Genomic DNA, 144179 nt, shown 5'->3' with positions numbered 1-144179 from the left:
TGAGTTTCATCATTGCTAAAGTTAAGGAAAGATTCATGCTCTGTATTTACTTAGTTGCAGAAAGAGTAAGGGGCGGGGGCATCCCACAAGTGTTCATTTAAGAAGTGCAGACCCATAGGAGCCTTTTCCTGCTTGTTGAGCCTGCTCTTCCCCACAGGAAAGAGGAACAGATTTTTTTTTTTTTTTGATGTAATGACAAAAACCAGAATGTAAAAGACTTTCAAAGAGACTGCATGAAACGTGAAACAAGTGTATTGGCCTCTGAGCCTCCTTATTTATCAAGGGCCATGGAAAGCATTGAAACAAAGTAGTTCTCTCATTGTAGCACCCCCCTAGCGAGTAGAGAAGTCTGTTTTTTATCTGACTGTAGATGAGCAGGTATAGGAGACTGCACGTAGCTAGGAAGTGCCATTGCCCAGCACCCGTCCCACATCCGAGCCCCAAGGTGTGGCTAGGATCCTGTTGCTCAGCTACCCAACAGGAATAGAGGCAATCCTAGAACTAACAGCTCATTTCACGGGCTGCAACATTTCCAAGGAGATTGAGGGGGAGTAAGCCAAATGTGGTGATCACCCGGCCCTCCCTGCACCTTCTCCCCAAGTCACTTACCAGTCTCTTCTAAAGCGTGTGAAGCTCTGAAGTGGGCTCTGACTGACCTTTGCCCATTATCTGGCCCACAGTGAAATTCTTATTTTTCTCAAGAGAAAAGATAAGAAGAAATGTAATCATATGTGATTTGTGTGAGTTTGTGAATGAATTTCTGAAGGTTGGAACTGCTTAGGGATATGGGAAAGATATTAATCTCCAAGAAAAACATGGCAGCACCTAATTCGAATGATATATGAAGACATTACGGATAGCTTTTTATGGTAAAGGCAATGGCTCTTGGCCTTTGAACATGAAAGGAAAAAGACGTTGGTAAAAATCCTTCAGGGAAAGAGGAACTACATGTTTGATTATGCTAAGTTATGGCAAAGTTCAGTTTGATTTTGTAAATAAAGAGTTGTCTTCATAAATATTAGCTATTTCTTTTAGTGTAAAGAAAGACGTCTTCATAAAAGAAAATCTAATTAAAGCTCTTCAATACATGGATAAGTGATGTATTAAAATGGCAAACTGGTATTGTGGTTCCAATAAGTAACCAACCATATTTTTCTTAGCATTAGCTGTAACTAACTTTTCTTGGCAAAGGGGGGAAACTGCTATATGAAATAGGTCAGGCAAATGTTTAATTGATCTAAGGGAAGGGAAAGAGCACATGTAAGCACAAAATAGAACCCAACACAGTAACTTAGTTTTTATATTGCTCAGGTACTTTCTTTATTATTTTTATTTTTTTTATTTTTTTTATAAATTTTTTTCAACGTTTTTTATTTATTTTTGGGACAGAGAGAGACAGAGCATGAACGGGGGAGGGGCAGAGAGAGAGGGAGACACAGAATCGGAAACAGGCTCCAGGCTCCGAGCCATCAGCCCAGAGCCTGACGCGGGGCTCGAACTCACGGACCGCGAGATCGTGACCTGGCTGAAGTCGGATGCTTAACCGACTGCGCCACCCAGGCGCCCCGGTACTTTCTTTATTTACACTGATATTTCTTTTCCCTTTTTATCCTACTATGGCAATAGATCTAAACACAATGCTTTAAATATTGGGATGTACTTTGATCTTGTTTTAAGAGCCAAAGCTTTATGAAGCTTTTATGTATTTAAAGAAAGAGGCATAAAAACTCAGGCATGTGAAACATTAAATTTTGTTTCAATACACAAAAGTTAACGGCCATATAAATATGGTTTATGAGACTAAAGAAACAGAAAATTATTTTTAGATTGCATTTTAGCTTTACAAAGAAATTATAGAACTTCAAGATCATTTGCTTCCTGGATATTTCCTGGGCCTCTTTTTGGACCTGCATTCCTGAAAGCTGTCAGTGTTACACTGAGTATCTGGTGCTCATGCCCTTGAGCTTGAACATTTTGTGGTTAATATTTAAGATCAGCATGTGGAGCTAGACTGAAGGACGGTCACTTTCTCTATCCTTTGCTAAAACCAATGTTGGTTAGTCCATCACCTTCTTAAACAGTAACTGCAATCATACACACCATCACATCCATCTCTCTGTCAAAGCATGAGTGAAAATCAATTGTGGCGTATCTAGAAATACTCCACTTACTTCCATTTTGCTCCTTATGTGCTGATGCACCTACTCAATATTAATCTCCTTCATAGTTAGACAGTGGAAAAAATTTGAATGGACTTTTGTGGTATAAAACTAGCTATGTGACCTTGGACAAGTCATTATCTCTCCTCCTGACATCATTCCTTCTATCCAAAATAAGAACCCTTGTCTAGATGATCTCTGAGAACTTTCCAATGCCACAATTCCTCAAGGATCAGCACAAGCCTATCTGTGAAGGAGTGGTAAAGATTTGAGTCAACTGATGTTCTGTTTAATGTGATTTTAAAAGTTGTTTTATCCTGCCTATAAATCTTAGTGGAATTTCATTCTGGAATTTTGATTCATTAGTACTCAGGAGATGCCATCTGTGCACCTTTAGAAAATACTTTAATTCAACCAAAAACACTGTAGTAGGTTTGGAAATAAAATAAGAAACGAGATGAAGTTCTTGCTTTCAAAGAGAATAGGGGACAGAGTCAAGGAGGGAGGTGCCCAGTAGAGGGTGGAGGGTGATGTGGTCAAAGAGGAAAGGAAGAAAACAAAGTATTAAGGATGTGATGGCTCCTGGCTTATTTGGTGAAAGACAAAGGGTTTGTTGTTATGAGAAATGATACTGATGTCATCCTCAGTAAATATTGGTAATGCCCTCTTACATTTTAGCAGAAGGAGAAAGACCAAAAATAACCCAGGGCCCCAAATAATAAAGGATTTAAAACTGAAAATTCATAGAGGACTAAAGTAACTTTTAAAAACCTTGTTTGAATGGTTATATAACAGAGAAAGAACAATATTATATGAAGTGACAAAAAGTAATTTTGTGATTTAATATCCTTTTGAACTAATGTTGCAATGCTGACCTCATCAAATGCTTTACATTCATCTATTTAATTCCCTTTCAAGAAATTATGTTTGTATTACTGTGTCTTGCCCATAAAACCTATTTATTTGGTTTTGGAATACCACTGTTTGCTTCTCCAACACCAACGGCTGCCTGTGTAATTAAAAGAAAATTGCAGTGAATCTTCCAACAAGAAGTAACTGCATCCCTGGAAATGGTCATCTGTGGATTTATAATTAAATTCTGGCTTTCATTACTTTGGGTGGAATGGTAAGAGAAGGCATGGGAAGACTGGAGCATCATCTGAGGACCTCCCTCATGATCCCACAACCTCCCTTCCTCTCTCTCTCACTTTAAAATACAGCACTATGACATTAAAAAAAAAAAAGAAAGAAAGAAGGTAGGGGTGTGCCTGGGTAGTTCAGTCAGTTAAGCGTCCACCTCTTTGTTTCAGTTCAGGTCATGATCTCACAGTTTGTGAGTTCAAGCCCCGCATCTGGCTCTGCACTGGTGGCACAGAGCCTGCTTGGAATTCTTGCTCTCTCTCTCTCTTTCTTTCTGCCCCTCCCCCTTTGCTCTCTCTCAAAATAAATAAACATTAAAAAAATAAAATAAAACATAGCACTGTGGTGAGGTCAAAACAAAACAACAAAAACAAACGTGACTATTCATTTTCCTTTACTACCAGAAAGAAAGAGAATCAGAAGTAATTTTAGTGACTTCTTAGAAACTTTTTATAAAATTTTAAATGCATTTCTGGAACTGGTTCTAGCTACTTGAGAAACATTTTTTAAAACATGTTAAGTTTATTTATTTATTTTTGAGAGAGAAACAGAAAGAGCGAGCAGGGGAGGGGCACAGAGAGAGTAAGAGAAAATTCCAAGCTGGCTCCACACTGTTAGTACAGAGCCCTGCCTGATGTGGGACTTGACCTCACAATCCGTGAGGTCATGACCTTGAGCTGAAACCAGGAGTCAGAAGCTGTTAACTGACTGAGCCACCCAGGCGCCCCCTTGAGAAACATTTTAGAATAGAATCAGTAAGAAAAACAATTCCAATTATTTAGGCTCAATATATCGTCAGTGATTTTTAAAATGACGATCTGTGAGTGGAAAAATCACAAATCTATAACAGCTTTGATTCAGTAAATTCCAATAGGGGGCCTCAAATATTTTTATATCATGTTTGAAAAAATATGGGGCGCCTGGGTGGCTCAGTTGGTTGAGCGGCTGATTTCAGCTCAGGTCAGGATCTCACGGTTGGTGAGTTCGAGCCCCGCGTCGGGCTCTGTGCTGACAGCTCGGAGCCTGGAGCCTGTTTCAGATTCTGTGTCTCCCTCTCTCTGACCCTCCCCCGTTCATGCTCTGTCTCTCTCTGTCTCAAAAATAAATAAACGTTAAAAAAAAATTTAAAAAAAAAAGAAAAAATAGCTGATTTTCCTTCTTCCTCTTTCTTTCTTTCTTTCTTTCTTTCTTCCTCTTTCTTTCTTTCTTTCTTTCTTTCTTTCTTTCTTTCTTTTCCTTGGTGGGGTGTATGGACTTTACCATAGTTTCAAATGTTTACCTTCTAGTATCTACAAGATATTCTAAAACCAATAGGCCAATTCTGTGCTATCAAGAAATTGTAACTTTAGGGGTACAGGGGTGGCTCAGTTGGTTAAGTGTCCAGCTCTTGATTTTAGCTCAGGTCATGATCTCATGGTTCATGAGATTGAGCCCTGAGTCACCCTCTGTGCTGACAGCACAGAGCCTGCATGGGATTTGCGCTCTCTCTCTCTCTCTCTCTTCCCCTCCTCCTCTGATGTGCGTATGTGTTCTTTCTCTCAAAATAAATAAACTTAATTAAAAAGAATTGTACTTTAAACTTGCTGAAAAACTGGTTGGCTATGGCCCCTAAAAGATGGATCTAAATGGCAGTTTCTGCATTTATTTATCTGATTGCAGGTACATTCTATACTCGTTTTTGGCTTATTTTCAGAAGGACAAATTAACCTGAAATGTAAAGAGTTTATTATTTTCTGCTAGCAAACAGTTTCTGTTTCTAAAATGATGTCCTCTTAAGGCACTGTATTAGTAAATGCTTGGGGGAAAGCAAGAAATTAGTAGTAAATGTTTGCATAATAATATATATATTTACACACTACTGGGGGATCCACATCTAAAAGCAAAGTCCTGAAGTGGTAAATTATGTTTACTGTGGAATCACATCAATACTGTTCTTTAGCTGAGTTCTATTTTCCAGTCACATGGTGGCAAAGCCAGGTAATGATACAGTGGTCCTGTGGATTTAGAATCCTGAAGCCTGGGTTTAAATTCCGATTCTGGCATAGGCTATGGGTATGGGAATCACCATTCTGTCAGGCTTGCCTTCACCCACCAGCCTGTGTGGCATCACTATTATATCCTCTGAGACACCTCCCAAGGTCAGACCACTTCACAGGTTTAACTCCAGACACCAGTATCCCTATCCCTTGCCTTCAGGGAGGACCCAGGTTCATGACACTCAGTGAGCCTAGATTCCCAAACAAATCACAGAAGGATCTATACACATTTTCTGCTTTAAAACTCAAATGTCACTTATAATTCTGAGCGAGCGAGTCCACAATTCAGAACAAAATGATTTGACCATCATTTTGGGAAATTTTGTACCAAAGACCAAGGATGAGCTCCTTCTCCCTGCCGAGCCTCAAATTAATAAAGAATTAATTAACTCTTTTTATGAGGCAGCTAATGAAAAGGTTCAGAACTCCAAGAGATGGGCATCAGGCAGAATGTTGTGAGGAAAAAAATTTCCCTTTATTTTCTATGCAAGAAGATACTAAATAACATTCCAGTATTAATCACACTGATTCTTTAGCCTTCTGATGCTGAGCTCTCCCCTCACGCTGTCAAAGTTCTAATCACAGTAGGAAGGTCCCCCATCTATCTTGGAACTGACGGAGGACAAGACCCTGTGCAGCATTTTCCATCTGAGTGACCACTCTTCCTGTTTAATACCCACAATGTCCTGACAGCCCGATGTCCCATTACAGCATTCCCTTCTCTTAATGGCACACTGAGCAGTGTACTGCTCTGTTAGTCCCCCACGGAGCTGTACCAAAGTCATCAAATTCTCGTGACAGAGAGAACAAGGCAGAGACTGAAGGACATCTTATGCTCTCATTCTCTTTCCTTTGTGAGAAAGTCTCATAGGAAAGGCACAGCCTAAGCCTCTGGGCAGGTGAGCAAGGCCGTGCAGTCACAGGTAGAAGTATTGTCACATAGGAAACGGCCAGTACATTCTTCTTCCTTCTGAGACACGTTTGCTTAGGACCTCCTAGAATGGCTAACATTAAAGGTGGGAGGGAAAGGAGGGAAATTATCCTTTCTTTCTTTGAAACTGGAAACATAACAGCGAGAAAGAGAAAATTAGATCTCGATAAATTAACTTGCATAAAGGTAAATAAAAGGAGCTGGTTCCACAGGGAGTTTGTAATCTGGGAGGTGAATAAGAAACGTGCATAAAACTCTCGGCATAAGGTCAAAAGAGACAATGCAATAGTGTTAAAAGTTGGCACAGATAAAGTTTCATGTTAATGTATCTTTTGCCAACTTTTATGAATATGGGACTTTACGTGTATACTACTCTAGTTTAATAAAAATCTCACATCTTGCCTTTATGTCAAGGCTTATATGAAGAATATGTAAAGTTACCAATGTTGTTAAACTGCTTCAGCTATGATGAATGAAATGTCTTCAATACAGAATGACGAGCTAGTCATTAAAAATACTCCTTGTATTTTTACAATGGATATTGGCCTTTTTTTTCTTCAGAGTCCGTATCAGAACAGCCATTTATTCTCTTATGTGCAATCCCTTCAATTTAACAAACAACCATATTCCACAAATTTAAAATGTAAAGCCGTTCTATAATTAACACAAGAAAAAAAGATTCTACCTACTGAGAAAACAAGCAAGATATTAGAGAAGGAAGAATATGTAGCCTAAAACCTGGGTAGAATTTTCCATGTATGAGTGAGGGGGGTCCGGGGAAGATCCATCAAGAGAAGTGAAAATTTTGAACAAAGACCCAGAGGTGGAAGAGTGTGGTGTGTGCAGTGAAAGTAGTGAGCCTTCCATGTGTCAGAGGAAACTCCACTAATGGAGGGATTTTGAACTGGTTTATTCGATGATGTAACCTCAGTATCTGGAAAAAGTGCCTAAAGAAATGAAGTGTCCGATGCCTAGAATATAAGCAGTATTTGATAGCTTTCAAGGGCTAGGCTATTTGGATTCCTGCACCAAGGGAACTGGTTAGGACTCCATAGAGTAACAGAAACTAAGTTCAACTAAGCAAAAATGGAGTTTATTTGTGTTTATCACGGAACCAACCCCAAATCATGAAAGTATGTGGATCTTGGGAAGAACCGAGTGGGAAACAGGAAGTCATTGTGAGTTTTCTGGCTCCGTCTTTTGTCGCTACTTCTTCCACACCTGCGTGATTCCTTTCTCTGGGCACCTTGGCTCCACCTGGTTTGGAGCGTGCATTTCAAGCAAAGCCCAGCCCCCACAGCCACCATGTAGCAGCTCTGTTTGACTAGGTCAGATGGCCAGACACCCTCCCCTGCTCAGGTCCTCAGTAGCTAGGAGCACAGGTTCACCTCTGGGGACCAGAGAGGGAGAAGGGTGGAGAGGATGGCTGTGAGCAGCCACTCGAAAACTTGACCATTATAAAAACAATTAGAAGGCATTAAAGCATGTGGCCGATAGTGTTCTTATTTTGTATGCCTGTATGTTTAAGCCATAAGCACTGTTCGTATGAAATATGTTAGCCTAACACTTAAAAAAAATATATTGTCTGTTCACATACTTCCCACTTCTTCTTCAGCTCCAACAGCTTAGTAATTATTTACTAAATATTGGTCACCTGTCCCTCCAGCTCCTGTCAACATTGCCCTGACTCTACCAGAGACAGAACGACACCATTTCCCGAATGCTGAATAAATGCTGTTAATGTGTTCATGCTACCTTGATTGGCTTTTGTGAAAATACAGAATTGTTGAGATGGAACAGGAAATGATTACTCAATTTCTTTCTTTTATAGATGAGCGATGGACCCCTAAGTAATTTATTGAAAAAAGATCTAGTAAATGTTTTGTGAACAGAGAAACAATACATTCTTGTGATTCAAGAACATGGGAAAAAAGGTGGACTTTTGGTATGTTGCAAAGATCAATAGATTTTGGAACCAATAGCCTCAGTTTCACTGCTTTGCAAGCTATGTGTGGCCTTGAGCCTTATTGATAAGGCTCAGAAAGCCTCACAATTCTCAGCTGCACAGTAGGAATAGTTATAATAATATTATTTTTTTACTTTATTTATTTATTTATTTATATAATAATATTAACAGTAACTAATGTACTGTTCTTTGGTGAGGAATGGATGGATGAAATATTGAAGGTGATATCATTTAATAAATGGTAAAGTACATGCAATGATAGTTATCAATAGTAACAGTAAGTGTGTTCGGTGGAAAACAACCAGGATGAAATATTTACTGCAAACTACCAATATACACATAGTTAATTGTGAGTTCACTCATGACCAAATGTTAAAGACTGTTTCAGCTTTAAAGTACAGTATATAACATAGAAAGCTCTAGTCTCAGTTCCCAGAGTTACAAATAGTTTCACATGGAGGTTCCATTGTCTTGGGAACACCTGATGGATATGGCTTTTATAATTCTACCAATAGGTGTTACTTCATTTGATTCAAAATGTATATATTTGCTTACCAAACCATGTTGTTGTAATTAAACTTTGGGTCAAATTCACAAGACAGGGAAACATATTGTGGTAAGAAATAATAAAACCACTGACATTTAGGGTGCAAGATAATCTAGTTTAACATCTAAATGTAGATGAAGATGGGGAAATGTAAGTTTTTATGGAGAAGCTCAGGGACTTGCTCAAAGGCATGTGCTCATGAGTGTTGAAATTGAAGTAAAACTCACATCTTCTCACACTGAGCTGTTCACTATAAAACAGACCCACCACTAAACACAGCATTAAAACTGAGAAAAATTTCAAGTAGATCTTCAAAGTAAAGCCTTAGACAATAAATAAAGGGCCACCCAATTGTCTACTGGTGGAATAAGAAGACAAAACTTTATTTGCAAATTATGTAATTCATTAAGATAGCAATGATTTCATAGTGAGAATAAAGTAACACTTTTAAGCAAAAGTAAAATGCAAAAGCAACACAAGTTATTGGCTATGCTTGAAGATAGTTGTATCTACTTTTAAACTTTCTCATCTTTGAGTCATTAGGGGTTTGATATGACAGACCAACTGGAAATGAAGGAGTAACAAGAGGAAGTTAATAATGAGATCCACAGGGAAGAAGGGAAAGAAGGAAACAGAAAAGAGGTTGAGAAAGAGCACCTAAATCTGGCTGGTAAGAAAATATTTAGTGTTGGGCCACTAGATGGCGATATAATGTAAGGTGCTCCCTCCACTTTTTTTTTTTTTTTTTTTTTTTTTTTTTTTTAAACAAGCTATTTGCTGATTTGTATTAGGTACCATAGAGTGAGGCGAGGATGAAGCCGAGAGGATACTGCAGAGGTCTCTGGTGCATGTGTGTATGTGTGCGTGTGTGTGTGTTCGTGTATGTGTGTCCTGCCTCAGTGAGACTGCAGCCCTTGTAAATACTTGTTACCTTTTGCAAGAAGGAATCTGAACTGCAGCTGAAGGCACGTTGTTATATCATCTGGTCTTTGGGAGATGCTGTTCCTCGTTGCAGATGGGTAATTTTCCTTTTTATCAGGTAAGCCATCTGGTTGTTTCGTTGCGATCTTAGTCATACTCATTCCAGTTATTCCGGTGGAAAGAGAGCCCGAGGATATACAGTTTGGGCTGAGCAGGAAGTCCATTTTTGTATGTGATTTCGGACCAACGGTCCCCCTCCTCCCTCTCTTCTCCTCCCCTTCTCCTCCCCTTCCCCTCCCCCTCTTCTCTCCACCTTCCACGAACTGAATTCAGGTTTGTTTTGCAGTCAGCATCTTGATACAAGATGGGATTCTTTGGCCTGAAATAGCTTGGAACCTGGCCAGTTTCTTCCTGCCTTTGCTTGCCTTCAGTCTATTCAAGGTCTCCTTTTTGAAACCCCCTCCTTCACCCGTGCTGTAGAACTGGACTAGCTAGCTGTGAATAGAGGTCATATTGTTCTTAAGGATGGAGCAAAAATTAGATCTCAGCGTTAGCCCCACAGGAAGGAAGAAGGCGGCGGGACTGCTGCTGGAGCCTAGCTAGCATTGCAGGGGTGTTCAGCCTCCTCGGGCAGAGGCTGGGCTTGGGCAAGAAAGGAACAATGATGTATTCCCCCTAACTCGGATCGAACCGCGCCACCAAAGGAGCTGGAGGGAAGTGGGAACGAGTCCCTTCTGTGGAATGCCAAACAGGAAACACCGAGTTACTTTTAATTAGACAGAGGTCACGATCGGCAGTGATACTGCAGATGCTGTTCGGTTCCCCGTGTGAACCGGCTTGCTTTTCCAAACTGCACAAGAAATGTCTCTGGGTGGACGTGAGGCTTTTCAAACGCCTTTGTTATCATGGATTCCCTCTCTCCTACCTGTTTGAGGTATGTGTTTAAAGACCAGCTCCCCCCACCTCCCCGACACGTTTACTTCTCATATGTCTTTTTGCTCTCTGCAGTTACTCACTGAAAATTGTCACTTCTCTGTAGCAAATCAGTCCAAAGAGAGTGGTTGCAGGTGCTTTTTCACGTGTCCCGTGAAACAATTAAAGCCAAAGCAGGGTAATGCTCTGTCTCTACGTGCATGTGACTAAATATTTTCTGAGATGCAATGGCAAACTTGCAAATTGCCAACACTGTTGCTATCACACCTATAAAATGTGGCTTCTTTTTATGTGGATTTACAGGTTCAAGTGGTATTTCTGATGCGCTAGTGTAGTAACAGGACATATTTCTCCATAAAGCACTTTAAAGCATCCCAAGAGGATGATGCCGAACAGAAATAGGAAAATTCCATGCTGAGGTTGGTGATTCCTGCTTTAGTTTCTCCCGTCCAGGGAGCAGTGGGTAGCTTACCTTTCCTATTTGCTGCAAGACCTGACCCTCCAGGGTGATGCAGCTTGGGACTTCTGCACATACAGTGGACGCCTGACACTTTACCCCTCATCTGGGCATGTTGGAAGAAGAATAACTAGGGTGAAAAACTTTAAACCTCTCCTTTGTTGCTGTTGCTTGTAATTGCTATGAAACCAGTGCATCCCTCTTGTAGGAGCAGTGTTGCAATTTAGGCCTTCCTTCACAAAGCTCCTTGAAGAGATTTTTAGATGGTGTCTATTTTAGGAACATAATGTGTAGACAGGAATGGATGGCCACAGAGATTTACGGGAAAACAATTTCGTGGAGAGGGTGAGGTAAGATTTTAAACCTCTAGAACAGAGCCCAGTGGCTGGTTATATCACATGAACCCAGTAATGGAGTTAGTTTTCATTAAACTCACTGCAACTCCTTTGTATGGCTTTTTTTTTTCTTCCCTCCTTATATCGTTGGTCTGGCTTTTCAAATATGTTTTTAGGCAGCCAAGGTATCCGGGACGCTCCTACTAGTAAAAGTAATTAATACATTGGATTCTGCCGCCAATACTTATAGTCTCTGTTTATATGGCCCCTTCTTGCTGGGAAATTTGGTATCTGGAGACTCATTTATTAGGGCAGTTTCCCTTTAAGGCATGGGCTAGAGGGTTTCTCCATCCTTGAGAGGGGAAGGGAAGGCACAATTGGAGGCCTAATTAATTATACAGTATCCAAGAAGGCACAGGGGATCTCGGCCAGGATTCTCCATTAGCAGCTAGAAATACCAGGGGCAAAGGGACAGACTAGAGACCTATAAGTAAACTTTATTGCCACCAATAAGGCAATGAAAACTCCAGAATCTCAATAGAGGAATCCAGTAAGAAACATTCTGGTTCTTTGTACAGAAGGCACTGTCAGGGAACCCAGAGATTCTGAGAGAAAAAAACATTAAGAGCATCTTCTGTATGTGTTGCAGACAAGGAAGGGAAAAATCTGGGGCTTGTTTGGACTTACCCCTAGGACTTCACAGACTGGGCAGTCCTCATGCATTTATATTGGTGTGAGCCTGACACCTGAAAGCACCCCTCCAAAATTTAGTCAGGGTTGGGGGGGATGTGGTACAAGGTTTTATTTTCCTCCTGGGTAGTTGAAGAGGCTGAACCCATCACTTCCTCCCAGGTAAATAGCTATCTTGAAAGGGGGAGGGGAGAAGAAAGAGTACAGGGGTTGGTGGACAGGTATTGAGAATCAGCTATTGATGCTTTTGCTGTCTTCAATGTCAGGGTCAATGGGGCTGTGATTTGTGTAGTAATGACTACCCTTTGAAAATTCTGATTAGTCAAGTAAGCCTGTTTCACAGCTCAGTTTAGATTATACTGGTGAGTGCTAATTTATACTAGATTATACTGGTGAAGGGTAGGGGGTGATGAAGAGATTTATTCTCAGAGCAACTGTGTTCAAAAAAAAAAAAGAAACAATTAAACCAAATTTCCCCAAAACTGCCTCTAACTGTGCTTTTCCAACTTTTTCCTTTGTCCACGTTCCTAGTTTCCATTTATTAATTATTTTCTTTAGCAAAGATGCATAGCATTTACTCCATCCCAGCCACTATTCTGAGCAGAATTTTACAAATATATTCCCACTTAATCTATGAGATAGGTACTATTATTAATCACCAATTTATGGATAAGGAAACCAATTAACTTGCCCCTGGGGAGACAATCAGTGGCAGAGCCCAAACAAACCCAAACAGGCTGACTGCGGTCTATTCTTTTGAGCACCCCTGATCACCTGTGTGATGGCAGAACTATGACTGAGCCCAGATAATCAGGACTCAGGTAGTGCAATCTGTAGAGGGCAGCTGTAATTCATCTGCTTAACTACATGTCACAATTTCATATACGTTGATTTAGAATAATTCCCTAAATGTGCTACATTCATTCATTGGAAAAAAAATGTTGTGCCCTCCTGTAGTACAGGACAGTCTGTATCCTAGATACAGGAATATGGTGAATAAGACAAAATCTCTGCCACATGATGTCTTCAGTCTAGTGTTCAGGGCTGAGAGAAGGGAGAAAACATAAATTTCCCCAAGGGCACAGTGTCTCACAGGTGTAAGAATTGGCATTCCCCTTATTAGCAATCCAGAGAGTAGAAGAAATGGAAGGAAATGGGGCCACACAGATGACCAGCCAGATCTGGGGAGCCCTGCTTAGGGCCCTCGTTGTTGCTGGCTTTTATAAAAACAAACTGAGGGGGGCGCCTGGGTGGCTCAGTCGGTTAAGCTGCTGACTTCGGCTCAGGTCATGATCTCGCGGTCCCTGAGTTCGAGCCCCGTGTCAGGCTCTGTGCTGACAGCTCAGAGCCTGGAGCCTGTTTCAGATTCTGTGTCTCCCTCTCTCTGACCCTCCCCCGTTCATGCTTTGTCTTTCTCTGTCTCAAAAATAAAATAAATAAATGTTAAAAAAAATTAAAAAAAATAAAAACAAACTGAGGAACAATATCAATATCAAGTAAATTTAAGTTGCATATTTACTGGTGAGAAATTACTGGTTAAAAAAAAACACAAAGCAAACCTAAACCACTCATTTTTACACACAAATTTTTTTTAACAATTTGTAAAGTTCTGTGAAAAATGCTGTATTTCCTAGAATGCGGTGAAATTGGCTTTTTAAATGTTTAAAAACACTAAATGTTTGAGAGACGCCTGAGTGGCTCAGTTGGTTGAGTGTCCCACTTCGGCTCAGGTCATGATCTCATGATCTCACAGTTCGTGGGTTCGAGCCCCATGTTGGGTTCTGTGCTGATGGCTCAGAGCCTGGAGCCTGCTCAGATTCTGTGTCCCGCTCTCTCTCTGCCCCACCCCCACTTGCTTGTGCACGCAAAGCTAAATAAATAATAAACATTAAAAAACTTAAAAAAAAATCTCTTTGAGATTATTGGTTAGGTGGCAGCAAATAATTAGTTAAAATGAAAAAGAAAAAAAAAAAGCCCCAGGCATCCAGTCCTTGCTTACACTTCAGCACTTTCCCCTGAAATGGCTAAATTTGGGAGGTGTGGGCTGATGATGAGGATGGAAACCAGTCTGTCATTCCCTAGGTTGGTCAGGACATAGTAGGCACCCAGAGGTGCCTTTTTGCCTAGGTTGGTCAGGACATAGTAGGCACCCAGAGGTGTTTGAACAAATCTTTTTTTTGCAAATGAATTAACAGGATCTCAAAATAATATGGTAAAATATCAACATCAGCTTTCATTTTTATCTATATTAAATGCTTTATTATGTTTTTATTGCTTCAGAATTCACATTCTAATAGTTTATCTTTTTATATCTCTTGCCTGTTTGCTCCCACTCCCTCTCAGTTACCTACAAACATTGTAATTTCTCTCTAGCAAGTGTGAAATTCTCTCTTAGAATGAACCTTGCTTCTAACCCTGTAAGTGGTAAAAAGTCCTTTCCATCTCTTAGGGCCTTCTCCTCCTTTGGTGCCCCCCACCTACAACTTTAGCTTGAACTTTGATGAAAGCATCTATAATTTTTGGCTTTAATGTTTTCTTTTGTCATTTGTGCTTCTGATGTCATATATATGAAACCATCACCTAAGCCAAGGTCATGACAATTTACTTCTTTTTTTCTATTCTATTGGTAGTTTTAACTTTTACATTGATACCTGTGATTCATTTTCAGTCCATCTTTATAAATACTGTGAGGCAGGAGTCCAACTTCATTCTTCTGCATGTTGATATCCAGTTGTCCAGCACTAGTTTCTTACTGAATTTCAACTTGTCCGTGCACCCGATACGCAGTAGGCCGACATCTGAGGCATGGGTTTTGAAGCAAAGAAAGTTTTATTATCAGAAGGGCAGATCAATGAGAAAGCAGGAGATCATTCCCAAAATTGCTTGCCCCTGTTGAGTCTCCGGACAGCTTATATATGTTTGGGGAAAGAGGTAAATACATGAGAGGGGGGTGAGGGGTTCCTTGAAACCTTGAGCTGGGGGGAGGGCTTGAAATAATCTGGAGGTAAGCATTCTTCTGGACAATGAGGTGGCATTTGGGACTTGGTATGATTAGATGTCAGATACTTTCAAGACAAATATACCCTTTAGGAAACCATTAGGTTTCCACAATCAATGTATAAACAGGGAGTAGGGGCAAAAAGGCAAAGTTAATGACTAATCATGCATGAGGTTAAGAGGTGCATAAAACATACTTAAGTAGGGAACAAAACAGAATGTGGAGCTAAGTTAATAATGCAACTAATACAACCATAGTTCTGTCTATGTTTTCAAAACAGGTCCAGGAACCAAGTGTTTGACCTCAGATTGTGGAAAAGACTATTGTTCCCCCATTGAATTGTCATGTTAATCTTGCTCGTGCTATATTTTATGTACATCTGTGTCTTTAGTGTCAGTTATTGCATATATTGGGTGCTGTCGATGTCTTTTTTCTTTAAGAAAAGAACAATGAGATTCTCCCTTTTTGAGAATCCATACAACTTTAAGTATATGAAAATTGTCCCACATACCTATAACAGTAAACACTTTCTTAACCTAACTTCCTGTCAAAATTTTTCTTATAACTGATAGCGTAGTCATTTGTGACTCTACTGGAAATTTAAGGAGGTAAGGAGTAATGAGCTAATGTTTTTGCAGAAAGATTATTAGTAATTTCTAAGAAACATCTCTACTATTGCACATACTCTCCCAAACTTATGCAAACATCACGTATGTTCTTTATAATATATGTTGCTTGTCTCCTTTTTTTCATAAACACCATTGAGGGAACCATTGAACTTGAAATAGAGGAGTGTCATCCAAATAGGGTTGGTTGCTGTACTGGTTTACTAGAGCTTCCATAATAAAATACCACAGACTGGGCAATAGAAATTTATTTCTCACAGTTCTGGAGGCTAGGAGTCCAAGTTCAAGGTGTTCTTAGGTTTGGGTTTTTTTTTTCTGAGTCTTCTCCCCTTGACTTGCTGCTGGTAGCCTTCTCTTTGTGTCCCCGCACAGTTTTTTCTTTGTGTGTATGCTTCCCTAGCATCTCTTTCTGTGTCCAGATTCCCTCTTCTTATGAGGACACCAGTCAAATTGTAATAGAGACCACCCTAACAACCTCATCTTAACTTAGTCTCCAATACAGTCACATTCTGAGGTTCTATGGGTTAGGGCTTCCACGTATGAATTTTGAGGGGGACACAATTCAGCCCATAGCAGTTTTCTCTGACTATACTAATGACTGCTAAAACAATGAGCAAAGAAGATAGAAACTCGTAAGACATTATTGTTGATAAAATTGTTGTTATACTAATGGTGAGTTTTCATTATTCATAACCTTCTTCCACTGGATAATGAGGAGTTGTCTGTATAGGTATTAATAGTCCAATAAAGGAAATTAATTAGGTTTCTATTTAAAGAGGTATGATGGATAACAAAGTGGGCAGAAAGAGTGGTGATGTTGATTAATCTTGTGTGCCTATAATCTCATGTGTGCTTTCATAATCTATGAGAAGTTTACTTAGCTGAGGCTCTTATTTGTTTCAGTGACAAAAGTGACACAAAAGGATATAAAAATTAGAAATCAATGAAGAATTTATAAATAAAATAATTAATGTCAAAGTGCAACTGAGCAACTGAGACTGAGATTAATTTAAGTATAAAAGTATTCCCTTAGAAAGTTAGTACAGCTCACAGAGTTGAGGAGGAGTTGAGGAGTCTAGACTGGAAATGACAAGAGTAGGGGAGGTCATAACAGTCAGATAGCCCTTACTTTGGACTTTTTGGTGGTTTCTGCAAGGTGCTGTTGTCTCCTAGGATGAATTCGTTTAGCTACTTCAGGCTTTTTTTTTTTTTTGGTAATTTGGATTAAAAATTAAAATTCTAGGGGGTTCCTGGGTGGCTCAGTCAGTTAAGCGTCTGGCTTCGGCTCAGGTAATTATTTCATGGTTTGTGAGTTTAAGCCCCACATTGAGCTCTGTGCTAACAGCTCAGAGCCTGGAGCCTGCTTCAGATTCTGTGTCTCCCTCTCTTTCTGCCCCTTCTCACTTGTGCTCTGTCTCTCAAAAATAAATAAATGTAAATAAAAAAATTTTTTTAATTAAAATTCTAGGAAGTAAGCATCTGGTTATTCAAGTCTGGATTATAAATCTGATCGCCTTAGTTAAGGGTGAACTGGGACCTTTGACTAACAGTCATACCAAATTATTCCTTGGTTAAGAAGAGTAATTCTACCCCAACAAACCTGAAAACTGTCTACATACACAATGTTCGAGAAATGGTTAAATAAACCATGGTCCTTACAAATAATGAGATTTTATGAAGCCATTAAGCATATTGTTTCAGGAATGTTTAGTTCTTTGCAAAATTGCTCAGGATCTAATGGGTACATAAAAAGGAGCATACAAACATATATATCTAGTAGGAGCTCAGTAATGAAAAACAAAAAGCAGCAGTGTTTTTACTTAGGAAAAGAACAACTGGAAAGAATTTAATAGTTATCTCTCATCTATGGGATTCTGATTTCTACTTTCTTCTTTGTAATTTTTTTAAAGTTTAAATTGATTTTTTTAAGTTTATACATTTACTTTTGAAAGAGAGAGAGTGAGCAGGGGAGAGGCAGAGAGAGAGAGAAAAAGAGAGAGTCCCAAGCAGACCCTACACTGTCAGTGCAGAGCCCGACATGGGGCTCAGACTCACAAACCGTGAGATCATGACCAAATCAAGAGTCAGATACTTAACCAACTGAGCCACCCCAGGCACCCCTATAAATTCAAACAAAAAGTAGAATATTATTTCTTATTTTTCTTATAACAAAAGTAATACATGCTCATTACATAAAGCAAGAAGGAAAATATAAAAAAGATGATAAAATGATTCTTTTCTACACAAGCAAAATTATGACTATTAATTATTTATTTTATATGCCAAAGTGTTTTTTGTACAAAATTCTCTAAAATTAGCATTTTATTGCTTTAAAACCCAGAGTAAAAGTTAGCATCCATTATTTTTCTGATGGATTTGGGTAAATCTATTTTGTATAAAGATCTTTATTGTATGTGTAATCAAAACAGTAAACTCAATGTAAAGTTAGTAAGGAAACAGTTGAATGTTTGAATATTTTAGCAGCTCACAAACTCTCTATAATAAAATTAGTATTTTGCAAATTTTGTAACAATGGATGAGCTTTGGGAAGTGGCCTAACATAAAGTTAGCTTTAAATGTCAAAGGAGTGTTGTTCTAAAAATTGTGTAATTTAGTACTCTCACTTCTCCCTTTAGAATTCAGCAAAATTTTAGGAAAGTCATCTTATATTTATGACACACCTACCATTTGTAATGGATTGTTTTAGTAAAAATTGACCTCAGATTGAGAACATTAAAAGCAAACCGGGAGCACCTGGGTGGCTCAGTTGGTTAAGCGTCTGACTTCTGCTCAGGTCATGATCTTGAGGTTTGTGGGTTAGAGCCCCGCATCAGGGTCTGTGCTGACAGCTCAGGGCCTGGAGCCTGCTTGGGATTCTGTGCCTCCCTCTCTCTCTGCTCCCCCAGTTTGTGCTCTCTCTCTCAAAAATGAATAAATAAACCTTAAAAAAAAAAGCAAACCAAAAAAAAAAAAAACCCTGTAAATACTTATGCAGTTTGTAGATGAATTTTTAAATTCTTTCAAATAAAACTCATCAAACTGGCAAAATCAGTTTATAAGATTATCAAATAGAATAATGATAAGAATACATTAACAATGTACACTATTGAGCCAGAGGACACAGAGGAGCAATGTGGGTCATTATCAGTATGCGTTGCATTTGGAGATGTGGAATTATTTGTGTGGAGAGTGTAGTGGGAAGAACCCATGTGAAGAAGAGATAGTTAATGGTAAATCTTAGATGACAATATCCAGATTATTTTTAAGCAAGTATTAAGAATTTTAAAATCAATGAGAAATATAGAATAATGAAAAGAAACCAAAGTTCAGGATTTCCAATTACATATTTATAGAGGTGAAAAAAAACTAAGAGAATGCTGTTGCATAAAATATTTCAATCTAAGAAATTCAACAGATTTGAAAATCCTGGAAAGAGTTACTTTGAGACTGGACAAATGCTACCAGGCAGCAGTTTTTGTATTATCCTGGAATGTGATATGCCATTTTAAAAGGCCAGTGGTATTTTGAGCTATGTATGTCAGTGTGTTGGTACAAAACCAAAGAGGCAACAGACTGGTTTCAGGTCTAGAATGCCATATTTCAGTGACACCTGGACCTTGGCGTTTCAGGTTTCCAGTGATTTGAGGAGCCTGGAAGATTGCACACCAATATGTAAGGCATTTAGAGGATTATAGACCAACCTGTATGCATGAAGACAAGAATACCTTTTGAAGAAATTCCAAAAAAGGAAGTTTGAACATAGTTAACTGAAATAGAAATCAGTAAGCAAGGAAAAAAGAAAACACAAGGTGGTCTCTATAAAACTCCCTGTGTAATAACAAAGAATGAATCCCAGCTTACTCTCCCCTGGGACCAAACCTTATCTTATTCTCCTTTACTTTCTCTCTCTCTCTCTCTCTCTCTCTCTCTCTCTCTCTCTCTCTCTTTTTTCATTTTTAGGCATTCTGTTTTATCCTCTGTTTTGAGCTTCATTTTTTTTATTCTCAAGTTAGTTAACATACAGTGTAGTTTTGGTTTGAGGAGCAGAACCCAGTGATTTGTCTTTTACATATGACACCCAGTGCTCATCCCGAAGAGTACCTTCCTTAATTCCTGTCACCCATTTAACCCACCCCCATTGACCCTGTTTGTTCTCTGTATTTAAGAGCCTCTTATAGTTTGCCTCCTTCTTTGTTTTTATTTTATTTTTCCTTCCCTTCCCCTATGTTCATCTGTTAAATTTTTCAAATTCCACATGTGAGTGAAATCATATATCTGTCTTTCTCTGACTGACTTATTTTGCTTAGCATAATACATTCTAGTTCCATCTACATTGTTGCAAATGGCAAGATTTCATTCTTTTTGATCACCAAGTAGCATTCCACTGTATGTATGTATATATGTGTGTGTGTGTATGTGTATATATATATACACACACACGCACGTATATGTATATATACATACACACACACACATGCCACATCTTATTAATCCATTCATCAATTGTTGGACATCTGGGCTCTTTCCATACTTTGGCTATTGTTGATAGCACTGCTATAAACATTGGGGTACATGTACCTCTTTGAATCAGCATTTTTGTATCCTTTGGATAAATTCCTACTAGTGCAATTGCTGGGTCATAGGGTAGGTCTATTTTTAATTTTTTGAGGAACCTCCACACTGTTTTCCAGAGTGACTGCACCAGTTTGCATTCCCACCAACAGTGCAAGAGAGTTCCCTTTCTCCACATCCTCGCCAACATCACTTGTTGTTGAGTTGTTAATGTTAGCCATTCTGACATGTGTGAGGTGGTATCTCAGTGTGGTTTTGATTTGTATTTCCCTGACGATGAGTGATGTTGAGCATTTTTTCATGTGCCTGTTTGCCATCTGGATGTCCTCTTTGGAAAATTGTCTATTCGTGTCTTCTGCCCATTTCTTCACTGGATTCTTTGTTTTTCAGGTGTTGAGTTTGGTAAGTCCTTTGTAGATTTTGGATATATATGAAGAACTTGAGTTTCACTTCTAACTCTCCTTCCACTCAGTGGGTTATGTAAAAATACTTCTACAATCATGTTCTCAGTATGTCCATAGTCTTTGGTACATATGAAATATAATATAAAAAATAGAAAAATTATTAACATGATTTCAGCAGTTTTTTTTTTCTTTCAAAATGTGGTCCCTCTTGAGCCTCTTGAGTTCCCATGAAACCTTTTAAGGAGTACATCAGGTTGAAACTACTTTCATAATAATACAAAAGAATTTTCCTTTTCCACTGTATTGACATTTGCCCTTACGATACAAGAGCAATGAAAACTTCTAGCCTTAAACTTATTATGACAGTGGCACTAAACTGTACTAGCAGTGATTGCATTGTTCACTGCCATTCACTCCAAGTAAGAACAGGTAAATAAATAAATTAATTTAATTAAAAGCCAGTTTTAATATTCCGTGTGCTGAAATGGGAAATCCATATAAAGAGTATGTGCCATATACCAAAGTCTGATGATGGTTGACTCAAAAGAAAGCACTTGTGGGGCACCTGGATGGCTCAGTCCATTAAGCGTCTGACTTTGGCTCAGGTCGTGATTTCACAGTCCGTGGTTCGAACCCCGCATCAGGCTCTGTGCTGACAGCTCAGAGCCTGGAACCTGCTTTGGATTCTGTGTCTCCATCTCTCTGTCCCTCCCTTGCTCTCTCTCTCTCTCTCTCTGTCTCTCTCAAATATAGACATTAAATTTTTTTTTAAAAAGCACTTGTGCAATTGTTTGAGTTATAAACTGAATTAGTTGCTTTTCCATGGAAAATCATTTTTACTTGAAAGAAGGACTGACAGACAAGTTCTGGCCATTCAAATTTGGCTATTTGGGAGATAATTTTTTTTGAAAATGAAGTAAGCCTTTCATTTCAATAAAAGTAACTGAGAATATTTGTTGTTACCAATGACAATATTTGAAAATTAGAAATTTCGAAAACTTCTATCTGAACTCAGCAGCTTCTAAAACTTAAAGGATTTTCTGATGTGATAATTAGTGATGTTAACAGATGGATAATGAAATGTTTCCACAATTCAAATATCTACATAACTCAGTCAACTGATACATTTACAAATGAACAGTGGATAATGATACAAAATCATACCTGGAAAATGGATCCATTCAAAGTGTAAGATAGGTCAAGAGATTTTAGTATAGCAGAGTACAAGTTCATTGATAATGGTTTCAGATTCCAGTTGTCTAGTTTGGGTAGACTATCAAAGAAGACTCTTCACAATTAAGTGAAAAGGTAATTACAAATTTCAAACTACATGGGACACCTGGGTAGCTCAGTTGGTTAGGCATCCAACTTTGGCTCAGGTCATGATCTCACAGTTTGTGAGTTTGAACACTGCGTTGGGCTCTGTGCTAACAGCTCAGAGCCGGGAGCCTGCTTCAGATTCTGTGTCTCCCTCTCTGTCTCTCTGCCATTCCCCGGCTCAGGCTATTCTCTCTCTCTCCCTCTCTCTCTCTCAAAAATAAATAAACATTAAAAAAAGTTTTTTTAAGACATTAAAAAATATTCCAATCTACGAATCTATGTGAGGCCATATTTCTTTCATTCAAATGTAACTTATAATAGACTGAATGTAGAAGCTAATTTAAGAATCTACACATTAAGGTAGACATGAAAGAAATTTACAAATTTATAAAATAACATCACTCTCAGGTTTTTTCTTTTAGAACGATAATTATTTTTCACTTAAAATATTATTTTTAACATATGGTTGTTTTGTTATTTATAAATAATTTCATGATTTCTCTGTTTTAATTTCTAATATAGTAAATATTAATAAAATTAAGCCACATAAACAAAAGCTTTTGGGGGTTCTCAATAATATTAACAGTAAAAAAAGGGCCTGAGACCAAAACTTTTTATGTCAAGGACAAATTTGATAATTCATCAGATTCAATGGTACATTTATGTCTGTTACACTGTAGACACGCATTAGTCGAGATTTTTCTAGTGTAGGTTAACTCAGTCACTTAAAGTTATGTTAATAGAGAAAATATTTGTCACATTATACCAGTAGGTTTTCCATTACTATAATATGAGCGGCACATATCAGTTTAGCTCACTAAGTTCTAGTAAAAGTGAACCAAAAGTTTATCAAAGTAAATCAGGGATCATAAAGATAAATGTTCTAATACTTTTGTCTGGACTTTTATCATCCCTCAACTAAACCAACGTAAGAATTTTCTATTGGCTTTTCTTCATCTTCTCATCTTGGAGTCAGCCCTCCACATAGTCACCCGTGACCTTTCTAACAAGCACATCAGATCTCCACTGTTTGAAACTCTAAGTGATATTCTTGGTAAAAAAAAAACAAAAAAAACAAAACAAAAACAAAACTTTAGGATGAGCTGTTTAGGTTTCTTTCTTCCCCATGGCCTACCTAGCCTACCATTAGTCCTGCAGAACTAACTGCATTTCTGTGGATATCTGAAACTGTTTCTTTCTCCAAGTCTTTGCTACTGCTTCTTTCTCTGCCTGAAAAGCCACGAACTCATCTTCCCCCAAGATGATTCATTTTTCTGTGTGCTGTGTCTGTGCTGGCACAGGCTTCTATCACAGCACCAGCGGCACTGAGTTATGCTTAGTTTTCAGCCTCCCTCGACACTCTAGTACGGTCTGTGCAATACTGGCTGATCTATTGCCTGTTGTGACTGTTTTCACCACTGCCAAGTTCATCTTGGAGTGCATGAGTACTCAAGAGATGTTTGTTAAATAAAAATGAAACAAAACCAGAACCGATTTTTGGGTAACGTCTAACATCTGGCAAGTCTATACTTTAATACCACTTCTGTAAAAATACCACTTTTATGAAAATATCCTGAAGAATTATATAGTGATTTTAATAATTCTTCTATTTCTTATGCAAATTCCAAACTCCTGTTATAGATCCCATATATATTATGATTAACACTGTTTTTTCAAAGTAATTCTTAATGCTTTTTTCTTACTATCTTTAGCATTAGGAGTCAATTCAGTATTTGATTACTTTCTCTTTTGTCATTTCAAGGTATACATTGTTTTTTTACTGGAGTCTAACTTTTAAAAGTTATCCAAGTATTATTCTTTATAGTTGTAAAATTTGTAGTTATTATAGAAAACTTAGAATATTTAGAAAAGTATAATGAAGAAAATAATATTCACCATCTTACTGTCTTTTATGTGATTTTTCCCACAATAACAATAGGGCATTGTTTTTAATATTTTAACATTTTTCTCTAAATAATTTTTATTCCTGTTGTTTGCATAATAGGATTCCTATAGTGTTTTCAATTTTGTACCACATATTGTATCTTAAGCATTTTTTCATGTCATCAGAAATAATCCAAAAATATAATTTTAATGACACCATATATTCCATGATTGAGCCTTACATTTGTTTAATTTTTCCTATAGTCTATTGTTCCATATTATATTTATGATCAGTATATAAACTGATTTCACAATCTGATAGACAAGTGTGAGGAAATATTAACCAATAATATTGTTTTAGCATTATAATAATATTAATCAGCCCTGGAGTAGAATGGTCAGTAAGTTGGTCAGAACAAGAAATAATTTTTTCCATCACTTATTTTTTTTCAATTACTATTCATTCACTTAACAAATATATATTGAGAACCTACTTTGTATTAGACGATGTATAAGACTGCTAAGATGCTACTCTTAACTATTTAGATTCCAAATAAAAAATATAAGCTGGATATATAAAAAAAAATGTCTTTAGAAAGATGGATTCATTACTTCTTTGAAACTTTGAACATACTTTATACCATCTTTAAGCTTCAGAATTACAGATATTAAGAAAATCAATGTTCTTATTTACATGGATTAGTGTCTTAATGCACACCGAGTACTGTGCCTTGATGGGGCATAATAAGATTCAAAACTGCAACTTAAATTTAGAACAAAGGTTTTTGTTTGTCATAATGTCCAACATAATACCAAAGATAATTAATAGATATTCTATGAGGAATATTAATTCTTGACTTTAGGAAAAAAGAAAATTATGTGAAGAAATGTATTTATGTACTTTACTATAAAATGTTCTATATTTTAGCTTTTGATTGTTGCTATAGCTGCTGAATTTCAAATTCTTATGCTTTTGCACTTCTCACTCTTGGGAGACAGTGTTGTTATTCCAATCATCTTATTGATGAACTCAGCTGCTATTTACTGTGTACCATTCATGAAGAAAGTACTTAGTAAGGTATAGTGAAGAATGCAAAGACAGATGCTGCTCTCAACGTGCTTGTGGACTAAAACAGAAAATGGGACATGTTCACAAGTAGAGCTAAGGAGAGGTAGAAGCCAGCAAGTAGTGCAAGAATTGCAGATAAATGCTTATAGGAATTCAAAAATGACTTGCTATTTGTTTTGGAGAACTGCCAGCGGATAAAGAAGATAACAGTTTATATGACAGCAACTTTGGCTCCACATTGGCCCATAAAAGTAGTTAAGGAGATCAACAAAGAGTAAGCGATAAGTAGTTGATTGGTAAAAATAAATGAAACGTGCGTAGCTAATAAGAAGTATGCCCTGGAGCACCAAGTGGCTCAGTCCATTAAGCATCTGACTTCGGCTGGGTCCTGATATGAGGGTTCATGAGTTCAAGCCCTGCATTGGGCTCTGTGCTGACAGCTCAGAGCCTGGAGCCTGCTTCAGGATTCTGGGTCTCCCTTTCTCTCTGCCCCTCCTCCACTCATGCTCTGTCTCTGTCTCAAAAATAAGTAAACATTAAAAAAAGTATGCCCCATAACAACAAATAATTATGACTAATAATATTCATTGTATTAGACGTGCCCATTACCAATTTATTGTCCCTTAGCTTCAAGTTCACCCTTTGGTACCTAGGCAGTGATAGTATGTTAGGCTCTTTAAACATTTGTCCTTTACAGTAAATTTTGTCAGTGCTGTTAAACTAGTCAGTAGAGGGCACTGAAGGGACATTTCAAGAGGAGGGGGCTTCTCCTTCCAGTGCTAAATGTTACATTTTGATTTTACTTGCTCCTACAGCATGGTCCACTAGAGATGTGTGTGTGTGTGTGTGTGTGTGTGTGTGTGTGTGGCGACATCTGATGATATTTTTCCCAGCCACATACCCATTGGTGACTTCACAGCCTTCCCAACACAGACACTAGGCTCCTGGACTCAGGCCCACAATGGTATGCCATTCCTCCTGGAGGCCCATTCATCAGCCATGGTTAACCTGTGCCCTGGAGGGTTATTCCTGCTTGCTGCACAATTGTGGCCCAACTCTGGCCGGGGCACCCCAGCAAACTACACTGGGTGCAGAAAGAGGGCTTCAACCACAGAATCTTCCCATGTTTATCCTCCTTTGGGTGCTCTACCTCAGCCTTAGGGCACTCTTTAGACCTTTCTTACATCCTTATACTGAATTTCCTATCATAATTTAATTATTCTTCACATTAGACCTTTCATGTTTAGGATGTGGTTTCTGTCTCCCAATTGAATCCCATATGGGTACCTGTTGCTACAAGTTAAAATTACTGGTTTTGGGGGCACCTGGGTGGCTCAAACGGTTGAGCATCCAACTTTGGCTCAGGTCATAATCTTGCAGTTTGGTTCTTGAGCAAGCCCCACACTGGGCTCACTGCTGTCAGCTCAGAGCCTGCTTCAGATCTTCTGTACCCTTCTCTCTGCCCTTCCCCCACTTGTGCTCTCTCAAAAATAAACATCTAAAAAAAATTATTGATTTTCAAGTTTCTTAGTTTATTTTGGTAAAGGCTTACATTTCATGTCACTATCTCTGAAAAAAAAATCGACAGATGTGACACCACCTTTTCACTGACTTCATGGAAGATGGCTTTTTCACAAGTGAATACTAAATATGATCTAGCACTCCCATTCAGAAATAAAAATTAAGCATTTGTTGACCAAATAAAGTCTCATTAATCCCATTTCCGATTCAAATGCTTTATTTTATATTGAGTTTTCCATGTAACAGAGGTTGTAGTGATTGTTTTGACCAAAGTAAGCCAAATGAGATAGATTTAAACTATTTTCATATGGTCACAATATGTGATAATTATCTTAATGTAAAGGGCTTCCAGAAAGCATTAGTATGTAAGCAAAAGTTTTAATAGGTATGAGGTCTATATTCCACAAAATCATTTGTTAATTGTGACTTTGTTTTTACTTTTATTGCCAGAGCTCTCCATGACATTCTGGCCTGGGGTTAGCCATGTTAACAACTAAATTCAGTCCTTTGTTCTAATCTTTTGACAAAGTGGGGAGACCCTGGATAAAGCAGTTTTAAAAATCTTATGATTGATTTTTTTAAACTCACAAATGGCAGTTTTAGCTCAAAGATTTTTACAAAACCAAAACAGTAACAACCAGGCTACAAGTTTATTGACTCTGGGATCTTTTAAAAATGAAAATATTTACTAAGAATGCCCACTGGATAGGGGCAAAGTACACCAAGAAAAAATGTGTACAAAATATTAAATGAAGAAAAGTTCACATTCTTTCCTCTTTGGCAAAAATCCTAAAGAATAAGATATAAGACAGTCCCCCTTAGGACTTAACTGAGGTTCCTTGAAACATGTCAGAAATAGGCTGAGAAATTATCTCATTCCCTTTTAGAAGTGCTATCCCATGGATAAAGTATTTTCTGTTATTTTTATTCCCTGAGGAATTACTTTCTCAGGACCAGATATTAATTGTTTCCTTTCTCACTAGCAGCCTTGCAATTTCTTACAAACAGCAGGCTGGCAAGACAAAGCGGCCAATTCATTTCAAAGATGAAGAAACTTTTCCATTAAGGGTTGTTGACCAAGAAATATCAGTTAAAGATCCCATACGTAAAATACACCTTAATTTACCTTTAAGAAGGATTATTCTAAGGGGAGAAATATAAAATGTTAAAAGGAAATGGGTGCCAAATGGAACCTTAGGAATGGTCTTATCTAGCCCTTCCTTTTATGAAACTCTCATGTACTATCAAGTTCAATGCCACTTTTTATAGATGAAGAAAAATTAAAAGAAGTGAAATGATCTATCTCTGCTCACTCAAATGAGGGTCTGTATTTTCAAGTTTCTTCTGTATGAACCTCCCAATCCTTCTGTTTTCTCCACACCTGTTTTCTCACAGGTCTTGATCCTCTGCTTTGTTCTTTCTCTCCAGCATATTAAAGTTTTTTTCCTTCTTATCAAAATGCTCCTTCTCCCTCTAGCTACATTAACATCTTGTCCTTTTATACCGTCAAGTTTCCCGAAAGAAACTCGCTCAGTAGTGTCTTCATTTCTCATCGCCCTTTTAAACTACCACAATCTTTTTTTATATTTCTAGCATTCTAGGACTTCCATACATTCACTAAGATGATGAAGGACAACCACGTTGGTAATCCGATGGACTCTTCTGTCCTTCTCTGACTAGATTACACTGCGACATTAGACTATGGTGATCATTGTCTCTATTTTACTCTCTCTTCCCTGATTTCCTCTTCTAGAAAATGGTGATTATTTCTGCAAAAATTAACAGTTGAGTTTTAAGAATGAAAACATCCCTTTCTGCCTAATGTCTAGTTTCATCCCTTTCATTTCATTAGAAAGTTCTGACAAATTTGTGTCTCTGCTCTTTCTCCTCATTTCTTTTCTCTACTATCCATAAATACCACCAATAAAGTTAACTGACTAAATTGAGTTTGCTATTAAATCATTCACTCATTTCTTTCACTCAGCACATATATTTATAAGCATAGTGCCAGGCACCCTGCCACGAGCAGAGATATATTTCCAGCAAATCTGATATAGGGGAAGAACGTGGAGGTGCAGTCAGATGAATCAGTATTCATATCCCAGCTCTTGCTGAATATGCTGTGACTTTGATTACGGTTTATTTTTTTCTGACTTGTTTTCCCATTTGTAAAACAATGACAAAAACACATATTTGCCATACAAATTGTATAGTAAACTCTAAAGTTCATGTTCATTGAGTACATAGTACAATGCTTGGCACTGAGTAGATGCTTTTAAACATTATTAGCATTCTATTTTGTACTTTTTTCTAACTGATCAAAAAGACCACATTAATTTTACATATCCTACATGTCCTCAGCCCTTTTCTTCTGTCTTCCTGGAGAATATCCTTCCATTTCATAAAACCCATTTCAGCTATCACCTACTTAGGAAGCTTCTCTTAGCAAGGCTTCTACTCCTGCCCCATCCTGAAAGAATTGATCATCGCCTCTTTCGCACTTCCTCTGCGTCTCATAGATAACTTACTGTTTGTTACACCTATGTGGTGTTGTAATCTACGGGTATTCAAATGTGTCTCTCCTAACAGACTGTCTGCTCAGGCCTGAACAAAAGCCATGTCTTTCATATGTATATCCCAAATTCAAAATCAGGCTTAGAGCCAGTGAGGCAACCCAAAATTATTTATTCTTAAACAGATAAAACCATGCTTTAAGATACTGAAGTCTTCCATAAAATAGTGTCTAATTTACTGAAGTTTTATCTGGTAATTGATATTTTCTCTATACCTATTATATCTGAATAACAATGAGATATAATGTAATTATTACATTATCTAAATAATTCTGTATATATTTAGCAAACAAAATTGTTTCCTTAATTCAATATCTTGTCAATGCTAGCATATATGTTTTACGTTATGAGTAAGTGTTTTACATAATTTTCTTAGAGGTAACTATCATATTAAAATGTTCAAACTTTAGTTTTTTTTTTTTTTTTTTTTTTTTTTTTTTTAATTTTTTAATATATGAAATTTACTGTCAAATTGGTTTCCATACAACACCCAGTGCTCATCCCAAAAGGTGCCCTCCTCAATACCCATCACCCACCCTGCCCTCCCTCCCACCCTGCCCTCCCTCCTACCCCCCATCAACCCTCAGTTTGTTCTCAGTTTTTAACAGTCTCTTATGCTTTGGCTCTCTCCCACTCTAACCTCTTTTTTTTTTTTTTTTTTCCTTCCCCTCCCCCATGGGTTTCTGTTATGTTTCTCAGGATCCACATAAGAGTGAAACCATATGGTATCTGTCTTTCTCTGTATGGCTTATTTCACTTAGCATCACACTCTCCAGTTCCATCCATGTTGCTACAAAAGGCCATATTTCATTTTTTCTCATTGCCACGTAGTATTCCATTGTGTATATAAACCACAATTTCTTTATCCATTCATCAGTTGATGGACATTTAGGCTCTTTCCATAATTTGGCTATTGTTGAGAGTGCCGCTATAAACATTGGGGTACAGGTGCCCCTATGCATCAGTACTCCTGTATCCCTTGGATAAATTCCTAGCAGTGTTATTGCTGGGTCATAGGGTAGGTCTATTTTTAATTTTCTGAGGAACCTCCACACTGCTTTCCAGAGCGGCTGCACCAATTTGCATTCCCACCAACAGTGCAAGAGGGTTCCTGTTTCTCCACATCCTCTCCAGCATCTATAGTCTCCTGATTTCTTCATTTTGGCCACTCTGACTGGCGTGAGGTGGTATCTGAGTGTGGTTTTGATTTGTATTTCCCTGATAAGGAGCGACGTTGAACATCTTTTCATGTGCCTGTTGGCCATCCGGATGTCTTCTTTAGAGAAGTGTCTATTCATGTTTTCTGCCCATTTCTTCACTGGGTTATTTGTTTTTCGGGTGTGGAGTTTGATGAGCTCTTTATAGATTTTGGATACTAGCCCTTTGTCCGATGTGTCATTTGCAAATATCTTTTCCCATTCCGTTGGTTGCCTTTTAGTTTTGTTGGTTGTTTCCTTTGCTGTGCAGAAGCTTTTTATCTTCATAAGGTCCCAGTAATTCACTTTTGCTTTTAATTCCCTTGCCTTTGGGGATGTGCCGAGTAAGAGATTGCTACGGCTGAGGTCAGAGAGGTCTTTTCCTGCTTTCTCCTCTAAGGTTTGGATGGTTTCCTGTCTCACATTCAGGTCCTTTATCCATTTTGAGTTTATTTTTGTGAATGGTGTGAGAAAGTGGTCTAGTTTCAACCTTCTGCATGTTGCTGTCCAGTTCTCCCAGCACCATTTGTTAAAGAGACTGTCTTTTTTCCATTGGATGTTCTTTCCTGCTTTGTCAAAGATAAGTTGGCCATACGTTTGTGGGTCTAGTTCTGGGGTTTCTATTCTATTCCATTGGTCTATGTGTCTGTTTTTATGCCAATACCATGCTGTCTTGATGATGACAGCTTTGTAGTAGAGGCTAAAGTCTGGGATTGTGATGCCTCCTGCTTTGGTCTTCTTCTTCAAAATTACTTTGGCTATTCGGGGCCTTTTGTGGTTCCATATGAATTTTAGGATTGCTTGTTCTAGTTTCGAGAAGAATGCTGGTGCAATTTTGATTGGGATTGCATTGAATGTGTAGATAGCTTTGGGTAGTATTGACATTTTGACAATATTTATTCTTCCAATCCATGAGCAGGGAATGTCTTTCCATTTCTTTATATCTTCTTCAATTACCTGCATAAGCTTTCTATAGTTTTCAGCATACAGATCTTTTACATCTTTGGTTAGATTTATTCCTAGGTATTTTATGCTTCTTGGTGCAATTGTGAATGGGATCAGTTTCTTCATTTGTCTTTCTGTTGCTTCATTGTTAGTGTATAAGAATGCAACTGATTTCTGCACATTGATTTTGTATCCTGCAACTTTGCTGAATTCATGTATCAGTTCTAGCAGACTTTTGGTGGAGTCTATCGGATTTTCCATGTATAATATCATGTCATCTGCAAAAAGTGAAAGCTTGACTTCATCTTTGTCAATTTTGATGCCTTTGATTTCCTTTTGTTGTCTGATTGCTGATGCTAGAACTTCCAGCACTATATTAAACAGCAGCGGTGACAGTGGGCATCCCTGTCGTGTTCCTGATCTCAGGGAAAAAGCTCTCAGTTTTTCCCCGTTGAGGATGATGTTAGCTGTGGGCTTTTCATAAATGGCCTTTATGATCTTTAAGTATGTTCCTTCTATCCCGACTTTCTCAAGGGTTTTTATTAAGAAAGGGTGCTGGATTTTGTCAAAGGCCTTTTCTGCATCGATTGACAGGATCATATGGTTCTTCTCTTTTTTTTTGTTAATGTGATGTATCACGTTGATCGATTTGCGAATGTTGAACCAGCCCTGCATCCCAGGAATGAATCCCACTTGATCATGGTGAATAATTCTTTTTATATGCTGTTGAATTCGATTTGCTAGTATCTTATTAAGAATTTTTGCATCCATATTCATCAGGGATATTGGCCTGTAGTTCTCTTTTTTTACTGGGTCTCTGTCTGGTTTAGGAATCAAAGTAATACTGGCTTCATAGAATGAGTCTGGAAGTTTTCCTTCCCTTTCTATTTCTTGGAATAGCTTGAGAAGGATGGGTATTATCTCTGCTTTAAATGTCTGGTAGAACTCCCCTGGGAAGCCATCTGGTCCTGGACTCTTATTTGTTGGGAGATTTTTGATAACCGATTCAATTTCTTCGCTGGTTATGGGTCTGTTCAAGCTTTCTATTTCCTCCTGATTGAGTGTTGGAAGAGTGTGGGTGTTTAGAAATTTGTCCATTTCTTCCAGGTTGTCCAATTTGCTGGCATATAATTTTTCATAGTATTCCCTGATAATTGTTTGTATCTCTGAGGGATTGGTTGTAATCATTCCATTTTCATTCATGATTTTATCTATTTGGGTCATCTCCCTTTTCTTTTTGAGAAGCCTGGCTAGAGGTTTGTCAATTTTGTTTATTTTTTCAAAAAACCAACTCTTGGTTTCGTTGATCTGCTCTACAGTTTTTTTAGATTCTATATTGTTTATTTCTGCTCTGATCTTTATGATTTCTCTTCTTCTGCTGGGTTTAGGCTGCCTTTGCTGTTCTGCTTCTATTTCCTTTAGGTGTGCTGTTAGATTTTGTATTTGGGATTTTTCTTGTTTCTTGAGATAGGCCTGGATTGCAATGTATTTTCCTCTCAGGACTGCCTTCGCTGCATCCCAAAGCGTTTGGATTGTTGTATTTTCATTTTCGTTTGTTTCCATATATGTTTTAATTTCTTCTCTAATTGCCTGGTTGACCCACTCATTCGTTAGTAGGGTGTTCTTTAACCTCCATGCTTTTGGAGGTTTTCCAGACTTTTTCCTGTGGTTGATTTCAAGCTTCATAGCATTGTGGTCTGAAAGTATGCATGGTATAATTTCAATTCTTGTAAACTTATGAAGGGCTGCTTTGTGACCCAGTATATGATCTATCTTGGAGAATGTTCCATGTGCACTCGAGAAGAAAGTATATTCTGTTGCTTTGGGATGCAGAGTTCTAAATATATCTGTCAAGTCCATCTGATCCAATGTATCATTCAGGGCCCTTGTTTCTTTATTGACTGTGTGTCTAGATGATCTATCCATTTCTGTAAGTGGGGTGTTAAAGTCCCCTGCAATGACCACATTCTTATCAATAAGGTTGCTTATGTTTATGAGTAATTGTTTTATATATCTGGGGGCTCGGGTATTTGGCGCATAGACATTTATAATAGTTAGCTCTTCCTGGTGGATAGACCCTGTGATTATTATATAATGCCCTTCTTCATCTCTTGTTACAGCCTTTAATTTAAAGTCTAGTTTGTCTGATATAAGTATGGCTACTCCAGCTTTCTTTTGGCTTCCAGGAGCATGATAAATAGTTCTCCATCCCCTCACTCTCAATCTAAAGGTGTCCTCAGATCTAAAATGAGTCTCTTGTAGACAGCAAATAGATGGGTCTTGTTTTTTTATCCATTCTGATACCCTATGTCTTTTAGTTGGCGCATTTAATCCATTTACATTCAGTGTTATTATAGAAAGATATGGGTTTAGAGTCATTGTGATGTCTGTATGTTTTATGCTTGTAGTGATGTCTCTGGTACTTTGTCTCACAGGATCCCCCTTAGGATCTCTTGTAGGGCTGGTTTCGTGGTGACAAATTCCTTCAGTTTTTGTTTGTTTGGGAAGACCTTTATCTCTCCTTCTATTCTAAATGACAGACTTGCTGGATAAAGGATTCTCGGCTGCATATTTTTTCTGTTTAGCACACTGTAGATATCGTGCCAAGCCTTTCTGGCCTGCCAAGTTTCAAAGGAGAGATCAGTCACGAGTCTTATAGGTCTCCCTTTATATGTGAGGGCACGTTTATCCCTTGCTGCTTTCAGAATTTTCTCTTTATCCTTGTATTTTGCCAGTTTCACTATGATATGTCGTGCAGAAGATCGATTCAAGTTACGTCTGAAGGGAGTTCTCTGTGCCTCTTGGATTTCAATGCCTTTTTCCTTCCCCAGTTCAGGGAAGTTCTCAGCTATAATTTGTTCAAGTACCCCTTCAGCACCCTTCCCTCTCTCTTCCTCCTCTGGGATACCAATTATGCGTATATTATTTTTTTTTAGTGTATCACTTAGTTCTCTAATTTTCCCCTCATACTCCTGGATTTTTTTATCTCTCTTTCTTTCAGCTTCCTCTTTCTCCATAACTTTATCTTCTAGTTCACCTATTCTCTCCTCTGCCTCTTCAAGCCGAGCCATTGCGGATTCCATTTTGTTTTGCAATTCATTTAAAGCGTTTTTCAACTCCTCGTGACTGTTCCTTAGTCCCTCGATCTTTGTGGCAAGAGATTCTCTGCTGTCCTGTATACTGTTTTCAAGCCCAGCGATTAATTTTATGACTATTATTCTAAATTCACTTTCTGTTATATTATTTAAATCCTTTTTGATCAGTTCATTAGCTGTTGTTATTTCCTGGAGATTCTTCTGAGGGGAATTCTTCCGTTTGGTCATTTTGGAGAGTCCCTGGAGTGGTGAGGACCTGCAGGGCACTTCCCCTGTGCTGTGGTGTATAACTGGATTTAGTGGGCGGGGCCGCAGTCTGACCCGATGTCTGCCCCCAGCCCACTGCTGGGGCCACAGTCAGACTGGTGTGTGCCTTCTCTTCCCCTCTCCTAGGGGCGGGATTCACTGTGGGGTGGCGTGTCCCGTCTGGGCTACTCGCACACTGCCAGGCTTGTGTTGCTGGGGATCTGGCGTATTAGCTGGGGTGGGTAGGCAAGGTGCACGGGGGCTGGAGGGGCAGGCTTAGCTCGCTTCTCCTTAGGTGATCCACTTCAGGAGGAGCCCTGTGGCAGCGGGAGGGAGTCAGATCCGCTGCCGGAGGTTTGGCTCCGCAGAAGCACAGAGTTGGGTGTTTGCGCGGAGCGAGCAAGTTCCCTGGCAGGAACTGGTTCCCTTTGGGATTTTGGCTGGGGGATGGGCGGGGGAGATGGCGCTGGTGAGCGCCTTTGTTCCCCGCCAAGCTGAGCTCTGCCTTCCGGGGGCTCAGCAGCTCTCCCTCCCTTTGTCCTCCAGCCTTCCCGCTTTCCGAGCAGAGCTGTTAACTTCTGACCTCCCAGACGCTAAGTCGCGCTTGCTGTCGGAACACAGTCCGTCCGGCCCCTCCGCTTTTGCCAGCCAGACTCGGGGGCTCTGCTTGGCCGGCGAGCCGCCCCTCCGCCCCGGCTCCCTCCCGCCAGTCCGTGGAGCGCGCACCGCCTCGCCGCCCTTCCTACCCTCTTCCGTGGGCCTCTGGTCTGCGCTTGACTCCGGAGACTCCCTTCTGCTAATCCTCTGGCGGTTTTCTGGGTTCTTTAGGCAGGTGTAGGTGGAATCTAAGTGATCGGCAGGACGCGCTGTGAGCCCCGCGTCCTCCTACGCCGCCATCTTCCGGAACCCCCCCAAACTTTAGTTTTAAATTAACAAAGAAATGCCCAAGATATGCCTTCAGTTTTAAAGTAAGGTTATTTCTTTTTTAAATGCATTGATTCAGATACATACAATGAGATTATTTTATCATTTGTTGTACTTTTAAGATTTTAGATATTTATTTATGTCATTGTTTTAAATCTCAGACATTGGTTTCTTAGCTTTGAATAACTATGCCAAATTAAAGATTGGCCAGCCAGATGGCTGTTTCGGCATGTAGTCACTTCATTTGGATATTAATATAATTATTTTTTTTGTTATTGTATTATGGAATGTGCCAATATGAAGCTTTTAAACGTTAACATCCTAAAATGTAGAAACAGAAAAACTGTTTGGTTGGCAAATAGTTTTAATATTCAAGTATGTAAATTTACTTACTGGCTTTTATAATTATAAATGAAGAGAATAAGATTTATCTTTCATGTAACTTTAATGAGTAAAAGCCTTACAAATCTCATCCATATTGTTGACTTAAAGGGTATAATGCTCTACTTATAAAAATGTATCTTTCATCATTAATCCCTAACTTTTAGATCAGAATTAGGAAGGACCAGCACATGAAAAAAGTTGAACTTTCATGGTCTGTTGATAGAAAAAGCCTCCTATGAAAGAATTTGTATTTTACTACATAGTGGCATATATAAAATATAAAAAGAGATTGGTGTATGAACACGTGTAAAGTAAGCATATAACAGAAATCCAAAGCTGGAGTTGGCATTACAAATTCTTAGAACCTTTAAAATAATTCTGAACCTGATTTCCTGCAGCAATTGGTCTATATAATATTGCTGTTAGGGTAATTTCAAGTGATTCAAGATGATTAACACTGATTCCATGACATCCTGGAGAAATATATTAACTATAGCCTATTGAAATCAATCCAAAGGCTATTACAGTTTAATAACTTTTCACTGATCTCAATGTTGAAATTGAGAATAAAACTTTAAGGGGCATGGAGTAAATGATATTAATAGCTCTGAGGGATATAGGAGTAGGAACCAGAATAACTTTGAAACTTTTAGAAACTAGTTAAGGCGAGAGAAACTCTAGTGTTAAGTTTAACCATAATGTAGTATATTTTGAATCAAGAACAAAGTAAACAGATAACAGGATGGTGGAAAAATTAATTCTGGTGGAATCAAGAAGGCCCTTGTGTTTAAAGGAAGTCAATAATATTTGTTGTTTCTGATTAATTGCAGGAAGAATAGGAGAATCATAGGATATATTTGTATATAAAGTTCAATTTTATTGTTTTAATCCTTTTTAAAAAGTATTAAATTGATTTATACAGAGACACAGCCTAAATAGAGATATTCTATTACTAAACAACTTCTATACGGTAATTTGTACTAAGGGAACTTAATGTAAAAGTCAGGCATTATCTTTATGCTATCCTTATTATCATTCTTCTATTACAGTGTCTAAGCAGATCAGTGAAGTTGGGCAGAAATTGGAAAGGAACAAATGCGTAATGCAAGTAATTATATAGTATCCATGATACTGGAGTGAAATTTTTTTCAGTTTAGAGGAGAGACACAATAACTGCCTGCACGTGTGTGCAGGTTTGTCGCGTGGATAGTGTGTGACTGGATTTTTTTTTTTATCTCAGTAGAAAGTCAAATCACTGGAAATGGGCATAAACTGTAGCAAGGGAGAGGTGGGGTTTTTTTTGGTTCATTTCTTCTAAAAATGATCTGACTTACAAAATCAAGTACGATATAAATCAGGATAATAAAGAGGAAAGAGCTAAAAAGAATGGTAAAGTAGATGTTGTTAAATGCTGAAAAGTAATAGTGATTTTTGTTTGATCTTGAGTTTAGCTTGTGCTTCTAACAGCTAGAGGGGCAGGGGAAGGGACATGGTGAATTAATGGATAGACCCCATTGTCTGCACAGGGAAGTTGATAATTAAAGGGGAGCATCCTGCAAATCTCTTATAGCCCTATGTCCTATAGCATGTAACTGAGCATAGCTATGTGATTTAATAGTTTTAGTGATTGATTGATATTGATTGATTGGTATTTAGTGATCCTTTTTTTGTTGAATTCCATTCTACTATATATGCCTAGCAACCGTGTGCCTATGCCAACTGAATAGAAATTTCTGGTACTTTTATCATATCCAACTTATTTTCTACATTTGGCCCTACTTTGAAACATCTAAAACACTAGGTATTTTTATGCTAAGATCTTTTGAATTTTGAAGTGCCACATTCTGAATGTTATTCCTTATTTCTGCCAAAAGATTATATAATGATGTATAAAACTGTGACTTTATGTGGAAAATAAGTTTGGCTCAATTTAATATTCTGGGCACAAACTTTGTGTTAACTGTACTAAAACTTGTTCTTTCTGATAGATGTTATAAGAGGTCTAAGTTGGTCATTTCAAAGGACACTTTCAACCTCTCACCTCATTAAGTGGTTGAGAGATTCCTTTTAGAGGTAGCCCACTGTGTCAGACCTATCAGTATACAATTTTACTCAAAATCAACCTTTCTCGGGGTGCCTGGGTGGCTCAGTCAGTTAAGCATCTCACTTTGGCTCAGGCCACGATCTCGCAGTTTGTGAGTTTGAGCCCCTGGCCCGGCTCTGTGCTGACAGCTTGGAGCCCGGAGCCTGCTTCAGATTCTGTGTCTTCCTCACTCTCTTCCCCTTCCCTGCTTGCATTCTGTCTATCTCTCTCAAAAATAAATAAACATAAAAAAAAATTAAAAGAAAAAATATCAGTCATTCTCCAAATGTCTTTATTTTTTCTTTAATGCTTTAGGTGTAATAATAATGACTGCCTTTTTTTCTGGTCACAATTTTTATCCATCTTTTACAACTTATAGCTCTGACATTCCGAATAGGTACTTGTTCAAATGCTTGAGATTATGGTGAAGACCAAATTTTTTTGAGGAAGATATTGCACTGGGAGATTCTTTTAGTCTACTTTTATGAATAAAATGGGATTGCTCAGTGACATGATCAGTCAGGACAATAAATGTTTCTAATAAAACATCAGCCTGCTGCCTGAATTTCTGGTTCTAAAACAAGAACACTGGACAGTGAAACAGTTAGACATGGATCCAGATCTCAAACTTCCTACAAACTATCTGGCTGAGGCTGGTCCCTCCATCATCTGTGACACTAAGCTTTGCCATACTTTCCTGCTCTCCTCTGTAGGCTAGGCAGTTAAGATAGAATGTTAAGAAACTTTTATGTGCAAACTGTATATCTATGTCAGGAAACATTTATTTGCAAGGATTAAAACCATATTTAAGCTCATATAAGTAAAATAGAGTTATTTATTTTTTAAGTTTATTTATTTATTTTGAGAGGGAGAGAGAGATCATTTGCAACCATGGGGAGGGGCAGAGAGAGAGGGAGAGAGGATCCCAAGCAGGATCCACATTGTCAGGGCAAGCCCAGCGTGGGGCTCAGTATCACAAACCATGAGATCATGACCTGAGCCATATCAAGAGTCAGATGTCTAACTGACTGAGCCACCCAGGTGCCCTAAAACAGGTAATTTATTGAAAATCCCATTGACCAAAACATACCTTAGCCAATGAAGAGGCTGAACTGGAACTGAGTCAGGAACCAAATCAAAATGGCCAAGTCTTTGCTAGTGCACTTACTTCTTGTTTCTGCTTATCTCTTTTCTGCTGTTTTGGCTGGTATCCCCAGCTTGTTCATGGCCAGGCATTGCTTCCCAGCCTCAACTCTGGATCACACAGTTCAGGTTCCCATAACATTCTGACTCACTCAGTCAGTCTTACTCCAATTTAAACATTCTCCAGAAAGAGAATCCTGTTGGCTCAGTGAAGCTTATGCATTGGCTTCCCTGAGATCAGTGTCCTCATTTAACCTACCAGGCTATGGCCATGGGAAAGGGATGGGAGAGTCAGGTGGTATGAACATGTCTGTCTAGGTTCATCTTTCAGCATGGGTTACACAGGGGGCAATTTCCAAAAAGGAGTGAGGACTGAGTAAGCACCTACAGTGTGTTACTGTAAGAATTATCCACATTTTATAAATGATGGAATTGAAGCTGAGGGAGGCAAGAAACTATTTTAATGCCACAATTCTATTAAGGATTAGAACCAAAATTTGAACCAAGAAATTGTAAGTCCTGCGATTTCATCATGAAATTTCATGGTTGAGAAAATAATCTCCAGGTCAGAAATGACCCCTTCCAACATTTAAATTAATTGTATCTTGGATTCATCTCTTATCAACAAACCAATATGTGCATGAATTAACTCAATTGCTTAGGTACCAAAAGCTTGTTTTTGATATTTGTAAAGGATACTGTACCTCGTCTATTTTTCTGTGCTAGTGTTTCTCAACACTTGCCCATTGATCAAGTACAAGCTCTACACATCCTAATCACCTGGGCAGGTGATTTAAATACAGATGCTGGGCCCAACTTCAGACCTCTGAAACAAATTCTAGTGTGGGGTCTGGGACTGTGTATTTTCTAAAAGCTCCCCAGATGATTTTTATAAATTCAACGAACGGTTTACGTCCTCAAAGTTCAGTGTCTATTAGAACAAAGAGCAATGTGCCATATTATTTTAGTTGTCTACATATCTTCACTTAATGTAATGTTATGTTACATTCTTGGATTTCAGAGAAAGCGGAAGTTTTATCTGAATAAAACTCTGAAAATTTTCATTGTGGCTATATGTTGGTGTTCTCTTAGTTTTATGATAGCTTGCCTGTTAGCCTGAGATGTAGAAGGGTGGCTTTGCACTTCTTATGACCTGTGCACTGAGCAGACTGCCGAGGGTAAGCCTTTGCTTGCAAGTTAATTCATTTATTCATTCATTCAAAAACACGTTTACTCAATGCACTGTAGCACACATTTTGGTTCCCCAATATGTCAGAATGATTATGCTTATATTTCTAGGGGAGTTGGAGGAGAACATAGGACCCAAGACATTTAGTTGATTTAGTTCTTGTTGGATATTTGCATGATTTTCCTTTTTCTTCGCTGCTGAAGTTGTCTTTTCTACCAGCAGTGCAAGGGGTCCTGACTTGCCTATGCAGCCAGCAAAATGTGTCAGTTTATGAAAATGCCCAAAGTGCTGAGTAATGCCTGCCAGTGTAACAGGCCAGTCTGTCCCTTCCTTACAGCTCAGTGAATGTCCTCTACCAGTGCTACATAATCCCTATGTTTTCATAACTCTGTTTCTAAACTCAAAATGAACCTGAAACTAAATAAAGCATTCAATAAACTTACCAGTATTTTCTTTATTCAAATCAGTAGTATCTAAGTCCATCCTGTAAGGACCCTCTGCTTTGGTTACTAGATAGATAAAAATGTTTAAAAGTGCTATGGTCTGCAAAGCATAAGAGACTCTTAAAAACTGAGAACAAACTGAGGGTTGATGGGGGGTGGGAGGGAGGGGAGGGTGGGTGATGGGTATTGAGGAGGGCACCTTTTGGGATGAGCACTGGGTGTTGTATGGAAACCAATTTGACAATAAATATCATATATTGAAAAAAAAGTGCTATGGTCTGGTTTCTAAACATTGCTAAACAATTTCCTGAGGTAAATACCTTTCCTTGTAGCCAATGTTTGACGGAAGTAAGTTAGATTAGTTAGGCATTGAGAGAAAGAAAGAAAGAAAGAAAGAAAGAAAGAAAGAAAGAAAGAAAGAAAGAAAAGAAAAAAGAGGGGAAGGGAATGGAGACGAGGGGAAGGGAGAGAGGTGAAGGGAGAGAGGGGAGGGGAGGAGAGGAGGAGAGGGGAGGGGAGGGGAGAGGAAAGGAAAGTTCTTTTTCATCTCAGCTGACAGCAAGCAGGGCTGTTTCAGAAAGAAATGATTTGATTTCCAGCTTTTCCGCAGCATCTCTATACTGCATTAGTACTCTGCTGCAAAGCTGTGTGTTATAGAACTTTCCCCATAAGTCAGGCAGCTGTTCAGCTCTCTTTCCCATAAAAGTCATTGTTCAAGAGAGAGCAAAAAATGAAAATACAATGCAGGTTGGTCCATATGTCCTGTCAAGTTTCATGAAGATTGTGGTTCAATAAAATGCTAGTAACTGAAAAAGAATGTGATTGTAGCTTGAATTAATTTTGGTAAATGGTGTTATTTTGAAGCAGAAATCTTAGGAAAATGAAATTTTAAATATAGATTGTCTAGTTAGGAGTAACAAATAGCAATATGAATAAATATAATCTAATACATCAAATATTTGTGGTGACAGCTACCATTCCTTTCTGGGTAGAGTGTTAGGTGGAAGGAACATCATATTGTCCAGAGGCCAACTCATAATGTAATATAAAATATTAAATTTTGCAGTTCAGAGTATAGGAGATTTTGCTTTAAAATATGAATTTTAATTGACAATTATTCAATTAACCAAAAGTTTTGGAGGGCCTATTAAGTATGTTACTCTTCTGGGTGTTACCAGAGGCAAAAGGGCTTTGTAGCTAGGTAGATGTATAACATATTAGTAACATTTTACAAGAAAATATCTGTCTTGTGCCTAGTGAGTGGTAAAGGACTCACCAGGACTGCGGTGACCGGGGATAGCAGTAGAGCCGGACTGTCCAAGAAGAGCTAAATGTTGCAGGATTCTTACTCATCCCTTCCCTTTTGCTTGGAATGCACTGCATCACCTCGCAGACTGTAGGCAGCGTATAATCTAAGACTGTAGGCAGTGTATAATTGCTTTACTTCTTAGAGGTGTGTGACTCACACAAATGTTTAAGAGCACTTTCCTCCTTGTTATTACGGCTATTCATGTTCAGCAGTTTCTTCCTTAGTGATCTGAATTACCTTCTCTTTCTTCTGTTCTTGAATGTGTACGTATATGACCTCTTGAGTCAAGTGGAAAGTGATAAAATCAACAAAGGCGACAAGTCACTGATGTGGAAAGATGCACTACCCAAACCTTTGAGGATAGTTCATCCTCTTTTTAATGGAAGAGATGTGACTATATAGCATGGGAGGAAGTACATATTATCTATGCATGAACTTTCTTGTCAGAACCTTCCATTTGAGATTTTTGTTAAAAATAGAGGCCAATATTATTCATTTAACCGCCATGATTTACACATAGTGAGGCCATCATGAAATTAGTAAACTTGATCTGTCTTGCTGTTTTATTTTTACTGCCATCTTTCCCCCATTGATGAAAATCTGCTCGTGACTGTTTTAATATTTAACCATTATCCACTTGTGAAAAATAAAGCCCACTACTGATTCCCCTCATCAGTTAAGGACTGTCTTCAAGAGCAATTCTAGAATAAATGAGTTCTGTCTGGGACTGCTACCTTATTCTCTACTCCCATTCCATTCTTTCTCCCTGGCGTTTGACTTTTTTTTATCAGAGAATCCCCACTAAAATTAGTTCATCCAGAGTATCCTTCCACTAAAATTAACAGTTCCCACCCCACCCCACACTGTACCTCTTCCCACCAAAAAAGAAACCTGAGATCCTCAGTCTGATGGATTAAGTCACTTTGATGCAGAGAAATGAGTTAGACATTGAGAAACAAGCAGTCTCTTTAAATTAATTCATGCTGATGTATGAACAACTCATACTAGAGATACTTGTCTTTTAAAAGGGATTGCTTGGTAACTGAAAATGTTCACTAAATGAATTTTAGGCAATGCTAAAAACGAATTTTTAGCACAGAAGCTAAAAATTTCTTCAAAAATACAGAATGCCCAGTTAAGTATGAATTTCAGATAAACAATGAATAATTTTTTATATGAGTATGCCCCAAATGTTGTATAGGATATGCTTATATTAAAAAAGAGAGAATTTGCGGGCTCCTGGGTGGTTCAGTCTGTTGAGCGTCCAGCTTTCGGTTTTGGCTCAGGTCACGATCCCAGGATCATAGGATCGAGCCCTGAGTCAGGCTCCGCACTGAGCATGGAGTCTTGTTAAGATTCTGTCTCCCTCTGCCCCTCTCCCCGACTTGTGCACTTTCTCTCTCTCAAAGAGAGAGAGAGAGAGAGAGAGAGAGAGAGAGAGAGAGAGAGAGAGTCTGTTATTTATCTGTGTTCAAATCTGGGTGTCATTTTTTCTTTCTGGCAACCTTCTTCTTAAGTTATCATGGTGGTTACTACTATCCTCCATGGTTTGAGCTGGAGTTGGCTCTCTTTACCTCCAATCAGTTTAGAAAGTTGGTCTTTGGACACAATTATGTTTCCCCCATCCAGCACTCCACCTAGAAAGAACAGTAGCTATCGCTGCAAATCTAGCATTTTTGTAGACCAATTCTATAACATTTTAACAACAATAATGCCCTGCTTGCCCAGGGGATTTGAGACTTGACTGGGGGTCAGAGTGGAGTAGCAGGCAAGAAATAGTTGGGAATTTAAGCAGAAGGAAAAATAATTTGAATGTAAGCTTTAGTGGAATGTAACAATAGTATTTAAATTACTTATAAGGTTTTATTTAACAATGCATATATTTAAACAACTTCAGCTGCCACCTGCTATGAAGATAACAAAAAGGAAATTGTTCTCAGTACCTAAGGAATGTTAGAAAACATTTTGAGATGGAAGAACAGAGATGGATCCAAAAAGTATGGCTTTTTTTTTAAAAGAATTTTTTGTTTTAACTATCTCCTTCTGGTTCTTCATCACTGACATCTGACAGAAAGGTAGTGATAACCACAAAGAGTGGTTAGGTGGAAAGAATGTAGGACATGCATTGAACTTTATGTTTTCTTGTCTCACATGTTTATTAACATTCAGACTGATGTGCCAAAAATATCTTTAAATGATATGAACATTAAAATGTGCATCTAGATTAGAGGAAAATCACTCTGGCCTCATAATTTTGTGTGAGACGGTGAATACAGATGACACAATGGTTGCCCAATTATTAAAACATGGTTTACTGATAATAATTCAGAACAGCATTGCGGTTCACTGCACATACACACACATTGACTTGACTTGTGGGGTTAAGAAAGGTGTCCAATTTTCAGTGCTTCAGTGTTCCATGTCCATTTCCCTCTTCTCTGGGACTAAAACAATGAATCCATTAAGATCATAAATACCTAATTCCCCATGTGGCCTACCGTCTATTTCATAAGGCGGCTTGTAAAAGGAATTTGCTTACATTCCATTATTTCCAATATTGTTCTTTTCCCCTTCCCAACTTATATCCTTCACAGCCCTGCGTTCAGTAAATATATGGTATGTGGTATGCATTCAGTAAATATATGAGGAAAGAATAACACTGATTGCACATACCATGTGTTACAAACAAGACAGGAATAGACCTGGCTACGGCTCCACTGTGACAGACGTGCTGGACATCTGGTAGTGTCCACTCTATATAAATCTGTGATACTCGTCAGCTGGAGGACACTCAATCTAAATAAAACTATAGCGATACCAGAGTGCCACTTCAACCCAGACCAGTATTCCACAGAGGGAATATAGTGAGAATGACTGAATTCACGCTACAGACTACAAACAGTTAACAGAAGTACTATGTGTAATAAGTTAAGCAAATTTTATAGGATAGATGACAAATGGCATATACAGAAAGTTCAATATAGTGAGTTTTTGAATCAGGAAGTTATCTCTATCTTTCATCTTTCAAGATCTATTTTCTACAAGTTCTTTCAGCTTACCTTGTACCAATGATGTTTCTTCTTTGAACAAGAGTTCATATCAACAGTTGCAGATAATATTATTACTTTGCCTATAATTGTTCAGTGTTCAGAGTTCATACATACAGTCTTTATCAATTGAATTTCTGCAGCTCTGATAACTTCTGGGCTCAATTTTTCATAAGGTTGCCTTTGTCTTCAAGCTATTTTGAAAAGTGGAAGTGTCAAACACCAGGTACTCGTGCCTCGGGGTGATTAGTTTGTGTGGACTGCTCTCCTCTCCCCTTTTCCTCCGTGTCTTTCTTTCCCAGGGAGTTCTGCCCTTCCTCAACCCAGCTGCTCCTGGTTCTGTGCTGTATTTCTCCCATATGTCAGCTGTGCTCTGGGCACTTTGACTTTGTGATGAGGTGGTTTCATATGAATTCCCTTGAAGAGTAACTACAAGTTGAGTTTATGCTAAAGAGGAACTCCCTGAGCAGAATTCCACCCTCTAGGACATTTTCTGTATAACACCATTTAAACACACTTCTGACTACCGCAGTTCAAGAACTTCTTTTGAACTGTTTTACACCCTGGGTTGTTTAGACAAAGCACATAAAAATCAAGGGGGAAAGCCATAAAAAATAAAAAGCATGAGGTTTTTTTTTAAGTTTATTTATTTTGAGAGAGAGAGAAAGAGAGAAAGAGAAGGAGCTTGGGAGGGGTAGGAGAGAGAATCCCAAGCAGGCTCCACGAGAGATTCAGGGCTCAATCTTATGAACCGTGAGATCATGACCTGAACCAAAATCAAGAGATGGATGCTTAGCCAACTGAGCCGCCCAGGCGCCCCAAAACTATGAGTTTTCAAACATGCTAATGCCTAGACATTCAGTAAAGATGCTACCAAAGTCTAATCATGCATGCCATGAGACCCGGAAGAATTTACATATTGATTGAAAATATTGCATTATTTCAGTGACATGGTTATCAAAGTAGATATTGGCAAAGAGGGAGCATGACAGTTTTTCCCCCAACATCTTGTGCTAAAATGCTAGTGTTGACTTCTTTACCCCTCAACAGGAATTGTACCGAGTAAGCCTGATTTTTCTTCTCTCTCCCATTATTGTCCCATAGCAAAGGAAAAATGCTGACTCGATCACTATTTCCCTGACTGCTACTTATAGCTACATAACTCCCACATTTACTGGCACCATGGGCACAAATGATTTGCATTGCCTGAGAGAGAGAGGCAAGAATAATGGCATTCATTCCGTCTGGATCTTTGTGAGATTTATATTAAAATACTTTTCGACAGTGGTTTTCGAAAAACATTGAAGGGACTCCTGACATCACTACAAACAGAAGGGAAGGGTGAGGCGTGTGGGAAAGATGAGCAACAGAAGTGACATGAGGGGCTGAGGAAAAGGAAGGAAGTGGAGCATCAGGGAGACTTGGAAGAGAAAAAAAATGAGCAAGGAGAAAGGGAAGGGTGAGCACATGAACAGCACTGGCCACTGTACTTCTGCTCCCTCCATGGTCCACTTGGTTCAAAACCCACCATGTATAACCTGGGCTCAGGCAGTGCCTCCCTCTTTCCCTGACTCACAAGCGTGGGAGATTTTCAGTGCTTTCACCTCACACTCAGTATCTCCAAATCTGCAACCACAGACACAGCCCAATGAGACTTCTACTCTCTTTATCTTCCCAAACCTCTGTGGCCGGACGACTCACCCAACAAAACAAGAGTATTTATTTTCAAACATAAAAGACTTCTTTACTAGGAGAAAAGACTTCTTTACTAGGAGATTTTAATTTAAATAATTTGTTTATAATTAAGGCTATTGCTAGATTCTTAACACAAACTAATTAAAGTCGTGCCAGAGAATACCCTTAAATTAGCCTGAGTATGATGATGAAGAAGAGATCTTGAATTTCACGAGGTTTATAATGTGGGCTGTCCACCATCCTACTTTTTATGACTATCTTCTCTCTGAGGGAAAACAAGACAAGGCAAAACAAACAAACAAAAAGCCCTAATGATATTTATGTTCTTCAAGACTGAACTGTAGACAGAACCTATTAAACTAGAGCAGGTGTGAATCTCAGCCAAAAGTTGAGTTTGAGAGATATGTTTCTGTATCATTTGTTGAAAAAGCTTGGCAATCTGGTCATTGATTAGTGGCTTTCATTGACAGATTAGTCAGCTTTGCTGTGTTATATCACCATGAAGTTTCAGGGATTTACAAACTTGTTAGTGGCTCCTCTGTTGTTCTGGCAGTTCTGTCCATGTATCTTCCTGTTCCAGGACCCAGGCTGAAGGAGCAACCTCTATTTGAAACATGCCATTCTCAGGACAGAGGGAAAAGAATAGGACTGGGTGTGGAGCCCCTGGGTGGCTCAGTCAGTTAAGCGTCCAACTTCACTCAGGTCATGATCTCACGTCTCATGGGTCTGAGCCTAGCATCAGGCTCTGTACTGACAGTTCAGAGCCTGGAGCCTGCTTCAGATTCTCTCTCTCTCTCTCTCTTTCTTTTTCTCTCTCTGTCCCTCTCCCACTCACACACACAATCTCTCTCTGTCTTTCTCTCTCTTTCTCAAAAATAAACGTTAAAAAAACAAACAAAAGAATAAGGCTGAGTGGAACCACAGCATTGCCTGGAAAGCTTCTGTGTGGTTGAAGATTGTTGGTCTTCTCACCTTCCACTGGACAAAGCAAGTCACTGGGTCAAGGGACAATGGGGCAAGGAAGTACATTCTAGCAACACCACTGACCTGGATGGGCTGCAAGTTGCAAGGCAGTTGGTGGAGATTCCCTTAGGGGATTCTCTTAGGGGAAGCAGATGATAACACTTCTACCACAGTTGAATACAATTGAGGCACCCTGTTCACCCCTTCAGCTCCGTTAGATCTGCTGCTGTGTGCAATGCTTAATGTAAAGAGGAGTTTGGGGCAAGACTAAGATTTTCCCCGTCAAGGATCTCCCCTGCCAGCTGCCCCCCCTGAGATTTTTTTGCCTGTCTAAGGCATTGCCATCCCCTTCCCCATCTAGAGACTCTGACTGTTCAGTGCAGCAACTCCCTCCCCCATCTCCCTGTTCTTGGGACTTCTAACATCATATTTGTAAGAGTTTACCAAGAAAGAAGAAATCATGGACTTCAAGCAGCTTCTGTTTACTGCTCTACTAAAATTCATGAGGTAATAAAGACCTTACAATTCAATTTGCTTGAAATGATAAATACACACACACACACACACACACACACACGTATAAGTGTGTGTGTGTGTGTGTGTGTGTGTGTGTGTGTATAGAGAGAGAGAGAGAGAGAGCGCACACAAATTTATATTTCAATAAACATTGCCACCACGTAACCAGTTTCTAAAGCTAAGACTCTCGGTGCCTGTCTAAGACACATACATGCCTTATTTCCTACCATAAATGCATCTGTTTACCCAGGGATACACTAAGTGCAAGATATGTCCTGTAATGGGTAGTAGTTGAGTGGTTTCTGGAATTCAGGAAATAAATTGATGGTATAGTTAAAAGCAGAGTATGGAGATAGCAATTGCCCATACAACTGGACCCAGGGAACTATTTTGTCTAATAAAATTTACCATAGAGCAAAGGACAATAGGATTAAAGACAGGATAGTATCTATTAGAGCTAAATTTGAGTAGGAAAGTTCTCTGTGGAGCAGGAATATAAGCGTTTGGGCTACAACAGTATATGTTTGGTCAAGCACATTATGGGAACTGATTTGAATGAGTCAATGTATTTTGTTTTTTGATTCATTAAATACTGCCTCAAACGTATTGCCAGCTAGGATTATATTCAAAGTTAACTCTAATTGATGGGATTGGGACATTAGGTCCAATTTTGTTTTTCTAAACATTTAATTCAATAGTTATACAATGAGGAAAAATGCCCAATAATTGCACAGTTTTATTAATAAAAAAGCAATGCATTATATATTTCTTGATTCTGGACATCCCTAGAATATAGTTTTATTTTAGTTCGATGTATGACCCTTTTTAATTCCACTCTTTGTGTTAACTTCGCTTTAACATCTGATCTAAATATAGATCATCTATTCAACAGAGTAGTAAATGATGTCCATTTGAACAAAGTACTTTATTGATATTGAATCGACCAAGACACTAGTGGATTGAGTGAATCTTGTAACTCATGGTTTAATATTAAAATATCCTGAAAAGTACACTCAAAATATACAATGTAGATGTCAATGTATGTTAGATATGTGACCTTATTTTAAGTGTAATTTGCATATAGCATGAAAATTTAGAGATGGATTACAAAATTTTTAAAGAATGTAAATATTTTAATCACATGGATGAAATATGTTGTTTAGTGAATCCCAATTATAATACTAAAAATGGATATTATTAAAAATCAAATAAAATACTTTTATTATACACATACCAAGCAGACTATTTCTAGAAAAGAAATTTGTAAGACAATATTTTATAAGCTGGTGAAATTCTATGTAAAAACCAATTTCCTTCTTGGGTGTTAAAAAAAAAGAGCTATGTGAGATCACAACCGTAAGAATAATATTTTACCTAGTTATTTTTTATTATTATTGGCAGTAACATTCTTTTGTAAAGTGGGTAGCAAAATCAACTGAAAGTCTTCATGACTTTCCATGCCCAGATGGTTTATGTGCCCAGAATAGTAATGGGATGGTACAGGAGCTGACAGTCATTTCGGCAGGAGGCTGTCTCTTTTCTCCTCAGCATGAAAATCAAACTACATTAGGGACAGAATTGTATTATGAATTTTTTTTTCCACCTCAAATTATAAGTATAAGGTGATCAAGATACATAAATGTTGTATAATTATAACTGTGGTGTTCGGAAACCTTTGGGGAAATTGAAGTGGGGCAGATGAATTCTAGAAAGTAACCAGGTTTAGCAAAACATAAAAAAGTTATTGAAGTAAAATATAAATTGACTGAAGAAATATAGTTTGCCAGGTTTTAAACCTTTATGGTATAGTTTCTAAACTTAACTATTACAATCACCTTTTTTTTAAATGTCTTTTGTTCTTCAGAATATCTAAGATAGTCTCCATTTATGCCAAAATACTTTATTTACTAGCTTTGTTTTGGGGGTCTCCCAGGAATATAATTTGAGCGAATGTTAGTATAATGCGGCTACTAGTGTTTTATTTGTATATACTTTACTGAAGTTTAAAATCATGTAAGTTCTTGAAAATTATTTCATACCTGTTAAAAATAGACAGGCATGGGTTTGGGAGTCAGGAATTAAAAATTGTGATTCCAGTTCTGCCAATAAGCTGTGTGACCCTGGACATGTCACATATTTATTTTGGAAGTAAGAAACACATAAATTCCAAAATTAGAAATGTCAGTTTTGCTTTGAGTCAGTTTGTTTTTTATTAAGTGATAGGGATGAATTGGATGATCTCTAAATATTTCCTATTTCTTAATTTTATGATTTACTTCTCTTTGATTCTCTTAAAATACCTTACTTAACCTTACAGAAGTTCAGAGGTTGAAGCAAACTAAGTAAATAATCTCTGCCTGAGAGCCTGTCTTGTAGCCTCCCGTGACTTTGTTCCATATCAGCATCAAAATACTTTTACATTAGGGATTATATGTATTCTGTCTGTAAAGAAAAACTTAAAAGCTAAAACCTGAGAAAACATAAATATTTGTATGCTTAGTTCACTCATCAATTGGCCAATTGATTTTTTTTCCCTGTAAATTCTTACCAGGGCCAGATAAAGCACAAAATAGTAGTAATTAATTTAATAACTCATAATGGAAGCAGTGGAAGCTTGGAGAAGATAGAGAACTGTCACAGCACATTGGTGGCGGGGGGGCAGGCAGTAGAGAGGGGGATTACTTTTAGGCTTTAAAAAAAACAACATAGAATTTAAGGACATTGTGGAAGCAAAAATATCTCATCAGAAGTTAACAGTTATGCTATTTTCACCTAAACCCACGACGACATTAGAATGCGCAGTTGTGGGCATTAGCAGTCTCTTGGGGGGAACGTTAAATAGCATCTTTCTTTCTCACCCACATTCTGAACCAAGAGAAAAATTAAACAGGAGACTAAGACAGATAAGTAACAAAACACCACTTTCATACCTCACAGAAGTTTGTTTGGAGGGTGTAGCTTTGTGTGAAAGCCCAAAAAAGCCTGCAGGCCAAACTCCAGAGTTAAGCAGACCTTCGCAGCCAGGCCCACATGGTCATGATTAGAGGTGCTTTCCAAAAGAAGTTACATAGCTATTAACCTATAAAAGGCCAAATTTCCTCAAATACAAAGCATGTATAAGATTGCCTTCATGTTTAAGGCTTTTGGGTGAAATGCCACTGTGAAGATGAAATGCTTCATTCTGACCTATTGTAGACATTTCTGTTCGGTTGGAAAAATGCAGATGCCAAAGAAGTTGGAACTATGAGACTTCATGAGTTAAGCTTACTTTAAATGAAGCACCTCTATCTGCACTGCAAAGGTAACCAAAACCACATTGCCCACCAAGTCCAAGCTATCTCAGTATAAATATTTTACAAAGCCCTCTAAGAATGTGTGGCATTACTGAAATGAAATTCTAACGCTACTGATTTAGCTTCCCTTTTTCATACCAGTTTCAGATCATCAGATTATATCATTTCTTTTATTTATTATTTCTACGTTGTAATAAATTTTCCCCTTATCCTTCTTTCACCCACATTAATTAATAGAGGGCTATCACTTTACTATTTCTTTCCAGTGACAAATTCTACTTTGTTCTGTTACTGCCTCTTTTCCACAGCCTCTGGCTTCCATTTATTTATTTATTTTTTATTTTTTAGATTTTCTTATCTCCTTCAGGATCTCTTATCTAACTGGCTTTTGCTCTTGTTTTGCTTGTCTTCCTAAAGAATCATTCTTCCATTTTCTGTTGCCCACTACACTTATTCCCAACATTTTTTTTTTTTTTGGTTGTTGTTTTTTCAGATTTGCTGACTGTTAACATGCACTTCTTTTTATTTTTTGCTGTATGGTTACCTCGTTTTTTTGTTCTTTTTTTATTTTGTCTAAATGCATATCCATATTCCTCTTGAAAATACATGTATGTCTCTTTGCAGTCTTTACACCAAGAAAGTTATATGGTCTTACCTCTTTTGAAAGTTAGCAATGCCTTCTCTGTCAACTCAAAGATATATTTAAATGCTGTTTCTCTTGTAAAGAGAAAGGTGTAAGCCAAAACCACAGATTCCGTGAGGTTCCTCCCTTCCATATTGGATTATGTATAGTTTCATAAATTAGGATCATTTAAAGTATTCAGTTATGAATGTTTGCACTAAAGACTGAAGTTCCTTTTCAAGTGTAAATGGAAAACTCATGATTGATTGATTGATTGATTGATTTTTAAAGTTTATTGTGTTTTATTTGAGAAAGAGAGAGAGAGAGAGAGAGCATGTGTGCATGAGCTGGGGAGGGGCAGAGAGAAAAGGAGAGAGAATCTCAAGCAGGCCCTGCTTGGTCAGCACAGAACCCCACACAGGGGCTTGCACCCCTGAACCATGAGGTCATGACCTGAGCCAAAACCAAGAGTCGGATACTTAACTGACTGAGCCACCTAGGCACCCCAGCTCATGATTTATTTTTATATTTTTTAGCAAAGTATGTACAAATTCCAAATATAATTTAGAACTTTTTTCCATAGTGTTACTGACAAAATATTAATATTGAATTATATCTGATAGTTTTTAGATATTACATAAATAAACAAGGATGTAGGTAGGTTATAATTTTAAAAAGCTTTCTTCCTATAATTAATATAAGGTTTATTTTTAAATAGATACTTAAATATAAGGTCTACTTAGAGTCACAAAAACCCTTTCATTAGTCTCGGTGTGACGATGTCATTACAATATGCATGAAATTGCTGATATATAAATGTAATTCTAGTGTCTTAACTAATTTATAATTAATATATTATAGTTCAAGTGATCATATTTGTCAGTGTAAAACATTTTTCTTCTATCTTCCTGGTCGTTTACTTCTCCAGTTGGAACTCACAGCCAATAATTAGAAGGATTTGCCTGGAGGGCTTTTCTCAGATGGGCTATTTCTGGAAAATATGAAGGCTTTTAGTAACTTTCTGTTCCATCTACACAACTTCATGGGCAATGATCTCCAATACAGCATTCCCTTTGAAGGGCAGTGATTGTCCACAATGATCATATGTAGTTAAAATATGCCTATATATAAAATCCAAATATATACATATTAAGGAAGTCACTAAAGCAGTAAAATGGAAAGGATGAAACAAAATGGATGGGCAACGACATACCAGATGAATGCAAACAAGAAGAAAGTAGGAGTCATTACATGACAGCAAAGTTGTCCTCAGAGGGAAAGATAGTAAAGTGAGGTGAGGACTATTTAAGGTAGGAAAGGGTTCAATCCACTCCAAAGACCTGATCCGGAACAATGTCTACACACCAAATAACACAGTATTAAAATTCATAAAACAAAAGTTACAGGGAGTATAAAAATAAACAGAAACACATAAAAAACAGACTTTAATTTCCCAAACTCCAAACTCAAAATAGATCAAGTAGAACAAAAATATGTACAGATATAGAAGGTCTAAACAAGGTAAATTGAATTGAGATATACTAAACTCTATAGCTTTAAAATAAATAAAATTTTTCTGTGTTCTTTGAAAGTCACTAAAAAAAAAACAACAAACCTTTATTAGGACAAAAAGACATCTCAGTAAATTCCAAAGAGCAGAAATGGTACAAACTACATTATTGGATTATAATACAATAAAACTAAACATAAGTAAACAAATTAGTGGAAGAAATCTATCATTTGGAAATTGTAAACACTTTCTCTTACACAGCTCTTACAGTAAAGAGGAATTTGAAAGCAAAGTTAATTAAGAACATTCTGGTTATTTTTTTTTTATTTATTTTTCCAAGTTTGCATAGTTCTAAAATTTTCTTGTTATTTTTGTGAAGGCTATATTTAATTTATTAATTACTTCAGGAAAATTTTATATCTTTATTATATTGTATTTCTATCCAAGAAAAGCATATGTCTTTCCATCCATTTATACTTTTTTTGTCTTTTTAAAGATTTAAAAAAATTCTTACATTGTATATATGAAATACTTATTAATTGTATTTTTCCCCTTTTAAATAAACTATTTTTTAGGTTTACAGAAAAATTGAGCAAAAAGTACAAAGGTCCCACATATGCCCAGCCCTCGTTTAAGCACAGTCTGCTGTCAGCGTCCTACACCAGAATGGTACCTTTTGTTGTAATTGATGAACCTACATTAACACATTATTATCACCCCAAGTACACAGTTTACATTATGGCTCACTCTTGGTCTTGAACATTCTGTGTGTTTGGACAATGTACAGTGACATGCATCTATCATTATAGTATTATACAGAAAAGTTTCACTGCCCTAAAAATCCTCTGTGCTTCATTTATTCATGGTTCTTTCCTCACTAACCCCTGCCAACTACTGATCTTTTTATTGTCTCCATGATTTTGCCTTTTTCAGACTGTCATATAATTGGATTCATACATTATGTAGCTTTTTCTGATTGGCTTTTCCTCTTAAGTAATATGCATTTAAGTTTCCTCCATCTTATTTTGTGGCTGGATAGCTCATTTCTTTTTAGTGCTAAATAGTATTCCATTGTCAGGACATACCATCATTTATCGATCCATTTACGTATGAAGGACATCTTGATTGCTTCCACCTTTTGGCAATTTTTATTAATAAAGCTGCTATAAACAGTTGTGTGGGGGGTTTTTGTGTAGATATAAGATTTCAACTCATTTGGGTAAATACCAAGGAGGGCAATTGCTAGATTACTTGCTAAGAGTAAGTTTTGTTTTGTAAGAAGTTGGCAAACCATCTTCCAAAGTGGCTGTACCATTTAGCATTCCAGATGACAATGAATGAGAGTTCTATTACTCCACATTCTTGTCGGCATTTTGTGTTATCAGTATTTTAGATTTTGGCCATTCTAATAGGTGGGGGGTAGTATTTCATTGCTATTTTAATATGCATTTTCTGATGACATATGATATGGAGCATCTTTTCTTATGCTTATGTGCCATCTATATATATTATTTGGTAAAGTGTCCATTAAGGTCTTTGATCATTTTTTCAATCATGTTGATTGTTTTCTTATTGTAGGGTTTTAAGAGTTCTTTATATATATTTTTTCCTTTTGAACCAGAATGTATTGACATTATTTCTAGTGCAATTAAATTAAAAACAGTTTCTAAACAAACCTGTGAAGGGGTGAAGCTAGGGAAGCCATGAAATGTGTTTCTTCTTAGTTGTAGCTTGGTGGTACCAACAGGAAGAATTTCAGACACAGGAACACAGTATAACCCTTCAGTTTTGAAATGCTGCTAAGTCTCCTCATGCCTCAGAAGTGATTGCCCCTGGGAGCGCCTGGGTGGCTCAGTTGGTTGAGGGTCCAACTTCAGCTCAGGTCATGTTCTCCTGGTTCATGAGTTTGGGCCCTGCATCGGGCTCTGTGGTGACAGCTCAGAGCTTGGATCCTGGTTCAGATTTTGTGTCTCCTTCTCTCTCTGCCCCTCCCCTGCTCATGCTCGCTCTCTCTCCCTTCCTCTCTCCCTCTCTCTCTCAAACATAAATAAACATCAAAAAAATAAAAAGTACAAAAAAAAAGAAAGAAAGAAAGAAAGAAATGATTGTCCCTGCCCTAAAAAAATTCAAATCATCTCCACCATTATATGGAGCCAGGGCCCAAATGGGAGCTTCTCTGTATATCTTGGATAAGAGTCCTTTAACTGCTTTGTCTTTTGCAAATATTTTCTCCCAGTCTGTGGCTTGTTTTTTCATTCTCCTGATATTGTCTTTAACAGAGCAGAAGTTTTTTTTTTTTTTTTTAATGAAATCCAGTTTATCAATTATTTTTTTTTCATGGATCATGCTTGTTGTGTTTATCTAAAAGTCATTGCCAAACCAAAGGTCATCTAAATTTTCTTCTATGTTCTTTTCTAGGAGTTCTATAGTTTTGCATTTCACATTTAGGTCTGTGGTCCATTTTGAGTTTATTTCTGTGAAGAGTGTAAGGTCTGTGTCTAGATTCATGTTTTTGCCTGTTGACATCCAGTTGTTCCAGCACCATTCATTGGAAAAACACTATCTTTGCTCCATAATATTGCTTTTGCTCCTTTACCAAAGATCAGTTGACTCAAGTAATATGGGTTTATTCCTGAGCTTTCTGTTCTGTTTTGTTGACCTGTTGGTCAATTCTTGCGCCAACACCACACTACTTGATTACTCTAGAGTTATAGTAAGTCCTGAAGTCGGGTTCTGTCAGTCATCCAAGTTTTTTCTTCTCCTTCAATATTGTGTTGCCTATCCTGTCTTTTGCTTCTCCAAATAAACATTAAAATCAGTTTGTCAATATCCAAAAAAACAATTTGTTGGAATTTTTTTATTGAGATTGCTTTGATCAATAGATCAATAGACCAACAGAAATTAAGTTGGGAAAACTGACATTTTGATATTACTGAGTTTTCCTCTCCATGAGCAGGGAATATCTCCATTTATTTAGCTCTTCTTTGATTGTTTTTATTAGGTTTGTAGTTTTCCTCATACAGACATTCTACTTATTCATTGCTGGTGTATAGGAAAGCAATTTACTTTTGCATATTGCTCTTGTATCCTGCAAACTTGCCGTAATTCCCTTTAGTTTCAGGGTTTTTTTAATTTTTTCTTTTGGGTTTTCTACATAGACAACTTGTTATCAGCAAACACTTTTATTTATTCCTTCTTAATCTGTACATCTTTTCTTGTCTTGTCTTAATTGCAGTTGTTAAGACTTGTGGTACGTTGAAAAGGAGAGTGAGAAAGGACATCCTTGTAGCACAAAAACACCACAAACTCAGAAAAATATAGTTTTTTTTAAAAGGCCCAACATTAAATTGCTGATGTCATATCTAAAAAGTTGATATAGATTAAAAAGGAAAAAAATGATAACATGGACTGTTATTTAAATAGGAAGTCATAGAAAAGAAAATAAAAAATACAGCTCTTAACCATACGAAAAAAAAGTTCAACTGGTCTCACATTAAGACAAATGCAAATAAAAACTATACTGCGATCCCATTTTTGTTTCAATCAGATTGAAAATATTGAAAATAAAATAACACATTATGTGGTGAAGATGTAGACAAATAGGCACCGCATTATATTGTCATCAGGAGAATCAATACTTCGAAGTGAGTAATTTTGCAATAATATCAAAATTAAAGATCCAGTTTTTTGCACAACCAAGTCCATTTTTTAGAAATTGATACCATAAATATGTCCACGTATATGTGAAAATATGGGTATAAAATTTATTAACTGCAGCTTTATTTAGAATAGCAAAGTATTGGAAACAACCTGAATACCCATAACTGGGTGATTCATTCAATAAATTACAGCGCATGCAAACAATGGAAAACCATGTAGCTGATAAAGATGGTTGAATCTATGAAAATTGACAAGGAATGAACTCTAATATATATTTTTAAGTGAAAAATGAAAGATGCAAAAGAGTTGTATCCTAAGACACTATGTCTATATATTTTTAAATAGAAAATGTGGGGACACCTGGGTGGCTCAGTCAGTTAGACATCTGACTTCAGCTCAGGTCATGATCTTGCGGTTGTGGGTTCGAGTCCTGCATTGGGCTCTGTGCTAACAGCTCAGAGCCTGGAGCCTGCTTTGGATTCTGTGTCTCCCTCTCTCTCTGACCCTCCTCTGCTCACACCCTGTCTCTGTCTCTCTCTCTCTGTCTCTCAAAATAAATGTTAAAAAAAAAAGAAAATGTATGAGTATACATACACTCATGTGATTAGTGATTACCTATTACATACCTGGAAAAATATATGAAGATGATAACAGTGGTTACCTCTGGGAACAGGAATTGACTGTTGGAGAGTGGGTGGAAGGGAGTTTGCATTGTATTTTCTTTTAAATGTTTTGAGTTTATATCATTACACACATTTTCTATCAGAAAACTAGTTAAAAATAAAAACCATATATACATCTATGTCATAATACTTCCCTAATGAGAAAATGCACCATACTTGTTATCCCTAAACTTTTATTTCCATGTAAATAACTACCAGTGTTTTCCTGATGCCTCATCGGAGAAGTAGAACTTTAAGGTTCGATATTCCTTTTCCATTGATTTAAATTTACCGATTTAATTTTTTCTATTCTTCCAGGCCCTAAGCTGATTACAGGTAGATTGTAAGAAACTCTGAAAGTTTTATTAGCTCACTTAATACACTGAGCATACAAATTTAGACTTAAATGTCCCACTTGTTTCTGGTCTTCCACTGAAAACTATTGTTATAAACCTCACAGCAGTGGGGACTTCCTTCAGTGAAATTTGAGGTCCCTCTAGGACTCCTCACCAAACAGTTATGGCTGCAATTTTATTATTGTGGCTTATATTCACCAAAGCTGCAATTAACTGTATCATAGCTTGTTGACCTTAATGAGTTAACACAGTGTCCAAATAAAACTCATATCCAAGCGGTAGCTTAGGCTCTGGGAAGTTTTGGCTCAGTAATATCTGTGAAATTTGAGCTCATATTAAATATACCTTGAAACAATACATTTGGGATTTGGCTCCTGGCATCAGATCAGATCTGACTCTGCTGCATGGAGTTGAGAGTTTTGCCTCGGGTGCTCATAATATGTTTAGCTGTATAGGACTATAGAATCAGCAAGAATAGCATTATTGCTTTAGTGAAGAAAAACACTTCCATTTTTGTTGGCACCCTGGCTTGTTTCTGATAATTTTTTCCTGAAACAGGAGAATCCTGCTGTCTCCTATATGTATAGCTATCTTTTCCCATCTGAGGCCTAATCTAGGAATTTTTTTTCCAGCCTAGTCTTCCTCTCATTCCTAGCCACATAAATGGCATTTGTCGAACACTGAACCGTCTCTGTCTACGTGTTCAAATAAGCGAGCCCTCGCATGGCTAATGTCATAAGTCAGTCACAATTCCAGCTGTCTCAATCTCAGATTAGATGAAGACTCAGGTCTGTGACTCAGTCAGCAGTGACTATTTGATTGGTTATTAAGGCTGGCTGCAGTGGGGCACCTGGTTGAGTGTCTGACTTCGGCTGAGGTCATGATCTTAAAGTTCATGAGTTCAAGCCCTGCGTCACGCTCTGTGCTGTCAGCTCAGAGCTCGCTTTGAATCTTCTGTCCCCCTCTCTCTCTCTGCCCCTCCCCCACTCATGCTGTCTCAAAAATGAATAAATTTAAAAAAAAAAAAAAAGGCTGGCTGCAGCCAACTGTTTTGACCAGCTTGGTCAGGAGCCACTTGTTAGGACTAGAGGGTTGGATGATATACCCTCTCAGAGATATCTCCCTTTCCACTTCATCCTGTTGCTAAGCTATCCATTGCCCTTATGGGGGATATATCCTCGTCTGGGTAGCTCCCAGAGTAAATGGTCCATTAGGGACATGATAGTATTTAGCCTAATGTACTTTAATTAAGGCTATAGTTGAATCACTTCCTTAAGTTATGGCACAATTACTGTATCGGCAAAGCACAAGAATTAATAAACTTGGGACATTTAACAAAACCTGAGCTAGAAAGCACATCTGTTAAGCCAAAGCCATTGAAGCAGTAAGTAGAATGGTGGTTGCTGGGTGGGGGGGGAGGGCAGGTAGAAAGTTGACATTCAATGGGTATAAAGTTTCAGTTATGCAGGATGAGTAAGTTCTATATCTGCTATACAACTGTATGCCTGTAGTTAACAATTCTATCTCGCACGCTTAAAAATTTGTTCAAAGGGTACATCTTGTGTTAAATGTTCTTACAACACACACAAAAAATTCTATTTAGGAATTACACTTTTTTAAATATTTTTAAAATGTTTATCCATTTTTGAGAGAGGCAGGGACAGAGCATGAGCAGGGAGAGACAGAGAGAGGAGGAGACACAGAATCTGAAGCAGTCTTCGGGCTCTGAGTTGTCAACACAGACCTTAGGATCATGACCTGAGCTGAAATTGGACGCTTAACTTACTGAGCCACCCAGGCACCCCTAGGAATTTCATTTTAATTTAAATGGGAACAAAAATTTTAATCATCTGGTTCATATGTCATGACCAGAGTTTATAGGTACTAAAATCTTCTCTTAATCTCCTTAGAATATCTGCATCCTTTTTTTTTTTTTTTAGGACCTTCATATGCAGATTAAATGGTAATTAAAATGTGCAGGATGACAAGATGGAGCAAACAGTGCTTGTACCACCAGGACCTGACAGCTTCAACTTCTTCACCAGAGAATCTCTTGCGGCTATTGAAAGACGCATTGCAGAAGAAAAGGCTAAGAATCCCAAACCAGACAAGAAAGATGATGATGAAAATGGCCCAAAGCCAAATAGTGACTTGGAAGCTGGAAAGAACCTTCCTTTTATTTATGGAGACATCCCTCCAGAGATGGTGTCAGAGCCGCTGGAGGACCTGGACCCGTACTATATCAATAAAAAAGTGAGTGTTTTTTATTGGGCATATTTTACTGCTAATTGCCTACTGAGTACCTTGGACTGTTATAGCACTGAAACATGCCAAATTAGCAGAAAGTCTTAAGTATCCTTCTGTTTAAGAAATAAAATACCTTTATGTGTGTTTTATGCATATACATCCATGAAAAACAAATTTATTATGTCATGACAGATGAAGCTGTCCCAGATGCACCACAACATATACCTGAACATAAATGTATGTTGTAGGCAGGCAGCTAATTTAACAAATTAAATTCTCCCCAGAGATTGTATTCACTATGCAATTTTGTGTGTTTTCTGTACTTGAAAATCCTAAAATTATCCCAAGTTATCCCTAAACTTTTATTTAGGGACAGATAAAGACTTTTAAAATATTAGTATTAATTTCTCATAGAACAAAATTTGACGCCACAAGGTTTTCAATTTCTAAATTATGTTATATATAACAACTCAACTTTTTTTTTAAATTTATTTTTTTTAACATTTTTATTTATTTTTGAGACAGGGAGAGACAGAGCATGAACGGGGAGGGTCAGAGAGAGGGAGACACAGAATCTGAAACAGGCTCAAGGCTCTGAGCTGTCAGCACAGAGCCCAACGCGGGGCTCGAACTCATGGACTGTGAGATCATGACCTGAGCCGAAGACGGCCGCTTAACTGACTAAGCCACCCAGGCGCCCCAATAATAACTCAACTTCTTGCAGAAACTTTTCTCTACTTGGAAAAGAACATTCCTCTACAAACTACAGTTTTAGTAACTAATAATGTGCCTTTTCCATTTGGATCCATGTGTCTTTGGGAAGTATCATTTTTAGTAGTGACAGCCATTAAAACTCAGTATCTCAATCAACTGAATTATGTAACAACTGAATTTCTGTATCACAAAGTGTTAAATCAAGATTTAAATAATGACAGCTATTCAACCATTTTTCTCAGTATTATTAATACATAAAATAAAATTTTGCTTACAATATTTTTATTTCAAAAAAGTATTCAATATTTTGGTGGAGGTATATTGATACTGGTAAGATTAACATAAATATTGTATTCTGAAGAACCTATAAAACAATATTTAAATGCTTGCGTTTTCTATTTATGCTTGAAATGAATACCTTCTATTAAGCACCCAATCTTTCATTATGACTATGATTACACCAAACCAAGAAGGAAAGCATAGAAAAAGATAAAATTGAAAAAGTTTATTGTATTAATTTTAGATTAAATTTATGACTAGTTAATTTGCAACATTTTATTATCATTCACTGGACACAATACGTTTGTGAACTCTTGGTAGAAGGGTAGGGTAAAAAGATTGCAATTGAGCAGGTAAAATTTTTCAGTTGGGCATAGGCCTTAAAATACCCCCAAAACTTTTAGGAACTCTTTTGGTTGCTGGCACAGCCTGTATCAAGTAGTCCTTATTAAATGTATAAGCTTAACAATTTTAATATGTGGATTTGAGACAGTTTTGCAAATCACTTCTTATTGACTGCTGCAGTTTCACAGGTAAAATTTTCACTGTGTTCAGATTTTTTTTTTAACTTTTCAGGCTATAACCAATTTCAGCGTAACTTACTTTCCCTTCTTAAAAACTGGTTTGCCCATTATACACTAAAGAAAGAGATAAAGAGTCATTTCCCATAGATTTCATTATCTTTTATTCAACTTTCCTTTTTAACATACTATTGTTAAATCTTAGCAGGTAAGATTTTATCCATTTCATAACTATCATTTAAATTATAAGTTGCACTTTATCATTAAATCAGTCCTTTGGAAATTAATTTAATGTAATGTCTGCAAAAGCTAAAAATCAAATTAATCAAATGATGAAGGGTTTATTTGTATAAGGAAGGTGACAATGCAGATAATTCAGTTAGACAAACATTTTAACGTATTTAAAATTGCTTCATTATTGAAGCAGCCTGTTTAGAGGTGCTGTTATCATGGGTTACTGGGCTTCATCCTTAGCAGGGCTTTTGCTACCCCCTGACATCTATGTCCCACCTCTCTGGTAGTAATTACTATCTGAAAATTATTAAAGCTACCCAGAGTCTACCCCTTCATCAAACAGGGCTGATATCTAGCATCCCAGCTCATGTACGGTGTCCTTACGTATACAACAATAAACGAATGCTTTGAGAAAGGCCAAGCTAATCCATGTTGACAAGGGCAGTGATTCTTTATGTGGAAACCAGATTGTCCACTCAATCTGTCCTTTAAATTAAAGAGTTTTCAGACCAATAAAAGCTGTTGTCTTGAGGGAGTGTCCCCAAACAGCCAACAATTGGCTTATAACAAACAGGGCAGATGGAAAAGAAAATTATGCAGCCCCTTTCAAATAGTTAAAAGAAAGGTCTTCAAACTGAGGATTAAAGACCAACTCTGAAGACCAACTCTGAAGGAAGCCAGCCAGATTCTTGTGCTGAAATAACCCTTATAAACTTTGTTCGGTTCACATTCCTACTTGCCTCTAACACCATCCATCCTTATCTTCAAATGCACATTGTGTGAGGAAGGAAAAGCATTTTGGCATTTTGGAACAAATCACATTGTGCAAGCAGAACAACCTGATAAGAGAAATATTGTTATCAGGAAGGAGTTTTCCCCAAGGCAAGGCACATCTATTGCCTTAACACTGGGCTGACATCCAGCAAGTCTTCCAGTGTAAGCCATTCAAAGTGCAATACAAATGAAACATTCTGGAGGACTGGAATCCTTAAAAAGTAACATTGCAAGCTTAGGACACATGACTAAGCTGTGTGTTTAGGACACATGACTAAGCTATGTGTTTAAAATGTCCTTCTTTTGCATTTTCATATTTTGAGACTATGGTTGCCATTACTTGTTTTCTAGTCTTACATTTTCTTCCATAATTGGGTTATTTCAGTATCGAAGAATAGTCTTAAATTCTGAATTAGTTTGCTCTGATTAAAGTTGGAATAATTATGAATATTTCTTTTGATGTTTGATGACCAGTTTTGTCTTATGACTTGAAAATCTGAGATCAGCAGAGTGGTCTTCATTAAAACAGTGGATTACACATATACACAATACTCCTGGCATAGATAAAGCGCTTAATGGTGGAAATGTCCCTAGAAAAAAAGTTTTTCAGGAAAAATGTCACTAGAAAAAACCTATTACTCATATTGGGGATGTGGATTTTATTCTATTCCTGAATGAGCTGGAATATGCAAATATCAGTAGGCCAGTGACTTACTTCCCTAAGGTTTAACTGAGGTACAATAAATAATGTGCCATTTATATCTATATACAAAGTCTAGTTTCTTTCTTATTAATATACAGAATAAGCAAAGGAAGCCTACTGTAAAAATGGCTGCAGAACCTATTCTTTATGTTATATTTTAAAGTACAGTGGTATCCATAAAAGAAATATATGTGTAAGCCACACTAAAACCCTCTGTGATCTTCTAAAAAGACAATGTCAGTGAGCTTATGGAAATGTCATTGCTGATGGTGTATTTTCAGATGGCATATGCCCACATATTTTTATCTTCTTTGCCCTAGTTTAAATTGTGCACATTATATAATGTTCGAAAGTTCTACTAAAATTGTTAAAGTAGTTTATTCCACGGTCAGTGATATTATAGTAATAACTAAAGAAATAGTAGCAACCATCTCATGAACATTCCTGATGCATGGAAGCATTTCCAGACCCTCTGATGTTTTAATCCTTCAGCAGTCCAAGGTAAGAACTAAAAACTAAAATAACAATGCTGTCAGAATACAGTCACAGAATTTTCCACACCATCTTAGCTCTGGTCCAGTGGTCTTCAAAACATGATTTCAGGCACTGTTCCTTTTGTTTGTTTATTTACTTTAGCTATGTGGCAGGGCACATTTAGCTTATGAACAAAACTTTTTTTTTTCCTTATGGTTCTTTTTTCCACAGTTTTTTTATTTCATAGCTTGGGTTAATTTTGCACCATTTGGCTATACATTGAAATTCTTCACCTACTCTTTATTACAGAAAACTTCTTTCTTCTCATGTTCTTCTTAAAATTACAGATGACTCACTAGTACCATGGAAGAAAATATCCTTTGTGACAGGGTACTGGAAATAGAATGAAGTATTTTAGATCTGTGGTGAAAATGGATGTTTATTAATTATGGAATGTAGAAATGTATCCGTTTAAAAATGTATTCTTTCCTTTATTATTTTACGGGCCATTTATGAACAACTTATCCTCCCTTTTTATCAGCTCTTTTTAAAAAGATGCCTGCTTCCTCTTCATTGGAGCTGCATGAAGAGTCATGTATGAACTTGTGATTTCAAATAAATGCCTAGTCTGTTATTGCTGCAGGAGTTTTAAATTGTTATATTGGGTAGACAGAGTTGTTTGCTTTGTTTTTAACTGAAATCAGGGAGTTTTCTTGTAAAAGTAATTGAATGGAAAATCAGAAAAGTAGATGGTAAGTAAAAGCTTATGATTCCATAAATCGTCCTATGGACAGCCCCCCAATTAATGTATTTTTTTTGGCACATCATTAGGTCTTTCAGAATTAGCAGTCATCCAAGGCTCTCTCTTACATCCAAGGCACTATAGTTGACTTCCAAATCTTTCTCCTCCTCATCCATTATTTCTTCCTTATGCCTCGTTCTTCTTTGTCACCTCCCCATCTCTGTTTCAGAAACAATCCCAGATGATGGTGGTAGTAAAATAATGGCTAGCATTTATTAAGTACCAGCTATATTAGTAAGAAACCCTTCAACTGAGAGTGATAAAAATCTAACAGAAACTAGTTTTTGAAAACAAAGAAGCTAACTAATTAATCAATCAATAAATGTATTTGTGGGGTAAATCTCATGTTAATATCAAAGGATCCAGCACCCTGAAAGAACAATGTCAGGACTCAGTTCTTTTTTATTTTTGGCTCTACTTTTTCCTATGCTGGCTGCATTCACAGGCTGGCTCTTCCCACAAGATGGCAAAAATAGCCACCAGTGGCACCAAGCTAACAGCTTACAGCCTAATAACCCCAAGAAAAAGAGCTCACTTTTCTTCAAAAGCTCTAGCAGAAGTCCTGGAATTGGTTGTAGTTAGTTCACATGACCTCCTCTGAATCAATTCCTGTAGCCTAGGGTATGTGATGGTCTCATTGACCAGGTTAGCGCCACATGTTGACCTAAGGGGTGGTCAACATGCTAAGGGGTGGGTCAGCTCCACCCAAGCCATGTGGGCAGGCAGTGGAGAGGTGTTCTCTCAAAGGAAGAGGTGTAGACCACAGAAGAAGGCGTGCCAGGCAGGCAAAAATAATGGCTCTGTACTCTATGCACTATGTATCAGGATATTTACAGTTGTTATTTAATCCCCATGTCCTTCCCAGATAACCCTTGTCTTTATTTTAAAATAATGAAACTGAGGTGAAGTAATTTGCCTAAGATCACAAAAGCTATTAAGTAACAGACACTAGATTTAAAACAGATCTGTCAGCTTCCGTGGCCCATTGCCATGCTGCTTCTGGTTTGTAGTCTTTGCACTGATAATACCAGTGGAAAAGAGAAGTCTGTTATGGAATACATATAAGCCCATCACTGCTGTTCCTGCCCCTCTACTCATGCCACTTTGCAAGCTGGACTCCTCATCTCTTCAGTTGGCAGTATTTCTCAAACCTGACTTGTCACTTCACTGTTTCTTCTCAATCAGGGGCATCCCCTGCCTTGGTAAAAACCAAAATTTTGAGATACAGTAGGTTTGGATCAAGTTGAAAAATAATTAGACAACTACATTTCCCACCAGATATAATAGGGTGATAAATACCTTTTATTTTTTTTTCCAAAGAGGACAGATTCAGGAAACTTAGATTATGTGCCTCTATAATAAGTAGGAAGAGAATAAGATGTGGTTGGGGAGGTGGGCCAGGGTTAGAAAAAAGTACATTGTAGTGCATATTAAAGAGTTTGAAGTTTAAGGGCAAAATGAATTCTAAGTAGGCTTTGGGTAGAGGAGTCACATGGTCCACTTTACGTTTTTAAAGATCAAGTTGGTAGTCTTTTTTAAAAAAATTTTTGTAATGTTTACTTATTTTTGAGAGAGAGAGAGCACAAGCAGGGGAGGGGCAGAGAGAGAGGGAGACACAGAATCCGGAGCAGACTCCAGGCTCTGAGCTGTCAGCACAGAACCCGTTGCGGGGTTCGAAGTCATGAACTGTGAGATCATGACCTGAGCTGAAGCCAGATGCTTAACCAACTGAGTCACCCAGGTACCCCAATCAAGTTGGGAGTCTTGATGGACGTTTAGTCTAGATGTTTTACAATGAAGACAGAATAATAGGTGGGAGCTGAATCTATTTTGGAGGTGCCCAAGTGTCAGACAAGAATAAGCTGATGGCATTGTTTTCTGAATTTGAAATTTGGGAGGAAAGATGGAGCAACAAACTTCCAATGTAAAAATTGATCTTGCTTTCAAATGCTCAAGTGTTAGTATATGTATGTATTTGAGAACCAGACAAACACACACTTTTCACCCTTTAATTCTTGTATTTATATGGCACTTTAGAATTGATTATGGGCACTCAAATCTTCTCTATGCAGACGTAGAAATCAGCAGGGAACAGTTTGCTCATAGATCTCACATAGCAAGTCTGCGATAAAACTGGACCTCAAATTAGTCCCCTCTAGTCAAAGAAAAATTGAGCATATAATAAGGTACCACAGCCACGGTATAGGCTAAAGATATGGGCTGGGAAATATCTGACCCCCAGATTTTATTTGCGCCTGTGTTATAGTTTTTCTTCTCTGAGGCAGAGAACCTGAAGCAGAGGCAGCTGTAACCTGGCTGATAAGAGCCCAGCTGGGCATCTCCTGTAGGGTCATCTCCTGCACTGGCCCCACCCCCATTATTCCATCGAGCTAAAGCCAAGGGACAAGCAATTTTACAGACTCTTTCCTGGGTACAAATTCTTCTTCTGTTTTGCATGGGCTTAAAGCAGAGATTTTTTTTAAAAGAACTGACTGACTGTGAGATATTGAGCCCACAGATAGATTTTGCTAGACTCATGCAATAATGTTTATTTTGAATTAGTTTCCAAGATGTATAAACCAAGAGATTACACACACACATTCATGCATACATGCATGCATTTATAATCATGCATATTTAGGATTTCTCTTATAATATGTGGCATCACTGATACACACATCAAAAATTGATAGGGACCGCCCACCACCCAGCCTCAGTGGGCATTTTGGCTTGTGATCCCTGGCTTAAAGACCACATGTGTAATCAGGTGAAGGCCAGATATTGAAGCTTGGGTGGGCCACAGGCGGACAGGTGCCACAGGCTATTCTTTAAGCTGATTATCCCTAGCCTAAAGGGAAAAATAGAATAAGACCAGGAGTGAACAAAATTTCTTTTAATGTTTACCTATTTTTGAGAGAGGGAGAGACAGAGCTTGAGAGGGGGAGGGGCGAAGGGAAGGGAAGACATAGAATCTGGAGCAGGATTCAGGCTCTGATCTGTCAGCACAGAGTCCGACTGGGGCTTGCACTCACGAACTGTGAGATCATGACCTGAGCCAAAGTTGGGCCCTTAACTTACTGAGCCACCCAGGCACCCCGAGAAAATAATTTTTAAATATTACATGCTCCCTTCAGTCAGGTGGTAAACCTGTATGAAAGCTTCCCCTTCCCCAGTGAGCCAGAAAAGGAGGGAAATCTTGGCCTGAATCTAGAGGTTATCACAAAATAGAGAAGTAAGATCGTTTAGAATACCCACAAGAGAAAAAGAACAATTAGATGTCATGGCATTGATCCAGATGAGAAATGTTCCCAGAGCTGCACACTAATAGAAATCTCTTGACTTTCTATGAAGTTCTTTATACCCCAAACTTCTGAAACGTATCTCCTCTGCCACATAGTTCTCTTTCTACCCCTCCCTTCTAGAACCCCTTCTCAAATCAGCAGCTTAGAACTATAAGAAGGTTGATTCCACTTCTGGTGGAAGACAGAGCCAAGGGGTGACGGCTAGTTGCAGCCCAACTTGGAATTCTTTCGCCATTTGCAGAGTCACATTTTCTTATACACAGTGATAAAGTTTCACAGTACCATTAATACAGAATTCCATTTCATTAAGAGTTACATCGGCTTTTGAGTGTATGTAAATATACATGTATATGTGTCTATGTATGTATATGTATATATTCTTCTGTGGGAAAATATATTCAAAGTTTCAAATAATTGTTTTCCAAATATATTTTTGGAGCACAGTATATATACAAGTTGAAATTGCTTGTTTTAAATTTTGAAGCTAACGCATAAATTTAATCAACCAATAGTGTTTTCTACATTTTCTCTTGTTCATGATCATTGCTAACCTTCCCCTGTTACTTTTGCCACTGTGTTTATTTTAAGGGCAGGCAAATGCTGTCTATTTAGAGGCAGTCCTGTTATTTGGTAATTTTTTGATAATGTTTAGATAAATATGAAATTGGACCTTAAATTTGAACTATTTATTTTAAGTAACATGGCCCCTAGATTGAAAGAAAATATAGTGGACATCTTCAGAAAAAGAGACTGGAGGGGTGCCTGGGCGGCTCAGTCGGTTAAACATCTGACTCTTGACTTCAGCTAAGGTCATGGTCTCATAGTTCGTGGGTTCGAGCCCAGTGTCGAGCTCGGTGCTGACAGTGCAGTGCCTACTTGAGATTCTGTCTCCCTCTCTCTCTGCCCCTCCCCCTCTTGCTCTCTATCTCTCACTCAAAATAAATAAAAATAATAAACTTTGAAAAGAAAAGAAAAGAAAAGAAAAGAAAAGAAAAGAAAAGAAAAGAGAAAAGAAAAAAGAAAAGGCGACTGGAAAAGTATGGCTTGTTAAATTCAAGGTCCACCTTGGATAAAAAATTATAAACAAATCAACTATCTAAAAACTCATTGCCAAGTAGTATTCCATTGTGTATATAAACCACAATTTCTTTATCCATTCATCAGTTGATGGATATTTAGGCTCTTTCCATAATTTGGCTGTTGTTGAAAGTGCTGCTATAAACATTGGGGTACAAGTGCCCCTATGTATCAGCACTCCTGTATCCCTTGGGTAAATTCCTAGCAGTGCTATTGCTGGGTCATAGTGTAGATCCTGAGAAATTTAACAGAAGACCATGGGGGAGGGAAAGGAAAAAAAAAAAAAAAAGAGAGGACGAGAGCCAAACCATAAGAGACTCTTAAAAACTGAGAATAGGGGCGCCTGGGTGTCTCAGTTGGTTAAGCAGCCGACTTCAGCTTAGGTCATGATCTCATAGTTTGTGAGTTTAAGCCCCGCATCAGGCTCTGTGCTGACAGCTCAGAACCTGGAGCCTGCTTTGGATTCTATGTCTCCCTCTCTCTCTGCCCCTTCCCTGATCATTCTCTCCCTCTCTCTCTCTCTCTCAAAAATAAATAAACATTAAAAATTTTTTAAAAAATGAGAATGAGGGTTTATGGGGGGGTGGGAGGTAGCTGAAAGTGGGTGATGGGCATTGAGGAGGGCACCTGTTAGGAGGAGCACTGGGTGTTGTATGGAACCAATTTGACAATAAATTTCATGTTAAAATAAAATAAAAACTCAGAAACAAAATCACTAGATAGTAACAAGCACAGATTCATAAATAGCAATTCCTACCAAACTGTTATAATTGTTATTATTATATATTGTTATTATAGGTCAGGGGGAAGGATTTTAATGTATGTGTACAACATAATCATTGACAATTCGGGCAATTTTAAAAATTACCTGTTAACAAACACAGATTCACAGCCCTGCTATTGAAGAATCACCTGAGTTATTTACTAAAAATACACAATACTAGGCATCAGAATCTCTACTGAATTGGAATCACAACAACTTTGTGAGCTAAGTATATTTATTCCCATTTTTTCAAATGAGACAAATGAGTCACAGAAATGAAGTAACTTGTCTAGGATCCCACTGCTGGAAGGCTACGGAGCCACACTTGAGCCAGACATCTGACTCCAGAGTCTACACTCTTAATAACTACTTAAGTTTAAAAAAAAAAAAATCTACTTATATTTTCCTACTGTTACTTTCCAGATTGTCAAGCTGTTGAATAGCAGGATGTTTGCCTGTTTTTCTTGGTTTGCCTTTAAAATCAGAATTGAGAGGCGCCTGGGTGGCTCAGTCGGTTAAGTCTGACTTCGGCTCAGGTCATGATCTTGCAGTCCGTGGGTTCGAGCCCCGTGTCGGGCTCTTTGCTGACAGCTCAGAGCCTGGAGCCTGTTTCAGATTCTGTGTCTCCCTCTTTCTCTGACCCTCCCCTGTTCATGCTCTCTCTCTGTCTCAAAAATAAATAAATGTTAAAAAAATTTTAAAAAAATAAAATAAAATAAAATAAACAAAATCAGAATTGATTTTTACCTTGCTGAAGAGAGTCTGAACTAGCACTACAATGCATGGTTTACATCTAGGTCTGTGCTGCCAAATGCAGTAGACATTGCCCCAGTGTGGGTCTAGTGCTTTAAATGTGGTGAGTACAGACTTCAAGGACTTAGAATTGGTATGAAAAGAAGGATGTAAAATATCTCAAATTTTCTAATATTGGTTGCACAAAATGATAATATAATGGATATATCAGGTTAAAAAATTATTAATTTTACCTGCTTATTTACTTTTTAAAAATACAGCTATCAGAATATTTAAAATCACGTATGGACTCAAATTTGTAATTCATGTAATATTTCTAATGGACAGCTTTGCTCTACATAAATTATCCTTCTAGACTTTCTTCTATTAGCTGAGATAGTTGAACATTCACTACTATATATACTTCGTGGGGTCATGACTTACATATCTTTGTTTTCTGTGTAAACTCTAGCACAGAGCTTTGCAAGTATTGTGCTAATTAGTTAATATACATTATTTGCACTGGAATAAACTAAGTTAATAGTTGGACCTAAAACTAGTTCCATACTACCGTCCAGGTGTTTGCAATGCTCATAATATTAACACCTTATCATATAGGGGCTCAATAAATGTTACTGAGTTTGGTAACTATATATGAAAAGCTAAGTGATAATTATGACCTGCATCTAATGTATGAAGAGTTAGACTCATATAAATGTATCTTTAAAGTGATATTTCATATACAGAATTTCATTCCTGAACCAGTCAAAATGTTATGTTTTGAAATATGTTCTGAGGCACAAAATCAAATTTTCTACAGTCTTGGGTTGTAAAGAGAAGACTGTTTCAAACTAGATGCTACTTATCAGCCTTTTCTCCTCCACCACTAATTTTGAACTTTTTCTTTGGTTTTGAAGTCACTTCATGCAGTGAATGTTATCCTGAGGAGTTGTAGTAATGACATTTTTATTGAACTAATTAGATTTAAAAGATGCTAAGGTACTTTACTATAATAGGCCATATAATGCATTCTTTTTAAAAATCAGTACCAAACAATACATTTAGAAATGATTAGGAGGGTAAATTTTATGTTATGTTATTATTAGTAAATGCCTTAAGAAACACTGAGTCAGAATCCTTCATTATGTTATTTATGCTATTGTATGTTGTTACTTTATTTTTTTTTTGTCTGAACACTGCTAATTGCTCTCAAATATATCTAATTTTTGGAATGCAATTCCATTCACGTTCATGGATCCTAAATTCTTCAGGGGCTTTGAGCTTTTCCTTCATACTAAAAAAGCACTACATGAGATGAGCAGTCAGTTGGGATTAGAATTCAATGTGTCAGCTAACTCAGAAATCCCAATACAGAATTTAGCACTCCCGGTCAACAGATACTCTCCAAGGAGCTTGGCTTCCAAAAATCAATTATTGGATTGTGTCCATCTAGCTCAAGAGCGGGTCTTATGGTGGCTGTTTTTATTTCCTATTACCAATAGATGATAAGATTTATTTTAAGAATAAATGGTTAAAAAATAACTTTGAAAAAGGTACTAGTTCTATCGAATGATTTTGCATTCTATAGGACTAATTTGCAAGATATTCGAGTTGGGAAACCTGAAATCACTATAAAGAAATGTAGTGTCTTAAGAATTTTAGAAAGAAATGAAATACGCACCCATTTAAGACTTTCATTCAAGTCAGATGTTTAAGATATTGACAAAATAAACCAATTCTCTTGACCAAATACCTTATGTATGATAAAATTGCAGGTAAGTATCAGGTAAAAGGTAGATGACACCATTGAATGTCCTCTCTAAAGGACTCTAACGGTCCTGTAAAAGTGACTGTTTGTCTGCATGGTGTACATTAAAAGCTGCAACATTGGAATAATTCATTATGACAAATAACAGAAGTAGGCAATAACGTTTAAATGGTTTATACTTTTATACTTGTATGTTGTGTTCCTGTCTTACAGACTTTTATAGTATTGAATAAAGGGAAGGCCATCTTCCGGTTCAGTGCCACCTCTGCCCTGTACATTTTAACTCCCTTCAATCCTCTTAGGAAAATAGCTATTAAGATTTTGGTACATTCATATCCTTTTGAAGTGATCAATAGTAACTATGTGTGTAATCTATAAGTGCTTTGTAGCTAAATATAAAATTAGCTTGGGAAATGTCCATGTTCTGTGGCTTTTATTACTCTCATTTTGTATCTTTTGTCTTATAAGCCTTATTCTTACAGTTTATTGGTCATAGAGATGTCACTGAAACTTACAAAGTCTTTAACATTATATATATGTATATATATATGCATATATATATCTTTCAAATATATATTATACCTAGCCTTTAACACTTTATATACAGATATACATATCTTCCTAAAAATACTTGCATGGATTGAGTCTTACAAATCTAATTTTAGATGGCCGTATGTATCTTTGCCATCTTTACCACAAAATTTGTGATTATCTAGAATTTACAATAAGTAACGATATAATAACAGAGAAATATATTTCTAGAGCCAAGTTTAGACATACCTATTAGATAAAGCATTTTAGTTTACCTTAGAATAAACCTTTAAGTATATTTTCTATGGGAGAATTTCAGGCGGCTTTGGCCAATACTTAGTTAATTCTTGAACTCTCCAAATGAAATTCATGAGGAAATACTGGAATATTGGCTGAATTTCAAATGTAAGTCATTGAATTATGACTCTGTCATGTAAAACGGATTGCTTAGTAATGACTCTGGAAGTTAATGAAAGAAGCTGAGATTATATTACCAAACGATCTTTAGGGATTTGACTTTGCAATTTCCATTGGTGTTAAAAAGGACTCCAACTAAATTTAGGTATTCATATCATGGGCAAAAACTTTATTTCTGATTATGTCTCATTTGATGGCTTTGGTGATGATAAGTGTAGAAATACTGTTGTAATTTTCATAAATGCATAATACCTGATTTTTTTTAAAAAAAGATTATAAAACTGAAAAGGCCATTTCTACTTTTAACCCGATGGCGAGAGATTCCTTAGTGGCATAAATATGCCATTTTTAATATTAGAAGATTTGAAACAAAAATCATACGTTCAAGGTTCTTATGTTTATGGAGGTTACCTTATCCTAGTTTGTATTCCTAGTGCCATCATGTGGTCATTTGATGAAAACTTCCTTTTTCACTTCTGGAAAATTTTTATTTGGGCAGTTAACTGTAGTGGAAAGAATATTGGATATGAAGGCAGGAAACTTGTGTTCTAGTGCTCAGCCAAGTTAGCTAATTTCCCTAGAGCTTGGGCCTTATTTCTTTGATTTCTGAAATACAGTGATTAGACTAGTTTTTTTCAAGGTCCCCTTCAGCTCTGTTATGTCTTAGTCATTTGTTTTAGCTAACACTTGGATCATATTTACTAATATATAGGCCTGTTCCAAGAACCTTCCACATTTTAACAAATTTCATCTGCACCTGAAACCGGCCAAGTCTACACTTGATTAGCTACCTTGTATGAAAGTCACTGGAGACATAAGATTCCGTGGCAAGAGTGGCTGAGTGAATTGCCCAAGATCACTTTTATGTTGAATTTTAATTACATTCATGTCACATTAAGTCCTGGCCTTTGGGGATTTTCACTTCTACTTGTATTCAGTGCTGCTGAACTTGTTCAAACTCAGTCAAAATAGAGCAACCTGACCCAGGGCCATGCTGTCCTCTGACTACGTGGGGTTTTTTTTACATAAAAAATATATATATATAATATGTACTTAAGAAATTACAGTATTGCTTATATGTGCCTTCCTTAACAATTTGCTATTTTAGGCACCTGAATTAATTCAAATCAGGCTTCTCTGCCCAAAAACTGTACCACTCCACTTTGCACAGCTTTCCCACTAAACTCCTCTGGGAGGCAAATACATTGGTTCAGTAATAGTATCAAAACAATACTTTATACTTATATAAACATTATACATTATCTCACTTAATCTATACAACACACTGTACACGATGTCACTTAATCTATAGTACTACTCTGAGGGTTGATATTATTACCCACATTTTGCAAATGACAAAACTGAAATTTAAAGAAATTAGATAATTACCCACAGTGTATTAGTCACTGTATCCTGGCTAAACTGCAGTTTAATCTTTCAATGTTTGTTTTATATAATATAATACGTGGATTTGGATTTTCTTTTGCGTGTTCCTTAACAATAATCTACATTATTCAGCATGCTAATTATGTGCACTATTTTGACGAACTGTGTGTTTATGACAATGAGTAATCCTCCTGACTGGACAAAGAATGTAGAGTAAGTTCAATTTATGTTGAAACCACCTACTATGTGTATGTGTGTGTTATAGATATGACTATATAGATATGTAGACATATAGACATGTATATCTATATCTATATATAGATACAGATTTTGAAACTATGCCTCAGTGTACCTTCTAAATAAAACTGAAGAATGTTTTTAGTAAAGCCATCTCTAGGCACAAGTACAAAGCAGGAAGACAAATGACATTTGCTTTCAGGCCTGCTGGTGTTGTTGGATCTAATATCTGTCTTTCACCTGTATTTGATGGTTATCAGAAGGCCAATATTCTCAGACACTCACCATATTTCCTTTAGGATCTACGGTGGCCAAAGCAAATGTGATGAAAGCAATTGCAGAAGAGAGCCAATATGGTAAACCTTGACTCCAATTAAATTTCCAGATGAATTCACTGAGTTCAGAATTTACAAGGGAATGTTACACATGCCGTGAGAAGACAATGTTGATCCTCATTGGGTTTTCATTTCCATCAGGCACATCTACTTCTTGTCAGGCCTAAATCAGTTTCAAGTGCTGTCATCAAAAAATTCACTGGAAAAAAAATCCCCAAATTTGGGGTTTTACAACTTGAAAATTCCATTTAAACTGAGGGCTAAACTAACTGAAGTGAAAGGGTAGTGTTTGTGGAAACTAAAAGCATTACTAACTGCACTGATGACTCTGTTCTGGGTTACCTCTACAGCAGAGAGGCTGGATTTGTGTTAATTTCTGCTGGGGCTCTTCATCCTGCCTAGGTTGTAACCTCTTTTGCTCTGTGGCTGCTGACCCTGAAAACAACAACCACGAGGGTATTCCCAAGAGCCTCTTCTCTACCTGGACACTTCCAGGTTGGAGCCAATTATAAAAGAAACAGAGATCCAAACAGGATGTAATAAAATTTATATACAAAGAATTCCTAAGGTGTTGAAGTTAACGTGTTAGACCCATAGGTCTTCAGTCCCACTGGTTTCTGTGATTTTATTCTCTAACTTCTGAGTAGAAGGTTAAAACTTTGGAAACATGTACATTTCTGAATTAGCCCAACATTTTATTCTAAATTAAATCTTACCTCAAAAGACCCTAGAATTATCCTATCGGATGTTAACAAAATCCTTTTTCCAAGTTAGTGAACTGTCTTATCTTCTAGAAAGGGAAAACCACAAGACTTGCTAATTTGTCAATGTTCTCTCATTCATTAAACATGATTGAAATTAGTTTTTTACTTTCTAAAGGAATATCATTTTATGCTTCTGCAATAGTATTGATTGGCTACTCCATTACATGAATGTACTGGATAATTCTCAGGAGGTTCTATTCACTTATGTCAATACCAAGACATTTCAGGCAGTAGCCACATAGACTTCATACAGCTTGTATTTCTCACTCCGCTTTTAGGACCCTCAAAAAACAACCCTTCATATGGGAGGGAAGGAATTTAAATTTAGGGTTATGTTTTATTTTCATGAAAATAACATCCACCTACTTAGATTCCCTTTTTTAATGTTCATCTCTTCCACTGACAGAGTGATAAGAAATTGATATGCTATAAAAGAAAATTATTGCTTTATCAAGTCTTTTTTGGATGCTTGCCTCCAGGTACACCTTCACAGGAATATATACTTTTGAATCACTTATAAAAATTATTGCAAGGGGTTTCTGTTTAGAAGATTTTACTTTCCTTCGGGACCCATGGAACTGGCTCGACTTCACTGTCATTACATTTGCGTAAGTGCCTTTTTGAATCTTCAAGGCAGAATATGGTTGGGCTTTCTATGAGTGCTTATGTTTTTAAAGACTAAGCTTGCTTTAACCGAAAAATATTTTGGTGTGATGTATACATTTAAGCTCCTGATTTTGTTTAGCACAACAGAGGTCCAAGTGACATTCCACTTGGGCACACAGCTTCTGCAGCGGTTGAAGTTACAATTTCCACATGTAAGAAACATGTCAGCAGATTTCATACATGCCACTTGTTCAACACACACACAAGTCCCTCCCACATGCACACAATTTGAAGGCACAGGTGTATTCAGAATACATCTGTGAAAATGGTTTTTAAAAATTAGAGTCAGAAACCACTCTGTTGGCTGCACAAATTGTCACTGAGCTTACCCGTGTTACGTGTTCTCTCTGTCTTCTTTTACTAGTTTGGTAGAATAATATAACTATCTCTGAGCCTCCAAAATTTCTGACAGATCAAACTAATAGAAAAAATGAGGTCCTTAATATATTATGTATTTAATATAGTAAATTATTATTTCATCAGCAAATTGATCTTTAAGACTTATGAGCAGACACATTCTGTCTCTTCCTATTCCTCACCTGATCCTCTTTCCCTTTATGATTTTCTTCATCTCATTACCCTCTACATAAACCTTCTTATCCTCATCTCCCACCCAGATACACTTGGTAATATGCACAATTTCTTCATCCCTGTCCTTGTTTTTTCTTGTGGTAAACTTTCCCAAGGAAGAAGAGATTCAGAAAAGGAATCGAAGGCCGTTCGGAAGTAGGTGAAATATGTGTGGAGGATGGTGGCCCATGCCCACTTGCCCTCAGCGTTCCTTCAGGAGCTGACTTCTCGGCCTCCTACAGGCACAGCGAGGTAGATAGGATCAGAAGTAGGAATGACATACTGAGGTCTCCAAATGCTGCCTGTCTCATCTTTAATTCCATGTCTAGTCCAGATGAGCCAACTCTTCACCATTCCCTCGGGCCACCGTTCAAAAGACAGCATATTGGGACAACTGTTTTTTGAAAACAAAGTGGCAATAATAGCAGATCATAAGATCTTGTTCTGAACTTGCCTAACTCTCACTTAGGAGTTACACTAGGAAAACCTTTTCATGTCCAGATAGTTAGTAAGGCAATCTGCCTTTTCCTGCCTAAATTTCTCTTAGGTGATTTCACATAGTTCATTCTAACTGAAACCCTGAAACAACAGCCAAGATTTAGTTTTCTATTGATTTAATTCTCCTCAGTTACACAAGATGTTGATTATATTGCTAGCCAACGTAGCAACAGGATTATACACTTTATGAAGTTTACATACAGCAAACGGCCTTAAATGATGTGAGTAAAGAAAACCATAGCAATTGACTCTAATTTCTAAATTGCTACATACGATATTATCATTTAGAATCACCAAGAAGGTCTTTATAAAAGACCCAAGCAAATAATATAAATCCTGCCTAAATCTTGAATAATTCTGATTTAATTCTACAGGTATGTAACAGAATTTGTAAGCCTAGGCAATTTTTCAGCTCTTCGAACTTTCAGAGTCTTGAGAGCTTTGAAAACTATTTCTGTAACTCCAGGTAAGGAGTGATTGGTGTGAACCATAAGGCTCCTTGTACCTACAGCTCTTTCTTTGTATCTGTTATTGTGTCTGTGTGTGAACTCCCTATTACAGATACGTGACAGAGTTCGTGGACCTGGGCAATGTCTCAGCGTTGAGAACATTCAGAGTTCTCCGAGCCCTGAAAACAATTTCAGTCATTCCAGGTGAGAGCTAGGTTAAACACCCGGGGCCGATCCATCATGTCTTTTCAGCAACATCTTCTTTGCTTGACAGTCAACATTACAGAAATTCAGGAGTCATAATAAAATAATCAAAATCATTATCAAAATCAAGTGTTTTATAGGAAATGATTCTTATTATTTGGACATAAGTTTTTATGTTTTTTCACTTTTTATCAGCGTAGGAGTTTAGCATGAGATAATGCAGTATATAGTCCATGTGTGATTTGCCTTTAGAGATGTCATGTATTTTTCTCTCCATTGTCAGTTGTACCAGGGATTTGGTCCCAACTGAATGTACCAATTTGTAATTTCTTGTTCATTGTAGGTATTGATGATGTTGTATGTACAATGTAAATCCTAATAATGCTTTAAAAGGCAAGGAAATAAGATAATGAAGAATGGCATGAGTCTGTACGGAAGATTTATTATCTTCAAGTCCAATTATATCCTAAACCTCCTCCCGAGTTATAGCAAACCTTTTCCTACTTATAAATAGGCATTGTAAAATATGTATTCAGGTAACTTGTTTTAAAATGGATAACTAACCCTAATGAAAGTATGGGGTGAGTTTCATTAGCAAAATGGAGAAATACAAGACCCTTCATGAAGACCATAAACCTCCCATTATTCTCTCTCAACATAATGGAAGATGATCTTCATTTCATTGTTTGGATCTTTATGTTTCTGGAGTTCATTTCCTTAGCACCTCAGCCTCCCAGGAAGTGTTGTTCTTCCACTGGCATTGCAATTATTTTCAAATTTATGCATGGAATCTATGTTTTCAAGAAAACTGTGTGGGCCTTTTGTTATTTCCAATGTCCTAAGTCTTCATAGTCATAGCCTTCTTTCTTTAAGGCCTGAAGACCATCGTGGGGGCCCTGATCCAGTCAGTGAAGAAGCTCTCCGATGTCATGATCCTGACTGTGTTCTGTCTGAGCGTGTTTGCACTGATTGGGCTGCAGCTGTTCATGGGCAACCTGCGGAATAAATGTGTGCAATGGCCTCCCACCAATGCTTCCCTGGAGGAACACACTATAGAGAAGAATGTAACCATGAATTACAATGGCACACTTGTCAATGAAACTCACACTGAGTTTGACTGGAAATCGTATATTCAAGATTCAAGTAAGAATTATTGTTATGTAGATTTATTTTTTCATTGTTGACCTGCCTTCCACCAAGGCATGAAAGATTTTCTTAAAATGATTGCATAACAGGTTGTGATCTCGTAATCACCTGACCATTGGTTTGCACATACCTTTAATTATTTTATTGATAACTATTCTAATTTTGACTCCAAGTGCCATTTTCTTTTATATCATTATATGGGAGACTAAAGAATTCAGCTGCAAAGAAAGTAAGTAAAATTTTCTCTGTTATTTGGTTTTAGTATTTGCCAGTAGCAATGTTACAAGAGCAGAGATAGAACATGATTCACAGGAAAAAGGAATGTCCTTTTTAAAGAAAAATATTAAATATATGAAACTTAGACTTTAGATGGGTGTTTATCTTTATTATTTGAAGGAGATGAGTAATACTTAACAAAAAAATCAAAGAAAGAAAACCTTAGTGATTGGTTGTGTGGAACAAGTAGACTTAGTCATAAAAAATTACTGGTAGTTGGATAATTCTTAAAGTAATGACAGCATAATTTTAAAAACAAATCAGTATCTTTTTATAATTGTAGATATATAAAATACCTTGATTCATACAGATTAACTCTTTCATGACATTAGTGATATGCCAGCAAGTAATTTGCACATGTTGGAAACCTCTAGGTTAAGAATTTGTGTGTCAAAGCAATACATAAAATTGTTCTTTATTCACTCATATGATGCCAATAAGTCTACTGCTGTCATCAACTCCCTGAAATCTGTTATTTTTTTCTCTTGGCTAAGATCAAGGAACCGACTATGAAGATGTCATTTAAGGTTTATTCTCTAGTGAATATGTACTTGGACTCCATTTCTCTTAGAGTCAAAGTAAAAGAAATCATAAATATCAGATTTATTTTCAGCTCTAAAAATCCATACTTACCATTTTGCCTAACGATAATCCATTTGTTGAATAGATTGTTTTAAATCAAATGCAAATACAAATACATGGGAGAAGGGAAGGGGGAAAATAGTTTCAAATAGAGAGGGAGGCAAACCATAAGAGACTCTTAAATACAGACAACAAACTGAGGGTTGATGGGCGGACAGGGGAGAGGGGAAAATGGGTGATGGGCATTGAGGAGGGCACTTGTTGGGTTGAGCCCTGGGTGTTGTATGTAAACGATGAATCACGGGCTTCTACTCCCAAAACCAAGAGCACACTGTATATATACACTGTATGTTAGCTAACTTGACAATAAATTATATTAAATATTTTTATATTAATTAATTAATTAATTGCAAATACAAATAAAATGTTTGTCTTTGAAAGTAATAGAAAATTAAATTTATTAAAATTAAAGATAAATATTATGACTGAAAGTTGTATTTTCTTCAGATTAAGCTTCTAGATCATTGGCTTTAATGGTTAAAACTTCATTTATAAATACCTGATATCAAAAATTCATCCAGAAACTATCATATTTTTCACTTAATTTAATTTTAATTAAAAATGAAGGAATTCTGTCTAAATTTTCTTCTCTATGTTCAAAGAAGTAAGACATTGGAAATGAAAGTATTTCCCATTATATGGTTTTGTATCCCTTATAGAACCATGCATAGAACAAATTTCTCTGAAAATTTAACATCTAGGAAATATTTCTTTTTACAATATCCAAAAATTTTTTTCTTAAAACAATGATTATTTAAATGCCACGATCTCATCCTTTTTTATAACTGTGTAATATTTCCATTGTGTGTGTGTGCGTGTGTGTGTGTATACACACAATACATCTTCCTTATCCATTCATCTGTTGATGGACACTTGGGCTGCTTCCATATCTTGGCTACTATAAATAATGCTTCAATAAGCATAGGGGTGCATATATCTTTTCAAATTAGTGTTTTCACTTTCTTTGAGTATGTACTCAATAGTGCAATTAGAGGGTATTATGCTAAGTGAAATAAATCAGACTGAGGAAAACAAATACCATCTGATTTCACACATAAGTGAAATCTAAAAAAAACAACAAAAACAAAAACAATGACAAATCAATAAACAAACAAAAAGCATAAATACAGAGAATAAACTGATGGTTGCTAGAAGGGTAGGAGTGGCAGGTTGGGCAAAATGGGTGAAGGGGAGTAGGAGACATAGGCTTCCAATTATGGAATGAATAAGTCACAGAAATAAAAGTCACCACATAAGGAATACAGTCAATGATATCATAATAACAATATATCAGGACAGAAGGTAGCTACACTTGTGAACACAGCATAGTGTATACACTTATGGAATCACTATGTTGTACACCTGAAACTAATGTAACATTGTCAACTATATTCGAATACATTTTTCAAATGATGATTTAATTCCTTACATTTCTCTTTTTGTCTTCCCTGTCCTTATTTATTCAGTAAAATTTATTGATAGACTCCTGAGTCCCAACAATAGTAATATGAAAATAATCAATGATTAGACTTTCTTTCAAGGAGTAATAATTTTTGTAAACAAATAATTACAATATAGGACAATGAGTTTAATAATAATATAAGTAGCTACATATTACTGGTAACACAGTGAGAGGAGTTCTTAATTTTGCCAATCTTTAGTGGGCAGGAAATAGAGAATATCAAGGAATAATTCACAGAAGTGACACTTCAACTGGATATTAAAAGAATCTAAAGAATTTGCCAGCAAAAGAAAGCTTTGAGATACTATAGTATTCACCTCTAGTAATTATTTTAGCTTTACTATTTAACATTATTTTTTGTTTCATTTCTTTTAGTAGCTGACCTGATTTATGCAACTTTACTGTAAGCAGAATATATCTGGAAGTTGATAGAATGCAAATCATAATCAACTGTTAAACATTTATAAATAGTGTTTAAAAACATAGTAGAGAGAAAATATATAATCCCTTTGTTTTCAAATATGTGGCTATTTTGAAAAACAAAGGAATCTCTGTCATGCCTATCTATTTTTACAGACTGAAATTTTTATTTTTCACGAGGGTAATAGAAAAAAACATTTGATGCTTTTTAAATTTTTAGGTTAGCACCTAAATTATCGCTAATTTTATACTCATAAAGAACAAATGCTTTCTTCTCTTAAGTAATCAATCCCCTTACTATAATATCTAGTATTTTGAGGGAGAAATGAAATGGCAAATCCCAATGTCTTTCAGGGAATTATATAACATATTTTATTTAAATCATTCTATGAATCCTAAAATTTGGGGCCTCATCTTGCTTTCATTTTGCAGTGCAATGCAAATACTCATCATATGACTTACTCTTTCCTAAACAGGGTATCATTATTTTCTGGAGGGTCTTTTGGATGCCCTACTATGTGGAAACAGCTCTGATGCAGGGTAAGCCAATAATCTGTGTGTGTTTGTGTATGTGTGTATACTTTATTAATACTTATTTGCTATCATTCAGGCTACCTCTAAGGTGAGGGATTATTTAAAGGTTAGGCAAGTTTTTATGTTTCATAAAACAAGGAATAATATTTTTGCTTTAATGCTGTGTCCCTTAGATGAGTATATGTGAACTAGAAGATGACTCTAGAGGCTACCCAGTAGAGAAAATGAACTAGAATATGTTAAAATGCTAATTACCAACATATTTTAATGATGACATCAAGTGGCTAGTAAAATTATGTTGTCAGAAGTTGGGAAATGTGTATTATTTATCATGCTCTATCTCTTGTGATAACTTCTATCCCTTGAAACAGCCAATTTTCCTGGCTAGACAATGTTATAAGTATAGCATGCTATCAGAATAAAAAGACAACAGAACTTCATATGCTTTCTTTTGTCCCATTTATAGCCAATGTCCAGAAGGATATATGTGTGTGAAAGCTGGTAGAAATCCTAATTATGGCTACACAAGCTTTGATACCTTCAGCTGGGCTTTTTTGTCTCTGTTTCGACTGATGACTCAGGACTTCTGGGAAAATCTTTATCAACTGGTGAGAACCTGAAGAGATACATACTGCATTTAAGTAGAAACATATAAGAAAAGCACCTTAGTGCTGACTTCCAAATCACAACATAATATAGCAGAAGGAACAGAACTTGAAATTGGGAGATTTGAATTTCTTTATCCTATTGATTGTAACACATATTAAGCATAGTGATGACAGGATAGCAATTCCCTCTCGTTTCCCTTTGGCTCAAAACTTATTTTCCACCATTTCCAGACACAGGTCCTCTCAAACAGAAGGCACACCTTCCCCTCAGCTCCATCTGCCCACTCAAATATTATTCCTCAGGTGGCAGGTGATGAAAATCGATAAGCAAATATAGGAAGATAACTTTGATGTCTTCCTTGACTTTTATCACAGGCTCAGCTCTTTGATGGAATCTCTATGGTATTTTGTTTGATTCCATTTTATTCCTGGTGCATCCAAGAATTCCCTCCAGGAGATCTGAATGTAAATGCATGAGTTAGAGGAGAAGGAAAAGGATGAGGTTAAAGAAACAGTCAAGGAGGCAGAAGGGGGTGTGACCATCATAATTATTATTTATGTCAAGGGTCCTACATGACACACAAGTAAGTTAAAAGTTAAAGCCACTTGTTAGTGAAATAATACTGAAAAAATAATTCTAATGTTTTTATTTTCAGACATTACGTGCTGCTGGAAAAACATACATGATATTTTTTGTGCTGGTCATTTTCTTGGGCTCATTCTATCTGATAAATTTGATCCTGGCTGTGGTGGCCATGGCCTATGAGGAACAGAATCAGGCCACCTTGGAAGAGGCAGAACAGAAAGAGGCTGAATTTCAGCAGATGCTTGAGCAGCTTAAAAAGCAACAGGAGGCAGCTCAGGTAAATTCATCAAAATCAAATATGTCCTGTCTCATGGTACAATTCTTTTTTATTGTTTTGGTTGTTGCAAAAACACTGGAGAGAAAGTGTTTTCTCTCTGGAGAGACAGATAACTGACTTCACTTAAGAGAAACTGGTAATGATGGCAGATTAGTAATAATTTCTACATTTTGATCATCTATAGATCATTTAGTTTCATTTTTTTTCTAAGATGTCTGCAATATTGACCACAGTGGAACCCTCTCATGCTATTTTAATGTTTTAAGATTTTTGTAATAAAAGGGAAAATGTGATTCTGAGTCTGCTCGAGGAAAAAACACTGAAAGGGTATAGGAGAAAATCCTAAGAAATCATCTTTTCTTAGAAAAAAAATGTGTTGGTTATTATATATAAAGATGTTCATCTGGCTCTTAAAAGGTAATCTAGTCTTTTCTTTAACCAAAAATATATTGTTTTTAATGTGGCTTAATTGCCTTATATAATAAACGAGGAAGTGATGAAATAATATAATGTTCTATGACAAAGCAACATTCAGTAGGCATATGAGAGTCACCAATTTTATGGAGACCAGGTGATCTAAGGATTTCTTGTTCTTATAGAGAGGTGTTGATACTCATTGTACAATGAAATGCCTGTGCTATCATTTCTATATTCTCTCATGCTTTTCATTTAGCATACAAGCTCATTGATTTTACTTTAGAATAAAGCTGTTTGGGAAATATTAATTTATTTGCAAGAGTCCTTGTATTGAGGGCACTCTGGGAACAAAGGTAATATCAAAACGTACTGACTGAGCACCAGTATAAGCTATGATCAAAAGCATTGTTTTCATTCCATGCCCACGTATCCAGCAAGAACCAGTGCTGAGTGAAAGAAGCTGGGGTTGGTATTTGGAGAACTAAATGTCTTGTCTTATTTAGTGGAAAATGTTGACTGTCCTTTCTCCAGTGTTCTGGTTAGAAGATTATGGGGGGGAGGGCAAGAAAGGGATTTTATCACCTTCATTGATGATATTTTGATAACACAACTTCAATAACTGGGGAGAGGACCTCAGCTCTTTATCTCATTCCTACTCCCTTTGGTAATGAGCTCAGGTAAGTCAATAACTTTTCTTCCATGCCACAGTTTCTTTTTCAGAGAAGACAGTGCTAATTAAATACCAATTTTTAGAGTAATTCAAATCCCAAAAAGTAATATGAGTTTATGTTCTTATCGATGCCTGATTGGTCCTTTTGAATATGTGGCCTGTACAGCATAATATAAACATAATAAATGTTAACAGAGATAAAACCACGTTAACCCTGAAAGCCTTCGTTAGATAGAAACGGGGAAAAGTCCCATTTATTACTTGCAGACAGAGCTGCTTCTACGGAAGATCAGCTTCAGCAGGTTAAATGTGTTTTTTAAATGTTATGCAAACACTTGAGCTTAAGAAGATAAAGTCTTCTCTAATGCCATACTAAAATCATTTCTCCTTACTGTAGCAGGCAGCAGCTGTAACTGCCTCAGAGCATTCCAGAGAACCTAGCGCCGCAGGTGGGCTCTCCGACAGCTCATCTGAAGCCTCCAAGTTGAGTTCCAAGAGTGCTAAGGAAAGAAGAAATCGGAGAAAGAAAAGAAAACAGAAAGAGCAGTCTGGTGGGGAAGAGAAAGATGAGGATGAATTCCATAAATCTGAGTCTGAAGACAGCATCAGAAGGAAAGGGTTTCGCTTCTCCATCGAAGGGAATCGATTGACATATGAAAAGAGGTACTCCTCCCCACACCAGGTACGGCACTGCTGAGTTCATTGGTGCATGACTGAAAATCAGAACACTGAAGAGGGGGAGAATTAAACCAGATTTATGAATTGTCATCAACTGAATTGACTGCCATGTTTCTTATATTTAAATCTACCCTTTCTTTACATAGCTATGAGAAAATTTTACTCCACATATATGTAAGTCTGCAGCTTTGTGTAGTTGGGATAACACTGGGTTGAAATTCAGAAGACTGGATTCTCATCCTGATACTATCTGCTGATACCTGTTGAAACTAATGACATTTAATCTTTCTGTTCCTTGACCTTTTTAATGAAAAAAAAAAAAAACCAAAAAAATTTGGATGTAGGGCTAGCTGATCAGTACTTTTTTTGGTTATTTTATGTTGCCTTTTCCCCCTAACTTCTTTATAAACCAGCATTCGTGCTTCTGAAAACTTCAGTTGTGATATGCTTTATCAAAAAGCACATGACTCTGAATTTCAGAAGTCCGTGCTTTATAGATGAAATAGGGGTAATAATTAATTTAAAGTGATTTTAGATAGATGCGCTAAAACAATTTGTGAAAAATGCTGGAATTCCTTGAAGGAAAGAGCAATAAGACCAAATGTGGCCTTGTGAAGGTCACGCTGCCAATGTTTATTGAATGTTTATGGTGTCCAAAGTAATGTGCTAAGGATGTTTGCTTTTGAACTTGAAAATGTTGGTTCAGGGTTTGAGTTTTCCTCAGTGTCTTTAAATTGTGATCCTTCTCCCCATTCATAATCTCAAGGTCTAGAAATTTCTTATAAACCAATTTAATTTGAGCAATGTTAAATAAATGAATATGTTAATGAAAATGTTAATGAAAAGGAACAAATCACATCCTGTTATGAATACTGAATCTCCCTCAACTTAATTTTGCAAAATAAAAGCACATTTCAAATGTCTATATTAATATGCTTGTACTTTTTTTGGTTTCAAACTTCTAGTCTTTGTTGAGCATCCGTGGCTCCCTATTTTCCCCAAGGCGAAATAGCAGAACAAGCCTTTTCAGCTTTAGAGGGCGAGCAAAGGATGTGGGATCAGAGAATGACTTTGCTGATGATGAGCACAGCACCTTTGAGGATAATGAGAGCCGGAGAGACTCCTTGTTTGTGCCCCGACGACATGGAGAGCGGCGCAACAGTAACCTGAGTCAGACCAGTAGGTCTTCCCGGATGCTGGCAGTGTTTCCAGTGAATGGGAAGATGCACAGCACTGTGGATTGCAATGGTGTGGTTTCCTTGGTTGGTGGACCTTCAGTTCCTACATCGCCTGTTGGACAGCTTCTGCCAGAGGTGATAATAGATAAGCCAGCTACTGATGACAATGTAAGGAAGTTTTAAATAGTTCAGGCATGGCTGGCCCATTATTGCTGCACCAGCCAGTGTTTCTACAGAATGGAACCTTTGAGAATGATTCCTGGTTGGTCAAGCTGCGAATGCACCTGCATCTTGTAATACCTTTAATAGACTAACCAACTAAAACTTAAGGCCTCAACACTCTTGCATAACACTGAATGCATTTAATTATTAAATTTGCTAAGAATAAATTGGACACAATCATAAATTACTGCCTCCAGTTGGAGGATTTGCTATATACCCATGCTGAGATTAGATAGCAGGCCATCCTCTAAAGCTTTTGTATAAAAGTAAATGAATGATTCCTATGTTTAAGTATAAAGGGTGTATAATAAATCTTTCCAACAGATTCTTCAATATAGCTCTGCCTTATTTTAGAAGATTTTCAAGAACACTGTGCCTCAATAGATAGCTTCATTCTTATCTTGAAGTTTCTACTATTCACATTTGTCTCTCTAAAAAATAAATGCTGATATAAGTCTTCTCAAAATGAATCTAAATGATGAGACACAAATAAATTGTTAATACAGACAGATAAAAGAATTGTCTGTGTACAAACGTATGTTATGTTTTTGTGAATGTATACAGGATGAGGAATTTCTAAACACATGCTGCCTCTTATTAGACTGTGAAACCACTTGGAAATATATCAGCATGATGAGGCATGACTAAGTCAGAGTTAGATGACTTATTGCTTTGGTACCCTGGATGAAACTGTTGTCCATGCAGCATGTGTGACTTTTTTAACATACAGTTTGTGTTGTCAATGACCATCTATGTCTTGTGTACAGATAATGAGATGGCAGCTACATGTGTTGTAATCGTTTGTATTTCTTTAAGAATAAATGGCTACCTTCTCAACATAAAATGCCTGATCATTTATATGACTTTTCAAGTTATTAGTTTTTTACTAGTAGTTCAGAACTAGTGCTAACTGTTAAATATGGCTCTCAATAGATTTATTAACTATATCAAAATTGCATCATATCTCATAAAATTATGAAATTAGAGGGTTAAAAAACTCAGTTTTTGCTGTATGACTGAATGGTTGACAGTTTGGATATTCCAGGTTAATGATACAATAAGTCAGCAATATCTGCCATCACCAACTAAATATGAAAGTGCATGATGCATGTGTTTCATGAAATTCATTGTGTCACATCTGGTTATTTGCTTATCATATTGCTCCAGTTAATCATTTAATACATTAGAATTTTCTTTATAGGGAACAACCACTGAAACTGAGATGAGGAAGAGGTCAAGTTCTTTCCATGTTTCCATGGACTTTCTAGAAGATCCTTCCCAAAGGCAAAGAGCAATGAGTATAGCCAGCATTTTAACAAATACAGTAGAAGGTTTGTTACCCATCCCATTATCGTTCAATTATTTTCAGTAAACTTATATTTTCTCACTTGAAACAAATATCTCTATTTGTAAATTGGAAACAGTACGTTAGAAAGAGAATATAATAGGTATTATTTAAGATTTATTATTTGTTACACCTGCTCATATATTCTAGGAACTTTAAAAACGTTACTTAAATGCAATGATATTGGAAATCTAAAGAATGTTTTCCAGTGTGCTAATTCTTTGAAAATGTGGAATAAAGCATTTGTTAGAGGTTCCTAATCTTATTAGTCACAGTGACCCTCTCTTTTGTTCCATTAGGCTTAGGACTTCAACACCATCCAAAATACTCTCAAGATTGGAGGAGAGGAGCAGGTCATTTCACAGAACAAAAACAAATTTAAAAGATGATTCTTGGCTCATATCAAACCCTACCCTGTCTCTTATAGACTTAGGATGACAGCTTAGCCAGACATTAACATAGGATTACACACAGTATCTACATTTCTGCAACTCATTTTCCTATGGAAAAACTTCATTTAAAAGACCATTCACTTCAGGCCAATCATTGAGCCATGTTGTCAATACATACAAGAAAAAAACTATTCTTTGCTCCCTCTGCCCTATGTGTATGTCTGAAAAAATATCTTCAGGGGTCTAAAGAATAAATGTGATAGTATTTTTAGATACAAATGAGGCTGACTCTGTACTAAATGAAAATGTGTTGATTACTGAAAAAGAAGACTTGTGGATCTGAAATAAATATATGTATCTATTAAATATATCTTTTGGTGGTTCTTTTTTTTTTTTAATCTAGAACTTGAAGAATCCAGACAGAAATGCCCACCCTGTTGGTATAAATTTTCCAACATATTCTTAATCTGGGACTGTTCACCATATTGGTTAAAGGTGAAACATATTGTCAACCTGGTCGTGATGGACCCATTTGTTGACCTGGCCATCACCATCTGTATTGTCTTAAATACTCTTTTCATGGCCATGGAGCATTATCCAATGACGGAACATTTCAATAATGTGCTTACAGTAGGAAACTTGGTAAGCATATTGGAAGGTAAATGTGTTCAATCTTCAAATTTTCTGTTTGAGAAACTGTTTCTATTTATAGCTTAACACAGTCTTTTCACCACCTTCCTACCTCCTGGCTCCCAAAAGATTGGAATTATAGCTAGCTGGCTATACCTTAACTTTTGCCAACAATAAATAGCCCTTAATGTCAAAGCAAAAGCTAAGAAATACAGCAATTTATAGGCCTATAGTACTACTTGGAAAGTCAATATTGATATTTATAATTTTTCAAGATACAGAAGCAATTTAAGGGCACACCTCTTGAAAAGACATTATCACAGTTTCCCTAGCTGTAGAAGACTAAAAACAAAAAAAGTAGATCTTTTCATTTTGCTTAGTCATCACCATCATTATAAGCAAAAATTTAACATCTCAAAAATGTCTTTAGCTTTTCCACCTCCAGCAGCTAGGTAGGACATGTATTGTTTTATCCATCCATTCTATATCAAAACCATCAAATATTGAAAACCTCTAGTATATTTTGTGTATTATATGATTAGCAAGGCCATTTTTGGTAAAGGTTGCCACTTAATTCTTTCTCCTCTGTGCTTAAAAAACATGAATTATTAAAGTGTTTGTCAGTTGACTCAATTTAGGAATATTAGCTTTTATTTGCTGAAAGAAAACAGACTTTAAAGTAATGTATGTGTTTTTCATAACATTTGTTTTGAGGTATAAGATTTTTGATGGTAAAAAGCAAGACATGTAAAGCATCCTGAGTTGTAATATTTATATTTTTAAAGGTCTGCTTTTTATATTATGGAAGTAAATTTATTTTTTTCAGGTGCATAACAAATTGATAATATAACACATGTATTATAGTAATAAATGTACATGTATAATAATGATCTGATTTGATGGAAGGGGAATATGCTTATAGACAATTAAAAGTGATCATGGGCAAGATCTTGTCAGTACCTGTGTTGTATAAAGTCTGGAGGGACAGACAGTTTGATGGGACAGAAGGAATACTAGTTCAAAATAAATTTGCATTCCAGTCCAATTTTTGGCATTTTCTAGTTGTGTGATATCTGAGAAACCATTGCACCCACGTAAAGACCTGTTTCCGCACCGGTAAAGTGATATTTATATTGCCTGCATTAGCCACATCCATGGCTAACAATAAATTTCTGTAACGATAAAATGAAATAAAGTATATAAGAGCCTTTTTATCAGCTATACATTACTACACAAATGTGAGCTCGTAATAGAATCATTATGGGGAAAGTAGCATTAACATTTTGTTCTGCGATCAAATACTATGTCATTCTACTTTATCATTATCTGATGGAATTAGAGTAACTTTGTTTTGATCTTAGGTTTTCACTGGGATCTTTACAGCAGAAATGTTTCTGAAAATTATTGCCATGGATCCTTACTATTATTTCCAAGAAGGCTGGAATATCTTTGATGGTTTTATTGTGACACTTAGCCTGGTAGAACTCGGCCTTGCCAATGTGGAAGGATTATCAGTTCTCCGTTCATTCCGACTGGTAAAAAATAAAGAAAACAGTAACAAAAACTAAACCTGTCCAACACTCAGAGCTCGTATATAGTACTGTCATAGGTTTTACTACACAACTATTAACACTTTAAATCTTTGTGTACATTTGCATCATCAAAACTATCCCTAAATGGAAAAAAAAAATTTTCTCCGTGTGTTTAGAAAAACCTTTATTTAAAAAAAAAAAGTACAGTCATGTAAAGTTTAATATATTACTCAGTTGCAATTGTGACTATCATTTCTAGAGATGACTACAGTTAATATTTCTGGATCTAAGAAAATACTTGTAATGAAATATATCACATTTTAATAGTCACTTGAAAATACAAATAGCCCATGGGGCGCCTGGGTGGCTCAGTAGGTTAAGCGTCCGACTTCGGCTCAGGTCACGATCTCGCGGTCTGTGAGTTCGAGCCCCGCGTCAGGCTCTGGGCTGATGGCTCAGAGCCTGGAGCCTGTTTCCGATTCTGTGTCTCCCTCTCTCTCTGCCCCTCCCCCGTTCATGCTCTGTCTCTCTCTGTCTCAAAAATAAATAAACGTTAAAAAAAAAAATTAAAAAAAAAAAAGAAAATACAAACAGCCCTTTGTAGTGGTAAATGGTGATCAGACACAGTTGGGCATGCAGAAGATTCCTAATTCTACCTCTGGATAATATGCTTCTTCTCTAAATGAGAGGGAAAAAAATCTGTAGGATTACTTAACATGCTCATTGGTTTACATATATGTCCCTGCAAATCAGGGGAAGAATTATAGGTATGGGAAATACTCCAAATTTTTAAATGCAGGCACAGCTAGGTCAGTACCCTAAAGGAGCATTAATGAATAATAAACATTTTTCTCCACCTATAGCAGGACCTCAGTATGATGTTGCTTTGCATTTGATTGGCAAAATGAATATCTTTTCAACAGATTATTGTGAATCAGATGTTAATATTAGTGTTGGGCCTGGTATGCCTTAGAACCACATTCACAAAACAAATTATGGACAGTTGGCCCCAAGTAATCTTCAGAAATTGACTCTTAGGGAAGATGATCTACATGGTTAAAATATGGAAGAACTAAATTCTTCCTAGAAGGTCCAAAAATTAACAATGAGCCTGAGAAGTTTCAAGGGCAGGGCAGATGTAAGAGATTCTATATTAATCATCATTTCTTGGTAAACCTCAGTATATTCAATGCTTTTAAAGATCATAATAATAATTATATAATTTTTTTTTTATTTTCCAGCTCCGAGTTTTCAAGTTGGCAAAATCTTGGCCAACATTAAATATGCTAATAAAGATCATTGGCAACTCAGTGGGGGCTCTGGGTAACCTCACCTTGGTGTTGGCCATCATCGTCTTCATTTTTGCTGTTGTTGGCATGCAGCTCTTTGGTAAAAGCTACAAAGATTGTGTCTGCAAGATCTCCACCAACTGTCAGCTTCCACGCTGGCACATGAATGACTTTTTCCACTCCTTCCTAATAGTGTTCCGCGTGCTCTGTGGAGAGTGGATAGAAACCATGTGGGACTGTATGGAGGTTGCTGGTCAAGCCATGTGCCTTACTGTCTTCATGATGGTTATGGTTATTGGAAACCTGGTGGTATGTACCCATTTAAGATATATATTTCAGAAATAGATTAAGAGCATAATAGGATAGTGACCATTTTGCCCAAGCAAAAACTATGATTAATAATTTGTAAAGTCTCTTGCCTTGGAGATAAATATAGATGTATAGATATAGATATAGATATAGATATAGATATAGATATAGATATAGATATAGATATAGATAGATATGTCTCACTTTCACAACACAGTAATATAGCAGTGACCCTATAGTTTTTATATTCAAATCCACTTTGTCAATCATTTCATCACATTTGTTATATGAATTTTAATAGAGTATCATATTGAAGACATGCCTAGAAGGATATATTGGGAACATTTTTCAAATTCAGAGAAGAGGGAGAAATCTGAAAAAAAATTTTAAAGAAAGCCTAATGTTACTTGCCAGTATAGGACTAAAGAGTGGAGTCTTTAAGTGTTCATAGTGATTTTACCATTTCCTTGCCCCTTTGCGGCATATACCGTTCAATCACTCTATGTCATATGGCAGATGCATTAGCCAACCTAGGTTAATCAATTCTCTAGTGGTGCTAGGTCAAAATAAGGATTGGCTAATGATGCCTGAGATTACTCAAATGGAATAACTGATCAATTCTTCTCTCTAAGTTTGAAACGTTAATTACTTTTTAAGGTATAGAAAATTTTAATATATTCCAAAAGATATATAGATAGATAGATAGATAGATAGATGCATAGATAGATAGATAAAGTATATATATATAAAGTATCAGTCTTATGGAAGTATTGGAAATTATTTATAAATGGTTCTTCTAATTAATCAATAGTGGAGCATGAGAAATAATGGGTTAAGAAAATAAGTGTCAATACCTGTGTTAAGATACTTATTCTCATTCTGGATCATAATGATTATTTTTTTAATTAATATCCAACTCAATATCTCTGTTTATCATTAGGGAAACTATAGAATCTATTTCAGTGTATAATTGCAAACACTAATGATTTTTAAGGTTAGAACTTGTGCATAGTACATATATCAATCTGTTTTCTTATAATCATACAAGTTTAAACATAGCTAAACCTTAGGTTAACTCATTCATCATCTTTGTTCTATATGTGGGAGAATGTGAGACCAATAGAAATCATGTCTTTGCCCAAGGATGTAGAGTGCAGTAGCTACTGAGCCAGATAACAAATTCAGATTACCCAACTTCTAATCACTATTCTATGGTGCTTCTTTCTAATCTAGCTGTTAGAACTTACAGTTTCCTCTACACTTAGAGGAATAAGTTATCTCAATCTGCTCTTTACATTGGGGTGAAATTATAATCATGTTTGTGTTATTTTTAAGGTCCTGAACCTCTTTCTGGCCTTGCTTCTGAGCTCATTTAGTGCAGACAATCTTGCAGCCACAGATGATGATAATGAAATGAACAACCTCCAAATAGCTGTGGACAGGATGCACAAAGGAATAGCTTATGTGAAGAGAAAAATATATGAATTTATTCAACAATCCTTTGTCAGAAAACAAAAGATTTTAGATGAAATTAAACCACTTGATGATCTAAACAATAAGAAAGACAGTTGTATGTCCAATCATACAACAGAAATTGGAAAAGATCTTGACTATATTAAAGATGTGAATGGAACCACAAGTGGAATAGGAACCGGCAGCAGTGTTGAAAAATACATTATTGATGAAAGCGATTACATGTCATTCATAAACAATCCCAGTCTTACCGTGACTGTACCAATTGCTGTAGGAGAGTCTGACTTTGAAAATTTAAACACAGAGGACTTCAGTAGTGAATCAGATCTGGAAGAAAGCAAAGAGGTAAGATTTTATATGTGTGGGTAGGTATAAATTTATATGTACATGCATGTATTATTGCCTGTATGTAAATATATACTTGTATATTATTGCCTTGGGTAAATCATATTTGTGTAATGAGATGAGGAGAGAAAGAGTGCAGAGATAGAATGGTAGGTAGATCCTCATTTCATCTCACATGTCCATGGAAATGAATTCAGGAAAAAAAAATGATAGCTCATTTTTGTAAAACATTGTGTAGTTTTTTTCAGGATTTTAATTTGAATAGTATCTCAGTTTCATTAAATATTTGGCTTTTGCTAAAGAACCAATGGAAGCTGATTTCTTTTAATGGCCTTTATTTTTGTAAAATTGGTTCTAAGGTACTGTTAAATTTGGCAGTATTTTTTCTAGTCTGATTTTTTTTGGCTTGAAACTTTAGGTTTACATTTAATATTTAATGAAGACTAATAGCTATTACATGCTATCTGCTGAATTAAGAAAGAAACTTTAAGGGGCGGCTGGGTGGCTCAGTCGGTTAAGTGGCCGACTTCGGCTCAGGTCATGATCTCGTGGTCCGTGAGTTCGAGCCCCGCGTCGGGCTCTGTGCTGACAGCTCAGAGCCTGGAAACTGTTTCAGATTCTGTGTCTCCCTCTCTCTGACCCTCCCCCGTTCATGCTCTGTCTCCCTCTGTCTCAAAAATAAATAAATAAATAAACGTTAAAAAAAAAAAAAAAAAAGAAACTTTAGGAAAAAATGAAACTTTTATTATAAAGACCATCCATAACAAATAATTTTGCTGCAAAAATTTTACATTACTTATACTGTTTTTGTTTGTATTGTTCAGAGCTAGTTCACAGAAAAACTGATCTTTTTATAAAAAAGTGACTATCCACTGAACCACTGGAGGCAGTTCTATTTCTGCATACTCTGTGTCATTTTATATCTTGGATTATCGTTGCATTAATTGAAAATTTAAATGTAAGGGTAGTAGAAACTTTAGAGATAATTTAATACAGTATTTCTCAAATTTAAGTCATGATCCAGTAGGAACTGATAAAACAGTTTATTGTACCAGTAATTTTTTTAACTGTAATTAAACAGAATAGATGATACCATTGCACATTGCGTGTTTTAGGAAATCTGATAAATTAAGCTTTTGCAGCCTATACTGAACTTAAATGCACTGCTTTTCTAATCAAAGTGCAAGCATTAGGTCCATGGCTGTAGTGCCTAAAGTTCAGAATTCTTAAACTGTTTTAGCTCTTTGAAATCAGTTGATGGGGGTTAGGAGGGAAGGCAGGGTAGGTGATGGGTATTGAGGAGGGCACCTTTCGGGATGAGCACTGGGTGTTGTATGGAAACCAATTTGACAATAAATTTCATATTAAAAAAAAAAGAAAAGAAAAAAACGAACAAATTATAGGTTGGAAAATTAGTGTCGTTGATTCCCCTTGAATGTGTGAAAGTGAATCAGAGAAATTGATGACATTAATAAAAATGATAACAGTAAATTAGTTTAAACTAAATGTAAATAATTGTTAAGCTGAGACCTGAATGAACCTTAGACAGAGAGGGACTTAGTTTAAACCCCATTTATTCTTATGTTATTAAGTATCCTTTTAATTGAATTAATTGTATTATTGATGATCAGAGTATTTAACATATAATGCTCACTACTAGAGTCTGTCTTCATTTCGCTGTATTTTTAGAAAATAGCAAATTCATTAGTGCCTGGTTTGGCCCAGCCTTTGGGGGACCCTGGACTTTTGAATACAGTGATATAATCAAGCTTCATTCAGAAAGGGAATAAGGCTCAGGCTGCTACATGGGGTTTTGGATAATTTGGGAATTAGTCTTTAAGAGCCTTTTTAAATTACTTGGATTGCATTCTTTTTTATTATAAAAACAATTCATTTCCATTGTAAAGAATTTGAGAATGACAAATATATAAAGAAGAAAATTAAAACAATAAATGAATAAATAAACATTAAAAAAATGTTTAATGAAAGCAGTGGGCATGAAAACTGCTGGACCCCAGGTAGAATGGATGGCTTCTTTTTTTGGTTTCCAGAGACAGAAGGCACAGAGTTTATGCAATGAACAACTCATGTTCTAGGCTTACACATATTACAAAGTATTGTAAGATTTTGTTATAACTACTTACATGCATTCTTGTCTCTCCTTTTATATTTGTGACATGTTTGAACATGTTTGGCACAAAGCAGGCACTCAGATTAAACTTTTCCATCTCTTTCCAACTCTTTTTAATGGAACCATTTTGAAGGATTCTCATTATCACACTTGTTCTTATGAAAGCACACCTGAAAATACAGTTTTATTTCCCATGATCCAGACGCCATTTTTCTCTTGATTCAATCTAATGCTGTATTAGATCCTGTCGCTTTTATCTTTATCGGACATTTGCCTTGTCAATTTATATTGGGCTTCTAGGAAAGTAATTTTCCCTCATCCTTTTCACAAGAATTGCTATTGAAACACAGTTGTATCTCATCCAGCTGAATATTTATATTAAATACTGAACCTTCTGTTCATCATCTGTTACATTTCAGTTTATTTCATTCATTTTTCAACTGGCTTTCTGTAAATATTCTTTTATAAATTACCACATCGTCACAAAGTTCCTGGCACTTGCCTTCACCATTTGTTTTTTTCTTCTTGGTCATAAATAAACTCAATTAAAATTATTTTTCTTCATTGCTTCCTTAGTCTTATGCTGTATTCTCTTCAAAGGAAGGCACAATTTAGAAGATGTTCTTTTAGTGGAATTAAACTGATAGCAGATGCCTCAAAAGATGAAGTTTCTTTACTCTAAATTAGGAATGCAGTTTATACTGTATTAAAGTAACCTTATCCTTTTGGTTCTTTCTGTTTTAGTCTTTGTTCTTTTGCCTACCTTCACTTACTCACCAGTTACCATGTGCCAGGGAGTGTACTAGTAATAGAGGATACAAAGGAGCCGTAGCTTTGCATATGTGCATAGTAATTATAATATTATATGGTAATTATCATATATACATATATGCAAATACATATATACATATGTACACACATATATAGTTGACCCTCGAACCACATGGTTTGAACTGCATGGGCCCATTTGCACACTGATTTTTTTTTTATAAATACAGTACAGTACTATAAATGTATTTTCTCCTCCTTATGATTATCTAATAACATTTTCTTTTCTCTAGCCTTATTATAAGAATACAGTATATAATATATATACAAAATATGTGTTAATCAACTGTTTATGTTATCAGTAAGGCTTCTGGTCACAGTAGGCTATTAATGGTTAAGTTTTGGAGGAGCCAAAAGTTATATGCAGATTTTCAACTGCACAGGAGATCAGCCCCCTTAACCCCTGCATTGTTCAAGGGTCAACTGTATATATATTTGGATTTTAGAAAGATGACTTTCAACCTTTAAATATGAATTTCCATGTTGGGAAATACCTCATTGACTCAAAATGTTACTGGCCATGGTCTCTGTTACCTGTTCCATTTGAATATGTTAATGTTTCCCTTCCTTAATTTCAATAATGAGCCTTATCTACAATGGATCATTATTGAAATTCTATTAATGGCATGAGTTAAAATTACAAATGCCCATTGTTTATTACCATTTTCTAAGCACTTGTCTGTAGACATGTGAGGCCCACAATTATAAAGGTGTTGGTAATTGATTATGCTCTAGAGCCAGACACTGTGTTGTATAATTCCATTTTAGCCACATACCATGTGACCTTACCTGACTATCTAATCCTCAATTTTCTTATCTCAAAAATGAGGATAATATCACCTACTTCCTACTTTCTGTGGACTATTAAATGAGGCTATAAATGTGAAGCAGTTAACATAATGCCTGGCAAATTGTAAGTATTCAATAAATTGTCATTATTACTATTACCAGTAACATTCCCAACTGTTCCCAGTATTTTCTTGTAAGAAGTACTAGTAACATACTCCACTGTTAGTCCTTTTGTATTGTTTGCCTTCTGCCCTCAGTAATAAATTTCTTTACGTGTTTATCTGGGGAAAGTGATAGATTTTGTATTATCTGTTTAATTTTTAAATTTCTCATTAAATTCTTGATATGGTAGACTCCTTAAAAAACGTAAGAAACCTTTTTTCTAAAGAGCATTCCAGCCAGAAAAAATAAATATACAGAAACCTAGAGACATGAACCAACAGGATGTGTTTGGAAACAATAATAGTTTAGTATTTCTGGAATATAAAATCACAGGAGATGAGGCTACTGCCTGCCTCAATTTCCAGGAAAACGAAAACAGACTCCATATTAAGGGACATGTAAAATGGAGGCCTGTATTTGCTTTGCCTCCCCCTTAAGATGCACACTTATACACAACTGACCCCCACCCATTCCAGGACAAATCTATGGGCTATCTGTCTATACTTGTCCCATGTTTGTTCCCAAATGCAGAAAAGGCATAGCATGGGTCACATTCATCATTCTGTAAATCCCAGCAGACTTCAACCTACAAAGTACATTCAAATAACCTAAAGAATTGTTTTTAAACCCTTATAATGTTTCGAGGCACCTGGGTGGCGCAGTCAGTTAACTGTCCAACTTCTGCTATGTCATGATCTCGCGATTCATGAGTTCGAGCCCTGCATCAGGCTCTGTGCTGACAGCTTAGAGCCTGGATCCTGCTTCAGATTCTGTGTCTCCCTCTCTCTCTCTTCTCCTCCCCCACTTATACTCTGTCTCTCTCTCAAAAATAAATAAAACATTAAAAAAATTAAAACCTCATAATGTTTCTTGACTCATGCAGTAGTAAGAATAATGGATCAGCTAGAAATATGGGTTTCCACTGAAAACTAATAATAAAGGTGGTGGCTTGGACAGATTTCAAAGAGCTTTAAAAACTGGGCAAAACTGCTGAGACTGTGCAAAAGACAATATAAGATGATATCTCTCCAATTAGAAAGTAAGATTCTTTGGTTATGGATTGTATTTTATATAATTTTAGTCTTCTGAGGCACCTACTGCAATGTTGGGCACAAGTGTGTGCTCAGGAACTTTTTGAGTTTTGGTTGATTTGTTTAAATACTAGACTAAAAGTCTGGTGGCCTTACGTCTACTGTGGGCAAATCACTAACCCTGTATTGTCCCATTTCCTAATTTGTAAAAGGAGGACAACTGTCCAATAGCACTTATAGGAATATTATGAGAATCTAAAGGCTATTCTGAAGTTAAAAGTGCTCAAAAACATAAGGTGCCAAGGCACAATTATACCATAATTCTCTCATAAATACCTTTTAAATGAATCGAGTTATTAAACTTCTACTTTTTGGAATAAAAACAATGTATTCTAAGCTAGTTAGGGAAAAAGTACACTTGTTTTTGCAATGAGTGAGCCCCAGAATGAGTAAAAATGACATTTGGATCTTTGTAATTCAGGTCATGTTAATAACAGATATCATATGTTGAGTGCTCACCGTCGGAAAACACTGTTTGTAGGGTTTTACAATGTGTTGTCTCCCCCGATGCTTCATACCAGGAGATAGGTATTATTAGTCTAATCTTACAGATAAGGAAATCGAATGCAAAGAGTTTAAGTAGCTTGCCAATGTCACACAAATAGTAAGGACTGATCCCAGGCTAGAATCCAGGCAGCTGGCAACACAGTCCATGTTCTTAACCATTATACTAAATCTCCTTAACAGTGCCTGAAAAAAATAATTTCTTTGGCATTTCTTTAAAGTGAATGGTATTGTTTATTAAAGAACTAAGAATAGATGTCCATTATAGAGTTGGTCTTAGCTACCAAACCTCTTCACTGGGCATAGGTTAATGGCACAGCCACAAGTGCCTGAGTCCTCTCCCTCAGTCCTGGAGGATCCTCTTTCTTCTGGAATGGCCTGCATGTTAGACCAATCTGCTGCTGCATCTCCCACTGACCTGTGGAACTCTAATTCTAATTACAGGGCACTTATTCTCTTAGGCTATGGTTACTTCACGTTGTATTTTAGGAAGACATGCTCCTGAGTTTAAGGCTTAAAATCATTAGGAAGCACTTTTATGATTGCACCATTAGATTATGAAATCTTTGAGAATAGGAGAAACACTAACCAGGTCTTAGTCACCTTAAGGCCATAGCATATACAAAATGTTTATTAAATGAATGAGTAAATGGGTAATGAATATTTACTTCTAGACTTCCATTTGCCCTCTCGTTTATACTATCTGTGTTAAAATAAAACTTATTTGCAGCTTTGCTGATATTCGTTCATTTAATACTTTTACCTTTACTGTACTTGGGTTAAAGAACATGTGACAATTTCCAACCTCAGCATATACTGCTCAGCAGATTAAATTTGTACTAACACAGAAAAGTCTACAGTGAACACCTTACATGGCAAATGATCCTTTTTTAAATGTACCTGAGAGCAGGGATTAATCCGTTTCATTTACCAAAGTATAGCCCACATTTAGCATAGTGCCTAGCCTATAGAAGGTGTCCAGTAAAAATGTTAAATAAGGAAATAGGAAGTCTCTGGTTAATCTTGAATCAAAAGGGATAGGTACCAAGATTGTTACAAGTATCCAAATTCATGAACACCATGATAACATAATGTTTCTCATAGGAAAGCATCACACAAAATATCTGGGGATATTAGGAATCTCTGCAAGATAGATGCGTATGCCACCAACTTTTCTTTCTGTACAGTCTCTTCACAAATCCTCATGGTCTCTGATGTAGCAACTGTTGCCTCCATCCTGTATTACAGTTTCTCCTTTAGAAGACCTTACCACAAACTTAGATAAATGGACAAGATTCCTGCTCTTAAATAAAATAAAATCATGTAAATTTTAAGTGTCCCTTTGATCTCATCTCTTAAGTTTTTTTCCTTAAATTCATTGCCAATCTTCTTGAAAAATAGATTAGATTATACTCACCATTTTCCCATTTTCCACTGCTTAGTCACCTTCAAACATCCCCTTTCTGTTTTTTTCCCTAACTTTCTCTCTGTCAGAAACCATTAATGTTCTGTTAATTGCCAAGTTCAGTGACCCTATCTCACCTGTTTGTCTGCAGTATTTCCTAATTCTTTTTTTTTTTTTAATTTTTTTTAATGTTTATTTATTTTTGAGAGAGAGACAGAGTGTGAGTGGGGGAGGAGCAGAGAGAGAGGGAGACACAGAATCTGAAGCAGGCTCCAGGCTCTGAGCTGTCAGCACAGAGCCCGATGCGGGTCTCGAGCTCACGAACCATGAGATCATGACCTGAGCTGAAGTCAGACGCTTACCGACTGAGCCACCCAGGTGCCCCAATATTTCCCAATTCTTTAAGCTCTGTCATTCCCTGGCTTCCAAAAAATCCATGCTACTTTCCTCCCAATCATATAAGCTCTCAAATTGCTTATGAGAAATCTAGATTCATTCTCAACTTCTCTAATTTGAAACCCCTCATCAAATTTACTGCCAAATCCTGTGGATTTTATCTTCTAAATCCATCTCCAATCATGACCTCCGGCTTCCCATCCTATTATTTCATCTGTATTACTAGAATTACCATCTGAAACACATTGCCATGGACGGGGAAAAGGCAGTCTTGAATATATCGCAGGCAATTGCACCATCTTGATGAGATTCATTTCTTCTGTCCAATTCCCCAGGACTCAGCCCAGTCCTAGTCACATCGTTCCATGAAGTTTATGTCTTTTGACTCTATAATTTCTTGCTAGAAATTATCTTCTTCTTGCCACTCTCTGCAAAATCTAACAAAACAAAATGATCTTTGAATTGAGATTCATGACTTTGTCCATGTATCGACTCAATAAAGACATGTTGTTGCTTTGTTGCTCACTATATCAGGCAACTCTTAATTCTGGAAAACCCTCTCAATTCCCCCCAAATATAATTGCTAGCTGCATAACATGAAATGTGTGTATTATACTCTATTTCTCTGTTGTGTATCTGTCTGTCCTACTTACTAATCTTGTGAGCAGCTTGAGAATAACTGTGGTCGTATATATCTTTGTACTTCTAGTAACAAGCACAGAACCTGGCACAAATGAGGTGCTGCATCAGTGTTAATTGGCATTTTATAAGTTAATTATGCTTTTCATGAATACATACATTTTTATCAGTTATATATTCTGAAAGTATACAGATAGAATAAATCAAGCAAGACTTTTCTTCCTAAGTCAAATTAAGGAAGCAGTTTGCTTTTGGATGCAGCTTCTCCTCTCTGGGGAGGTGGCAGGAAGGAGAGAAGGAGGAGAAAAGAATATACTCAGAATCTCATATAATTATCTGACAGATGCTCAGGAAACACTTTGGAGAGTCCCATCTGGACATTGGTTGAGGATGTCCTTTCAGCTCTTGACTATTTCCTTATCCTGAGCTATAGTTTCCCAGGGCCATGATCTTTATGAGACGGCAACTATTCCAGCCAGTGGATACACAAACTCCCTCTTGCTTACATCGAAGTGTTTACCAGGTGGTGCCAACTCTATGTTTCTTTGTCTACTACACATCCCCACCAGCTCTGTACAATGTCAGACCTCCATCATCTCTCAGCTTTAACTGCTGCAACCCCCACAAATATTCCTCCTCACTCATCTAGTATCCACATAATAAGTCATCCTTCTAGGAGGTAAACCTGGTCAAAGGTCTCCCCTCTTTCTAAACTTTCAGAAGCTGCCCCTTGCTTACAGTCTATACTACTTAACATGGCCTATGAATCCCTGCAAAAAATGACTATTAGTGACCTTTCCAGCCTCACATAGTAGTACCCTCCTCCCCTCCCCATCCAAGTACACTGCTCTTTTGTTTCCTAAAACTCCCCATGCTCTATCAGGTTCTGATCCTTATGCCTGTTCTCTCTGTCTAGAATACTCTCTTACCCCCACCTCTTCACCTGCCCCACCCCCATCCAACTCATCCTTCTGTCCCAAGTGTTATTTCCTTCTATTGTAACCTTCTTAGACTGAATTAGGTGGTGCTCTCAAGATCCTCTACACGAATCCAATTACCGTGTGTGACAGTTGTTTGCTTCTCTGTATCTTCCATCTGATTGAACCCATGAGGGCAGGTACTAGGACTATTATAGTCACTATTTCATTCTTCAGGCCCTAATCTTGTTGTGCATAGACTAATTTTTTGGTAGTTGAAAAGGTCAAGTGTTAGCAATTACAAATATTATAAACTATATAATACTATTATGAAAATTATTACCATTTATCAGGCAAGCACACGCCAAGCATTTTCCATGTGTTATCTTGTTCAGTCCTTATAGCAACCATGTGATGTAAGGACCATTTTACAAATTAGAAGCTAAAGCTTAATGAGGTGAAGATAATTGCCAAAAGTCCGTAAAACCAGTAACTGCGATTCAAACCCAAGCCTGCCTGGCTCAAAACAGAACTCTTAACCCTTTAATTATAGTTATACAGTTACTCCCGCAAGTAGACACTTATTAAATATTTGTTAAATGTTATCATTCATCATTAAAAATTAATGTCAAAAGAACACTAGAGACTCTATGCCCATTTCAGCAAAATGAATTTAACAATGGAAATTACTCATTTGATTTACAACTTTGACTTTTAACTTGGGAATTATAAGTGCAATTTTGCAGACTTTGTTTGTTTCTAACTTATTTGTATTGCAAAAATTTTATGTCGGTCCAATATATGATGAGATGTTCTATTTCTTTTGTTACCTTATATCTAATCATCAATACAAAGTCCATGTTTGACATACTTTAAAGCAGAATTCAGAGTATACTAGAGCTATATTCCTCGACCTTCCCCTCTACCTTGGTGAAAAATTTGACTAACACTGGATTTCACAATTGATAAGAACAAGTTAATAATTAGTAAATATGAAAAATGCACTGAAGACTGTCCTTCAAATATACAGCTGGATGAAGAAATCATCTGGGTTTTAGGGATGATGTGGGAATTAATGGACTAATATTTGACTTTTCCAGCTTCTCTGTGGAAATGCTAAATCTCAGGACAGTGTATTTTTCTTTGATATTGTTGCTTTGTTGAGAGTCTTTAATAGAGGTCATTTAAATTTTTAATATGCACAGTGTACACAATGAAATATTAATACTAATATTTTTGACGTTGTAGAGCATCTCATTTCTGTATGATTTAAGATATATATGTATAGATATTTAAGTACATATAAGTATATATAACAACAGTAAAATGCCCATCTTTAAAACAGTACATACCTAGCTTAAAAATAAGTATTTTTTCAAAAATAAAAATATATGTATATATACATACACATATTTCATGTCCTTTGACCCGTAAATTCCAGATTTATATTTTAATAAATTTATCACTTATTATAAATTGAACTCCTTTTAAACCCTATAAATGAGCTCCCTGTAACAAACCAAGTCTAAAATGAGATCATAAACATCCTAATATCAAGTCAGGGAACAAGAAAAAAAACATTTAATCATTTACTCTTAAAAAATATTGTGGAGTATTTTATTTGCTGTGCTTTGTTTTGCTTCACCCTCAAGGTCAAAATCATTTGCTATAGTAGAGAACATTTTTAAAAAGCAAGAAATGTTGCATCAATCCATTGAGGAGGGAAAATGCTCTTACCATCAGTGTTATAGTTATTAAGTGGTTATTGAATGCCCTGGTGTAAAAAACAAAGTGGATGCTTCAGATACGATATGGCCCCTGCATTCTCTCGGCTCACTTATGAAGTCAGCCTGCCAAAAATACATGAACGATATAGGTCAATGCAGAATTTAGCTTGAGAATCATGTGTGAAAATATACATATTTTCAAATAAATGAGCTCATTGAGAAATCAGTTAAATCAAAGGTTGATTAATGGCTTAATAAACACGAAAATAGATTTTTTTTAATCATCTATTAATCTCAAAAACTGTAAGAACCTAATGCTTTATTATTTTAATGGTGAATTTCAAAACAAAATTAAATTTGAATTTAAAAACAAAAAAAGGAAAAATCAGTTGCACTCATTTTTGCTGTTACCCAATTTTTTAGTATTTTATTAGAGATGGATTCTTGCCATCATCTAAAAATCATTTCCTTCTATTTTTGAGTAATTGTGTTATTACTCCAATGAAATAAAGAACTCAAAGCCAACAACTCATTTCAACAATGAAAAATACAAGAATATATTGATAAAGATATATAAAAATGGTTGTGAGAGTTTTAATACCATTCTCTTAGCCTATGATAAAACAAAGAAAAATTAAATAGGGACACGGATAATTTGAATAATATAAGTAATAAAAGTAAATATATCTTGAATGTATACATTATCTCAAAATTTACTTATGCAGGGTTTTCATATTTTCTTTTTTTTTGAGACTTCTTATTTTCAAGTGCTCGTGTATATATTTATATTAATTAACAATATACTAGATAGCAAAGTAAACCTCAATAAATTCACAATAGAAGATATCATATAGAGTTATCATCTAATCACAATACAGTTAAACTACAAATTAATAGTAAAATGATAGAAAAAATTCTAACAACTTGAAAATTAAGAAATTCCCTCCTAAACAAATATTGAGTTAAGGAGCACATAAAATACATAAATAGCTGTTTGGAGAATAAGAACATTCTCCATCAGAATCTGTGGGATAGGACCAAGTAGTCATTGAATGTCTTAATGATGACAAGAATGATCAAGAAAGAATGAAAGAACATGACCAAAAACTTACTTTGAGAAATTAGAATTTAAGCAAAATGAAGGGAATATAAGTAGAGAAATTAATTAATTATCAGTGTAGCAGATGATATTAGTATAGCAGTGGTTCTTAGAAAAGAAAACTAATAAAACACACAGAGTTTGGCATAGTTGTCAAGATCCTAAGATGACCCCGAAGACTCTTGCCCTTGGGTAATCCCCAGCCTATGAGTGCAGTTGAAATCTGATTATGATGAGGTACCACTCCTGTGATTATGTTATGTTTATAGCCAAAGGGAGATTATCCTGGTGTACCTGACCTAATCAAATGAACCCTTTAAGAGCAGTTTTCTCCCACTGGTCATGTAAGAGTAATTGAGGGAGAGAGAGATGCTCTGGGGAGAGAGAGATGCTCTGGGTGGCTTGGAAGAAAAACTGACTATGGGGGCCTATGTGGCAAGGAAGTGTGGTGGCCTCCACTTACAGAATGGTTCAAGGCCATGAGCTAGCAGGACAGCAGGAATTTCAGCCTTAAAACCGCAAGGATATGAACTCTGCCCATAGCCCATAAGTTTGGTAGATCTTGAACCTCAGATGAGAACTGCATTCCCAGTCAACACCTTAGCTTGTCCCAGTGAGACCCTGAGCACAGAATCCAGCTATGTGGGACCAGACTTCTGACCTAGAGAAACTGTGAGATAATAAATTGGTATTGTTTGAAGCTGCTAAATTTGTGGAAATTTGTTACACAGTAGTAGAAAACTAATACAAATGGGAAAAATTACATGTTAAGGAAACTCAAATGATTTTCTATTTATAAAGTGCAATTGCAATCTGGTAAGAGCACAAACACTCTGGTAGAAAAACAGGCAAAAGACAAGGATGATTGACAGAAGAAAAAAACATAACTGAAATGAACCTCAAGAATCTTTAACCTTAATTTTAATAAATTAATATTAAAGTAACCATAAAATACTTTGTACTTTTCACTTTGGCCAATAAAAAGGGGGACAAAGTAGCAAAGGAAAAGAAACAAAAACAGATAAATAATGCAATAATTCACTATGCTGATGAAGGGGTTCTAGGAGACAGAAACTTAACTCAAATCTGAGAATATAGTATCTCCCAATAAATGTTTAGTGATTACATGAATATTGCACATAGGACTAGTACAGAAGCTAACTTAAAAGCCCAGTTACATGTGAATGGTTTCTCTGTTTCCAAGGTGGGAGTAGCATTTATTTTTGCTTCTCCCATCCTCGCCCAGAGATGATCATGGGATTTTTCTAGACACAGACCCAGCACCTATGACTCATCTATGCACAAAGCAGCCATACCCACTCTGAGCACTTACTGCGTATCTCTCCCTGAGTCCAGGTTTCTCTCTGCATTGCCTTCTTATCATTTTCAGTATCACATCTCTCTTGTATCATTTCAACTCCTAAAAGACTACAGAGTGGTAGAACAATACAACAAGAACTTTAGAGATCATTCCTTCATTTTACGTGTAAGAGACTGGCCCAGGGAATTATTTGGGCAAAACCATACAGAAAGTGAGAGGTTGAACCCCCATTATTAGGGGCTTTCTTCCCACTACTATGGTCTGATCCAGGAGAGGGGTATAAAGATGAGGTTGTTGGTGACCCACAGGTGACTAACCTAAAAAACTAGGTTAGCTTTTTTTTTTTTTTTTTTTTTTTTTTTTTTAGAGCCAACCACATCTTTATTAGTCTCTGCAGCAGGGCCACTGGAGCCGCTACCTACAAGGGAATTTTAGCAGACACCAAAGAAATGAGGGGGAGTCTTTGTAGATTTTAGTCAGAAGGTGATTTGTCTTAAAGCATCACACCAGCTTCTGCTGGCAGATGGATTGAAGAAAGGCTCAACTGAAGGCCATAGACTGTTTTAAAAGTTCTTGGAATGATCAGCTGAGAAATGGTGAGAATTACAGATGTGACCTGGCTGTGTAAAATAGTTTACAACATCTACCTACTTCATATGTGAATAACCTTGCAACATGATAACAATGCATGCATATTTTCTGCATACATGCAAATAAAACAATGTACATAATGGGTACAGTGATGTGTGGTAATGAAATATACACAGAGGCAGCACGTCCAATTAAAAATAACTTTTTAAAGTTTATTTATTTTTGAGAGAAAGAGAGAGAATGAGCATGAGAGGGGCAGAGAGAGAGGGAGAGAGAGAATCCCAAGCAGGCACCATGATCAGCACAGAGCCCAACACGGGGCTCGATCTCACGACCATGAGATCATGACCTGAGCCCAAAGCAAGAGTCAGACGCTTAACCATTGTGTCACCCAGATGCCCCTAAAAAGAACTTTTAAGTTAGGAGTTTTGAACCCTAACTTATCAACAGATTAACTGTGTATGTTTGCCAGGTCAGTTACACCAGTTGTACCATCTAGGTCCAGTTTTCTAATCTGAATGTGTAAAGTTCTCTAGGGTCATTTTCCATTTTGATTCTTATAAACTTCTAGTAAAAAAAAAAAAAATACAAAAACACAAAAACGAGAATAATTTATAAAATTTAGTGTATTAGAAGTGTATGTTTTCCACATAGTGCAGCTTTCACGTTCTGCTGCCCACATAAGCATGGTTGTTGGTACTTAGCATAAGGAAGTTAAAACAGTTTACTTTTTTTCTTGAGAGAAAAAGAGAGGGAAAGGAGCATGTTTCTAACATAGCTCAGGGTAACATAATCAGGAGAGCGGTGGCCCATCACCTTCACGATATTCTGTTGGCTAGAAGGAAGTCACAGGCCCTGCCCACATGCAAGGGTGGGGAGGATTGGAGGGCGTGACAACAGTGGCCAGAATTCTAACACAAACTCAGAATTCTACTACCATGGACTTCCAGGGAAGTATTTTTTCAGACATAAAGAAGAGATATTGTTGCGTATTGCTTGTCATATTGCCAATCCTTTTTCAGGTCTTTAGACTAAAACCTCTGAAAGAGCTTTCATTTTCTCAAACCACAAAAATACTCTCTCTCCAACTGATATAACCTCCCAGTTAGGGGTGGTGTTAGTGACAAATTCTAAAAATGTTTTATTTTTGTTTTTATATCTCTGTGCATTAGTTTGCATACAAGTTGTTTTTATCTAGGATTCTTAGATCTCAGGAATTTTTTCCACCTATCACCTTGTTTCCATGGAAAACCATGTTACTAAATTCCATATAATCTTCCCTATTATTCATCCACACTTTTTTTTCTTCCATTTTAGTATCTTCTTATTAAATTTGGGCATTCATTTCCCCAGGTTTTGATTCAACTCTAGTTTTTGAATACTTTTTAACAATTGTGGGCTTTTTTTAATGTTTATTGATTTATTTATTTTGAGAGAGAGAGCACCTAGGTGTGCCCATGTGCAGCAGGGGAGGGACAGAGAGAAGGGGAGAGAGAGGATCCCAAGCAGGCTCTGCGCTGTCAGCACAGAGCCTGACTCAGGGCTCCATCTCATGAACTGTGAGATCATGACCTGACCCCAAACCAAGAGTCAGAAACTTAACCGACTGAGCCACCCAGGCACCCCAACAATTGTGTTTTTTAAACAAATTCTTTCATGTATCATGAATGTGTAAAGCACATGATAATGGAACTGCTCTGCCTGGAACTTGCCTGGTTGGCCTTTATCTTCCTCCTAAGGTTGACGTCTCCGTCTCCTCAGAACATAGGTTGGAAGCCTCTCTTCCGTAAGAATGACAGACACTCACCTTTTACTGCAAAATGAATGTTATACATTTACATGATTATTGCTTGAGAATTTAACTGTACAATTCATCATCTGCAAAAACACCGTTTCTCTAAATTCTGAAGTATGTCACTGACCAAGTAGAACTAAAAGCATTACATGCTGAAGTTTCATCTTGGTGCCCTTCTGTCTTGTCTTTGTTAATTAACGGTCTTATGTTTGAATGAAAGGTCTTGGTGCCTTTATTTATTAATGTTTTTATGTATTCTAATCTATTTTTTATTTAATACATTTATTATCTAATTCATTAATTTTTAAATTTATTTATTAATGTTCTTTATTTAGCTCGTCAGTCAAAACCCTCGTTGCCTCCCATGTAACACTTCAGCTCAGTTTTTTCTGTATCTGTTTCATTTTGTTTGTTTTTCTTTCCTTTCTCACATTTAAATACTCCTTGATTTACATCATACATAAACTTCTAAAAAAAAGCACTGACATTTCTCTCTGGTTAGCATAGTTTATCTCTAGTAGATTATCTAGCCTGCACCCACCTGTCTGTGGTTTGATCTTGCTAACATTCACTTGTCAGTTTATCCGATTTTATTTTGACTTGAAAGTTGGGGCAAATTTCCCTGACTAGTAAGGGAATCGGGGACTATCCTCCCATGATACGGCTTACCAGGTTTCCTTTGCAAAATGTTGATTATGTAAGTTATTTAAGCCAAATACAAATACAATTTTTTAAGTCTAATTTGTTGGGCGCCTGCATGGCTCAGTCGGTTAAGCTTCTGACTGTGTTTCAGCTCAGGTCATGATCTCATGGTTTCATGAGTTCGAGCCCCATGTTGGGCTCTGTGCTGACAGTGCAGAGCCTGCTTGATATTCTCTCTGCCTCTCTCTCTCTCTCTCTCTCTCTCTCTCTCTCTCTCCCCTTCCCCCACTCATGCTGTCTCTGTCTCTCTCAAAATAAATAAAACTTAAAAAAATTTGTTTAATAATAAATAAATAAATAAATATATAAAATCTAATTTGCAATCATGTCCCACTCCTGAAAGGTACAGGAATTCCTTCTAGATCTCAAACATTAAACTGCTTCATCTTGAAAACTGATAGATACTTGCATGAAAATGTTACCTTAGGCCTCTTGTTCTAGCCTGTGCTATCATTGGCAGTTGTGCAGCATCACTTTGGCATGGGCCACACTTATAATTTATCATCTAGGATTTCCAGTTTAGGTTTTTTCAAAAAGGACAGAGATTTTAAGAACCTTGTGAAGCAACCTGAATTTAGCGTCCTTCCAGAAATGCATATTCCCAGTACCCCCTCCTTTTTTAAAAAACAATTATTCACACCTAATTTTACAAGTTTTGTTTTCATTTGTATGTATATGGTTGGGGGAGATTTGCCTTTATTAAACTTACGCAATGAATTCAACTTAGTATTTATGGATGCAACAACTAACTTTCTTTCACTCGTTTTATAAAATTATTTAAGAGTAAATTACACAATTACGCTAATCTAAAGTGGTAAAAATTGATTTGAAAACAAACATAACTTATTTTTTGTTAATGTTTATTTATTTATTTTGAGAGAGAGAAAGACAGAAAGAGAGAGAGCATGCCAGGGAGGGGCAGAGAGAGAGGGAGAGAGAGAATCCCAAACAGGCTGCACACAGAGTCTGACAAGGGACTTGATCTCACCACCACAATATCAAGACCTGTGCTAATATCAAGAGTTAGATGCTCAACTGACTGAGCCACCAGGTGCCCCCAAACATAACTTATTCTTGATAAGTAAACAACTCTCCTGATGAAAGCAGAAATGCACAGGTGTGATACAATAGAACCAGCCGAGCAATTTCAGCACACCAAGCATATCAGTCATTGTGTTTTATAGAGAATGCCAACTGTTGTTAATGTAGTAAGTCAATTAGAATAAAGGGAGGTTAGATTTAAAAAAACAAAAAAAAGTAGTATGGGCCCAAAGTGTTGTGCAAAGTGGTAAAGGGGGTTTAGATGAGAGTAATTATTATTCTTCCACAATGATGGGCAAAAATAACCACTATAAGCTACAGCCAGAAAACATTAAGAAGTTCACCTTGACTAAAATTAAGCACAGCTACTGATTTGGAAAATTTGGTTGGAGTGCTAAGTTGGAGACAAAAAGCTTCATCTGGCAATAAAATATGAAACAGAGGTATTCATTCACCAAATATTTATTGGGCACCTAGCATAGAGCAGGCTTCATGGTCCACAAAGTTCTAGAATTACGTGAGGCTAGAATGAGGGTGATAATTATTATGGATAGCTTTCCAAAGAGGTGACAAGGATGAACAGAAAGCTCATAAGAATTTGGAAGATGAGAATGAGAGAAGGGTTATTTCAAAAGTGAAATTTAACAAATCTGACTGTAGATTACTGTCAATATTGGAAAAGAGTAAGAATAAATGAGAGTTGGAGTCCGTTTGTTCAAAGAATGATACTACAAACAACCAGAATCAGAAACTTGGTTAAAGGAGTAAGTTTAGGGGGTGCCTGGGTGGTTCACTTGGTTGGGCATCAGACTCTTGATCTCAGCTCAGGTCTTGATCTTAGAGTTGTGGGCACAAGCCCTGCATTGGGCTCTGTGCTGGGTGTGAAGTCTACTTATAAATATAAATAAATAAATAAATAAATAAATAAATAAATCATGACTTTGAGAGCATGTTGATTTTGAGTAACACTAGGCACACTTCTACTTTCTTAACAGTAGTTCAGGCAGACTGTAGAATATACTTACATTGCTTGACAGGTGTTTGGAAACTAATTTGTAAGCATCTATAAGATCGTTGTCTATACCTAGTAACTGGTACCATATACAAAGTTGAGTTGTCAAACAATAGTTTTTTTTTTAAGTTTATTTATTTTTGACAGAGAGAGAGAGTGCGAGCGTGAGCTAGGGAGGGGCAGAGAAAGAGGGAGACAGAATCGAAGCAGGCTCCAGGCTCTGAGCTGTCAGCACAGAGCCTGACGCGAGGCTCAAGCTCACACTATGAGATCATGACCTGGGCTGAAGTCAGATGCTTAACCGACTGAGCCACCCAGGGGCCCCAACAATAGCTTATTTTAAAGAATATTCTTAAGAATAAAGTTTGATGTATTGGCAATAGCACTCTCATCTGTAGAAAATCTGAACTAGTTAGACCTTTAGAAACTGTGCTAAAAAAAAAGTAGCAATTTATTTTATCATCATCCAGGCAAGACACCTCAGAGGAGGCTATTTAGGGAGCCATTGGGCATTTGATAAAATTAATTTCATGTTATGTAGGTTCACATATTTTAATCTTAACACTCACAATTGCTCGTTGTAAATCTGAAATCTAGGTAACTAACAATGGTATTTAGTAATGGATATGAAGTTTCATATGGAGCCAGATATCTGGCATCATATGTGAAGAACGGTGATTGTTAAAAGGTAGATTTGTCCAAAATTCTAAAGACTTTGCAAGTATTCCTTTGAAAAAATTTCCCTGTGAGTTAAAGTAATACTATATAGCAAAGAGATTTATTATTGCTTGCACATAAGTTATAATTATGGCATTTGCCCTACGAAAAGGATGTAATTAGTTTGGCAGATTTGCTGTAAACAAAGAATCAAATAGAACTCGTGTCTACAGCTACCAAAAAGCTTCCGTGAAGATACTGAATACTTACATTACATAAAATTCCATTATATTTGTATTATATAAAATTCCATTAGTTTGTGGTATTAACAGGTGTCTTCATTTTGTTTGAGTTTTTCACTTCGAGAGTGAATTGTAGATTCTCTTCACCTGTTAGACTAATCTTGCTATTTTGTTCTATGGATTATTTTCAGTTTTAAATTGATGGAAAAATTGTCAGGGTGTCAATACACTGTTTCAGAAACAGTGTGGTCACACAAATGACAGAGCATGGGCTTTGGGCTCAGGAATAATTCTCCTCAAATCTTGGCTTTCTCATTTACTAGTTATGTAACATTAGACAAGTTATTTCACCTGGGCCTCAGTTCCCTTATCTGTAAAATGAGAACAGTTATATTAACTTTCCTTACCCCTCACCCTCCCTCTGGGGCTTCTCTAATTCTTAGGAGAGTGGTTTGCTTAATACATGTTTCTGACGGTCATTTGTAACTTCACAATATAATAATTTGATTTCATGCTTACATGTGAATTATGGAAAAGGGGATACCATAACATTTCCTTACTTCCTTTTCTTAGTCAAACCGTCTTTTGCTCTAAACTTAAAATCTCTTCACTTCAAGGAGAATCCAACGTCAGTTCATAGCACTAATCTTTTCTTCCTAGGCTATTACTAAAATTAAAGTGATTTACTTTTTATGTCTATCTCATGCACAGAAACTTAATGAAAGCAGTAGCTCCTCTGAAGGCAGCACTGTAGACATTGGCGCACCTGCAGAAGAACAGCCTGTAGTGGAACCTGAGGAAACCCTTGAACCTGAAGCCTGTTTCACTGAAGGTAAAGAAAATGACCCCATGTTAATCTTCCATTTATAGAATGTGGGGTGTTTTTTAGCTGTTGATCACCCAAGATGGATCATTCATAATATAATAGAACCTTTAGTAGAACTATTTGAATTACCACTAATAGGCTAACAGTTTTCAAATCTATTGTTATTTTTGGTTATCTCTGCCCATTATGTGTAAAAGAGCATGGCAATAGAGAAAAATATTTTAATGTGATAAAAAAAATGACTGATTTATATTTTTAAAAGTAAAATGGTGATTTCACAATAAGTGGGCATCTTTTTTATTTTTATTTCTAGAGAGAGGGGCATAGAGGGAGAGGGAGAGGGAGAGAGAGAATCTTAAGCAGGCTCCACACCCAGTGGGGAGCCTGTCGCGGGGCTTGATTCCATGACTGTGAGATCATGACCTGAGCCAAAATCAAGAGTGAGACGCTCAACCGACTAAGCCACCCAGGTGCCCCACAATAAGTTGGCACCTTAAATACTAGTCAAAATTCTCGTACACAGAATTTGCCTTAAAATAGTTTTTTGGGGGTGCCTGGATGGCTCAGTTGGTTATGCTCCTGACTTTGGCTCAGGCCATGACCTCAGGATTTCTGAGTTCCAGCCCCGCATCGGGCTCTGTGCTGATAGCTCAGCGCCTAGAGCCCACTTCAGATTCTTCAGTGTCTCCCTCTCTCTCTGCCCCTCCCTAACTCTCACACTTTGTCTGTCTCTTTCTCAAAAATAAAAACATTAAAAAAAAATTTTTTTAAATAGCTTTCTGACAAAGTTCAATGAGCTGCAAATGCTAAACTGTATTTTTTAACAAAATCACCATTTTCCAATGCCCATTGGATGAAGCAGGAAATAAGCAGTACCCCATACCTGATACCTGAACAGTTAAGCTGGTTGAGCCTCGTACAATATGGACAATAGGTTTAAGAGCTTTGTCTTCCCCGTGACTAGTATTTCCCATGGTCTGATTTTCTTGGGAATTTGAGTTTTAAAGATATGAATATAGTGCTCACTTCGGCAGCACATATACTAAAGATATGAATATATTTGCATATTTGCTATATAGTGATCTCTTCCTCATAGGCCTGATATACATTGTTTCCTTTTATTTCCTATATAAATTCCACATGTCACCCAAAGTCCTTCTCAAAACGACTTTCATCTGACCATGGTGTAAAAGAGCTTATTATTCCTCTGAACAGCTATAATAAATATATGTATTTAATTCACCTGATGATTGTTCATATATTATCTTGTGAGAGATTTCCTCTTTCTGTTTTGAACTATTATATGTATCTTTACTATCTTTTCTCCTCCCTGCCTTTCTTCCTCCCCTATCTCCCTCTTCTTCCAGCATACTTGACTTTTTCTTTTTAATTTTTTGTTTTTTTGTCTTGAGGTAGGGTTCCTGTGTTTATATCTTTTCTTGAAAACAAGAATGTAAGGTTCTTGGTGGCAAGGTCCATGTTCTGTATCTTTTGTTTCTTTTTGTCTTTTTTTAAAAAAAAAGTGATTTTTTTTCTTTCATGATGCTTACAAAGGTATTCGCAGATATCTGTTGATTTAATTCTTATTTTTGAGTGAGTAAAGCAGTATAAAGAAGGAAATGACAAATCAAAGCAGAACCAAGCAACAGCATTTTAGTGGACTAAATTAAGTTGAAAATTATATGAGTTCTTTTAGGAGCACCACAAGAAAACTAAACAGTAACAAACATTGTCGGGAGAGATCTACATTACTATTCCATAACCTCCTTAAAAAGGAAGTTTTCTGGGGTGCCTGAGTGGCTCTGTTGATTAAGCATCAGGCTCTTGACTTCAGCTCAGGTCATGATCTCTCAGTTCATGGGTTGGAGCCCCATGTCAGAATCTGAGCTAACAGCACAGAGCCTGCTTGGGATTTTCTCTCTCCCTCTCCCTCTGCCCCTTCCCAGCTTGCATGCTCTGACTCTCAAAATAAATAAACTTTAAAAAATATAAATAGAATAAATAAAAACGAAGTTTTCTGTTTATTATTAATTTCTACTTTGAAGTCCTTTACTAGAGTGACTACATTTGTGCTTTACAACGTTCTCTCTTGGACAATGAGTTGAAGCAGAAAAAGCAGGTGTTATTAGCCAGGGAACCCTTTAAAGAGGCTGAATAATTTTCACAATGTCAAGGAGCACAGCTAACGAATGTGCTCTTATTACTCCAGACTTAGAGAATTATCCTAACAAGGTAGAGATGGTAACTGTAGTGAAAAGAGGAATCAGGGACATGCCAAAGAATATTATTGGAGGAGAAGTTACTTTAGCGACTCCTGTTTGAATATTATGCTTGCAGGCTGCGTACAAAGATTCAAATGTTGTCAAATCAGTGTGGAGGAAGGCAGAGGAAAACAATGGTGGAACCTGAGAAGAACGTGTTTCCGAATAGTGGAGCATAACTGGTTTGAGACCTTCATCGTTTTCATGATTCTCCTTAGCAGTGGTGCTCTGGTGAGTGAATATTAAGCAAAAGTGGTACAATATTAAGTTTAAAATAATCTAATACTGATGACTTACTAATCCTTCTATTACACTGTTTTAGTATCCAATGCATTTTTTCCCAAACCCTCATTCTACATCCAATTTCATTTTCATGGCGTCAGCCATCACCTCTGTTTGCCAAACCTTAAACTGTTATCTCTACTTATGACTTCTTCCTTAAATATACATCATCTCTACATCCATCCAACCATCCATTCACTCACCCACTCATACCCACACACCCCCTCTCTTCTACCTGTCTTCAACACATTTTTAATTACCCCCACATCATATCTTCCAGATTATAGACTTAATGTTTCAACTATTAATTTCTGGATTTATTTTTCTATGTATATGTATAATTTCTGATAAGCTATTTATTAATTTTTGCTTATTCTTAAGTAGCCTAGAAAATTTGTCCCTCCAGCTTATTCATTATAACCAAGGAATACAAATGTTCAATTACGCATATTTTAATAAGAAAGTAAACATGGCAACTTCAGTGTAAAGGAAGCCCTGTGATGGTATAACTTCTAAATTCTTACGAACCTTGTTTCTGAATGGTATTCTTATTATCTCTTTATGGACAGTCATTAAGTCCTTAGGGACTACTTCTTTGTCCCTTTTAAATTGTGTCCACTGTTCTTACACTACTCAAGAAACAATGAATGTTGGTAACAAAAAAATATTGGGCAGCATGCCTAAGATTGGTTTCTCTGTATACGAAGATGTTTTTTATATCGAATTAATTTATATTTTATGAAAATCACTTACAAAAATATAAAGCATAACATATAGATAACATTTTAGAAAATCACTGACGCAAATAGAATACTTAAGCCATAAGATGACTGATAAGATAGATGATAGATAGATAGATAGATAGATAGATAGAGAGATGACAAATAAAATGAGGTTGCCTGATTGAAATACAATTACTTAAGTTTCTTTAGCTTATGTTTATAATTAGAACATAAGCCTATATTCTCCCGCATATTCTCTGATGACGTAAACTTATTTTGCATGTCACTTTAGACAAGAAGTAGTCTTTTGCCCCTGAAACGAATGTGAGACTCAGGTGTAAAGTATAAAGAGTTCATATTAGAAGGACACATATTGCAACATAAATGGGAAATATTTTCATCTTGTTATCATGGTCATGCTACATCTCTGCTAAGAAACATAAACTATCAACAAAATGTAGGAGAGGGCGACAAATGAGCCCAATTACGTAGTAAAATTGGGCTATGTGATGATCAATTACAGTTTCTGCTTTATGAAAAATATAAACCTTCACTTTTTATTTCTTCAACCTTTTAATGGCAAAAAAATCAACTGGAGGAAGCATAAGAAATGAAACAAAAGAAATATGTAACTTCAAGTTGGGGTGGCACCATCCCCATCCCCAGGATATAACATCAGATGTTTCCTGAACAAGTCAAATTAATTCATGAGAATTATGCTTTTACCTCTTTCTTCTGGCTATAATATTGATGGAGAGTATAACTTTCCCCTGATTCATTAAAAGATCTTTGAGAGGAAAAAAAAAACAAACAAACAGCAATAGCTACTATTCCTCTGCCCTCCTAGTCCAACAGAATGTCATATGTATACATATAAAATCAGGGAAAATATGTTTATGATCAGAAAAATAGCTCATAGAGTATACTAGCTTTAGAAAGCTAAAATATATCACTTTTCTTTATAGGCATTTGAAGACATATATATTGATCAGCGAAAGACAATTAAGACAATGTTGGAGTATGCTGACAAGGTTTTCACTTATATTTTCATTCTGGAAATGCTTCTAAAATGGGTGGCATATGGCTATCAAACATATTTCACGAATGCCTGGTGTTGGCTGGACTTCTTAATTGTTGATGTAGGTATCCTCCACATCTTTGTCTCACTTCCGTGGTAGTTTGTCTAATCCGTATACTGATTCTAAAACAGTCAATCTCTGACCACTGTGCTGAGTTGACAGCATATGCTACTTAATAGACAGTAAACTAATTCACCAAATCATAGTGTTGTAGTTTTTAGAAGAAATAGGCTAGTTTAGTATTGGTTCAGCCTTGGCGGGGGGGGGGGGGGGGGGGTGGTAAGGAATTATGGTGGCTTTTGGGTATGTTGTTTAAATTCCTTATATTGTGAGTCAGATAGACTTGCATTTGAGTTCCAGCCCCATCGCTGATGGGTTGTGTGCCACTGAGTAAATTACTTGGCTCCTGACTCTAAAATGGTGATATTAGTACATACAGTAATAAAGGCACTCAATAAACACTGATGATGGTGAGAGCTACCGTCACTTTTTTAAAAATTCTCTTTGATCTACGCAAAGTTTTTAAAGGGTAGATTGTATAGATGATACTCTGTTAGAGGCAGTAAAGTGTACAGACTGTAGGGAAAAGCTCTACTTCATGCAGCAACAGGAGTTTCCGTGGGATGTAGACTCAACTTGCAACAGGCCTGTAATGTACCAAACAGCCCTTCACAGAATTTACATGCCCAGTCATTAATAATACTTCATCTACCCTAAAACAGGTGGCTGCCTCTGGAGATTTATTAAGCAAAATGTTTCATGCTATCAGTTTGACATAATTTCAGCTTTAGAAAAGTGTCCGAAATATCGCAGACTTTGTAGGCAACAGTTTTATCCCCAAAAGATAATAAATGACAATAATAGATAATAGATAATAAAAGATAATAGATGACATAGTCCAGCAGGACTATGCAGGTTTGCTGTGGAAAGTATTTCTAGAGCTAAAAGTCACTCATAGGTTATATCTCTTTACTTCTGAACAAAGGCAAAGCCAGAGCTATTTAAAAAGCTTAATAATGTTACTGTGAAGTGAATAAATTAAGAAAAACCTCAAAAGAATAATTGCTTCATCATTACAAAAGAAAATATTTCTAACATTGAGGTTTCAAGCATTAGAAGTTATATCATATTTCAACTCCCCAGATTTTTCACACTACATCTTAAATATAAATATAATTTTACCTTTTTGAAACTTCCTGAGCTTTGCTTTTCTCTATTATGATTATTGCATGTCTGAAATTTTAGTGAAAGACTGATGATTATATTTATTATTGTAATTTGAGTTTTTTAATTGTCAGATTATAAGCACTTTATTTTTATTTATTTTTTATTGTAGTTGACATGCAATGTTACATCAGTTTCAGGTATACAACATGGTAGTTTCAATAGCCTGAAATATATTTAAAAAAAATTCTATAGAGAATTTTGTCATCTTGCAATAAAAATATTTTTATTTTTCAATATTCTATTTTAATTATCTCATTAGGATCAGTATAACCCTCTTTAAAAAACATTAAAAAATGATAGCACATTTTGGACATAGTGTCCAATGTTTTTGAACCTGTCCTATACTAGGCACTTTCAAACCAAAGAAATTGTAACTCTGTTTGGATATGGAGTTTTGATAAAGTCTTTATTTAGAGAGTTAGACACCTAACATTTTTATTTCTTAGTACTTGCGTGTTTCATACAAATTATGTAAATTCATTGATTTATTTATTTGGTAAAGATTTATTGTGACCATTTTCAGCCAGGTAACCATGGCAGAAGCTATAAGTTAGCATAGAAAATTTTGAGGAATTTCATGATGGAATCACATGTGAAGTTATATTGTTTACATAAGGATAAACTTTAGGGAATTGAAAACAGAAGGTTTTAGCAAGACAAAAAAAAATCACTTTCAAAAATCAACTGTGAAATCAATGTGCCAAGTTATTGCTTTCTGAGAGTATCAGTTATAATTAGTTGAACATACAATGCAGGATTAAGATTTCACGCTTTTTCTGATACATTAGCAGTTTCTGTATTTTATTACTAACCATGCAAAACCCCAAATTCAGCAACAACTTAATAAAATAAAGGACGGATATGGGGTGCCTGGGTGGCTCAGTCAGTTAAGCGTCCAAATCTTGATTTTGGCTCAGGTCATCATTTCACGGTTCATGAGATTGAGCCCCATGACAGGCTCCACACTGACAGCATGGAGCCTGCTTGGGATTCTCTCTCTCTCTCTCTCTCTCTCTCTCTCTCTCCCTCTCTCTCCCTCTCTGTCTCTGTCTCTCTCTGCTCCTCCCCTGCTCTCTCTCTCTCAAAATAAATAAATAAATTTTAAAAATAAAATAAAATAAAATAAAGGATAACCAATGACATTTTCTTATACCTCAATTTCTTCCTTTTTTAGAATTAATTTTTATCATTTTTCTAATTGCTCAACCAATTTATTAGTAATAAATTTAGTTGAATGTATTCAACTTTTTATTAGTTGAGCAATTAATAAATTACGTGACATTTAAGGTTTTTTATTCAGCTAGATTTAATTAACATACTGAAAGCTACTTTCTTTGCATCAAGCTGAAAATACTTCCTTAAAATTTTAAAAGGTGCAATGATTTATCTTCTTTTAAAAATTTTTTTAAGTTTATTTATTTTTGAGAGACGGGGAGAGAGAGAGAGAGAGAGAGAGAGTGTGTGTGTGAGTGGGGGAGGGGCAGAGAGAGAGAGAGAAAGACAGAATCTGAAGAGGCTCCAGGCTCTGAGCTGTCAGCACAGAACCCGATGCGGGGCTTGAACTCGCAAGCCGTGAGATCATGACCTGGGCCAAAGTTGGACATTTAACCGACTGAGCCACCCAGGGACCCCCAATGATTTATCTTCTAAGCAAAAATCATATTTATTATATTACATATTAAATACTAATTGAATGATGATTTAATTTATTTATTTACTTACACAGGTTTCATTGGTCAGTTTAACAGCAAATGCCTTGGGTTATTCAGAACTTGGTGCCATCAAATCTCTCAGGACACTAAGAGCTCTGAGACCTCTAAGAGCCTTATCACGATTTGAAGGGATGAGGGTAAGGAAAAATGAAGGAACCTGAAGTATTACATGTAGTCAAAATTAAATTAAACTACATTAAATCAAATTTTATAAAAGGAAAACCCATGCATGCAAAAGGAATGGCAAATCCTTGCAAAAGTGCTACTTTATCATTTAATCTGTTGCATATTTACTTCTGGGTGATATGCAAGAGAATTTAGGCCTCCCTTGAAATGATACAATATCATTTATCTGCTGTGCTTATTAAAATGACTTTATTTCCTAATCCATTTTGGGAGTTTCCTTACAAACCTATATACAAAAAAAGCAGCTGAACTATTAAAGTTCTAGGGTGTAATGATATGATAATAATCAACTGAAGTGAATTCTATATTACGTGCTTCTCATTTGTGATGAACTAAATTGTACTTAACAAGTTTTATTGAAAATAATTGAATCACACATGTGCCTACGTATGAATAAAGGAAAAAAATTTTTAAATGTCAATTTTGTCTGTATAATGCCAAAGTTTGCATTATTTGAATATAGTCAAGGGTAGATACTAAATATTGGCTGAATTTTAAACTTTTAAAAAATTTATGTTTAATATGGCCTCAATTTATAAATGCATTAATAATTTTAATTTATATAAATAGTAATAGTAGCTTAAAGATTATATGTAAATCCACACAATTTTTCAAAACTAAAACATTTATAACATAATGGACAGAAAATATCATTTTGATTCATTACTATAGATGATTCATAAATTAAGCATAACTCAAATTTCACTTGAGTCACACAAAATGTTATACTACTCCTTTTAAGGAAGGAGTTCAATTCAACCATTCCCAATGATTCATAACAGGTTAAAAATGTTGCCATTATTGACATACTATTTTCCATACCTTTTTAAAATTCATGAAGCATTGATGTATAAGATGCATAACATAAAAAAAAAATAGTTCCTTCTTTAAAAAAATCAAATAGTCTTTTACCAAAACAAAGCTACTGAATTAAGTGTGATTCAAAAAAAAAAAAAAAAAAAAAATTGCTTTTTTTTTTTTTCTGCCTAAGGTTTAGTTGTTTATGGAAACTAAGCTTTACTGAAGACTTCCATCTACATTTTCTAGGTTTGTTGATGGCCTTCTGTGTTCTTTTAAAATAGAATTTATTGTAAATGTCACCTTTTAAGAACGTGAGACTTGTCTTTAATTTCCCTAACATATATAAAAAGTTTTTTTTCCTCATTAGAAACAATTTAACACAATATAATGCAGTCTTATTTTATTTCTCACAGAGATCTTCACATATTTACTAAAATGTAAAAGGAAATTCTCCCCAGGGTATGTAAACATTAAGTTTATTTTCCACTTAAAATGTCACTTTCTTTTGTTTCAGACTGGCAGTTTCAGTTCTTGAGAAAAGTATTATTTTTATACATTCTAATTGAAATCATATTGCCTGAATCAAAGTAATATCTTTTGAAAGTCTTCCGAAATCTGAACTATGATAAGTATTTGAAGCTGTTATAAACATTCCAAATTTAACCTTTTTAAAATGTATTAAATCCATGATCAAATGGCCAGATGTTCCCATGTTGAACACTTTATTTCCACTAGCAATGTTGGTCCTGTGAGTCTATGTTTGATTTTTACAGAAATAACCTTATCTCTAATTATTGATCAATAATGCTTTTTATATTATAAGGAGAGGTTGACTTTTGCAACTGAGAATTTTAAAAACACAAACTTCTTATTGATGCTGATAGGAGATGAACTCAGCATTTAAATTATAGGATTTATGAATGTAATTCCTTGCCTCGTAATGACAGAATATACACAACCCTAAAATGGTTGATCATTTCAACACGTGTTTGGCATTGTAGAGACAAAATAACCCGATTATTAATTCTATTTTTGTGCTTCTGATGCTTGGATTTTTTTACTTTGTAAAAATGTAAATATGGATAATGGTGAAGATGGAGATAATAATGATGATTATATTTGGGAAGTGATATTTCCCAGTGTGAATACATTCAGAAACTCTCATTTTATTCTTTTCCTTAGCAGCATAAAACCACAATAGCTGTGTCAGAGTATAAATCAAGCACTCATTTTATTTCTGTTGATTTGTCACTTTTTCAAGCATGTGCTTTTATGCAACATTACCAAACAAAGCATGTTGTATAGTGCTTGATAAGAAGTTAGAAAGGAATAAATTATCATCACGTTGCACTTTATGTTTTGCATGCTTTATGCACATTTCTGGCTGACAGCTTTTAAACATTTATTGTATTTCAAATTTCCAGTCCAAATTTTTCAACTTGTAAAATTGAACTGAGTGAATTGATGTCATGAATATCTAGAGTAAAATAAAATTTGTACTTAAATTTGTAATTTTAATTTCCTAATCTAAGAAATCTTAGATACCTTCTTTTTCAAAAGAACTCAAGTCTTGATTAATAGGGAAACAGACAGAGACCATATCATATACAAAAAGTAACACCAAATGTTCTGTCATATCAGATTTCTAACTAATAACAAACTATATATTTCTATTTTATATAGGATAATCTTGCTCCAACTTGGATGGGGTGGAGCGCTGGTTCCTCCCCTCAGCCCTTTATTATGGGTACTGTATTACCCCTTTTGCTACCTTTCATCCTTTCACTGTGACTTTGTGTAGTGGGATGAGGGAGGGATTGGGAATGGTACTCTCACCACAATAGGGAAAAGTACACTATATTCGAATCCCCTATTTTCAATTGCCTTAAGTTTTCTTTTGAGAAAAATACCTTTGTGAATTTACCCTGTGTGGATTTGAACACCAACGGTTCATATCTTTACTAAGTTTCACTGAATATGATTTAGTTATGTGTATATGGAGTTATTCATTTATGGGGAGATTATCTGATTGGTGAGGGTGGGGGACCTGGTTTAGAATGAATGCGTGGAAATTTTAACTTGTCAATTGATGGTGCTGTTTGAGACATAAAACCCTTGCCATTTTTTACATTGATTCTGGGTCCTGAAAACTGCCATCCAGATGCCAGCAGGCAATTCCCTGCCTTGTTGATATGTATGAGCAGATGCTAGGGTTCAATATTCCAGCTTTCATAAGACTGGTGTTGATTGTGTGACCATTTCCGTTTTTATTAAATGAAAGTTTAGGGGAGTTATTTTCAAAATGTAATGAGGCAAAATATATTAAGAGTTGAGTAAGCACATGTGAGTTGTGTTATAAATGGAAAAAAAGTTAATATAAAAAAATCCGCTTATTCGAACTATACAGACTACAATACCCACCTAGAAACAAAACAGAAATGTCTTATCACATGTATTAAATAGAATTTAATGTATAAACCCAGTTCTTAGAGTAAGTCACTCCCAAATAACTTTTTAGGATCTTAGAAGATAACATGATGAAAACATAAATAAAAATAAATCTATAGTTTGTTTATTCTTAAAGTTTAAAAATAATGTACAAGAAGAAGAGTTTCTATTTTGAGAGAGATCAAGTTGGAGTTTTTGTTTAGATAATTGAAGTATCGCATCTCTCAAAGACAATTATCTTAATTAAACCCCACAACACAAATGTAGTCATTAGCTTTTTAAAAGATTCCATTACTCTTCTTTATACTTAAAGATGTGATTTTACCTCGCCTGCTTTTGATTTTTATTCATGTAGTTTTTGTATTTAGACTAGAGAAGCATTAGAATCCATGAGTAGTATTATTTGAAGCTCAGAGATAATTTGTTCAGACAAGACATTTCTACATGTATCAAAATTCCTAACATTAATTTGCATACTTAATTGTCAATCCTTCATTTTGTGTTGATTTAATAAAAATGCAGATAATGAACTAGATATGGAAAGAGTCTTTATAAGATTGGATTGTGCTAAAATAGAGAAATTCTATTGGTGTCTTCCAAAGCATCTGTGAGAAGAAGCAACCTCTAGTATTAAGATAGTTCCTTCCTTAGACATCTTCTTTTCTGCATCCTGAAATCTCTATCTGTTCTTCCCAATTTATTCAGGCCATCTTTTCCCAGTACCCTCACCTCATGGGAACCAATTGCTGCAGATCCCTAGAGCCTGAAAAGAATTAATACACCTCCTTCTGTGCTGAACCAAGGAATGGCTTAGGGGTCCTGGGAAAAGGCAATCCTTTCTCTGAACTTTATTGCTTAATTTAATGAAATTTTAGATATGATGGACCTTTGTACAGTAAATTGCCCAATACTGTGCCAAATATTTTCCAATATTTAATGTTTTTATCTTCATAAAAATAAACCTTTCCTCTGGACCAAACGTATGCCAACATTGCAGACCATATCCTGAAAGACACTGCTTCAGAGTCCTTGCTTGCTCTTTCGTGTGATCATGAATTACATGGAGTTCATTTTAACGCAAAACAAATCCCCTGTTGCAAAGTAAACCTCTCAGACTTATTGGCTAACCTACAACTTTTTGTTGTGTCAGGTTCTTTAGTCTCATCTCATAATCAAAACTAACATTAAAGATTATGTTTTCCTCAATAAATGCTAAGTTAATCTTTACTCCTCTCATTCATTCAATCAACCTTTTTTTTTTCCCTATACCCAAAGCACTCTGTTTCCTATATTCAAAGCATTCAAGGCCTTGGAGAAGTATAATATATTTTTGCATCTTAAATTAGAAAAAGGAAAGCCTCTCATCTATCAAGATCACAGGAATGCAAGTAACTCTAATCCAGAGCAATCTGGAAACCAGATAAATGGGAGCAACTCCAAGGTGAATCAGTGAGGTAGAATGGAAAGAGAAAGCACTAGGTGCCACTTCTAGTCTACTTTCTGATCGTAATCTTTTAGCCTCATTTTCTCATTGCCAACAGAAAACACCATACTAAATTATTTCTATGGTCCTGGCCAGCACTGGAATTCTGATTCTTAAATTCAAAAGAGGAAATGTTGATCTTTATTTTGGAGGCTAATGTGGAGGGTGAACTGGGGCTCCGTGAAAGAAGTGCTACATGAACCAGACCTTGTAGAAGAAAGAATGTTCCAGAAAGGGGGATACTTAGCAAGGGATTCCAAAGGCATCTCAGGTGTCTGGTATTGTATTAGTTGGGTTGGGATGAAGGGTAGGTGGCTAGGGAAGTTTAAACTGGAAATGTAGATTATGGAGTAATTTGAATACCAAGGTAAGGAAAATATTTGATCATCAGTGGGAATCCATTAAATAATTTTCAAGTGAGACTCAGGGATAATGAATTCATCTTACGTGGATCAAAGGAAGGAGAAAGTTAGAAGACTTTGACAAGAGGGCCAGTATGACTTAATGGAGGCCAGAGCTAGGATGGATGGTGAAAAGAAGTAACAGAGATGAGAAAAGTTTTAAAGGAAGAAGTGTGAGACCTGCAGACTGACATGAAAAGAAATTCAGGAAGTAAGTAGAGGTCACCAGTATTCTGCCATGCTCTAAATTGGCTATTGTAGGTAAAAACGTGCATTTAAGTGTGTACTCTATGAATATACAATAAAAATAAGGGTTGTTTTTTTTTTAAATCTGGATGGTAGGCAAAATATTCAGAAAAGGAGGGAAATAAGTAACTTGCTTTCAGCTATTAAATTTTGAATACAAGAGAAATCTAAGTGTATCCACATATTTAAAATGAAGTATAAAAGAAGGATTTATTCAATCAACTGTATTACTGCAGACAGGCAAATGAGATATGGTAAGGTGCCATGTTTCAGTTTGGTAGGCTGCATAGGCTATATCACCTGGATCTGCCTGGATAATTTAACCAACTTAAATGTTTATGCTCATTTCCTTACCTTTGCCAATAGTGGTTTTACTGTTTCCTTCGGCCCACTTATCACACTGTTTTGAACCCCAGACGGCCTAGAGTTCTTTGCAAACTTTAAACACGGCTCAGAAGCATAAGGAATTGGCTCATGTATTTGTTTTTTCAGACAGGCAATCAAAAAACATTGTTCTAAAAATACACTGGCATCAAATGGCAGATGGAAGATATTTTGATGCCTGTTGTTTACATTGGATCAGATTGACAATAATAATAGAAGTCCATAGGCAGAATTAACTTAGCTATCAGTCGTTCAAGTCTGAGGCATCTTCTGTCACTTATGAGCATTTTAGGGCCTGTCTTTATCTTCCCTCTTAGTGACTCATAATATAGCTCCAATGGGCACTGTGGAGGAGGGAGCAAGGACAGCCATCCCTACAGTGTTGCCAAATACGAAAACTCAGATCTTTTAATCTGTGATCCAAAAATTAAGATAAGAGGGAAAAAAACATGCTCCCATAGAAAAAGAGTAGGTCATTATTTAGCTCAGAATTGTATGTTAATCACTTCACAGTTGGGCACTATGTATGGCACCCCTCCTTTTCTTATTTTCCTAAGAAACCAATTTCTATTATGTTTCATTTAAAATAAGTTTATTGAATTAAACTCAGTAAATGAAACAACTGACATGACTGGAGCTTGAAATAAACGATGTGATGATCTAATGAAATACATAATGCTAAATTGTCTTGCTTCTTATGCAAAAATTATTATTAGTCATAGCAATGCATGAATAATTAAGGACAAAACTATATTAGGCATTTAATAATATTTTTATATTTATACATCTGAATTTTTAATTTTTTTAAATATATTGGTCAAATTGACTTGTGTCCAAATATTTTAATTTCATTATTTAATATATAACCTTTTTTAAAATTAGTTTATCGTCTGTATTAGGATTTCCTGCCTCTCTTTTTTCTAATAAACAACAAATATTCTCAATTCATCTGGCAGCAAATTCCTCTGATTTTGCCTTTCCTTCATCCTTTTGGTACTTTCCCCTCTCTTTGTTAAACTTTCTTTTTCTTTGTTATATTATCTATATTTGTTTCCCTAAATGTATTGCTTAAGAAAGAATGGATTTCATTTTAAGATTTTTTTACTTTGCTTTTAAGTGTCATAGAATAGTCTCAATAGTAAAAAAAATTTTTTTTAAAGAAATACTAAAGATTACTAGGAGAATGTCTTTTAATTTTTAACCAACAAGAATTCTGACTTTTCTTTTTTTCCATTTGTGTATTAGGTGGTTGTGAATGCCCTTTTAGGAGCAATTCCATCCATCATGAATGTGCTTCTGGTTTGTCTTATATTCTGGCTAATTTTCAGCATCATGGGCGTAAATTTGTTTGCTGGCAAATTCTACCACTGTATTAACACCACAACTGGTGACATGTTTGAGATCTCCGAAGTGAATAATCATTCTGATTGCCTAAAACTAATAGAAAGAAATGAGACTGCCCGATGGAAAAATGTGAAAGTAAACTTTGATAATGTAGGATTTGGGTATCTCTCTTTGCTTCAAGTTGTAAGTGAACACTCTTTTCTCTGAAATTTGTTTATTGTTTGGAATAATAAAGTGATAACATACATCTAAGTTACTAAGAAGAGACTTTAGCTATTAAGAAGGAAGTTTATAACACACTTTTTTTTTTCTAATTTTGATTTGTTAGCACAAGTGTGTTAGCCCAGGTGGGTGGCAACTTCAGCCCATGCAAGCAGTGCAGACATAGTTGATAGAGGCCAGGCAATTCAGTTCTTTCCAAAGGTTTTTTTCTCTTCCTGCCTATATTGCTCTCTTCCCATATAAACAAGTTGATGAATAAATCAATACGTTTGCTTTATTTTTTTCTATTGCAATTAGAAAGCATTTTCCACTGATGGATCACCCTCCCCAAACATACATACTTAACACACCTGATTGGATTATAAGTAATTGGTGGCAATTAACTGCTACTGAGTTGTATGATTTGGCTTGAAGACCAGGGAATGATATTTGAGGTTTTAGGGTTGGATCCTCACAGTGAAATACAAATAATACAGAGTAGTGCCTGAACCCAGAAATGAAATATAAGCAGCTATGGCCTCACTTCAAATGACGTTTCAGAACAATTACCTAAGTCTACTATACATAATAATAGTATCCTTATTGTACTTACTACTTTAAATACGTAAGTATCTGAATATTAATGTTTTTTACTACCGGGTCTCCTAAGCCTGATTTGCACAAAAGAAAAACCGTTTGCAATTTATAAAAACACAAAAGATGGTGGCCCTATAAACATCTGCATTTGATGCTGCTTTTGGCAGCAGCTGCATCATGACAAAGCAGTGGATAAAAACAGAATCCAGATTGTTTAAAAAACATAGTAAGATATTGCTCTATTTTGGCCACTGCAAAGTCAGCCTAAGGAAAAAAAAACAGGCTGTAAAAGTTCTTTCATTGTTTCTCTACAGAGGCTTTAGCACAGAAATCTATTTCTCTTCACCAGGATCATGTTTTCAATTGCTCAACCAAGAGACTAACCAAGCAAACAAACCTGCATGGGTCAAAAACCCTTTTACCTCTCTTTCAGAGGTGTCTGTACTATGATTCCTTTATAAGTTCTTCCCACCTTCTTGTTGGAAATTCTTATTTCTCTTCTGGATGTTTCTGACTTACTCTGAATGTTTATGCAATTAAAATAGGGATTTAAAAAAATCTGGAAGTATGATTTCTTTAAATATTGTAGTGGACACATGGTGACATTTTCTTGAGAATTTATCCTAACCCTTAATTAATAACCACACTTGTAAATATCACCTAAGTGTATCATTTCCTCCATAAAATTGAGAAAAGAAAAAAAATTTTGAAGCAGGTCCTTGAAATGATAAATAATTCTGAAAATGTAGGGTAAAGATCTTGCACGCAGCCATTAGATAAATTCTGCCACTAAAGAAACTCTAAAGTACTACTTTATAGTTGGCTTTGTACAGAATCACCTCTGTTGATGAGTAACTCATTGAAATGGTTCTATGAATCACTTTTTCTGTTCCTGTACCTAGTGGGTAATGGACTTGTTCCGTCATTGACCTCAGCCACTGACATTCAGTATTTCCCCCTCTGATAGATAGCTTCTATTTTGTAGCTAAGAATCATTACTTTCTTTCCACTGCCATCACACAAACCCTTCCTTGGCTTTCTTCCCATGACATCCACCATTTCACAAGTGTTAGTGTTATGAAAACGAAGATGTGTTGGGATACAGATGCTGAAAGCTTTCTAGACTTGTTCAGTAGCTAAAAACAATCCTCTCAGACTCTCAGGGCTTAAAATTTATGTCCCGGGACAAATAACAAGTTACTATAAGCTACTAGACTTGGGATCCATCTTGAATCTGAGAATGCCAAGTATCTACTGTATTATTTTCTTTTACCCATATTAACTCACTTTCATTAAAACTACAGGGAAAAAGGTAGACTATAGGATGATTTCTGGGTGCTATTCTTCAAAATTCTTAAAAGAATAGTTGCAACTCTGACTTTATACATGTCCGTATGATCCTCAGAGTGTTATGATCAAGAGAAATGTTAAACTTTCACTTTCATCACCTTGCAGTAGATCTAAATGTAATGATTGATTTGTAGATCTAAATTGTAATTGTTTTGCTGCTACAGATATCTCCAAGTGTGTTGGCATTTGTAAAGCTTTCTAAAAGTATTCCACCAAATTTCTGTAACACTTTAAATTTGCATTATTCCATTAACTTTAAGGAGTAGAGAAGTATTTGTGAGTTAGTTATCAAGCAGGAGGATATATCAAATAATGATTTTTGTTTGTTGTGTGTTTTAGAAATGAAAAGCCTTACTAAGATATTGTATTGGTCCAAAATCTATGTAAAACTTGTTTTGAACTGTCTTTCACATTGTTCCTTTTAAAAAATACATAAGTAAGAATATTTATTAAACATTAGGTCTGAATTATTCCAAAGTAAAGCATGCATGTCCTTTTTAATAGGCCACATTTAAGGGATGGATGGATATAATGTATGCAGCAGTTGATTCCAGAAATGTAAGTATTCCTTATCTCCTGCCTTTTTGTAACATTGGTTAGGTTCTAAAATTAATTCAACAGGGCATAGCAGCAAAATGGAATGATTCTATGATGATTGTTTTAAAAAAGGAAAAATTGGCTCAAATTAATATTCAAATATAGCAGTGTTTATCAGAAAGATCTTACTAAAATAAATGAAAACAAATTATTTTGAAAGGTAAATGAATACATTCATATGTTTAATAACTGACAAATATCCCTGTATTAAATATTTTTCTATTTTGCTTTCTTTTTATCTACTAATTATATAATCAGCATATGGGAGCAAATGTGAAAAAATATATGATCAGTATCGGTAGTTGAAATGTATAGTTACTCTTCATAAGTAGTAGACAGTGTGAAAAGTTATGAATGTTGTCCAGGCAGCCTTAGATTTCTAGAACAATCCCTTTTAAATTCGTTCTTGTATATGATTTCAGCATCTATAAATTTACTGAAGCCTTTACCAATGATGTTATCACTTCTATGGTTAACATTTCCTTTAAGTTTATATCACCAAAGTAAAGACCTACTTTATTTGGTTTCTCCTACAATAGTCTCTTTCAGGCTTTAAGAAGAGAACTGAAATCCATGCTTATTCCAACTCTGCTCTTCAAAACTTTGTAAAATTTAGTCTGGTCTGTCAGTCCTCATCTATCCATTCTGAAGTCCAATCTATTGTTTGGAAGTCCAATCTATTGTTTAGTCTATTATCATAAAGTTTAACTTCTCTCTGTGTAATCTGTAAACTGACCTGGTACGGCTCACTTAACTTTCTTAATGTGCACTTCCATAAGTGGCTTTAGTTTCATGTTGAGTGCTTTCCTGATATCCACCAGAGTTGTGTCATTTCATTTGTTACTTACAATTATGTTTTGGGTATTTGGTGGGTTTTAACTGTGTTATCTTTAGAAGGACATGAATTTATTAGAGAACTATCTATTGTGACTCATTTACCCTTTACTACGTAATATGTGGTAGCTCAATGATAATTTACTGGAAGTTAAATCTAAAGACTGAATCATCAACTGAGGATTCATAAGACGGGTGTCCAGTTGTGTCTACTAAAATATGTCCTAAAAAATTCAAGGACTATTATAATGATAAAGGTATGATGCTGAACTTCTAAATGAATAACTCAGTTCTTGTTTACCAAATAAATTCATGCATACACAAATAGTTGTGTCTAAGCATAGTCTATACATATATACTAGAATAAAATTTTTCATTAATAATTTTTAAATTATTAAAACTCAGTACCTAAAAATCTTTTACCAAATTTAGCACTCTACTATCCAAATAGCAAGATACTAGTTGTATTTATAGTTATAAAAAATAGATTCTAAAGTGTCATAATCACTATATTTTTTACATGAAAACATCTCTAAAGGCTAATTTCAGAGACTTTTTTTAGAGGCAGCTGACTCAGAGGGAAAAAGAAAAGTACTGCTAAGTATTACTAGGCATTTTCTTTTCTATTCTCGTGAAAATGCACTGACTTATAGCATCAAAATGTATTGTGACATTTTACAAACTATTCTCCTTTGGTAGGTGGAACTCCAGCCTAAGTATGAGGACAGTCTATACATGTATCTTTACTTTGTTATTTTCATCATCTTTGGGTCCTTCTTCACCTTGAATCTGTTTATTGGTGTCATCATAGATAATTTCAACCAGCAAAAAAAGAAGATAAGTATTTCTAATATTTTCTCTTTCACTAAGATAGCAAAATTATTTGAAGCATTCTCTCCACTAAATGAGTACTTTGATTCAGAAGCCAAATGGGCATATACATTAAAATCTATTTTTCATCCGTTCCTTCTACCATCTACTGCCCATTTCCTTCAGGGTATAGAAAGCCAAGAATGACTGGGTTCCATTCCTGTACATAGATTCACAAAACCTCTCTCTCTCTCTCTCTCTCTCTCTCTCTCTCTTTTTTTTTTTTTTTTTTTTTTTTTTTAGCCAGGGGCCACATTTTCAGTCCTTTCGAAGAGAATAATTAGAAAAAAAAACTAGAAAAGAAGACAGCATATGCCCCTTTTCCAAAGTCAACTCATTGTTTTATCCCTGTAATTCCCCTACTTAAAATATTCTTTCCAGTGAAAACCCTTAGAATGTTTGCAATAAATTAGGCAAAAGGTTTGCATAAGCATCTCCTAGTGTTTCTTTTCACATTTTTTCCTTCATTGGATCTTTTTATAATTTCTATTTCCTTCTCCTTGATATTTAATTATAAAATATTAGTCCCAGTGTTGAATTGAACAGCTCTTTATCTTATTATCATTTATAAAGCCCATTTTATCATCCTGATTATATATGCACATTATAGAAAGTATGAAAAGTAAAGAAATACCATTACTTGGGAGTAATCACTATTCACACTTTATGTTTTTCTGTTCACACTTTTCAAACATATTCTTGTTATCAAAATTATTTTATCTATAGTTATAAATTCTCTTTTTGAGTTAACATAAGTATTTTGCCATTTTGTTAAGTCTTTGTACGTAGATTATCATAATTTACTTAACTATTTCCCCAAAAATGGATGATTTATGTTGTTTCTAATCTTTAATGATTTAAAGAGTACCTAGTCAAAAGTCTTTGTGCCAAAAAATAAAAAATAAAAATTAGTATTTAATTATTTTCTTAAGACAAATTTCCAAAGTATTTTGCTTCCTCCAAACAATATGCTCGCTCACAGTCTCAATAATAGTGTATGGATGTGCTCAGGTCACTGCTGCTTCACTGGCATCAAACATTCTGTTTTTAATACTTGACATTTGATAAATGAAAATTGCTTTTAATTTTAATTTTTATGTCTATTATTACTAGTAGATTTGAACATGTTTTCGGTGCTTTTTGTCATTTATATTTCTTCCTTGTTGATCATTCCTTCATCTTATTTGTTCAGTATATTTTGTTATTGTATTAGTGCTTCCATTGTATGAGATGTTTTCACTATAGAAAATTCCTGTCCCCACCCCTTTTTATTATTAATATATTCTATGATCAATGTCAGGTCTTTATATCACTTATTAGCCTGGGTTGCAATCCTCCTGGCCTGTCACATCCTTGCCATACTAATGATCTCTGATTCCTAACACTTCTACCAACTTGGCCAGTTTCCTTTTTATCCTTTTGTTCCAATTCTTGGCTGAGTGAAGGTGGATTATAATAACTTTAACCCATCCTACAATATACATACTCTAATGCATTGCTGCACTGGAATAAGAAAATGATTGTCTTTAAGTTCTGAAAAGCAGTCTGTCTAGCATTAGAAACTTATTATTTCATGTTTCAGCAAATCGCATTTTACCACTCACTTATTATATGGTGTTGGGTAAAATACTTAGCCTCTCAGTTGCTTGCTTTCATTCTGCCATAAAATAATACTGAAAGTAATAAAGTCAATGTTGGATTACTGTGAGAATTAAATAATACTGTAGCACCTAAAAAATGCAATTTGTATTTTTCAAATGTAAAATTCTAGGCTTAATTATTTTATCCGTTTCCTTTTTTAACCATCCTTTTCCTGTTTTAAGTTTAACATTGAAAAATTATGTGCAAAGGGGCACAGTTTTCACCAGTTTTTATTTTTCTTTTCTATACTTTGGAGGTCAAGATATCTTTATGACAGAAGAACAGAAGAAATACTATAATGCAATGAAAAAATTGGGATCAAAAAAGCCACAAAAGCCTATACCTCGACCAGGAGTAAGAAATACCAAATGATACGGGAAAAAAATAAACAAAGACAAAAAATTGCATGTGTTTTCTTACAGAAGAGATAGTAGCTAACATTTCCAGCGGCAAAGATTTCTTCCATTTTTAGAATATCATTAACTCATACCTTTTATGGTAATGGTAAAAATTACTTAAAAAAAAAAAAAAAAGAGAGACCAGAAAGAAAAAGAAGAAGCAGAAAAATGCATCCTTGTTTTCAGGGGACTTCTAATTACACAACTAGAATCCAACCTAAATGGCGAAGGCACATAAATAATGTGTTATGCGCAAGAAAAAGCTGTTCAGAACTCAAAAGTAGTTGCTGAGTCATCTTAAGAAGAGGGATAAAATTTGGATGGGATTAAAAAGCATGCAATTTTCTGCTAGGTTAACAAAGTGATGAAGTGCTGAGTGAAATAACATCTTACTTCCCTTGTATTGTCCGTTAGATGTACTGAGTGGAGAAAAAAAGAATTCTAGTATCTGCTGTTCGTATAGATGGCTATATAGTTAGAAGTTACTAATGTCTTCAGCCATCAGGGGCAATAAATACAATTCATGATGATAACTAACAATCCTCATGCTTCCATGATAAACCAACCAAACAACTCCTGTGAAATGGAGAAGCCTTATCCTACACTGTATTGATTTTTGTGATGATGATTTGTGAAGTTAAAATAATTCCTGAGGCACATTAGGGAACAAAATACTAGTGAACATTCATACTGTGCCATCCAACAGTTGCCTTCTTGAAAATGATGAGAAATACATACTGTTCTCTACTAAACCTTAACCCTGGAAGTAGAAATGGGTCAACTATGTGTAGAAAAAATGTAAGATAGAAGATATCCTCAGAATTCCTCAGCAGCCTAAGGAAATGAGCCTGACAATGGCCTGCAGTGACTAACAGTGGCAGAAATGAGGGGCAGAATGACAGATCAGTAATGGGGACATTAATTTTTGACATCAAAGTATAAAGAAGGTCATTATGGTCTGATTATTCCTGTGTAGGGTCAGCATTCTATGTCTGACAGTCAACAAAGACTTTTGGTGGAAGAACATCAATATCACCATTCATAGGTTTTAAATGCATAATGTTATAGATGTGTCCTGGAAATCCCAAGTTCTCTTTAGCAATTCTTTGAGAATAAGACAAATGGAATGTTGCTAGATACTATATTTTGAGATGCCTGCATGGTCCAACTGATCATAGGATATTCTAGTAAAATAAAATTAGGCAGGTTTCTCTATTTCTCATAATCTTAATATGTTAATATACATTTGTGCCTCTGGGTGAAGAGTATAGTATGCAATGTTTCTTATCAGAGGTACCCTTTTGACAGGGATCATTATTCTGTGGAATACCCATTGGTAAATAGAAGTTTAGGTTATTAAATTTTTAAAATTAATGTGTTACAAGCCATCTTTTACACCATTCAGAGTCAGTGGTTACTATGTATAATATTAGAAAGTTAACCAATGCAGAAAGTACTTAGGCAGATGCTAATATGTACAGGAAAACTCCTCGGTTGCTAAAAAGCTTTCCTGTTTCCCTACAGAACAAATTTCAAGGAATGGTCTTTGACTTTGTAACTAGACAAGTCTTTGACATCAGCATCATGATTCTTATCTGTCTCAACATGGTCACAATGATGGTAGAAACAGATGACCAGAGTGAATATGTGACAAACATTCTGTCACGCATCAACCTGGTGTTCATTGTGCTGTTCACTGGAGAGTGTGTGCTGAAGCTCATCTCCCTCCGCCATTATTATTTTACCATAGGCTGGAATATTTTTGATTTTGTGGTTGTCATTCTCTCCATTGTAGGTAAGAAGTATTTAACATTTCTTCAATTCTGTTCAATAAAAGTAAAAGTTGTAACATTTGCTTTACATTAGAGGTCATCCCACCACTCAGAAATCACTACTCTGAAATTTTCTATGTTTCATCCAGGTGTGCTTGTTTTTCTTACAAAATGAGGCTCCTGCTATATGTACAATATTGTATCCTATGTTCACCGTTGTAGATTAGGTATATTATTTGTGGATCTAGTATATTCCCATTAATTTGAACTAGGAATGTGCTATTAACTAAGATCAAAAATGTTTTTTGACATGTTTAGATTAAATAGCCTATATAATATCTAGATGATTCTGTTGAGAAGAGAACTAAAAATTTAGTCTGGTCCTAAGGAAAGACACTGCATTGGAGATATAGACACAGAGTCATCAGCATGTAGACAGGAGTGGAAGCTGGTGTGAAGATAAAGAAAGGCATAGAGTGAAAAAAAAATAAAGATAAGAACAGAATGTTAGCAAATACAGATGGAAGTTTCTTTAAGGGTATCAGGTAGAGATTTTCTAGATAACCTTGAAATGGAGTTATACTAATGATGCACAAGGGGATGCGAGGTGGTATGGGACATCATTTTATCATTATATACTTAAAAGTCTGGAATGTACAACACATCACATCAGTAGCAGCTCATCTCATTAAAGATACAACTCTAGCTCCAGGGAAGTGGAGAAGTGTATCTGTGGGCCTAAAGTATTCATTCTTTCCTAAACCAGATAATATGATTGGGTCAACATTTTACCATTCAATATGGGGCACCTCTGATGGGTAGATTTTCATGCCATTACCTCCTCTTAAGGAGTTGGTTTTATATCCAGCTCGTATATTGCAGGTATCCTTTGATTTCTACAGTAACCTATGATGCAATCAGTTGTGGATAGGGTACTAAGGTTATATTCACCTCTCTCTATCTCACTCTCTCTTTATCATCCTTTTTCTCTCCCTCTCTCACACACCACACACACTTAGACTAATACTTTTCTAGAATGAGACAGTGTAACTTGAAAGACCTTGGTTTTCTGAACCAATCAGGAAATTAGTTCAATTGTTACTTCATTATCTAAAAAGCAAATAGAGAAAAAATCTTAAAAGAAGTGTCTGAGAGACCAACGTTAGACGCAGGAGACCAGAAAGGGCACCAGCTTGGATCCTTTTAGAAATGTAGCAGCACATATATATAATATGTAAAAATATTATAGTGGAAGCTCAGGCAAGTACCAAGTTCATGGAGAAATGAAAATAGTATTAAAAATGGTAGTTACTTTCAGATGGGTAAGGACTGAATAGGCAATTTCAGAAAAAAAAATAATTGTATTCATATAAATATGTACTTATATCCTTGGCCACTGCTGTTCAGACAGACTTGGTAATTTTTAACTTATTTTTTATATATTTAGTCTTGAGATTTTATGTAAGCTAAAGATAGTCTTTAGACATCCCTCAAAGACAAAAGTACCGTAAAATTATTTCTGAACATTGTCTTAACTTGGACTGCCATAACAACTTACCACACACTGAGTGGCTTAACCAACAGAAATTTATTTTCTCATAGTTCTAGAGGATAGAAGTCCAAGAACAAGCTGCCAGCGTAGTGGGTTTCTGGTGAGGGCTCTCTTCCTGGCTGGTGGATGACTGCCTTCTTGTATGTCCTCATACGGCAGAGAGAGAGGAGATAGTTCTCTAGTGTTTCTTCTTACAAGGGTACTAATCCTATCATGAGAGCCCCACCCTATGACCTCATCTAAACGTAATTATCCCCTCCAAACTTTCTCCAAATACTATGCATTGGAGAGTTAGAGTTTTAAAACGTGAATGGGGGGTAGTGAGGAGGAAGGACACAATTGAGTCTATAACAAATATTGAGTTGAATTTAATACTGAATGTCAAAATTAAAGTTCATTAATAATATTATATACAGTTACATGTATATTATATGTATGTCAAATTTAAGATTATGCAACTGAATTTCAGGATTCTGAACTTGACCTTAGAGCCTTAACAAAATTTTGATTATTATCTTAGTGGATAACTTCAATGGTTGGTATTCTCACTTTTTATCCACAGGCATGTTTCTGGCCGAGCTGATAGAAAAATACTTCGTGTCCCCTACCCTGTTCCGAGTGATCCGTCTCGCCAGGATTGGTCGAATCTTGCGTCTGATCAAAGGGGCGAAGGGGATCCGCACGCTGCTCTTTGCTCTGATGATGTCCCTTCCCGCCTTGTTTAACATCGGCCTCCTGCTCTTCCTGGTCATGTTCATCTACGCCATCTTTGGAATGTCCAACTTTGCCTATGTTAAGAGGGAAGTTGGAATTGATGACATGTTCAACTTTGAGACCTTTGGCAACAGCATGATCTGCCTGTTCCAAATTACCACCTCTGCTGGCTGGGATGGATTGCTAGCACCTATTCTCAACAGTAAACCACCTGACTGTGATCCTAATAAAGTTAACCCTGGAAGCTCTGTTAAGGGAGACTGTGGGAACCCATCTGTTGGGATTTTCTTTTTTGTCAGTTACATCATCATATCATTTCTAGTTGTGGTGAACATGTACATCGCTGTCATCCTGGAGAACTTCAGTGTCGCTACTGAGGAAAGTGCAGAGCCCCTGAGTGAGGATGACTTTGAGATGTTCTATGAGGTTTGGGAGAAGTTTGATCCTGATGCCACCCAGTTCATGGAATTTGAAAAACTATCTCAGTTTGCAGCTGCTCTTGAACCCCCTCTCAATTTGCCACAACCGAACAAACTCCAGCTCATTGCCATGGACCTGCCCATGGTCAGTGGGGACCGGATCCACTGTCTTGACATCTTATTTGCTTTTACAAAGCGGGTTCTGGGAGAGAGTGGAGAGATGGATGCCCTTCGAATACAGATGGAGGAGCGATTCATGGCTTCTAATCCATCAAAAGTCTCTTATCAGCCAATAACTACGACTTTAAAAAGGAAACAAGAGGAGGTGTCTGCTGTAATTATTCAGCGTGCTTACAGGCGCCACCTTTTAAAGCGAACTGTAAAACAAGCTTCATTTACCTATAATAAAAATAAAATCAAAGGTGGGGTTAACCTTCTTGTAAAAGAAGACATGATAATTGACAGAATAAATGAAAACTCTATTACAGAGAAAACTGATCTGACCATGTCCACAGCAGCTTGTCCACCTTCCTACGATCGGGTAACAAAGCCAATCGTGGAAAAACATGAGCAAGAAGGCAAAGATGAAAAAGCCAAAGGGAAGTAAATGAAAATAAATAAGAATAATTGGGTGACAATTGTTTACAGCCTGTGAAGGTGATGTATTTTTGTCAACAGGACTCCTTTAGGAGGTCAATGCCAAACTGACTGTTTTTACACAAATCTACTTAAGGTCAGTGCCTACTATAAGACAGTGACCCCTTGTCAGAAAACTGTGACTCTGTGTAAAGGGGAGACGACCTTGACAGGAGGTTACTGCTCTCACTACCAGCTGACACTGCTGAAGACAAGAGACAAAATGGCTACTCAGACTGTAGGGACCAGTTCAAAGGGGTGCAAACCTATAATTTGGGGGTTGTTTAACATGAAACACTTTAGTGTAGTAATTGTATCCACTCTTTGCATTTCAACTGCCACATTTGTCACATTTTTACAAAATCTGTTAGGGGATTCATCTTTTTTTTAATCCATATGTTGTTTATTATATGTGACTATTTTTGTAAATGGGGTTTCTGTTGTGAAATAGACAAAGGGTCTCTTCAACAGGTATGCCACCGGGGGTTATCACAATCACACGGCCTCCCATCTGCACAAAGGTGTGGTTTGCATGAGGGCATGCTGCACTTAGAGATCATGCATGAAAAAAAAAAGTCACAAGGAAAACCATGAGTTCTTAAATTCCATCCATCTTCCTGGGAGGGGTAATTGGGTGATAACTGGAGGTGCTTTGTTGATCTTGTTTCATCAAATCCAGCCACCAGACCAAGTGGATCATTTTGGGCGGGGGGAGGGGGTAGGCCATTAAATCTTAGCAGGTGCAAACTTCATTCAAATGTCTGGAGCCATAAATGTTGTGTTTCTGTTTATCGTATTAAAAAAAAAAAAACTGAAAAATGAGCATTGCTTCTCCCCGAAGACTGAATTGACCAAAAGAACCCTTTATAAATTTCTGCTTAATCCTGCACTTCGTTTAGCCATCTTCAGCTCAGCAGGTTGACAACTGTATATGTTAATGAAATGCTATTTATTATGTAAATAGTCATTTTACCCTGTGGTGCACGTTTGGGCAAACAAATAATGACCTAAGCACAGTATTTATTGCATCAAATATGTACCACAAGAAATGTAGAGTGCAAGCTTTACACAGGTAATATAATGTATTCTGTACCATTATAGATAGTTTGGATGCTATCAATGCATGTTTATATTACCATGCTGCTGTATCTGGTTTCTCCCACTGCTCAGAATCTCATTTATGAGAAACCATATGTCAGTGGTAAAGTCAAGGAAATTGTTCAACAGATCTCATTTCTTTAAGTCATTAAGCAATAGTTTGCAGCACTTTAACAGCTCTTTGGTTATTTTTAAATTTTAAGTGGATAACATATGATGTATAGCCAGACTGTACAGACATGTTTAAAAAACAAACACACACTGCTTAACCTGTTAAAAATGTGTTTAGAATTTTATAAGCAAATATAAATACTGTAAAAAGTCATTTTATTTTATTTTTCAGCATTATGTACATAAATATGAAGAGGAAATTATCTTCGGGTTGATATCACAATCACTTTTCTTACTTTCTGTCCATAGTACTTTTTCATGGAAGACATTTGCTAAACAAGAAATGAAAACAAGACTGGGTAGTTGTAGACTTCTGCTTTTTTATTAAATTTGCTAATTTTAGATTATTTCATAATTTTAAGGGGCAAAATAGGTTCACAAGCCACGTCCAAATTATGCTCTGCAATTGGAAAAGGGTATAACATTTTAGTTATATTTTTGGTAGTGCCTGCACAAACTGATTGAAGGTAGTGCTTATTTTTCATTTTTGTCCTTTTTTTTTCTAATTTCTGTTTATGTTTTCATTTCTTTGGAGTCATCCTGCTCTAGATTGCTCTAAATATAATGCAGGTTTCACATATTTTTTTCCACAAGAACAGAGAGTAGTGAACTTATATAGTCAATTACATCAGGATATTTTGTGTTTCTTACAGAAGCAAACCATAGGCTCCTCTTTTTCTTAAAATTACTTAGATAAACTGTATTCGTGAACTGCATGCTGGAAAATGCTACTATTACCCTAAATGATGCTAACCAACATTAAAAATGTGCAAAACTAATAAAGGTTACATTTTTTATTTTATTGTTTGCCTAGTTACTTTTTGTTAACAGCATTTTATAAGAAAATGAAGATATTTTATTCTACAAATTGGGGGAGAAAGGGAAAGACACAAACACATAGTCTACCTGAGCTGACAGAAACCCTGGGGTAGAAATGGGACTGGGAGGAATGACCTCCCAAGGGCTACAAGCAGTAGGAAGTGACTTCTGCTAGAAGGAACTCATGTCAGAGCATAAGCTGGTAGCTTTCACTGGAAAAAAAGTATGGAGCCAGAGCCATGGTAGATGGCCTCTTGAGATACGAAAAGAAGCCCTCAAATCTGTATTTAAAAAATTAAAAGTTGCTATGTGTGAGTAGGATATTTTGTTTGCTCCTCTAGAACCACTCTCCAGGCTTCTCCTCTTGCTCTGTGGAAGGGTGATTTTCTACATTGCTCTCTTACCCTTTGGCTCCCAACTGGTGTGGCTAATGGAAAGTCCCAGCAGGAAAGTACCATCAAGGAAAGCACCAGTGGGAGAGAGCTAACTTGGGTATTTATTCCCCAGTTCCTTCTTTGCTGAGTTGCTCTGGGTTGGCAGTGGTGCATTTATCAACATAAAGTTATACTTTTGGTCAGACAATCCCATCCTACAACAAAAGCTACTTGGGGTTCTGGTCTTCACTCCCCTACTTGTTCTCTTAGACCTGTGGCTGGACTTCTCTATTCCTTGTAGCTCTCCCCTAATCTTGCTGATGCCTTTTCCAATGGCCCCTTCATGACAACATTCTCTGTTTCACCTAACTCCTTCCTGTCGACACAGTAATTAAATAGTTTGTGAAATGGGTCAAAAGGCAAAGATCTGCTTTAGGTCAGCTT

General features: G+C 36.2%; 1 protein-coding gene across 7 annotated transcripts; it reads left to right on the top strand.

Moving 5' to 3' along the window:
* The first annotated feature begins 60352 nt into the window (after positions 1-60352).
* On the top strand, positions 60353-143344 carry LOC122226195 (sodium channel protein type 1 subunit alpha). 7 transcript variants are annotated; one of them, XM_042949014.1, is made up of 26 exons: positions 60353-60616; positions 72967-73085; positions 75211-75300; positions 76903-77031; positions 78719-78810; positions 79684-79933; positions 83231-83296; positions 83757-83898; positions 84555-84761; positions 86249-86530; positions 87492-87839; positions 89128-89257; positions 90067-90305; positions 91655-91828; positions 93067-93423; positions 94759-95241; positions 115002-115122; positions 117454-117608; positions 119347-119520; positions 122414-122536; positions 129594-129875; positions 132345-132398; positions 133971-134108; positions 136032-136136; positions 137705-137975; positions 140067-143344. In XM_042949014.1, exons 1-26 carry the CDS (start codon positions 60353-60355, stop codon positions 141242-141244), a joined length of 5973 nt encoding a protein of 1990 aa, XP_042804948.1. In that variant the 3' UTR covers positions 141245-143344. The 7 variants fall into 7 exon arrangements, with proteins under 7 accessions (XP_042804948.1, XP_042804946.1, XP_042804949.1 ...); XM_042949012.1 differs by having other exon boundaries at positions 87492-87872; XM_042949015.1 differs by having other exon boundaries at positions 79684-79953; positions 83233-83296; positions 87492-87788.
* Positions 143345-144179: the final 835 nt, after the last annotated feature.

The sequence above is a fragment of the Panthera leo genome, chromosome C1 (genome assembly GCF_018350215.1).
Source record: "Panthera leo isolate Ple1 chromosome C1, P.leo_Ple1_pat1.1, whole genome shotgun sequence".
Taxonomy (NCBI): Eukaryota; Metazoa; Chordata; class Mammalia; order Carnivora; family Felidae; genus Panthera; species Panthera leo.
This window is presented reverse-complemented; position numbering and strand designations above follow the sequence as displayed.

Bases quoted from the DNA above. Each gene is read 5' to 3' on its own strand.
- LOC122226195 (XM_042949009.1), top strand. From the start codon at position 60,353: ATGGAGCAAACAGTGCTTGTACCACCAGGACCTGACAGCTTCAACTTC. The intron at 87,873-89,127 runs GTAAGGAAGTTT...TTTTCTTTATAG, and splicing joins AGCCAGCTACTGATGACAAT to GGAACAACCACTGAAACTGA. The intron at 93,424-94,758 runs GTATGTACCCAT...GTTATTTTTAAG, and splicing joins TGGTTATTGGAAACCTGGTG to GTCCTGAACCTCTTTCTGGC.